The 139862-nt window shown below is 44.7% G+C and overlaps 3 protein-coding genes and 1 long non-coding RNA gene across 9 annotated transcripts in view; 3 read left to right on the top strand and 1 right to left on the bottom strand.

Moving 5' to 3' along the window:
- Positions 1-4203, top strand: part of LOC129869466 (angiomotin-like 2a) — a 12504-nt gene extending 8301 nt beyond the window's left edge. The window contains exons 5-8 of the mRNA XM_055943916.1: positions 763-1037; positions 1273-1559; positions 1654-1838; positions 3703-4203. Coding sequence (XP_055799891.1) covers positions 763-1037; positions 1273-1559; positions 1654-1838; positions 3703-3932 — 977 coding nt within the window. The 3' untranslated portion in view covers positions 3933-4203. The remainder of the gene's footprint in view (positions 1-762; positions 1038-1272; positions 1560-1653; positions 1839-3702) is intronic.
- Positions 4204-35014: 30811 nt separating this feature from the next.
- On the bottom strand, positions 35015-35961 carry LOC129869465 (uncharacterized). Its single transcript, XR_008761909.1, has 2 exons — positions 35518-35961; positions 35015-35407 (listed from the first exon to the last, which is right to left on the bottom strand). It is a non-coding gene; the product is annotated as an uncharacterized LOC129869465 (long non-coding RNA).
- Positions 35962-36149: 188 nt separating this feature from the next.
- Positions 36150-89474, top strand: LOC129869463 (histone deacetylase complex subunit SAP130-like). 4 transcript variants are annotated; one of them, XM_055943912.1, is made up of 21 exons: positions 36151-36246; positions 39983-40087; positions 42658-42797; positions 43386-43544; positions 44408-44596; positions 44845-44944; positions 46942-47063; positions 47331-47926; positions 51666-51813; positions 54667-54754; positions 57777-57881; positions 58111-58470; positions 59125-59403; positions 59636-59816; positions 60709-60810; positions 61619-62004; positions 65919-66173; positions 66314-66439; positions 73404-73504; positions 74803-74916; positions 83969-89474. In XM_055943912.1, the coding sequence occupies exons 2-21, from the start codon at positions 39994-39996 to the stop codon at positions 84125-84127; spliced, it is 3804 nt and encodes a 1267-aa protein (XP_055799887.1). In that variant the 5' UTR covers positions 36151-36246; positions 39983-39993; the 3' UTR covers positions 84128-89474. The 4 variants fall into 4 exon arrangements, with proteins under 4 accessions (XP_055799890.1, XP_055799887.1, XP_055799889.1 ...); XM_055943914.1 differs by having other exon boundaries at positions 36245-36334; XM_055943913.1 differs by lacking the exon at positions 36151-36246 and adding an exon at positions 36367-36546.
- A 20221-nt stretch (positions 89475-109695) lies between these two features.
- LOC129869462 (unconventional myosin-VIIa) overlaps positions 109696-139862 on the top strand; it is a 100731-nt gene continuing 70564 nt past the window's right edge. Inside the window, exons 1-16 of one of the 3 annotated variants that reach the window (XM_055943909.1) lie at positions 109696-109888; positions 110355-110396; positions 110650-110751; positions 113033-113185; positions 115391-115575; positions 117397-117518; positions 117739-117881; positions 120117-120230; positions 125157-125310; positions 127206-127282; positions 128974-129093; positions 131903-132045; positions 133160-133370; positions 135658-135793; positions 136072-136238; positions 138737-138877. In XM_055943909.1, the coding sequence (XP_055799884.1) occupies positions 110379-110396; positions 110650-110751; positions 113033-113185; positions 115391-115575; positions 117397-117518; positions 117739-117881; positions 120117-120230; positions 125157-125310; positions 127206-127282; positions 128974-129093; positions 131903-132045; positions 133160-133370; positions 135658-135793; positions 136072-136238; positions 138737-138877 (1986 nt within the window). In that variant the 5' untranslated portion in view covers positions 109696-109888; positions 110355-110378. Of the gene's footprint in view, positions 109889-110354; positions 110397-110649; positions 110752-113032; positions 113186-115390; positions 115576-117396; positions 117519-117738; positions 117882-120116; positions 120231-124400; positions 124414-125156; positions 125311-127205; positions 127283-128973; positions 129094-131902; positions 132046-133159; positions 133371-135657; positions 135794-136071; positions 136239-138733; positions 138878-139862 lie in introns of those variants that run through there. The other 2 variants (XM_055943908.1, XM_055943911.1) reach the window with 2 other exon arrangements.

Below are 139862 nucleotides of genomic sequence, written 5' to 3'. Positions count from 1 at the left end.
TTTGCTTTCTAGTTATCTCGTTGTCTAATGTGATATAGTTTTGTCTGTTAATATGTAGCTGACGGGGACATTACAGCTGGTGTCAGGCTATTTGGATGGCTTTGGAATGACAGTGTACAATAGAGATGTTGGACTGATTGGCCCTGTTTACGACAACTACAACTAAAGTGACTGTTAGGGCTAAGTGCATTCCTCAGGTATTAACCTCAGACAACCCCCCCCACCCCCCCGGAGAAAAGATGAATGAGTTCACCGCCCCGTAGACTTCACAGTACCTACAATGTGAAGTGGAACTCTCTTTACATTCTTAGAATCCGTTAAAGTGACTAACTGAGTAACTTGAATGGAATCCAATGAAGGAACTCTGGGGGATGGGGGGGGGGGGGGGGGGGGATCTGAGATCTACTCACTGAGAGATCATGTGATAAGTAACATCTGTAGCGGCCATTATCACCTGAACATATTCTAACGTATCCTCCCCTCTTTTTCTCTCTCTTTTTCTCTCTCTCTCTCTGTCTCTCTACCTCTCTATCTCTCTCTCTCTCTCTCACTGTCTCTCTCTCTCTCTCTGTCTCTCTACCTCTCTCTCTCTCTACCTCTCTCTCTCTCTCTCTCTACCTCTCTTTCTCACTGTCTCTCTCTCTCTACCTCTCTCTCTCTCTGCCTCTCTCTCTCTCTCTCTCTCTCTCTCTCTCTCTCTCTCTGCCTCTCTCTCTCTCTCTCTCTCTCTCTCTCTCTCTCTCTCTCTCTCTCTCTCCTTAGATGAGGAGCAGCAGCGGGAGGTGCAGCGTCTGCGTGGCTCCGGGGAGGAGTGGCTTCGGCGCCGGGAGGTTCTGGAGCTGGCCCTGGGGTCGGCACAGACCCGTAACCTGGCCCTGGAGGAGGAGCTTATGAGGAAGAGGGCGTACGTAGAGAAGGTTGAGCGGCTGCAGAGTGCCCTGGGCCAGCTACAGGCAGCCTGTGAGAAGAGAGAAGCCCTGGAACTGAGGCTGAGGACCAGGCTGGAGCAAGAGCTGAAGAGCCTCCGATCAGCACAGGTGAGCAGGAGAGGAGAGGAGACACGACGTGGAGCACGCACACATGCACACACACACGCACACACACACACATATGTATTTTCACTTAAAGTGCTGCCTCATGATCCACACTGACACGTTATATTTGACGAACCCCAAGGCTGTCGTGTAAACACAGTCTTACAAAACAAGACCACCGCTGTACGTTTTGAAACATTATTTTCTAACCAACCCCTTTTTCGTTCGATGGTGTCAGTGCCACAGCACGGCTAGCGGTCCTGGCTCCCTGCCCTCTGCTGCGAGCTCCATGGTGTCTGTACAGCAGCAGCTGGCTGAGAGAGAAGAGAGGATCTTGGCTCTGGAGGCTGACATCACACACTGGGAACAGAAGTACCTGGAGGAGAGCACCATGAGGCAGTTCGCTATGGACGCAGCCGCGACCGCCGCAGCTCAGAGAGACAGCAGCATCATCAAACACTCACCCAACAACAGCTTCAACGACCACCTGCCCACCAGCCACAGACATCAGGAGATGGAGAACAGGTACATATGTCATACTTAGCCCTTTCTCCTGTTCAGTCTTCTCACAAAACGCATCGGTAGTTACATCTATGTACATCTCTGTATGTGTCTCTAGAATCCGAGCGCTGCACTCCCAGCTCCTGGAGAAGGACGCAGTGATCAGGGTGTTACAGCAACGGTCTGGACCAGAGCAGCAGGCCCTCCGCCCTGCCAGGTCCGTCCCCTCCATCAGCACCGCTGCCAACGCCTCAACATCCACCTCCTTCAATGGCCCAGTGGAGCGACCCATCTGGGGAAAAGGTGAGCGCTATAGCCCAGGCCATACATTCATGTCAAGAAGACTATCCTACATCCCAAATGGTACCCTACATAGTGCACTACTTTTGACCAGAGCCCTATGGAACCCTATTCCCTATATAGTACACTACTTTAGACTAGAGCCCTATGGAACCCTATTCCCTATATAGTGCACTACTTTTGATCAGAGCCCTATGGAACCCTATTCCCTATATAGTACACTACTTTTGACCAGAGCCCTATGGAACCCTATTCCCTATATAGTGCACTACTTTAGATCAGAGCCCTATGGAACCCTATTCCCTATATAGTACACTACTTTTGACCAGAGCCCTATGGAACCCTATTCCCTATATAGTACACTACTTTTGACCAGAGCCCTATGGAACCCTATTCCCTATATAGTGCACTACTTTTGACCAGAGCCCTATGGAACCTTATTCCCTATATAGTGCACTACTTTTTTCAAGGGTCCATAAGGTTCTGGTCAAAAGTAGTGTACTATGTAGGGGGCATTCGGGACGCAGATGGAAAAGGTAGGAGAAGACAGAGATGATCAGGAAGTTCACGTGGGAGCCTAGAGTTCAGTGCAGATATAGCTACTTCCTGAAGAATCTGGAGAATTATGACATGGCTCTGTCTTCTTCTTTTTAGTCTTCTGGGGGGGGGTCACAGTTCATAACACCTGGAGGAATGTCAGTTCTAAAAACAGCCTATTAACTCTGAGACAACTGGCGGACTGCTTAGTGTCGCCAGGCAGAATGTGGCACTTCTTAAAAAAAACCTAGAGTTTGGGGAGAGGACCCAGTGAGGGGACATTCATCAAATAGATGACTACATATTTTAGTAACAGAATGCATGTACAGTATGGCATCTCTGGGACAGACGCTCTGCAATAGACGTGGCAGAGAAGCTCACACAACAGATGTTAATTAACCAGCTTCATCTTGTTGTCTGTGATCTTGTAATTAACCAGCTTCCTCTTGCTGTCTGTGGTCTGGTAATTAACCAGCTTCCTCTTGTTGTCTGTGATCTGGTAATTAACCAGCTCACTCTTGTTGTCTGTGATCTGGTAATTAACCAGCTTCCTCTTGTTGTCTGTGATCTGGTAATTAACCAGCTTCCTCTTGTTGTCTGTGATCTGGTAATTAACCAGCTTCCTCTTGTTGTCTGTGATCTGGTAATTAACCAGCTCACTCTTGTTGTCTGTGATCTGGTAATTAACCAGCTTCCTCTTGTTGTCTGTGATCTGGTAATTAACCAGCTCACTCTTGTTGTCTGTGATCTGGTAATTAACCAGCTCACTCTTGTTGTCTGTGATCTGGTAATTAACCAGCTTCCTCTTGTTGTCTGTGATCTGGTAATTAACCAGCTCACTCTTGTTGTCTGTGATCTGGTAATTAACCAGCTTACTCTTGTTGTCTGTGATCTGGTAATTAACCAGCTTCCTCTTGTTGTCTGTGATCTGGTAATTAACCAGCTTCCTCTTGTTGTCTGTGATCTGGTAATTAACCAGCTTCCTCTTGTTGTCTGTGATCTGGTAATTAACCAGCTTACTCTTGTTGTCTGTGATCTGGTAATTAACCAGCTTCCTCTTGTTGTCTGTGATCTGGTAATTAACCAGCTTCCGCTTGTTGTCTGTGATCTGGTAATTAACCAGCTTCCTCTTGTTGTCTGTGATCTGGTAATTAACCAGCTTCCTCTTGTTGTCTGTGATCTGGTAATTAACCAGCTTCCTCCTGTTGTCTGTGATCTGGTAATTAACCAGCTTCCTCTTGTTGTCTGTGATCTGGTAATTAACCAGCTTCCTCTTGTTGTCTGTGATCTGGTAATTAACCAGCTTCCTCTTGTTGTTTGTGTTTTGTAGGAAAGAGCCTCTCTGATGACCAGACGGCTGCTGCAGTGTCTCCTCTGTCCCGGCCCCCCCACCAACACCCTCGCGCCCCCCTGACCCTGCCTCTCTCCTACTCCGAGCCCCAGAGAAGGGACCGCAGCAGCCAGTGTGATAGTGATGTCCCAGCCCAGAAGGCTGACCTCACAGTGGATCTACCCAGCAGTTCAGACACTGCAACAGCCGTGGTAGAAATCCTTATTTAACAAACATTGAACTGTGGATGGACAGTGATGATACGGTCGATGACCGAGAGACCTTCCTGTCCTGTATATCCCATCCAGCGAGAAGAAGGCAGCCTGCCTGTCCGTCTGTTTCTGGTCAGACTGGCCTCCAGATGAACAGAAGGACACTTCCTTTGAAGACAGACGGACAGTTTGGAGACGGACATGGACATGTGCTTCCTACCTACCAAACAACCTACCCACCTACCTACCTTCCATCTTACCTACCTTCATACTGTACCTTCTGACCCACCCACCCACCCACCCACCTACCCACCCACCCACCCACCTACCTACCTACCTACCTACCTACCTACCCACCCACCCACCCACCCACCCACCTACCCACCTACCCACCTACCCACCTACCCACCTACCTACCTACCTACCTACCTACCTACCTACCTACCTACCTACCTGAGAAAAGAATCCAGAAGCAGCAGGAAGTGTGTAGCAGACAGAGAGGAGAGCTCTGCTCCACCTGACTCTTTCTCTCTCTACACTTAGAAAAGTGAAGAAGAACTGTATTGGTCGTGTTCTCTAGTTAGTGGACCTGCCAGGTGCCACTACCCCAGTCTCCATCTGAAGCCTCCAAGGTACTCAGACAAGGCTTCTGCATTGCTGCACAACCTGAGATATCAATCAAACTGCATTTTGTATTATATTTGTATGTAGTTGTTTTTTTTATTTTGATGTATTTATATTCTTGTTTAAGTGCTGCTCGTAGTGTGACGTGACGTGTTTGTTTGAATAGTTGTGTGTTGTTTGGCCTTTAAGAAAGCTGTCTGTCTGTCTGTCATTCTCCACCCCTTGCTGGTCTATACACTTCTATTCATACTGCATATCTGTTTCCGTCACGGACAGACAGTGTGTCAGCTACTTTGAGCTCAGCATGCCAAGTCAAATGAAAAAAACGACATCACTATCCCACGGTTACTTTTAGCTTGTTCTATGATTACACATATCCTTCCTATTATGTTGTAACACTAATATACGTGCTTGGTGAAGACAGTTGTAGTAGTAAGCCCTTCTCCTCCTCCTCCTCCTCCTTCTCCTCCTCCTCCTCCTCCTCCTCCTCCTCCTCCTCCTTCGATGTCCTTGGATTAGTGGTCCATTTCACAGTGTGCTTGAGTACCGTAAATACCAATGAACCCAACTACTGCATTCCCAAGCCTAAATTAAACTATGCAGTTACATATTACAGCCTGTATGTTGAGGTCCTGCGCCCTCCCAGCTTTAACACTGGAATGGGAATGGGCCTGGTTTAGACTGGAGGGTGGAGTAACGGTGGATGGCATGTCTATCTGTCTGCTCTTCCCCTTTGAGAAACAGAGGATGAGAAGAGGAGAGGCTGGCGTTCACAGCACTGGGCCTGATGTCTGAGATGCCCAGGCTGTGTCCTAAATAGTACCCTATTCCCCATGTAGTGCCCTGGTTAAAATGAGTGCACTATAGTTGGTGATTTTCTTCTTGAGCGGCTGGTTGGGGGGCCGCAACATAATAAAAAATAATTTGTAGACTGCAAATTGACCGCAAGAAGACGACCCCCCCCCCCATTTTTTCCTTCTTCATTTCATTGAAACATGATCATTTTAAACCTTGCTTACATTAGTATAGATCAGATATATATTTATATTATGCGGGGGAATCATTTGGAACAGATTTACCAAATTAAAATCACTTGGAGCTGATTTGCTGGTGTTTTTTACTGTCTTTAATGTTCAACAATAAATCATAATTGGAGAACCCTGATAGTATAGGGAATAAGATGCCCTTTGGAACACACCCGGGTTATTGTTTTAGGTCCCAGACAGTCGATACCCAGAATGCCACTGTCCCACCACCCTCTGCTGACAAGCCGGGCTAATCGACTGACATTCCTTTCTGATGGAATGCTCCCACTCTCCCACTCTGGTCCGAGAATTAGGCTATCTAGAGTCTGACCTTTCACCCCTGTTAACATGGTATACATTCTGAGGATTCTAGTCTCTCTTTCAGTCTATTTATTTCTGCCAAGCCTCCACGGTAGCTGGTCCCTACCAGGAGCATCTGAGCATCTTCTAAATCGTTGAGTAGTTATATAGAGAAACATATCTGTGGAGACAGAGCTAGCCGGTCATATCTGCCTTGCATCTGCTGTTCTATTTGTTGATCGTGCTAAACAACCCCAGGGTTATTTTGAAGTATGCTGTTTTTCCCCTTCCTTGCTTGAGGATCTCACATTTCTGAGGTCTGAATGTCTTTTACATGTTTGTATGTGTCCCTAATTTAAACTTCAGCCTGCATCTATTGGGATGGTGACACGTGTTGATAGCAGTTAGCTCACTCTCTGTGTGTGTCAGAGCAGGAGCCTGAATTATTTGTTGTTGACTGGAATGTGAGAAGAGTATTGTATTCAAACTCTACAGTCCTTCACTATCTTCAAATTATACTTATTTTCTTCTTTCTCTCACAGTGCATTTGCTGGTCAAATGCTCTGTGTCAGAACCATTTGGTGGTCATGTGCTCTGTGTCAGAACTATTTGCTGGTAACATGCTCTGTGTCAGAACCATTTGCTGGTCATATGCTCTGTGTCAGAACCATTTGCTGGTAACATGCTCTGTGTCAGAACCATTTGCTGGTCACATGCTCTGTGTCAGAACCATTTGCTGGTCACATGCTCTGTGTCAGAACCATTTGCTGGTCATATGCTCTGTGTCAGAACCATTTGCTGGTCACATGCTCTGTGTCAGAACCATTTGCTGGTCACATGCTCTGTGTCAGAACCATTTGCTGGTCACATGCTCTGTGTCAGAACCATTTGCTGGTCATATGCTCTGTGTCAGAACCATTTTCACTATTAATTGTTTTTGTTTACATAAAGTTGTTGTTTTTGGAACTGAGAAAAGAAGTTAATATATTTTGTATATTATTTCATTTTTAGTATTTTATTGATGTGAAAAATGATGCCAAAGATTTGTTCTAACATGAGCCTATATAAACCAACCGGCATGGTTTAGCATAAACACCTCGATGGTTGAACCCTTATGTTGATGTTGCTGTGGAGGACTTTTCTATGCCATTTAACATTTCATTAATGGAATAAAAACCAGTAATATATATATATCTTTTTAAAACTTAGTTTTTTGTTTCTCTCGTCTATGCTAGAATGTTTTAAAAATGAACTTCTGCACCACTGCACTTGCAAATACACATGATGAATATGCAACATAACTTTCCCATCTTTCCCAAGATGGAGTCTTCCAAGGTCATACACACATATATATTACGCATCCTGTGTCAACTTAACACAAAGCAAAGCTGGCATGTATTACAAGTACAAGCAAGTACAAACCCATCTAATCATAGAGTCCATAGACAGACATTAATAGCGTCTCCCTTTCAGCATTGAAGGATGGTTTATTCAGAGGAGAAAAACAACTGGGCCACCTGCTCGACTGTTGGCGACAAACCTGCATCACAATATATCATTGGCGCATTATAAACACACGTACACACGCACACACACAGTCTTGTATAGCTAACCTTGTGGGGACACACACACAGTTCCAGTGTAGCCCGGGGGGGGGGGGGGCGGGGGAGGGTTGCAGAGGATTTCCTCTAGTGCACATGGTGAAACATGGTTCCATCAATACTAAAGACTGGTCTTTATCAATAGACAAGGCTGGTCTTTATCAATAAACAAGGCTGGTCTTTATCAATAGACAAGACTGGTCTTTATCAATAAACAAGGCTGGTTTTCACCAATAGACAAGGCTGGTCTTTATCAATAAACAAGGCTGGTCTTTATCAATAGACAAGGCTGGTTTTCACCAATAGACAAGGCTGGTTTTCACCAATAAACAAGACTGGTCTTTATCAATAGACAAGGCTGGTCTTTATCAATAGACAAGGCTGGTTTTCACCAATAAACAAGGCTGGTTTTCACCAATAGACAAGGCTGGTCTTTATCAATAAACAAGGCTGGTCTTTATCAATAGACAAGACTGGTCTTTATCAATAAACAAGGCTGGTTTTCACCAATAGACAAGGCTGGTCTTTATCAATAAACAAGGCTGGTCTTTATCAATAGACAAGGCTGGTTTTCACCAATAGACAAGGCTGGTCTTTATCAATAGACAAGGTTGGTTTTCACCAATAGACAAGGCTGGTTTTCACCAATAGACAAGACTGGTCTTTATCAACAAACAAGACTGGTCTTTATCAACAAACAAGACTGGTCTTTATCAACAAACAAGACTGGTCTTTATCAACAAACAAGACTGGTCTTTATCAATAGACAAGGCTGGTTTTCACCAATAGACAAGGCTGGTTTTCACCAATAAACAAGACTGGTCTTTATCAATAGACAAGGCTGGTCTATATCAATAGACAAGGCTGGTTTTCACCAATAAACAAGGCTGGTTTTCACCAATAGACAAGGCTGGTCTTTATCAACAAACAAGACTGGTCTTTATCAATAGACAAGGCTGGTCTTTATCAATAGACAAGGCTGGTTTTCACCAATAGACAAGGCTGGTTTTCACCAATAAACAAGGCTGGTCTTTATCAATAAACAAGACTGGTCTTTATCAATAGACAAGGCTGGTCTTTATCAATAGACAAGGCTGGTTTTCACCAATAGACAAGGCTGGTTTTCACCAATAAACAAGGCTGGTCTTTATCAATAGACAAGGCTGGTTTTCACCAATAGACAAGGCTGGTTTTTATCAATAAACAAGACTGTTCTTTATCAATAGAAAAGGCTGGTTTTCACCAATAAAAAAGGCTGGTCTTTATCAATAGACAAGGCTGGTCTTTATCAATAGAAAAGGCTGGTTTTCACCAATAGACAAGACTGGTCTTTATCAATAGACAAGGCTGGTTTTTATCAATAGACAAGACTGGTTTTTATCAATAGACAAGACTGGTCTTTATCAATAAACAAGGCTGGTCTTTATCAATAGACAAGACTGGTCTTTATCAATAAACAAGGCTGGTCTTTATCAATAGACAAGGCTGGTTTTCACCAATAGACAAGGCTGGTCTTTATCAATAGACAAGGCTGGTTTTCACCAATAGACAAGGCTGGTTTTCACCAATAGACAAGACTGGTCTTTATCAACAAACAAGACTGGTCTTTATCAACAAACAAGACTGGTCTTTATCAACAAACAAGACTGGTCTTTATCAACAAACAAGACTGGTCTTTATCAATAGACAAGGCTGGTTTTCACCAATAGACAAGGCTGGTTTTCACCAATAAACAAGACTGGTCTTTATCAATAGACAAGGCTGGTCTATATCAATAGACAAGGCTGGTTTTCACCAATAAACAAGGCTGGTTTTCACCAATAGACAAGGCTGGTCTTTATCAACAAACAAGACTGGTCTTTATCAATAGACAAGGCTGGTCTTTATCAATAGACAAGGCAGGTTTTCACCAATAGACAAGGCTGGTTTTCACCAATAGACAAGGCTGGTCTTTATCAACAAACAAGACTGGTCTTTATCAATAGACAAGGCTGGTTTTCACCAATAGACAAGGCTGGTTTTTATCAATAAACAAGACTGGTCTTTATCAATAGACAAGGCTGGTCTTTATCAATAGACAAGTCTGGTTTTCACCAATAAACAAGGCTGGTTTTCACCAATAGACAAGGCTGGTCTTTATCAATAGACAAGACTGGTCTTTATCAATAGACAAGGCTGGTTTTCACCAATAGACAAGGCTGGTCTTTATCAATAGACAAGGCTGGTTTTCACCAATAAACAAGGCTGGTTTTCACCAATAAACAAGGCTGGTTTTCACCAATAAACAAGGCTGGTTTTCACCAATAAACAAGGCTGGTCTTTATCAATAGACAAGGCTGGTCTTTATCAATAGACAAGGCTGGTTTTCACCAATAGACAAGGCTGGTTTTCACCAATAGACAAGGCTGGTCTTTATCAATAGACAAGGCTGGTTTTCACCAATAAACAAGGCTGGTTTTCACCAATAAACAAGGCTGGTCTTTATCAATAGACAAGGCTGGTTTTCACCAATAGACAAGGCTGGTTTTTATCAATAGACAAGGCTGGTTTTCACCAATAAACAAGGCTGGTTTTCACCAATAAACAAGTCTGGTTTTCACCAATAAACAAGGCTGGTTTTCACCAATAGACAAGGCTGGTTTTCACCAATAGACAAGGCTGGTCTTTATCAATAGACAAGGCTGGTTTTCACCAATAAACAAGGCTGGTTTTCACCAATAAAAAAGTCTGGTTTTCACCAATAAACAAGGCTGGTTTTCACCAATAGACAAGTCTGGTTTTCACCAATAGACAAGGCTGGTCTTTATCAATAAACAAGACTGGTCTTTATCAATAGACAAGGCTGGTTTTCACCAATAGACAAGGCTGGTTTTCACCAATAAACAAGGCTGGTTTTCACCAATAGACAAGGCTGGTTTTCACCAATAGACAAGTCTGGTTTCATCAATAAATAAGACTGGTCTTTATCAATAAACAAGGCTGGTCTTTATCAATAAACAAGACTGGTCTTTATCAATAGACAAGACTGGTCTTTATCAATAGACAAGGCTGGTCTTTATCAATAAACAAGACTGGTCTTCATCAACAAACAAGGCTGGTTTTCATCAATAGACAATGTTGCTCTGTATCAATAGACAAGGCTGGTCTTTATCAATAGACAAGGCTGGTTTTCACCAATAGACAAGGCTGGTTTACACCAATAGACAAGGTATGGTTTTCATCAATAGACAAGGCTGGTTTTCACCAATAAACAAGGCTGGTTTTCACCAATAGACAAGGCTGGTCTTTATCAATAGACAAGGCTGGTTTTCACCAATAGACAAGGCTGGTTTTCACCAATAAACAAGACTGGTCTTTATCAATATTCAACACTGGTCTTTATCAATAGACAAGGCTGGTTTTCACCAATAGACAAGGCTGGTTTTCACCAATAAACAAGGCTGGCTTTCACCAATAGACAAGGCTGGCTTTCATCAATAGAAAAGGCTGGTTTTCACCAATAAACAAGACTGGTCTTTATCAATAGACAAGGCTGATTTGATCAATAAACAAGGCTGGTTTTCACCAATAGACAAGGCTGGTCTTTATCGATAGACAAGGCTGGTCTTTATTAATAAACACATTTATTGCTAACTTGTTGCAATGTCTCAAAGAAGTGTCTCAAAGACCTCATTGCTAATCTACAATATACACCCGACAGTATACAGTATACACCTGACAGTATACACCTTGACAGTATACACCTGACAGTATACACCTTGACAGTATACACCTTGACAGTATACACCTGACAGTATACACCTGACAGTATACACCTTGACAGTATACACCTTGACAGTATACACCTGACAGTATACACCTTGACAGTATACACCTTGACAGTATACACCTGACAGTATACACCTGATAGTATACTCCTTGACAGTATACTCCTGACAGTATACACCTTGACAGTATACACCTGACAGTATACACCTTGACAGTATACACCTGACAGTATACACCTGACAGTATACACCTTGACTGTATACACCTTGACAGTATACACCTTGACAGTATACACCTGACAGTATACACCTGACAGTATACACCTTGATAGTATACACCTTGACAGTATACACCTTGACAGTATACACCTTGACAGTATACACCTGACAGTATACACCTGACAGTATACACCTGACAGTATACACCTGACAGTATACACCTGACAGTATACACCTTGACAGTATACACCTTGACAGTATACACCTTGACAGTATACACCTTGACAGTATACACCTGACAGTATACACCTTGACAGTATACACCTGACAGTATACACCTGACAGTATACACCTGACAGTATACACCTTGACAGTATACACCTTGACAGTATACACCTTGACAGTATACACCTTGACAGTATACACCTGACAGTATACACCTGACAGTATACACCTGACAGTATACACCTTGACAGTATACACCTTGACAGTATACACCTGACAGTAAACACCTTGACAGTATACACCTGACAGTATACACCTGACAGTATACACCTTGACAGTATACACCTTGACAGTATACACCTTGACAGTATACACCTGACAGTATACACCTGACAGTATACAGTATACACCTGACAGTATACACCTGACAGTATACACCTGACAGTATACAGTATACACCTGACAGTATACACCTTGACAGTATACACCTTGACAGTATACACCTTGACAGTATACACCTTGACAGTATACACCTGACAGTATACACCTGACAGTATACACCTTGACAGTATACACCTGACAGTATACACCTGACAGTATACACCTTGACAGTATACACCTTGACAGTATACACCTTGACAGTATACACCTTGACAGTATACACCTGACAGTATACACCTTGACAGTATACACCTGACAGTATACACCTTGACAGTATACACCTTGACAGTATACACCTTGACAGTATACACCTTGACAGTATACACCTGACAGTATACACCTGACAGTATACACCTGACAGTATACACCTGACAGTATACTCCTGACAGTATACACCTTGACAGTATACACCTGACAGTATACACCTTGACAGTATACAACTTGACAGTATACACCTTGACAGTATACACCTTGACAGTAAACACCTGACAGTATACACCTTGACAGTATACACCTGACAGTATACACCTTGACAGTATACACCTGACAGTATACACCTGACAGTATACACCTTGACAGTATACACCTTGACAGTATACACCTTGACAGTATACACCTGACAGTATACACCTGACAGTATACACCTGACAGTATACACCTGACAGTATACACCTTGACAGTATACACCTTGACAGTATACACCTTGACAGTATACACCTGACAGTATACACCTTGACAGTATACAACTTGACAGTATACACCTTGACAGTATACACCTTGACAGTATACACCTGACAGTATACACCTTGACAGTATACACCTGACAGTATACACCTTGACAGTATACACCTGACAGTATACACCTGACAGTATACACCTTGACAGTATACACCTGACAGTATACACCTTGACAGTATACACCTGACAGTATACACCTGACAGTATACACCTTGACAGTATACACCTTGACAGTATACACCTTGACAGTATACACCTGACAGTATACAGTATACACCTGACAGTATACACCTGACAGTATACACCTGACAGTATACACCTGACAGTATACAGTATACACCTTGACAGTATACACCTTGACAGTATACACCTGACAGTATACACCTTGACAGTATACACCTGACAGTATACACCTGACAGTATACACCTTGACAGTATACACCTTGACAGTATACACCTTGACAGTATACACCTGACAGTATACACCTTGACAGTATACACCTGACAGTATACACCTGACAGTATACTCCTGACAGTATACACCTTGACAGTATACACCTGACAGTATACACCTGACAGTATACACCTTGACAGTATACACCTGACAGTATACACCTGACAGTATACACCTTGACAGTATACACCTTGACAGTATACACCTTGACAGTATACACCTGACAGTATACACCTGACAGTATACTCCTGACAGTATACACCTTGACAGTATACACCTGACAGTATACACCTGACAGTATACACCTTGACAGTATACAACTTGACAGTATACACCTTGACAGTATACACCTTGACAGTATACACCTGACAGTATACACCTTGACAGTATACACTTGACAGTATACACCTTGACAGTATACACCTGACAGTATAGACCTGACAGTATACACCTTGACAGTATACACCTTGACAGTATACACCTGACAGTATACACCTGACAGTATACACCTGACAGTATACACCTTGACAGTATACACCTGACAGTATACACCTGACAGTATACTCCTGACAGTATACACCTTGACAGTATACACCTTGACAGTATACACCTTGACAGTATACACCTGACAGTATACACCTTGACAGTATACACCTTGACAGTATACACCTTGACAGTATACACCTTGACAGTATACACCTGACAGTATACACCTTGACAGTATACACCTGACAGTATACACCTTGACAGTATACACCTGACAGTATACACCTGACAGTATACACCTGACAGTATACACCTTGACAGTATACACCTTGACAGTATACACCTTGACAGTATACACCTTGACAGTATACACCTGACAGTATACACCTGACAGTATACACCTTGACAGTATACACCTGACAGTATACACCTTGACAGTATACACCTGACAGTATACACCTGACAGTATACACCTGACAGTATACACCTTGACAGTATACACCTGACAGTATACACCTTGACAGTATACACCTGACAGTATACACCTTGACAGTATACACCTGACAGTATACACCTGACAGTATACACCTGACTGTATACACCTTGACAGTATACACCTTGACAGTATACACCTGACAGTATACACCTGACAGTATACACCTGACAGTATACACCTGACAGTATACACCTTGACAGTATACACCTTGACAGTATACACCTGAAAGTATACACCTGACAGTATACACCTGACAAGCAACGTTGTTAATTGACCGCAGATGAAATAAGATGCAAATACGTCTGTTTGTTTTTAAAATCGAGACTTACATTTCCACCACCAATTAACTGTCTAATTGCCCATGTTTCACTGTGGTTTCTGATGACAAAGTGATTGAATTACGGTAAAGGAATAAATTAACACACTCCAAACAACCACATAATGCATGTTAAAAATGGTGTTCAATATTTGACAAGCATGTACCATAATTATCTTCTGAAGCACCTCCTCCCAAATTGACATGAAAAATTCGACCTTTTAAAAAATATATTTTCTATCATTTTCATTTTTACATATTTGGCACTGTTTTCCGTGGCATCTGCTTTCTTTCCAGAATTCTTCCTCTCTCCTCCACATGTCCAGCATTGAATTTCCAACCAGTCTGCTTTTAATTATCTCTAATCAAACAACACTCTCAGTTCAGAGGAATGTCTCTGGCATTTTACGCAGCTGAACCGTGACGCACACAGTCCAACAACTCAGCAACTCAGAGGAATACTTATCTGGTACAATAAAACTAACTCAGGTCTACACATTCCATTCCAGAACATTCACCACAGAACATTCAAACATGGTTACATCATATTAAGTTCTATTAAAAAGAAGGCAATTGGCTGCCATCGTTCTTTGTAGGGAAAATGTAAAATATGTTTCAGTTATATATTGTATTTATTATATCTGTGTAATAAAACTTCCTTTGGTGATTAATGTTCTGAATAAGCCAGACAGTCCTTCCTCCCTTGATCAACTTCATCATTCTCACTCTGTGAAACACATTTTTTTTTTACATTTCCTGCCAAGAATGTAGATGATTGAAGCCACAGAATTAAATAGAGCACTATATTACATTGTATCGCTATGGTTGAAGCATTAAATGAGATATGAACTTAAATATGTGTCCTGCCAATGACCCCACCGTCACCCAACAAGCATGTAGCTGAAACGTCGAGTCCCAGGAGCCAATGACCCCACCGTCACCCAACAGGCATGTAGCTGAAACGTCGAGTCCCAGGAGCCAATGACCCCACCGTCACCCAACAGGCATGTAGCTGAAACGTCGAATCCCAGGAGCCAATGACCCCGCCGTCACCCAACAGGCATGTAGCTGAAACGTCGAGTCCCAGGAGCCAATGACCCCACCGTCACCCAACAGGCATGTAGCTGAAACGTCGAGTCCCAGGAGCCAATGACCCCGCCGTCACCCAACAGGCATGTAGCTGATACGTCGGGTCCCAGGAGCCAATGACCCCACCGTCACCCGACAGGCATGTAGCTGAAACGTCGAGTCCCAGGAGCCAATGACCCCACCGTCACCCAACAGGCATGTAGCTGAAACGTCGAGTCCCAGGAGCCAATGACCCCACCGTCACCCAACAGGCATGTAGCTGAAACGTCGAATCCCAGGAGCCAATGACCCCACCGTCACCCAACAGGCATGTAGCTGAAACGTCGAATCCCAGGAGCACTTCTACTACATGTGAAAGCCTCACTTCGATGTGAAGTTATTAGATTAGTTATTAGAAATCTCTCTTTATAACTTGTAACGTGAATGATCATGTGACCATAGGATTTACAAAATCGTGTGTTTTTTCTGACTTTAGCAAATGAAATGATAAATCATCATAACATTTTTTAATTTAATAATCAACATGTTATATTGTCACATACACCCAGATAGGCAGTTAACTCACTGTTCCTAGGCCGTCATTGAAAATAAGAACTTGTTCTTAACCGACTTGCCTAGTTAAATAAAGGTAAAATAAAAAAATAAAACAATTAAATAGGTACAGTGAAACGTGTTAAAGATTCAGTTATAGTAGTACAGTGCCCCTGGAGGAAGTTTAACTTAAGTGCCTTGCTCAAGGGCACATCAACATATTTTTCTCCTCATCAGCTTGGGTATTCAAACCAGCAACCTTTCAGTTACTGACCCAATGCTCTAACCGCTAGGCTACCTATTGCCCATTAGCAAGAGGAGCCATGTCTTGCCCTGCTCTGTTCTCTCATGTGAGCTATGCCTCCCTCAAGCCAGCAGTTGGCAACTAGTGATTTCTTCTTTTCAAATAGCTCTGTTTTTCACAGTAAATATTTTTGCCTCCCTCGATCCGTTGATTCCCCTGGGTAAGCGTAAGAAAGCATTCCATAGATTCCTCAGAGGTCTTCCCTCCCACTGAGTTGACTTGTGGCAGAGCAGTGCTACATTTCAAAGCTCACAGCCTGGTCTCATAGACTAAACGTAAAATAGTAAATCCGGGACTCTTAAATTAGTATGATATGGGGAAAGGAGGTTACCTAGTCAGTTGTACAACTGAATGCATTCAACTGAAATGTGTCTTCCACATGTAACCCGACCCCTCTGAATCAGAGAGGTGCAGGGCCTGCCTTAATCGACATCCGCGTTGTCAGCGCCCGGGGAACAGTGGGTTAACTGCCTTGCTCAGGGGTAGAACGATAGATTTTTGCCTTGTCAGCTCGGGGATTAGATCCAGCATCCTTTCAGCTACTGGCCCAACACTCCTCTCCGCCAGGCTACCTGGTAGGGTTACATAAGACAGATGGTTACTTAAGGCAAAAAACTAAAGTTGTGTGATTGGTCGGGGTGGATGTGTGGGCATATATTGTAAATGTCTTGCAACCAAAAGGTTGCGAGTTTGAATCTGAGCACAAACAACTTCAGCATTTCAGCTAATTAGCAACTTTTCAAATATTTACTACTTTTTAGCAACTTTACAGCTACTTAGCATGGCAGCTAACCCTCCCCCTAACCTTTACCCTTTTAGCTAACCTTCCCCTAAACCTAACCTTAACCTTTTAACCTAACTCCTAACCCTAACCCCTAGCCTAGCTAATGTTAGCCAGTTAGTTTATTCCAAACATATCATCATTTTTGCAAATTTATAACATGTTGTACGTTTTGCAAATTCATAACATATAATATCAATTGTAATTCGTAACATCTCATGTTCAATGGAATTCCCTCGGATTTACGTACAGAATAATATGAAAAGCTTTGAGACGAGGTTGCAGCTCAGGCTGGAAAGCTCAGAAGAGTTGCATGTCTTGTACTGGTATGTCTCTGTTGAGCAGGACTTTAGCAAGCGGGCTAAGTGGTTTACTATTATAGTACCTGGGTCAGTTAATGGTTTACTACTATAGTACCTGATTCAGTCAATGGTTTATTACCATAGTACCTGGGTCAGTTAATGGTTTACTACTATAGTACCTGGGTCAGTTAATGGTTTACTACTATAGTACCTGATTCAGTCAATGGTTTATTACCATAGTACCTGGGTCAGTTAATGGTTTACTACTATAGTACCTGATTCAGTCAATGGTTTATTACCATGGTCCTTGGGTCAGTCCATGGTTTACTACCATGGTCCTTGGGTCAGTCCATGGTTTACTACTATAGTACCTGGGTCAGTCAATGGTTTACTACTATGGTCCTTGGGTCAGTCAATGGTTTACTACTATAGTACCTGGTTCAGTTAATGGTTTACTACTATAGTACCTGGGTCAGTTAATGGTTTACTACTATAGTACCTTGTTCAGTTAATGGTTTACTACTATAGTACCTGGGTCAGTTAATGGTTTACTACTATGGTCCTTGGGTCATTTCATGGTTTACTACTATAGTACCTGGTTCAGTTAATGGTTTACTACTATAGTACCTTGGTGAATAACACTAGGGCGATATCACATCTATGTCAGAGGGTTTATCCTCACCGATTAGGCCTAGGCAACACATACCTCAGGGGTTGTATGGGTAAGAGGTTGTGATTATATGACTGAGGTCTGAGCAAAATGTTAACAACAGCGTTCCTGAGCTCCCTTGGCATCGATCCTCGCTGCACAACTCAGACCGGGGGGGTTCATTCCTGCAGGAGCTCTAACACTTCAGCAAGCCCAGTTTCCTCCACCCTTCTACCTCCACCCTCCTACCTCCACCCTTCTACCCCTCCACCCTCCTACCTCCACCCTCCTACCTCCACCCTTCTACCCCTCCACCCTCCTACCTCCACCCTTCTACCTCCACCCTTCTACCTCCACCCTTCTACCTCCACCCCACACCTCTACCCCTCCACCCTTCTACCTCCACCCCACACCTCTACCCCTCCACCCTCCTACCTCCACCCTTCTACCTCCACCCTTCTACCTCCACCCTTCTACCTCCACCCCACACCTCTACCCCTCCACCCTTCTACCTCCACCCCACACCTCTACCCCTCCACCCTTCTACCTCTACCCCACACCTCTACCCCTCCACCCCACACCTCTACCCCTCCATCCCACACCTCTACCCCTCCACCCCATACCTCTACCCCTCCACCCTCCTACCTCCTTGTTCCACCCTTCTACCTCCACCCCACACCTCTACCCCTCCACCCTTCTACCTCTACCCCACACCTCTACCCCTCCACCCTCCTACCTCCACCCTTCTACCTCTACCCCACACCTCTACTCCTCCATCCCACCTCTACCCCTCCACCCTCCTACCTCCACCTCCACCCTTCTACCTCCACCCCACACCTCTACCCCTCCACCCTTCTACCTCCACCCCACACCTCTACCCCTCCACCCTCCTACCTCCACCTCCACCCTTCTACCTCTACCCCACACCTCTACTCCTCCACCCCACCTCTACCCCTCCACCCTCCTACCTCCACCTCCACCCTTCTACCTCCACCCCACACCTCTACCCCTCCACCCTTCTACCTCCACCCCACACCTCTACCCCTCCACCCTTCTACCTCCACCCCACACCTCTACCCCTCCACCCTCCTACCTCCACCTCCACCCTTCTACCTCTACCCCACACCTTACAAAAAAGACGTGAGAAAATAAATAAATGTGGCTTTCGGACACATGTATAAACACTCATGTGAACAAATCACGTGAAAAATGGCACGTGCATTTTTTTTATTTATTTGTTTTGCCACGTGGTCTTCGGACACGTGTGAAGTTTCACATGGATTTTCAACATATATACTGAACAAAAATATAAACGCAACATGCAACAATTTCAAAGATTTGACTGAGTTACAGTTCATATAAGGAAATCAGTCAATTGAAATAAATTCAATAGGACATAATCTATGGATTTTACGATTTGAAGTCTCCCGCAAGAGAAACCAAAGTCTTGACCATCAGACCAACAGGGCCTACACTGGCTTTCTCTTCCAATGTACTGTATATTTAATTAAACATTTCTCTCAATCTCAGAATATTGACTGTTCAACTCAAAATAGGGCTGACATATGTTTTAAAATGTAATTGAGTTAATCACAGGATTTGCTGAGTCAATCACAGGATTTGCTGAGTCAATCACAGGATTTGCTGAGTCAATCACAGGATTTGCTGAGTCAATCACAGGATTGCTGAGTCAATCACAGGATTTGCTGAGTCAATCACAGGATTTGCTGAGTCAATCACAGGATTGCTGAGTCAATCACAGGATTTGCTGAGTCAATCACAGGATTTGCTGAGTCAATCACCGGATTTTTTCTTTTTTTTCTTTTATTTAACGTGGCAAGTCAGTGAATTAATCCTCTTAAGGATCGTACCCTTTTTTTCAAATTTCACCTAACATGACATACCCAAATCTAACTGCCTGTAGCTCAGGACCTGAAGCAAGGATATGCATATTCTTGATACCATTTGAAAGGAAACACTTTGAAGTTTTTGGAAATGTGAAACTAATGTAGGAGAATATAACAAATTAGATCTGGTAAAAGATAAAGCAAACACAAAAACATGCTGCTGGAAGTGGTGTTTGAGGGCCAGTAGGAGGCACTCTTTCCTCTGGTCTAAAAAATATCCCAATGCCCCAGGGCAGTGATTGGGGACACTGCCCTGTGTAGGGTGCCGTCTTTCGGATGGGACGTTAAACGGGTGTCCTGACTCTCTGAGGTCATTAAAAGATCCCATGGCACTTATCGTAAGAGTAGGGGTGTTAACCCTGGTGACCTGGCTACATTCCCAATCTGTCCCTCAAACCATCACGGTCACCTAATAATCCCAAGTTTACAATTGGCTCATTCATCCCCCTCCTCTCCCCTGTAACTATTTCCCAGGTCGTTGCTGTAAATGAGAATGTGTTCTCAGTCAACTTACCTGGTAAAATAACAGAAAAATATAAATAATAAATAACAGTGTTGCTTCCGTCCCTCTTCCAACCCTACCTGGGCTCAAACCAGGGACCCTCTGCACACTTTAACAACTGCCTCCCACGAAGCATTACTACTCATCGCTCCCCAAGAGCCATGGGCCTTGCTGAGCAAAGGAAACAACTACTTCAAGGTCTCAGGGCTAGTGACGTCACTGATTGAAACGCTATTAGCGTGCACCCCGCTAACTAGCTAGCCATTTCACAACGGTTACATTGAGAGCATAAAAAAAATGATATGGTAATACAACATGTAAGTTTACACACTCCCAGGAATGTCATCCATGATGGATCATTAGCTTATACACTAACTTTCACACATCTAGATGGCCAGGTGGGGTTGGTGTGGAGCCAGAGACAACAGGGGTTCAAACTGTAGAACCCAGTTCCTACATTGGAATATAAAAAAATGGATTTTATCAAACAAAACTATGCTACATTTTATCTCTGGGACCCTCAGGATGACAAATCAGAGCCAGATTACTGAATGTAAGTACATTATTTACCTTCAGAGGTGAATGTATCAAACCAGTTCACCAGATACGTTTTTTGTTGTTGTTGTGCACTCTCCTCAAACAATAACATGGTATTTTGTCACTGTAATAGCTACTGTAAATTGGACAGTGCAGTTAGATTAACAATAATTTAAGCTTTCTGCCCATATAAGACATGTCTATGTCCTGGAAAGCTTGCTGTTACTTAAAACGGTTATGCTAAAATCTCTTTGTAGAAAAGTATCCGTTACATTCCAATAGCAAACACATTCACACATTTTTAAATAATTTTAGGCCTGTGTATTAAATGTAACAAAAACCAATGGACACCTAACAATAACAAAAGCAAAAAATAGCTAGCCAGGACAAAATGGCAGGCTAGCTATTGCCTAACACTAAGCTAGCTAGCAGTTATTAATTAGCATGCAACCATTAGATGCACATTTCATAAAAAGTAACCTTTTAAAATACATATCTTTAGCGTGGTTCGTATGTACACATGTAAATACACTCAATATGGATGTTCCCCAATGTTAGAAGGGGGGCCCCCGAGTGAAAACGTTTGGGAACCCCTGCTATAGAGAATGCCCAAAAAAAGCTAAGCAAAGAAAAGCATGGGTCTCGGGTCTCTCACTGTTGGCTTTAGGATGCTTATTTCCCGCCCTCAAATTCTGTGACAGAGAAATACTTGGAAAAATGGAGCGGATCAGAGAGGAATGTGTTTTTTTCCCCCTCTTCCATTTCCCACATAAACCAGGTCAACGTCCTCTAATTTTAAGTCTGTCATTGTGGCTGGAGCAAAACGCATATAGGCTTATAGGCTCTTTTTTTCCTCCGTCCCAAATGGCACCCTATTCCCTATATAGTGCATTAGTTTTGTCCAGGGCCTATAGTGCACTATAAAGGGAATAGGGGGCCATTTTAGACATAGCCTTTTTCTTTTCTGTATGTATTCTTTTAAGGGTTGGGGGGGGGGGTGGTCACCTTTACCCTTTTCGTGTTACAATGACCGTGAAAGGTAAAGGGAAAGCGGTATAACCTAGTCAGATGTACAACTGAGTGTATTCAACTGAAATGTGTCTTCCGCGTGACACATCATGTGATTGCTCTCAGCCAGAGAGAACTTGGTGGTTTGAAACAAAACACTTTGCCTTAACTCGATGCCTTTGTGGGAGACGTGTGAATTCCTAATGGCTGTGTATACTCTCTTCCCAGTGAGTCAAAGCAGCTGACTGTGTAGTTTTCTAGACAGGTTGGCCCAAAGGGAGCAGAGGAATAGGCCCAAGAAGTGGTGAGAAGCCTGATGAATCAAAAAATGCATTGTGTCTGGACCCGTCACAGAGAGAGAGAGAGAGAGAGAGAGAGAGAGAGAGAGAGAGAGAGAGAGAGAGAGAGAGAGAGAGACAGAGAGACAGAGAGACAGAGAGAGAGAGAGAGAGAGAGAGAGAGAGAGAGAGAGAGAGAGAGAGAGAGAGTAGTTCCACCGAGCTGTGACGTTGAGCTGAGCTGTAGGAGACATGGAGGACTTAGTTTGGTATTCAGGGCAGAGACAGAACACAATAGCCCTGTCATGACTAAGCTATAATAGTTGTTTAGGTGAGGCGTCATCACCAAGCCAGGTGTATCTATCTATTCAGTAAACCATTGTCCCAAATTTATACACCCTAGTCTATTATACAACAATACATGATTTTACCTGTATGTGGTCATTCAGACTTGACTGAATAAATATCCATTGTTTAAAAAAAAATGTAACCTTTATTTAACTAGGCAAGTCAGTTAAGAACAAATTCTTATTTACAATGACGGCCTACCCAGGCCAAACGACACTGGGCCAATTGTGCACCGCCCTATGGGACTCCCAATCACAGCCAGATGTGATGCAGCCTGGATTCAAACCAGGGACTGTAGTGACACCTCTTGCACTGAGATGCAGTACTTTAGACCGCTGCGCCACTCGGGAGGAGATCAGTCCACAGGGAATGGTGCTACAGAGATGTGAGGAGATCAGTCCACAGGGAATGGTGCTAAAGAGATGTGAGGAGATCAGTCCACAGGGAATGGTGCTACAGAGACGTGAGGAGATCAGTCCACAGGGAATGGTGCTACAGAGACGTGAGGAGATCAGTCCACAGGGAATGGTGCTACAGAGACGTGAGGAGATCAGTCCACAGGGAATGGTGCTAAAGAGATGTGAGGAGATCAGTCCACAGGGAATGGTGCTACAGAGACGTGAGGAGATCAGTCCACAGGGAATGGTGCTACAGAGACGTGAGGAGATCAGTCCACAGGGAATGGTGCTACAGAGACGTGAGGAGATCAGTCCACAGGGAATGGTGCTACAGAGACGTGAGGAGATCAGTCCACAGGGAATGGTGCTAAAGAGATGTGAGGAGATCAGTCCACAGGGAATGGTGCTACAGAGACGTGAGGAGATCAGTCCACAGGGAATGGTGCTACAGAGATGTGAGGAGATCAGTCCACAGGGAATGGTGCTACAGAGATGTGAGGAGATCAGTCCACAGGGAATGGTGCTACAGAAATGTGAGGAGATCAGTCCACAGGGAATGGTGCTAAAGAGATATGAGGAGATCAGTCCACAGGGAATGGTGCTACAGAGATGTGAGGAGATCAGTCCACAGGGAATGGAGCTAAAGAGGTGAGGAGATCAGTCCACAGGGAATGGTGCTAAAGAGATGTGAGGAGATCAGTCCACAGGGAATGGTGCTACAGAGACGTGAGGAGATCAGTCCACAGGGAATGGTGCTACAGAGATGTGAGGAGATCAGTCCACAGGGAATGGTGCTACAGAGATGTGAGGAGATCAGTCCACAGGGAATGGTGCTACAGAGACGTGAGGAGATCAGTCCACAGGGAATGGTGCTACAGAGATGTGAGGAGATCAGTCCACAGGGAATGGTGCTACAGAGACGTGAGGAGATCAGTCCACAGGGAATGGTGCTAAAGAGATGTGAGGAGATCAGTCCACAGGGAATGGTGCTACAGAGACGTGAGGAGATTCAGGGTTAAATCCAGTGCTAATATGAATCAATTGTAGTTTGAGAGACCAGGGTTGCATCTGAAACGGCATCTTATATTCTATGGCTCAAACTCAACTCTGGACCTCCAAGCCAGTTCCATTATCATTATTCCCCTCTAATCAGGGACTGATTTAGACCTGGGACACCAGGTGGGTGATTCCCCTCTAATCAGGGACTGATTTAGACCTGGGACACCAGGTGGGTGATTCCCCTCTAATCAGGGACTGATTTCGACCTGGGACACCAGGTGGGTGTTTCCCCTCTAATCAGGGACTGATTTAGACCTGGGACACCAGGTGGGTGATTCCCCTCTAATCAGGGACTGATTTAGACCTGGGACACCAGGTGGGTGATTCCCTTCTAATCAGGGACTGATTTAGACCTGGGACACCAGGTGGGTGATTGCCCTCTAATCAGGGACTGATTTAGACCTGGGACACCAGGTGGGTGATTCCCCTCTAATCAGGGACTGATTTAGACCTGGGACACCAGGTGGGTGATTGCCCTCTAATCAGGGACTGATTTAGACCTGGGACACCAGGTGGGTAGAACAGAAAACCAGCAGGCTCCGGACCTCCGAGGGTACGAGTTGAATTCCCCCTGCTCTATGGGCTCTGGTCAAAAGTAGTGCACTATGTAGGGAATAAGGTGCCATAGGGCTCTGGTCAAAAGTAGTGCACTATGTAGGGAATAGGGTGCCATTTTTGGAGGTAGATATAGACAGCTCATCGTGTCATGTCAGCTGATCTGAGGTCAGACTGCCAAAGGCAGAATGAATATGAGCCAATCTCTGACCCACTTTGAAACATTGCCTAGGTCTACCGACAGTACCTATGAGTAGTCTGTTCTTCTTCCTGACAATAGAAAACCAGATCAGAGTCATTCCTTTTAGACTCACTGTGGGCGTCATGTTTGACCACATCTTTAAGTGTGGTAGGGCTGAAGAGAGAGGGAGAGAATACTTTGTGAATGATGTAGTGTTGTCGCAACCGATTCCGTAGCAACAGACTCTTGGTAAATGTGTCTGTGTCATGTCTGTTTATACATTAACCTCCGGATGTGAATCACAGTATGGAATCGGGATTTTGTTCAACAATGACTTGTACAGTAAATAGTTGTAGAGCAATACTCAACTTTTAGAGATGCATTAATGTTGGGGTGGCAGGCAGTCTAGTGGTTAGAGCGTTGGGCCAGCAACCAAAAGGTTGCCCCTGAACAAGGCAGTTAACCCACTGTTCCCCAGTAGGCTGTCATTGTAAAATAAGAATTTGTTCTTAACTGACTTGCCTAGTTAATTTAAAAAAAAATGAATTGGTTAATTCTACATTAGAAGTGTGAAGCTCCATGTATATTTAGTAACAGTGTCAACTAAAGTAGTGGTGAACATTCCTACAGACTACTGAAACATCTGCATTTTTAATCATCTACCCAACCTATTTCAGGCCTACGGTATCTGTGAATCCAAACTCCACTGAAACTCCATCTCGTCATTATCTAGAGTGGTTATTCTGCAATGTGCAGTCTGATATCCCGAGAATGTTCGCTATGTTAGTTTCACTAGCTTCCAATTACACAGCCACATACTATCAGGTGTAGGTAGGAGGGAGGAAGGATATATATTGTATGCTGAGTCCCCTATTCCCCTACATAGTGCACTACTACCCATAGGGCTCCCAGTCAAAAGTAGTGCACTATATAGGGAATAGGGTATCATTTGGGACACAGTCATAGACATGCACGCAACAACAAAAACAGTTTGACCTCAAATCTCGTTTTCACATGTTGAGTTTAAATTTCACATGTGAAATCATATTTCCACAAGTATTACATTTAGAGTTCACCACCTTCTCTCATGTGAGGAGAATAACATGTTTTCACCTCATATGTGAAGAAAAGAAAACTCCACATGTGAAAATCTCACTTTCACATGTGGAATTGCAAGTTCATATGAAAAATAGTCACATGTAAAATTCTAATTCTCACATGTGGAATTGTAAGCTCCATCCTCCGTTTTCTCCTATCACAGCCATTAAACTCTGTAACTGTTATAAAGTCACCATTGGCCCTCATGGTGAAATCCCTGAGCGGTTTCCTTCCTCTCCAGCAACTGAGTTAGGCAGGACGCCTGTATCTTTGCAGTGACTGGGTGTATTGATACACCATCCAAAGTGTAATTAATAACTTCACCATGCTCAAAGGGATATTCAGTGTCTGCTTTTATTTTACACATCTACCAATTGGTGCCCTTCTTTGTGAGGCATTGGAAAACCTCCCTGGTCTTTGTGTCTGAAATGCACTACTTGACTGAGGGAACTTACAGATAACTGTAAGTGTGGGGTACAGAGATGAGCTAGTCATTCAGGAATCATGTTAAAGACTATTATTGCACACAGAGTGAGTTCATGTAACTTATTATATGATTTGTTACGCACATTTTTACTCCTGAACTTGTCTAGTCTTGCTATAACAAAGGGGTTAAAGATGTGGTCAAAGACATTTCAGCTTTCCATTATTTATTCATTTATAATTTAAAAAATATATATATATTCTACTTTGCCGTTATAAGGTATTGTGTGTAGGTCAATAAACAATAAATGACAATACATTCAAGCTGTAACAACAAAGGGTTAAAGGGGTGTGACTACTTTCTGAAGGTTATGTAAATGTTTTGGTTTTTAAAAGTTCTTTTCATGTTGAGTGTACAGTACGAACCACTGTAATGATATGTATTTTAGAAGGTTATTTGCTATGAAATTTGTATCTAATGGTCGAATGCTAATTGCTAACCACTAGCTAGCCTTCCATTTAGTCCTAGCTATTTTTTGCTACTTTTGTTAGCTGTCCATTGGTTTTAGTAACATTTAATACACAGGCCTAAAATTGATTTTAAGGTATTTTAAAAATACTCTTAAAACAACCAAAATATTTCATCTATACAGCTCCGAGTGGTGCAGCGGTCTAAGACACTGCATCTCAGTGCTAGAGGCGTCACTACAGACCCTGGTTCCATTCCAGGCTGTATCACAGCGGTCTAAGGCACTGCATCTCAGTGCTAGAGGCGTCACTACAGACCCTGGTTCCATTCCAGGCTGTATCCCAGCGGTCTAAGGCACTGCATCTCAGTGCTGGAGGCATCAATACAGACCCTGGTTCCATTCCAGGCTGTATCACAGCGGTCTAAGGCACTGCACCTCAGTGCTAGAGGCGTCACTACAGACCCTGGTTACGTTCCAGGCTGTATCACAGCGGTCTAAGGCACTGCACCTCAGTGCTAGAGGCGTCACTACAGACCCTGGTTCCGTTCCAGGCTGTATCACAGCGGTCTAAGGCACTGCACCTCAGTGCTAGAGGCATCACTACAGACCCTGGTTCCATTCCAGGCTGTATCACAGCGGTCTAAGGCACTGCATCTCAGTGCTAGAGGCGTCACTACAGACCCTGGTTCCATTCCAGGCTGTATCACAGCGGTCTAAGGCACTGCACCTCAGTGCTAGAGGCGTCACTACAGACCCTGGTTCCATTCCAGGCTGTATCACAGCGGTCTAAGGCACTGCACCTCAGTGCCAGAGTCGTCACAACAGACACCCTCGTTCGATTCCAGGCTGTATCAGCGTCCCATAGGGCGGCGCACAATAGGCACAATGTGGTCCGGGGTTGGCAGGTCATTGTAAATAATCATTTGTTCTTAACTGACTTGCCTAGTTAAATAAAGGTTAAATAAAAAAAATATAACAACATTAATTCAAAGTGTTTCCTTTCAAATGATATCAAGAATTTGCATATGCTTGCTTCAGGTCCTGAGCTACAGGCAGTTAGATTCTAGCGCAGAAAAACAATTGATTAATTGATGTGTGGAATGCGTGCACCACTACTATAGGCAGGGCAGAACACCGTCTAAAAGCTCACGGGAAAAACATCTGTGGAATTCTTTGCATCTATTTTTGTTTCAGTCGTGAAAGGTGTAACTATCCTGCTAAAGTTCATTATAAAATCACTTGCAATAGCATAGGGATTAATTCAAATTTACTTGAAATTTTAACAGGAAATTGCATCAATTAGAGATAAATCGAAGGAATATGATGAGCTTGCAATTTGTCCTTTATTGACATGACCTCATACATTGTGTTAGAATAGAAATTCTTCCTAGTAATGATGTGTAGGCTATCTATAGTAGTGTTAGGAGACATTATCAAAGTCCTTAACTAATGCTCTATACGTAACAGGAAGTGCCAAACAGAGAGGGCTTGGCTTGTGATGAAGGGCATGACTGAAAAGGAGCCACCTCGTCTCAAAATGGGGAGGGAGGGGGCACCCAGAAGTCCCATCACATAGGTTATGTCTCAAATGGCACCCTATTCCCTAAATGTTGTGCACTACTTTTGACCTGAGTCCTATGGGCTCTTGATAAAAGTAGTGCACTAGGAAATATGGTGCCATTTGGAACGCATACGTGATGTGGGCAAACAGAGACCTTCCCTCTGTAAGGATGACAGAAATAACACACACCAGGAAATGGCCGTGTCCAGCCTCAGGATCACCACGCAGAGAAGGGCATCACGGTATCTAGCTGATGTCACGGCCCTGCGAATGTGGCGGTAACGTGACGTCGGAGCGGAGGGCCTGCACAGGGACTGTCGTCTCTGCTAGCAGGCTTCTTATGTCCCCAATGGTGGCTCTGCAGTGCTTCCCCTAGCTTCCCCTGTTCATAGTTGTATTGGGAAATAATGTATATATTAACTGTCTCTGTACCCTAAATGACTGAATCTGCAGTATGTATGTCCAGGATGCATGGCTGTCTTTAATAACTTGTCTATTCTGTGTTATAATCTCAAACCTTTAATAACTTGTCTATTCTGTGTTATAATCTCAACCCTTTAATAATTTGTCGATTCTGTGTTATAATCTCAAACTCATCTGCTGACAGGGAATACAATGCCATTTGAGGTGCATCCATGTTTAATCTGTAACATTGCCACGGACAACGAGATGAATACAGTCAGGTCAGAGGTGAGAGATTAAAACCTATGGAATGCTGGCTGTGAAAAGTGGAACAACTCAACTGAAGTAGATATCTCTTGTTGCAGTTCTCATCCAAATATTGGGTTAGCACCCCCGAGTATAATATCTCGACTGGACACAGACAGGAAATATGAACAATTTAGTTCCTTAGACTTTTCGATATCCAAATGGCACCCTATTCCCTAAATAGTGCACTACTTTTGTCCAGAGCCTTATGGATCCTGGTCCAATGTAGTGCACTATAACTGAAATAGGGTGCTATTTGGGATAAAACCCTTAATAACAACGTCTAGCGGCAGGACACTTGGCTTAAGGCCTAATGCTCGTACTACAACCTGTAGAGAGTGGAAGCAGCTAGCCTAGTGGTTAGAGTGTAGAGGCGGCAGGTAGCCTAGTGGTTAGAGTGTAGAGGCGGCAGGTAGCCTAGTGGTTAGAGTGTAGAGGCGGCAGGTAGCCTAGTGGTTAGAGTGTAGAGGTGGCAGGTAGTCTAGTGGTTAGAGTGTAGAGGGGGTAGGTAGCCTAGTGGTTAGAGTGTAGAGGCGGCAGGTAGTCTAGTGGTTAGAGTGTAGAGGGGGTAGGTAACCTAGTGGTTAGAGTGTAGAGGCGGCAGGTAGTCTAGTGGTTAGAGTGTAGAGGCGGCAGGTAGTCTAGTGGTTAGAGTGTAGAGACGGCAGCTAGCCTAGTGGTTAGAGTGTAGAGGCGGCAGGTAGCCTAGTGGTTAGAGTGTAGAGGCGGCAGGTAGCCTACTGGTTAGAGTGTAGAGGCGGCAGGTAGCCTAGTGGTTAGAGTGTAGAGGCGGCAGGTAGCCAAGTGGTTAGAGTGTAGAGACGGCAGGTAGCCTAGTGGTTAGAGTGTAGAGGCGGCAGGTAGCCTAGTGGTTAGAGCGTAGAGGCGGCAGGTAGCCTAGTGGTTAGAGTGTAGAGGCGGCAGGTAGCCTAGTGGTTAGAGCGTAGAGGCGGCAGGTAGCCTAGTGGTTAGAGTGTAGAGGCGGCAGGTAGCCTAGTGGTTAGAGCGTTGGGCCAGTAACCGAAAGGTTGCTGGGTTGAATCCCCGAGCTGACAAGGTAAACATCTGTCGTTCTGTCCTTGAACAAGGCAGTTAACCCCACTGTTCCTCGGTAGGCCGTCATTGTAAATAAGAATTTGTTCTTAATTGATTTACCTAGTTAAATAAAAAAAATTGCAGCAATGCTGCTTTATTATAAACTAAAAGGCCATAAGGACAATGCAAAACAAGAGGCTCTGCTGCCCCCTAGTTGTCTGTCTATGTAATGGCAGCACTATTATTACACTATTTCAAGGTATCCTTCAAGCGCTTTGAGCAATTACACTGACGGAGTGACAGTCTTGAAGTACATGTTAACAAATAAATTACATGAAAGTGTTGGTCATATCAATTCCCAATCTGACCCTCATACCATCATGGCCACATCCCCAGTTTACAACTGGCTCATTCATCCCCCCCTCCTCTCCCCTGTAACTATTCCCCAGGGTGTTTTGTTCCATCTGGTTTTAGTGATGAAATAGTGGCCATCCAGACACAATGTTGTGTGTATAGCAAGGCTGCATTTACAAAAGCAGCCCAATTCTGATATTTTGCCAATAACTGGTCTTTTGACCAATCAAATCAGATCTTTTGCCAATAATTTGGGCAAAAGATCAGAATTAGGCTGTGTTGTGTATACGCAGACAAACGTGTGAGCTTATTCACTTCCGTTCTTCAAAGAGCGTTCATATTGGTTTGGCTGTGATACAGCCTGGAATGGAACCAGGGTCTGTAGTGACGCCTCTAGCACTGAGGTGCAGTGCCTTAGACCGCTGTGATACAGCCTGGAATGGAACCAGGGTCTGTAGTGACACCTCTAGCACTGAGATGTAGTGCCTTAGTTTTTTTTTTTAACTCAATAACGTGAAAGGCCTAATTGCTAGTGTAACAGTATAACTTTAAACCGTCCCCTCGCCCCGACACGGGCGCGAACCAGGGACCCTCTGCACACATCAACAACTGACACCCACGAAGCGTCGTTACCCATTGCTCCACAAAAGCCGCGGCTCTTGCAGAGCAAGGGGAACCACTACTTCTAGGTTTCAGAGCAAGTGACGTAACTGATTGAAACGCTATTAGCGCGTACCCGCTAACTAGCTAGCCATTTCACATCCGTTACACTCAACCCCCTTTCAACCTCCTCCTTTTCCGCAGCAACCAGTTATCCGGGTCAACAGCATCAATGTAACAGTATAACTTTAGTACGTCCCCTCTCAACACACTAATAAAAATGTAAATAGCAAAAAAATGCATATATATATTTCTTTTTTCTAACCTCACGTCAAAATCTAACCTATATCTAGTACACTGGTAAAACTCACCCTACTTATATCAGATATATATTAGAATTGCCAATAAACAAGTAACACAAAAGTTATATCGTTTATCTGTGAAGTCTCAGCCAGAGAAATCACCAATTTCGATAATAAAACGTTGCAGTGGCGCCCTCCTGTGGCGAAATGTGATATCGCCATAAACTGCACCAGCAACATCTTATCTGATTCCTCAACGGCAACCACGGCGAAGTTCTGAGATGGAAATCCAGCGAAGGATGATCCGATCCAGAAGAACGGTCACGGCACCACTGTAACAGTATAACTTTAAACCGTCCCCTCGCCCCGACACGGCCGCGAACCAGGGACCTTCTGCACACATCAACAACTGACACCCACGAAGCGTCGTTACCCATCGCTCCACAAAAGCCACGGCTCTTGCAGAGCAAGGGGAACCACTACTTCTAGGTTTCAGAGCAAGTGACGTAACTGATTGAAACGCTATTAGCGCGTACCCGCTAACTAGCTAGCCATTTCACATCCGTTACACTAGGGTCATTTTAAGACGTCGTGCTTGAAAACGCCACGATATGTCATGGGATCTAATACTGCTGTTTAGTGGATGACCTGGGCATCAGACAGGATATATTTTCGTCAATGGAAAGGTAGAGACTTAATCTTTCTCCTCATATGTATATCAAGGTATGGCATAAGCCCTGCACTTTTTAAATGGCCGTGTTCCTATGGGAAAGTGCACCACAGGTGTCAAACTCATTCCACGGGGGGCCGAGTGTCTGCGGGTTTCCGCTCCTCCCTTATACTTGATTGATGAATTAACATCACTAATTAGTTAGGAACTCCCCACACCTGGTTGTCTAGGGCTTTATTGAAAGGAAAAAACAAAAACCTGCAGACACTAGGCCCTCCGTGGAATGAGTTTGACACCCCTGAGGTAAACGATCTGAGTAAAATATTCTTATTTTATTGTTTTGTAACAGTAATTGGCGACATTTTGTTTCAAACAAACGTTAAAAATCTCTTATTCCCCAACATGGGGACATTTGGGGGTCCCCTGCGAAAAAAAATAATAACTTTACGCTTAAGGTTTTTCTGTCCTGCTGTATTTTGGGCTCTGTAGTAGTCACCTTGTAGTAGTCATATTTCTAACAGATCTAAGCATGTATTTGTAGGAATTTGAAACCGAAATGTACATTGATGGTAGTATACAATATTATGCATTGTTAGGAAAATGTCACCAGAGGGAGTTGAAGTTTAATTGATAATGGACCTGCATCCATACAGTTTATTGACTGTGTCCAGTTCACAAAAAATCCTCGAAATAAAAGCAAGACAGTCAGAGAGCATCGGAAATTCTAAAAACAATAGAACTATTTTGGTCAAATTTTTACAGCGAGGAACTATAACACATTCAGTGCAACCCTCCAAACAATTTCTTATTATGTTTGTGTCCAGAAGACCGAATGCACCCCCCAGGAGAATCTAGCCCATACCAACACCAATCCTTTTACATTTGTGGGTAGTGCACACTTCAGGTGGACGGAGAGATTATTGTGAGGTATATTGAAGCAATAAGTCCCGAGGGGGTGTGGTATATGGCCAATATACCATGGCTAAGGGTTGTTCTTATGCGCAACACAGAGTGCCTGGATACAGACCTTAGTCGTGTTTCAAGGTTTTACTGTTAACCTTTAAAGCGTTACATGGGCTTGCTCCTACCTATCTTTCCGAGTTGGTCCTGCCGTACATACCTACACGTACGCTACGGTCACAAGACGCAGGCCTCCTAATTGTCCCTAAAATTTCTAAGCAAACAGCTGGAGGCAGGGCTTTCTCCTATACATCTCCATTTTTATGGAACAGTCTGCCTACCCATGTGAGAGACGCAGACTCAGTCTCAACCTTTAAGTCTTTACTGAAGACTTATCTCTTCAGTAGGTCATATGATTGAGTGTAGTCTGGCCCAGGAGTGTGAAGGTGAACGGAAAGGCTCTGGAGCAACGAACCGCCCTTGCTGTCTCTCCAGGGCCGGTTCCCCTCTCTCCACTGGGATTCTCTGCCTCTAACCCTGTTACTGGGGCTGAGTCACTGGCTTGCTGGTGCTCTTTCATGCCGTCCCTAGGAGGGGTGCGTCACTTGAGTGGGTTGAGTTACTGACGTGAACTTCCTGTCTGGGTTGGCGCCCCCCCCTTGGTTGTGCTGTGATGGAGACCTTTGTGGGCTATACTCGGCCTTGTCTCAGGATTGTAAGTTGGTGGTTGAGGATATCCCTCTAGTGGTGTGGGGGCTGTGCTTTGGCAGAGTGGGTGGGGTTATATCCTTCCTGTTTGGCCCTGTCCGGGGGTTTCTTCGGATGGGGCCACAGTGTCTCCTGACCGCTCCTGTCTCAGCCTCCAGTATTTATGCTGCAGTAGTTTATGTGTCGGGGGGCTAGGGTCAGTTGGTTATACCTGGAATACTTCTCCTGTCTTATCCAGTGTCCTGTGTGAATTTAAGTATGCTCTCTCTAATTCTCTCGTTCTCTCTTTCTCTCTGAGAACCTGAGCCCTAGGACCATACGTCAGGACTACCGGGCATGCTGACACCTTGCTGTCCCCAGTCCGCCCGGCCTTGCTGTTATTCCAGTTTCAACTGTTTCTGCCTGCGGTTACGAAACCCCTACCTGTCCCAGACCTGCTGTTTTCAACTCTTAATGATCGGCTATGAAAAGCCAACTGAGATTTATTCCTGATTATTATTTGACCATGCTTGTCATTTATGAACATTTTGAAAATCTTGGCTCTCTCTAATTTTCTCCTTCTCTCTTTCTTTCTCTCGGAGGACCTGAGCCCTAGGACCATGCATCGGGACTGCCGCCCGTGGTGACTCCTTGCTGTCCCCAGTCCGCCTGGCCTTGCTGCTATTCCAGTTTCAGCTGTTCTGCCTGCGGTTATGGAACCGCCACCTGTCCCAGACCTGTTGTTTTACAACTCTTAATGATCAGCTATGAAAAGCCAACTGAAAATTATTCATGATTATTATTTGACCATGCTTGTCACTTATGAACATTTTTGAACATCTTGGCATAGTTCTGTTATAATCTCCACCCGGCACAGCCAGAAGAGGACTGGCCACCCCTCATAGCCTGGTTCCTCTCTAGGTTTCTTCCTAGGTTTTGGCCTTTCTAGGGAGTTTTTCCTAGCCACCGTGCTTCTACACCTGCATTCTAGCTGTTTGGGGTTTTAGGCTGGGTTTCTGTACAGCACTTCGAGATATTATCTGATGTACGAAGGGCTATATAAAATAAAATTGATTGAGTCGTGGTATATTGGACATATACTACTAATCCCAGGGGTGTCTTATTGCTTTTATAAACCAGTTGCCAAAACAGTAAGATAAGGAACTACACGTTACATTGCAAATGTTGCTTTAATAAATAAATACATACATTCCGCCATGAAAAAGTATTCTGGATAAAAGTCTCGTTGCTAGACTGGTTACTAGACAACCACAGGCTAGCTAGCAAGCTTACATTAAATGTATGGGGGAAAAAACGAGCATTAGCGCTACTTCTAGAGTGACTAAAACATGCCAATTATTTATTCATGTTGATCTGAATGTTGCCATTTATTGTGTACAAGTGAGAGAAAAAAAAATGTCCCGTGTTATCGTTTGTTGTTGGCTTGCCAATGTTGTTCGTTTGTTGACTCCACGCTGCTGGGAATGGATGCCGTTCATTTAACTGGGGCAGCTGCTGCTGTGTAGTCAGAGAGAATAGTACTGCCATCGGCTCTTTTGTGTACCTGAAACACAAGACAATAACGTTAGCTAATAGTTAGGCCTAACGTTACATAGCTACCGGTTATATTGTCAGGGTACATTAGAATGGTTTAACTAGCTAACAGTTACATACCATACGTAGCCGTTCAGCTTTATCGCGCCGCTCTTCCCTAGACTTTTTATTACGCCGACAGACACATGATTGCACGTTGTGAATTCGGTGTCCTTCTGTATATTCCATGCCAAACCGAGAAGGGGTCGTTGATATGTTCAAACCAGCTCCGAGTCCAGCATAACGTTAGCTGCTAATCCCATATTCTTCGGCATTCGTGTTTCTCACTGAACAAATACAACTCCCGTAGAATAACGTTCAGCTCCATTTTTTTTGTATTCCCAAACTCACAATATATCCCTTTCTCGACACACCAGTCAGTGAATCAGCTAAGTGCCCACTTTGTTTGTTTCACGATGTTATTTTCGTTTCGTTTTCTCTCAAATGTATCTAAATGCTTATTTTGGACATCGGCAATTTGAACTATTGTTGATATAGCCATTGTATCACCGGTATCACGTACACGCGACTAAATGCTGTTTTAGCCAATCAGTATCCAGTATCCAAACTACCCGGTTTATGAAACGTCTATAAACATTCTCAGCGCGGGAATAGTTCTGCCACCAGCCAATCGTTTCGCAGATACGATTGACTCCCATCCCCGTTTGTGATTTGTCAAGGATTTACACAATTCCCTCCGACGATTGGACGAAAAAAAAACTGGGAGCTTCTCTTCGTTCTTCCGGTTTGTATGTTGTTGAAAAGAAAAGACGAATGCCTGGAGAAAAAAAAAAATACTCTACGAATACGGTATTTTAGCATGTATTTTTTGCGAATGTATCGTCAAAGCTTTTGTCGATAAAGCGTTCACAAATTTATTTGGGATTCTATAAATATTGTAAGAATCTTAAGTTGTTTACCCAATGTTTGTTTAGCGATAGCTGCAGCTAGCAAGCCATCCTTAGCTAGCTATTTTGCAAGGTTAACCATCTGGATAAGCGATCAAAATTAAACATTAACGTTTAATTTAAGAGCTCGACTGTGGTCGCTGCCATCGGTTGTGATACTGTCAAAGCAGAAAGACACATTCTACAAAGCAGTGCCTATTCGGTGATTATCTAGTTACTCATAACAGCTGTAGTTAGCTAGGATTTCACAGTAACTAGTTTACTATAACCTTATCCGCCAATACAAATTTGCCTGGTTAAAGATAAAAAAAACTTCTCGATGGGGCATTGTGGATAAAGGTACAATTTGAAGTACAGTGGCATATCCCATCCTAGCCCAAGATGTACTCTTAAGGAGCCTAACGTTACCGTTGCTCCTTAAAGTGCAATGACTTATTTACAGAGGTAGGATGACTCTGGCAGCCAAATACAAAATCTAAACGTGAATCGATTCTCAATTGCGATATAGTTCTAGCAATATAAAGCCCTTTACTTTCATATCACATTAACATTATTTCACAAATGCAAAATATACAGTTTTACCCGACAGTATTTTTCAGTAACAACACGTTTCTGGTGGCCTTCTTCCTTTACACACAGGTGTTCAGAGCATGCTAGATAGCTAATTACCACAGGTGTTCAGAGCATGCTAGATAGCTAATTACCACAGGTGTTCAGAGAAGCATAGATAGCTAATTACCACAGGTGTTTAGAGCATGCTAGATGGCTAATTACCACAGGTGTTCAGAGCATGCTAGATGGCTAATTACCACAGGTGTTCAGAGCATGCTAGATAGCTAATTACCACAGGTGTTCAGAGCATGCTAGATAGCTAATTACCACAGGTGTTCAGAGCATGCTAGATAGCTAATTACCACAGGTGTTCAGAGCATGCTAGATGGCTAATTACCACAGGTGTTCAGAGCATGCTAGATAGCTAATTACCACAGGTGTTCAGAGCATGCTAGATGGCTAATTACCACAGGTGTTCAGAGCATGCTAGATGGCTAATTACCACAGGTGTTTAGAGCATGCTATATGGCTAATTACCACAGGTGTTCAGAGCATGCTAGATAGCTAATTACCACAGGTGTTTAGAGCATGCTAGATAGCTAATTACCACAGGTGTTCAGAGCATGCTAGATAGCTAATTACTACAGGTGTTCAGAGCATGCTAGATGGCTAATTACCACAGGTGTTCAGAGCATGCTAGATAGCTAATTACCACAGGTGTTCAGAGCATGCTAGATAGCTAATTACCACAGGTGTTCAGAGCATGCTATATAGCTAATTACCACAGGTGTTCAGAGCATGCTAGATAGCTAATTACCACAGGTGTTCAGAGCATGCTATATGGCTAATTACCACAGGTGTTCAGAGCATGCTAGATAGCTAATTACCACGGGTGTTCAGAGCATGCTAGATAGCTAATTACCACAGGTGTTCAGAGCATGCTAGATAGCTAATTACCACAGGTGTTTAGAGCATGCTAGATAGGTAATTACCACAGGTGTTCAGAGCATGCTAGATAGCTAATTACCACAGGTGTTTAGAGCATGCTAGATAGGTAATTACCACAGGTGTTTAGAGCATGCTAGATAGGTAATTACCACAGGTGTTCAGAGCATGCTAGATAGGTAATTACCACAGGTGTTCAGAGCATGCTAGATAGCTAATTACCACAGGTGTTCAGAGCATGCTAGATAGCTAATTACCACAGGTGTTCAGAGCATGCTAGATAGCTAATTACCACAGGTGTTCAGAGCATGCTAGATAGCTAATAACCACAGGTGTTCAGAGCATGCTAGATAGCTAATCACCACAGGTTTTCAGAGCATGCTAGATAGCTAATTACCACAGGTGTTCAGAGCATGCTAGATGGCTAATTACCACAGGTGTTCAGAGCATGCTAGATAGGTAATTACCACAGGTGTTCAGAGCATGCTAGATGGCTAATTACCACAGGTGTTCAGAGCATGCTAGATGGCTAATTACCACAGGTGTTTAGAGCATGCTAGATAGCTAATTACCACAGGTGTTCAGAGCATGCTAGATAGCTAATTACCACAGGTGTTCAGAGCATGCTAGATAGCTAATTACCACAGGTGTTCAGAGCATGCTAGATAGCTAATTACCACAGGTGGTTCCTCTGTCTTCCGTCAGTCTAACTAGCGAATAGCATAAGCTGGTAACACAACTTGCTAAGAAAAGACAAACTAGCTTTTTGCAGATATAATAAACACAAACTAATAGTGTAATTATAGAACGCTTGTGGATTTCTATTAAGAAGCAAAGTGGGAACTGCGTCGTAGTCATCAACATTGTTGCATGTGCTGCATTGACCATGCAGACTGAACGCAAGTGTGTCGTAGTCAAGTGACAATAAATGGCTCCTTGAGTGACTGGGTGGGGCTAGGTCTGTGTGGAAATCAGGGGGTGGGGCTAGGTCTGTGTGGAAATCAGGGGGTGGGGCTAGGTCTGTGTGGAAATCGGGGTGGGGCTAGGTCTGTATGGAAATCAGGGGGTGGGGCTAGGTCTGTGTGGAAATCAGGGGGTGGGGCTAGGTCTGTATGGAAAGCGGCATGGAGAGAGGGGAGAGAGAAGGGAAGTATAAAAAAGAAACGATTAAAATTGACATTACACACAGTGTATCACATTTAACAAACCAAACATTAAAATACTGTTATAGAAGGTAAAGTAAAAATCCGGTACGTGCATCAATACCGGTATATTGTCAAATACGGTATACCGTCTAGCCCTAACTGAGAGTCATGATCAAGGGATATTCCACCCCTGCATTCAGATGTGTTTTCCGACTCATATCTCGCACCGGCTCCATGTTGTCTTAATGTAACCATCCATGATTGCGTTCCGACCCCAATGCAGCTCAGTGTAAACTAACGTAACGGAAGGGTGGGTATCTTCTGGTAAAGTAACTAGCTGTTACTTTTAAAATATGCCACACCATATTTTTTCATAACGTCTGAATTTCCTAAATCACTCGGAACATTCATTGATCGCAGACAGAGCAATGATATGTAAAAATGCTTCAGCTTACACGCATTTCCGTTTCACACAAAGGTAGCTAGCTCTGTGTGAATGAAAGACAGGATACTGAGGTTAGTGAGATTTTCTAGAGCTGCCGGAATGGGCTTTTCCTCCATTCATCTTTACTTGATTCCAGTGCTATGACAGAGTGGCAGGTAGCCTAGTGGTTAGAGTGTTGGACTAGTAACCGAAAGGTTGCTAGATCGAATCCCCAAGCTCACAAGGTAAAAATCTGTTGTTCTGCCCCTGAACAAGGCAGTTAACCCACTGTTCCTAGGCTGTCATTGTAAATAAGAATTTATTTTTAACTGACTTGCCTAGTTAAATAAAGGTTCAATAAAATGTAAAAAAATGACGGTCATGAAATTTGTGTGGACTGTCATGTGAATTCCTCACGTCCTCTCTTCTCAAAACCCATTGAGGGGAGGGACCTTGGACCTTATCCGCCAATACATTTGACGAGATAAGGGAGAAAATGATTTGAGAAAGAGGCTTGTGATCTCTTTAAAAAAAATTGTATATAATGGTTGTTCAATCCTTCTCCCTTCTAGGATAGTGAAAGATGAGTTCTCAGCCATTTTCTACAGCTGGAATGCCTGCTCAGAGTAATCCTGGTGGAAAGCCGGTCTCTATCAATCAGTCATCCAACCAGACAGGTTAACATTATATTGAATATTGGCTTGTTCCTAATGGCATACTATTCCCTATATCAGGAATTTTTGGGGCCGGGGTCCACTTTTATGATACTAAATTCATCAGGGAACCCCTCATAATCAGAACACAACTCGAGTAAGGTAAAAATGAAAAAATAGCCTACAAGGAGTTTTACTACGGCAGTGCATGGCCGGACGAACCAAGTCTTGGGCCGTGGGAAGAAACATTTTAAAGGCCCACCTCTTGGCATTGGAGATAAAATTGTGCAGTTTTCAAGCAAATGTCCTGCAAGTCTTTAAAAAAATGTCCATGCGGCAGAGACAACTTTGAGATTTTACAGTACTGTGGATACCAATATCCCTGTGAGTCTCCAGGCCTATGTTGCCCAGGGTTAAGGACATACATTGTAAATAAGTAAAAAAGGCACTCCTCTTTTCCCATATGTGAGCCAACCACATATCACAATCATATCAAGTATCATAGTCAATTCTATTTAACTTTGCTGTTAAATACTTTAAGAAAAAAAATGTAGTTGATATGATTGTGATATGTGGTTGTCTCACCTAGCTATCTTAAGATGAATGCACTAACTAACTTAAGTCGCTCTGGATAAGAGTGTCTGATAAATGGCTAAAATGTCATGTAAATGAATAATGTAAATGTAAATGAATACTGTAAATGTAATGTAAATGTAATGTAAATTAATAATGTTAATGTAAATGAGTAATGTAACTTTAATGTAAATTAATTACGTTAATGTAAATGAATAATGTAAATGTAATGTAATGTAAATTAATAATGTAAATGAATCATGTAAATGAATGTTACATTGTATGGTATTACACCCTCTGAACTTATTCTACGGATCCCTTGGCCAGAATTCATTTAATCTGTTAATAATAATAAAAAATATATGATTGTGTGTGTATATATATATATACACTGCTCAAAAAAATCAAGGGAACACTTTAGCAACACAATGTAACTCCAAGTCAATCACACTTCTGTGAAATCAAACTGTCCACTTAGGAAGCAACACTGATTGACAATAAATTTCACATGCTGTTGTGCAAATTGAATAGACAAAAGGTGGAAATTATAGGCAATTAGCAAGACACCCCCAATAAAGGAGTGATTCTGCAGGTGGTGACCACAGACCACTTCTCAGTTCCTATGCTTCCTGGCTGATGTTTTGGTCACTTTTGAATGCTGGCGGTGCTTTCACTCTAGTGGTAGCATGAGACGGAGTCTACAACCCACACAAGTGGCTCAGGTAGTGCAGCTCATCCAGGATGGCACATCAATGCGAGCTGTGGCAAGAAGGTTTGCTGTGTCTGTCAGCGTAGTGTCCAGAGCATGGAGGCGCTACCAGGAGACACCAGGAGAGTGTGCAAAGCTATCATCAAGGCAAAAGGTGGCTACTTTTGAACAATATCAAATATAAAATATACTTTGACTTGTTGAAAACTTTTTTTGGTTACTACATGAGTCCATATCTGTTATTTCATAGTTTTGTTGTCTTCATTATTATTCTACAATGTAGAAAATAGTAAAAATAAAGAAAAACTCTTGAATGAGTAGGTGTGTCCAAACTTTTGACTGGTACTGTATATATGTATAACTTAATGAGCTGCATTGCCTGTCTTTTCAATTGGTTCATTTTCGTTTGAGCTCAATGGCATGTTTAGGCCAGCAGTTTAGCTAGCAGCCTCCATGGAAATGTGTTATGTTTTTGGCGCCCCCTTGTGTACTAAACTGGTAATACTGTAAAACCCAGGTGTGAGATTCTGGATACTGTCCAACCCTGCTAGTTATTGAATCTTCCTAAATGGCTGAGTTGCAGTTCAAATCTATGGCAAGACTTGAAAATGGCGGTCTGGCAATGATCAACCAACTTGACAGAGCTTGAAGAATTTTTAAAAGAATATTGTGCAAATACTGTACAATCCAGGTGTGTAAAGCTCTTAGAGACTTACCCAGAAAGACTCACAGCTGTAATCGCTGCCAAAGGTAATAACATGTATTCACTCGGGAGTGTGAATACCTATGTAAATACGATTTTTATGTATTTCATTTTCAATACATTTGTAAAACGTTAAAAAAAACACACAAAAACACGTTTTCACTTTGTCATTATGGGGTATTGTGTGTAGCTAGGGGTGAGGGGAAAACGTATATTTAATCCAGTTTGAAATCAGGCTGTAACACAACTTAAATGCGTTAAGTCAAGGGGTATGACTACTTTCTGAGGGCACTGTACTTTCATAACAGAAATCAACACAATGTTTAGGCTATTACTGTCAAACCAAATAATGGTTCTAGAACAATCTACAGGAACATTGTGTAACAAAAGCACGAAAATTAACAATATACTTTTGTAAGAGGAAGTCGGTGTCGGTAAATTTCGGTTTATCGTCCCAACTCTAAAAAGGAGTGTACTACATAGTGAATAAGGTGCCATTTGGAACTGAACACATTTCCACAGTCCTCCAGAGTTTCTGGTAAATTCTGTCCAATTGTATGTTATGATGTTTATTAAAACTCAGACTGCTTGTGATGAATGGTTTTCTAGCAGGACCAGGTGAGGACAGTAGTGGTGATGTGGACCACCATGGTCCCCAGGACCTCCCAGCCAGCAGCAGGGGAGGACAAGAAGCCCTGTCGTTCAGAGAAGACAAGCAGGAGACTGGAGTGGTCAGACCCTACCCTCAGGTTAGTGGATACTCTAGTTCCCTCAAACTCAACTCTGGACCTTGAAGCCAGTTCCACTGTGTTTTTTCATAGTTTCCCTCTAATCAAGGACTGATTTTAAACCTGGGACACCAGGTGGGTACAATTAATTACCCTACGAGGCTCCGGACCTCGTAGGGTAAGAGTTGAATACCCTTGCTCTAGGGTATAGGATAGCTCCGGACCTCGTAGGGTAAGAGTTGAATACCCTTGCTCTAGGGTATAGGATAGCTCCGGACCTCGTAGGGTAAGAGTTGAGTACCCCTGGTCTAGTTGATAGTGTACATGTATTTGTTCGCTCCAAATGGCTCCATAATCCCTTTTATAGTACTCTTGTTTTGACCAGTGCCCATTGTATGCAATTTGGGACGCAACCTATAATGTACAGATAACATTAACTGCACTTTCTCTATTTTCTCATTGATTGCAGGCTTTTTATTGTCTAATGTTCTATGTCCTGAATCTCCGTCAAACTCTTTAGTCCAAGACTAGGCTTTAATCTGTCCCAGAATCCACCCCGATATGTATTCACAGAGAAAGTCAATATCTTATCTCATCATCCCTCCTCAGGTCCCGGTTCAGACCCACAGCCTGCAGTCCCAGGTCCCAGCTCTGTCCCAGCAGGTGCCCAACAAGGCGGGTACACCTGGTCAACCTGTCACCGTGTCCAACCTTCCTGTCCAACTACTGCAGGCCCAGCCTGCTGCCCTCGTCGACGGGCAAATGAAGGTAAGACCTCTCCATGGCTGTTTCCCAAATTGCACTTTTTTTGCTATTTAGTGCACTACATTTGACCAGGGCTCTAATTGAAAGAAGCACACTATACACCCCCATTTCCCCCTCTTCCCTAGCCGGATCCCAGATCTGTTTTATCTATAAAGGTAATATTAAAACACCCCATTTCCCCCTCTTCCCTAGCCTGATCCCAGATCTGTTTTATCTATAAAGGTAATATGGTGGTATTTAAAACACCCCATTTCTCTCTCTTCACTAGCCTGATCCCAGATCTGTTTTATCTATAAAGGTAATAGGGTGGTAATTAAAACACCCCATTTCCCTCTCTCCCCTAGCCTGATCCCAGATCTGTTTTATCTATAAAGGTAATATGGTGGTATTTAAAACACCCCATTTCTCTCTCTTCACTAGCCTGATCCCAGATCTGTTTTATCTATAAAGGTAATAGGGTGGTAGTTAAAACACCCCATTTCCCCCTCTCCCCTAGCCTGATCCCAGATCTGTTTGTGGTGTATAGCCAACTATACACGATGGCATGAACACATCCCTTTTCCCCTGCCTGCTATCATCTGATTGAGAAACTCACCCAGTCAGAAGTGTCCTAAAATATAGAATCAAAATGATTGATAGTCTATGTTATCACTATCTTAAATCAAATCTATGTGTGTTAGGACAGCAAATATCATAGAAACAAATCTATGTGTGTTAGGACAGCAAATATCATAGAAACAAATCTATGTGTGTTAGGACAGCAAATATCATAGAAACAAATCTATGTGTGTTAGGACAGCAAATATCATAGAAACAAATCTATGTTTTCATAAAATGTGTGATGTGTTTTATTTCTTCTTCTTCAGGCTGCCCTGAAATCGCTGGTGCCCAGCCGTCTCATCGCCCCAGCCTCCAGCCAGGTCCAGGGGGGCCACATCCCTCTCCCCCTGCCCCCCAAGGTGCAGCCTGCCCTGCTTGGCCACATCACTGTCACCCTGGAGAGCCACATGGTTCCCACCTCCTCCATCCCTGTGGCAACCATCAGTGGACAACAGGTGACTACATAGCCTGCCGTATTCTTATTGGCTTTTGTTTGTGATCATTGCTTTAGAATAACTTTCATGAATAAGCCATTAAAGGGGCAGTTTCCTGGACATAGATTAAGCCCTAATCCGGGATCAAAACTACATCAATAGATTATCTCTGTTGAAAATGTGTTTTTAATCTAGGATTAGACTTGATCTGTATCCAGAAAAACGTATTTTTATTATGGACTGATGTTTTTGACCTGTTCTTATTTCAGGGCCACTCCAGTAATCGGCATCACCTCATGCCAGCTAATATCCAGATCATTAGGGCTCCTTCTGTTCCTCAACACACATTCAGTTCTCACCTACCCAGAGGTACGTACTGCGTCTCCCTAACCCCCTAACGCATCTCCCTAACCCATCTCCCTAACCCCCTAACCCATCTCCCTAACCCATCTCCCTAACCCCCTAACCCATCTCCCTAACCCATCTCCCTAACCCATCTCCCTAACCCATCTCCCTAACCCATCTCCCTAACGCATCTCCCTAACCCATCTCCCTAACCCATCTCCCTAACCCCCTAACCCATCTCCCTAACCCATCTCCCTAACCCATCTCCCTAACCCATCTCCCTAACCCATCTCCCTAACCCCCTAACCCATCTCCCTAACCCATCTCCCTAACCCATCTCCCTAACCCATCTCCCTAACCCATCTCCCTAACCCCCTAACCCATCTCCCTAACCCATCTCCCTAACCCATCTCCCTAACCCATCTCCCTAACCCTTCTCCCTAACCCATCTCCCTAACCCATCTCCCTAACGCATCTCCCTAACCCATCTCCCTAACCCTTCTCCCTAACCCATCTCCCTAACCCATCTCCCTAACCCATCTCCCTAACCCATCTCCCTAACGCATCTCCCTAACCCATCTCCCTAACCCATCTCCCTAACCCATCTCCCTAACCCCCTAACCCATCTCCCTAACCCCCTAACCCATCTCCCTAACCCATCTCCCTAACCCATCTCCCTAACCCATCTCCCTAACCCATCTCCCTAACCCATCTCCCTAACGCATCTCCCTAACCCATCTCCCTAACCCATCTCCCTAACCCCCTAACCCATCTCCCTAACCCATCTCCCTAACCCATCTCCCTAACCCATCTCCCTAACCCATCTCCCTAACCCATCCCCCTAACCCATCTCCCTAACCCATCTCCCTAACCCATCTCCCTAACCCATCTCCCTAACCCATCTCCCTAACCCCCTAACCCATCTCCCTAACCCATCTCCCTAACCCATCTCCCTAACCCCCTAACCCATCTCCCTAACCCATCTCCCTAACCCATCTCCCTAACCCATCTCCCTAACCCCCTAACCCATCTCCCTAACCCATCTCCCTAACCCATCTCCCTAACCCCCTAACCCATCTCCCTAACCCATCTCCCTAACCCATCTCCCTAACCCCCTAACCCATCTCCCTAACCCCCTAACCCATCTCCCTAACCCATCTCCCTAACCCATCTCCCTAACCCATCTCCCTAACCCATCTCCCTAACCCATCTCCCTAACTCATCTCCCTAACCCATCTCCCTAACCCATCTCCCTAACCCCCTAACCCATCTCCCTAACCCATCTCCCTAACCCATCTCCCTAACCCATCTCCCTAACCCATCTCCCTAACCCATCTCCCTAACCCTTCTCCCTAACCCATCTCCCTAACCCATCTCCCTAACCCATCTTCCTAACCCATCTCCCTAACCCATCTCCCTAACCCATCTCCCTAAACCCCTAACCCATCTCCCTAACCCCCTAACCCATCTCCCTAACCCATCTCCCTAACGCATCTCCCTAACCCATCTTCCTAACCCATCTCCCTAACGCATCTCCCTAACCCATCTCCCTAACCCATCTCCCTAACCCATCTCCCTAACCCATCTCCCTAACCCATCTCCCTAACCCATCTCCCTAACCCATCTCCCTAACCCATCTCCCTAACCCATCTCCCTAACGCATCTCCCTAACCCATCTCCCTAACCCCCTAACCCATCTCCCTAACCCATCTCCCTAACCCATCTCCCTAACCCCCTAACCCATCTCCCTAACCCCCTAACCCATCTCCCTAACCCATCTCCCTAACCCATCTCCCTAACCCAGCGTTTTGGTTGGAGGTCTAACCCCCAGGTGTTTCATAACAAACATTCACTTCCCATTTACCCTCAACCTATATTACTGTCCGGAGGGGAAATTTTTCACATTCTATTTTTCTTGCGTGTTGCACTTCTCTGGCTCGACCTCTAGAGGGAGCTCTTACCCTCTGCCTTTCATTCTGCAATATGTTCCCCTAATCCACATTGTGCTGTCTGTCTTCCAGGGGCGGTGGCTGCAGCAGTGATGTCCAGCTGTAAAGGGCCTGCTGTTCTCAGACCAGCATCAGGGGCCAGTGTAGGCCCTGTTCAGCACACTGTACATCACATCACCCACCAGTCTATCCAGGTGCTTACCCCAGTGTTATGACGGCTCAATTGCATTATTATGGTGGGAGGCTTGTGGCGAGTTTACAGATCAAATGTTAACTTGCACACCATTGTTTTTCCTCATTTGTAGTGCAGGAAACGACTGCCCCCGGGGGTTTTGACTTACTTCATTGTAACAAAGATAACTCCTGCGTTCACGATTTTCCCTCTGTAGTTGTTTGTGTTGACAGTTCAGTCAGTTTTGTAGGGAAACATGGTGTGATTCTCTCCCTCTCTTCGTCCTCAGTCTCGTTCCCCTGTCACAAGTTCTACAGCAGTGGCCCCTATCTCAGCCACCCGGAACCAGTCCCCTGTCACAAGCTCTACAGCAGTGGCCCCCATCTCAGCCACCCGGAACCAGTCCCCTGTCACAAGTTCTACAGCAGTGGCCCCCATCTCAGCCACCCGGAACCAGTCCCCTGTCACAAGCTCTACTGCAGTGGCCCCTATCTCAGCCACCCGGAACCAGTCCCCTGTCACAAGCTCTACAGCAGTGGCCCCTATCTCAGCCACCCGGAACCAGTCCCCTGTCACAAGCTCTACTGCAGTGGCCCCTATCTCAGCCACCCGGAACCAGTCCCCTGTCACAAGCTCTACAGCAGTGGCCCCTATCTCAGCCACCCGGAACCAGTCCCCTGTCACAAGCCCTACAGCAGTGGCCCCTATCTCAGCCACCCGGAACCAGTCCCCTGTCACAAGCTCTACAGCAGTGGCTCCTATCTCAGCCACCCGGAACCAGTCCCCTGTCACAAGCTCTACAGCAGTGGCTCCTATCTCAGCCACCCAGAACCAGCCCCCTGTCATCAACCCAACATTCACCCAGTCTGCAGAGGTGCTGCATGGGTAAGTGGCACAGTAGCTAGCCTGGCGTTAAAGGGATAGTGTGAGATTTTGGCCCTTTATCTACTTAACCAGTCAGATGAACTCATTGTCAGGGCTCTAAATTAAAAAGGTGCTCCTAACTTTAAAAAGTTTGGAGCGCCAGAAAATAAGAGAGCGATATACCCTAAATGAATCACAGCCACTTCTGACGGGAAACCACTTTTGACGGGAAACCCCATGACATGTTGTGCTCTAGAAACGAATATGTAACCCTGTAAATGCATTTGTTTATTATAAAAAAAGCTAAACTGTGATGACAACATGCAAGAGATCTGTCATTCATTGACTTGCCGAAGAAGATATCCCCTTTCTTTCTGTGTCCCCAGATGTTTGGATGTACTGGTAAAGTTACCAGGTTGTTAGCTAGCTAGCTAATGAGGTAACATGACTGATGTTAAGATGTACTGGTAAAGTTACCAGGTTGTTAGCATAGCTAGCTAATGAGGTAACATGACTGATGTTTGGATGTACTGGTAAAGTTACCAGGTTGTTAGCTAGCTAGCTAATGAGGTAACATGACTGATGTTTGGATGTACCGGTAAAGTTACCAGGTTGTTAGCATAGCTAGCTAATGGGGTAACATGACTGATGTTTGGATGTACTGGTCAAGTTACCAGGTTGTTAGCATAGCTAGCTAATGAGGTAACATGGCTGATGTTTGGATGGTGTTAGCTAGCTAGCTAATGGGGTAACATGGCTGATGTTTGGATGTACTGGTAAAGTTACCAGGTTGTTAGCTAGCTAGCTAATGAGGTAACATGACTGATGTTTGGATGTACTGGTAAAGTTACCAGGTTGTTAGCTAGCTAGCTAATGAGGTAACATGACTGATGTTTGGATGTACTGGTAAAGTTACCAGGTTGTTAGCATAGCTAGCTAATGAGGTAACATGACTGATGTTTGGATGTACTGGTAAAGTTACCAGGTTGTTAGCATAGCTAGCTAATGAGGTAACATGACTGATGTTTGGATGTACTGGTCAAGTTACCAGGTTGTTAGCATAGCTAGCTAGTGAGGTAACATGACTGATGTTTGGATGTACTGGTAAAGTTACCAGGCTGTTAGCATAGCTAGCTAGTGAGGTAACATGACTGATGTTTGGATGTACTGGTAAAGTTACCAGGTTGTTAGCTAGCTAGCTAATGAGGTAACATGACTGATGTTAAGATGTACTGGTAAAGTTACCAGGTTGTTAGCATAGCTAGCTAATGAGGTAACATGACTGATGTTTGGATGTACTGGTAAAGTTACCAGGTTGTTAGCATAGCTAGCTAATGAGGTAACATGACTGATGTTTGGATGTACTGGTAAAGTTACCAGGTTGTTAGCTAGCTAGCTAATGAGGTAACATGACTGATGTTTGGATGTACCGGTAAAGTTACCAGGTTGTTAGCATAGCTAGCTAATGGGGTAACATGACTGATGTTTGGATGTACTGGTCAAGTTACCAGGTTGTTAGCATAGCTAGCTAATGAGGTAACATGGCTGATGTTTGGATGGTGTTAGCTAGCTAGCTAATGGGGTAACATGGCTGATGTTTGGATGTACTGGTAAAGTTACCAGGTTGTTAGCTAGCTAGCTAATGAGGTAACATGACTGATGTTTGGATGTACTGGTAAAGTTACCAGGTTGTTAGCTAGCTAGCTAATGAGGTAACATGACTGATGTTTGGATGTACTGGTAAAGTTACCAGGTTGTTAGCATAGCTAGCTAATGAGGTAACATGACTGATGTTTGGATGTACTGGTAAAGTTACCAGGTTGTTAGCATAGCTAGCTAATGAGGTAACATGACTGATGTTTGGATGTACTGGTCAAGTTACCAGGTTGTTAGCATAGCTAGCTAGTGAGGTAACATGACTGATGTTTGGATGTACTGGTAAAGTTACCAGGCTGTTAGCATAGCTAGCTAGTGAGGTAACATGACTGATGTTTGGATGTACCGGTAAAGTTACCAGGTTGTTAGCATAGCTAGCTAGTGAGGTAACATGACTGATGTTTGGATGTACTGGTAAAGTTACCAGGTTGTTAGCATAGCTAGCTAATGAGGTAACATGACTGATGTTTGGATGGTGTTAGCTAGCTAGCTAATGAGGTAACATGGCTGATGTTTGGATGTACTGGTAAAGTTACCAGGTTGTTAGCTAGCTAGCTAATGAGGTAACATGGCTGATGTTTGGATGGTGTTAGCTAGCTAGCTAATGAGGTAACATGACTGATGTTTGGATGTACTGGTAAAGTTACCAGGTTGTTAGCTAGCTAGCTAATGAGGTAACATGGCTGATGTTTGGATGGTGTTAGCTAGCTAGCTAATGAGGTAACATGACTGATGTTTGGATGTACTGGTAAAGTTACCAGGTTGTTAGCATAGCTAGCTAATGAGGTAACATGACTGATGTTTGGATGTACTGGTAAAGTTACAAGGTTGTTAGCATAGCTAGCTAGTGAGGTAACATGACTGATGTTTGGATGTACTGGTAAAGTTACCAGGTTGTTAGCTAGCTAGCTAATGAGGTAACATGACTGATGTTTGGATGGTGTTAGCTAGCTAGCTAATGAGGTAACATGACTGATGTTTGGATGTACTGGTAAAGTTACCAGGTTGTTAGCATAGCTAGCTAGTGAGGTAACATGACTGATGTTTGGATGTACTGGTAAAGTTACCAGGTTGTTAGCATAGCTAGCTAATGAGGTAACATGGCTGATGTTTGGATGGTGTTAGCTAGCTAGCTAATGAGGTAACATGACTGATGTTTGGATGTACTGGTAAAGTTACCAGGTTGTTAGCATAGCTAGCTAATGAGGTAACATGACTGATGTTTGGATGTACTGGTAAAGTTACCAGGTTGTTAGCATAGCTAGCTAGTGAGGTAACATGACCGGAACAAGGTGTAAAACAAATGCAGCCCGCGACATGGTTTATGACGGGGAGAAAAAGATTGTGCCGGTAATATGTGTCAAATCTTTTGAACTGTTTGGATTAGAAACAAGCAGTTTGCGCTGTAGTAATGGTACAAGCATGACGCTAACGAATCTGCGCTCGGGGGAAACAATGGTACAGAAACGCAGAAAGAAAACAAATATAGGATTTTTTTTTTTTTTTTGCACAGTGCTCCCAAATTAAATCCCCCTGTGTAAATGAGAAAATAAACAATAGGATTTCCATTTAATCACTTGTATAAATGACAAGGTGTGTGTTTGTGCCCACAAGGTTTAGAATTCAAATTTGAAGTTTATTGACCATGTATAATATATTGAAACAATACCCACCAGAGCTTTCACCTTAAAAGGGATGGTGGGTTGATGATGTCACATTAAAAGGGATGGTCTGTTGATGATGTCACATCAAAAGGGATGGTGTGTTGATGATGTCACATTAAAAGGGATGGTGTGTTGATGATGTCACATTAAAAGGGATGGTGGGTTGATGATGTCACATCAAAAGGGATGGTGGGTTGATGATGTCACATCAAAAGGGATGGTGGGTTGATGATGTCACATCAAAAGGGATGGTGTGTTGATGATGTCACATTAAAAGGGATGGTGGGTTGATGATGTCACATTAAAAGGGATGGTGTGTTGATGATGTCACATTAAAAGGGATGGTGTGTTGATGATGTCACATTAAAAGGGATGGTGTGTTGATGATGTCACATTAAAAGGGATGGTGGGTTGATGATGTCTTGTGTTACCTCCTCCAGGCATCCAGGGCTGACCATCCACCCTCCTCCTGCCACCATCAGTATCCAGCGTCACCAGGGAGCCAGGGACACAGCCACACGCATCACCCTGCCCTCCCACCCTGCTATAGGGGGGCAGAAACCCCAGCCCCCCCACACCATGACACAGGTCAGAACCTGTGAAGATAAATATTTACTTTTGGCGCTGTACTCCAGCCTTTTGGATTTGCGATCAAATGTTTAGTATCAGGCAACAGTATAGAATGTCACCTTTTATTTGAGGGTATTTTCATATACATATCTGTTTTACTGTTTATAAATTAAAGCACTTTATATATCTAGTCGCCCGTTTGAAGAAGTACAGATGTAGGATCTTAATTGGATCTCCCTGTTGCAGGAAACGTTTAACTTGCAGGAAATGTTTAACAGTGTATTTGAGGTTTTAAAAAAAAAAAAAAGGCTTCTGAAGTTAGTAATTTCCACTTTGAAATTTCAGACTTGATTTCCCCTTTACGAAAAATGTATAAATGTCCTGTTGTAGCAAACTGGCTCAAATTAAGATCCTATATCTGTATTTGGACAAAATTCACTTATAGCGTATTAAAATAGTCAAACGTTTAGTATTTGGTCCCATATTTCTACCAGTCAATGACTACATCAAGCTTGTGACTCTGCACACTCGTTGGTTGCATTTACAGCTTGTTTTGGTTGTGCTTTGTCTTATGTTTTGGTTGTGCTTTGTCTTATGTTTTGGTTGTGCTTTGTCTTATGTTCTGGTTGTGCTTTGTCTTATGTTCTGGTTGTGCTTTGTGTTATGTTCTGGTTGTGCTTTCAGGTTATATTTTGGTTGTGCTTTCGGGTTATATTTTGCCCAATAGGAAGTGAATGGGGAATAATGACTGGCGTAATCTTTCTAAGTGAGTTGATAAGATGTTTCTAGACATTTCTAAATGAATCCTGATAATGCCATGTTTAACAAAAATCGGTAATGAATAATGAGTGATGATGGCATGTTTACCAAAAATAGGGGCGATTAGCATTTTGTGGGGGGGAGGGGGGGGTTATAATCTTTGTAGATGCATCCAATGGGTTTGTAGAGTCACAAGCTTGACGTAGTCATTGTATGCGAGGAATACGGGACCAAATAATACACTTTTGACTTCTTAAATACACTATAAGTAAATTTTTTCCAAATACTTATGACATCTTCAAGTGGCGGGTATATATAAATCAAATCAAATTGTATTTGTCATATGCGCCCGAATACAACAGGTACCGTGAAATGCTTACTTATAAGCCCTTAACCAACAATGCAGTGTTATGAAAATAGAGTAAAGATAATATTTACGAAATAAACTCAAGTAAAAAAATGTAACATAACGAGGCTATATACAGAAGGTACCGGTACTGATTCAATGTGTGGGGGTACAGGTTAGTTGAGGTAACTTGTACATGTAGGTCGGGGTAAAGTGACTATGCATCAATAATAAACAGCACGTAGCAGCAGTGTAAAAACAAAGGGGAGGAGGGGGGGGGGGTCGATGTAAATAGTCTGGGTATCCATTTGATTAGTTGTTCAGGAGTCTTATGGCTTGGGGGGGTAGAAGCTGTTAAGGAGCCTTTTGGTCCTAGACTTGGCGCTCCGGTACCGCTTGCCGTGGGGTAGCAGAGAGAACAGTCTATGACTTGGGTGACTGGAGTTTTAGGACAATTTTATGGCCTTTCCTCTAGATTATAGGTCCTGGATGGCAGGAAGCTTGGTCCCCGTGATGTCCTGGGCCGTTCACACTTTCCTCTGTAGCGCCTTGCGTTCGGATGCCGAGCAGTTGCCGTACCAGGCGGTGATGCAACCGGTCAGGATGCTCTTTGTTGCATTTGTAGAACTTTTTGAGGATCTGGGGACCTATGCCAAATATTTTCAGTCTCCTGATGGGGAAAACGTTTTGTCGTGTCCTCTTTACGACTGGTTTGGTATGTTTGGACCATGATAGTTTGTTGGTGATGTGGACACCAAGGAACTTGAAACTCTCATCCTGCTCTACTACAGCCCCGTCGATGAGAATGGGGGCCTGTTCGGGTCCTCCTTTCCCTGTAGTCCACAATCAGCTCCTTTGTCTTGATCACGTTGAGGGAGAGGTTGTTGTCCTGGCACCACACTGCCGGGTCTCTGACCTCCTCCCTATAGACTGTCTCATCATTGTTGGTGATCAGGCCTACCACTGTTGTGTCGTCAGCAAACTTAATGATGGTGTTGGAGTCGTGCTTGGCCATGCAGTCTCGAGTGAACAGGGAGTACAGGAGGGGACTGAGCACACACCCTTGAGGGGCCCCCGTGTTGAGGATCAGCGTGGCAGATGTGTTGTTGCCTTTCCTTACCACCCATCAGGAAGTCCAGGATCCAGTTGCAGAGGGAGATGTTTAGTCCCAGGGTCCTTAGCTTAGTGATGATCTTTGTGGGCACTATGGTGTTGAACGCTGAGCTGTAGTTAATGAACAGCATACTCACATACAGTACCAGTCAAAAGTTTGGACACACCTACTCATTCCAGGGTTTTTCTTTATTTTTACTATGGGTGGTTACTACATGATTCCATATGTGTTATTTCATAGTTTTGATGTATTCACTATTATTCTACAATGTAGAAAACAGTAAAAAATGAAGAAAAGCCCTTGAATGAGTACTTTTGACTGGTTGTGTGTGTGTGTGTGTTTTGTATTTTTATTTATGTATATGTGTTTTAATTTCTAAACAGTAAAACAGATATGTATGAAAATACTCTCAAATAAAAGGTGACGTTCTGTACGGTCCCCTCATATGAAATATTTGATCTCAAATCCAAAAGGGTGGAGTACTGTATATGGCCAAATGTACTTTTTTTTTATATATATTTTTTTAGCTTCCCTGTCCAAATACATACGGAGGGGAGGGTAAAGATGTTCTACTGTTGTTCTCCTCAAGTCAGGTTTTCTGGTGACACTTTGACAGGAAAAATAGAAGAAAATACACTTCCTTGTGTTACAGAAATCCATCTCCTGTTCTGGGACTCCGGTGGCTGCAGCAACTGTGGCACCTATTCTAACCAACACTGTTCCAGGCACAACCACTACAGGTAACACCACCCACACAGATCCTATTCAATTACATTTTAGCGATGAGTTTTAATATGTTATTCTATGAGGTCACCATTCGAGGACTCATATTTACAAAGAGTCAGAGAGTGCTTGATATAGGATCAGTTTATCCTGTTTAGATCATAATGAATAAGACGAATAACATGGACGTTTTTAAAGACCAACAGCCCCTAAAAATCGACTTAATTTAGAAAACGGCCTCAATATGAGTCAGAAACATTTATTCTACTGTCGAAATTGACTACAATGTGTAAATGGGATCGTTTTGGTCATGAAGTCAGTCTCATCCAAAACAGATTTTATTTAAAAAAAAACATATTTTTTTTAGGTTTGTTTGTCGTGACTGCGTCACAACGTAAATGAAAAGTTGGGTTTGTTTCAATCCTGCACACAGCATCAAGTAATGATCAATTCGGAGTGCAGCTGCATGTGACCCGATCGTAATGCCCGTGGTAAAGTTGGGTTCACTTTGGATATCCCTATGGGGCTAGTTAGGGACCATCGGTAAATTACAGTGTAAAGTTGGGTTCACTTTGGATATCCCTATGGGGCTAGTTAGGGACCATCGGTAAATTACAGTGTAAAGTTGGGTTCACTTTAGATATCCCTATGGGGCTAGTTAGGGACCATCAGTAAATTACAGTGTAAAGTTGGGTTCACTTTGGATATCCCTATGGGGCTAGTTAGGGACCATCGGTAAATTTACAGTGTAAAGTTGGGTTCACTTTGGATATCCCTATGGGGCTAGTTAGGGACCATCGGTAAATTACAGTGTACAGGTTACTGCCAAAATAATGGAAAGACTTGAGTAAATGATGGTTAGAAAGTATATTGAAAGCAGGTGCTTACACACCTGTGTAGTTCCTGAGTTAATTAAGCAATGAACATTCCATCATGCTTAGGGGCATGTATAAAATGCTGGACAGGCCATTATTTTAGCTACCATGGTTATTCCCAAACCACATGAGTGGTCACTGAATGGTTTGATGAGCATGACAACTATGTAAACCAGGGGTGGGCAACTCCAGCTTGTAGTGGACCAACGCCCGATTTAAAGACACTTATGTCTGTGTTTCATTTATTTTGTCAGGTACTTGTACAAGGTTTGACCAGGGTCTTTTTCTGGATCAAATTTGTGTTGTCACCGACCCAAAATTTTAGAGGCCCTCCTGTTAGCCGCAGTGACCAATATTTAGCTGTTTGAAAGCAAATTTCCTACAATTCTACACATTTGTCATAGTTCATGTTATCTGGGTGACTCAAACATTTTAAAAGGTCACTCTACTCCAAAATACATTTTAAATAAAATAATGCAATTTCTACCTTCCCGAAATCAGCCCAACTTACATGGGCTATTGGTATAATTTGTTTAAATTATTTTAACGTATTGGACCATGCATATAGCCTATGCATGGTCCGTATTATAATATGTGCTATTAGAAAATTAGCATTATCGCTAATGGCTATAAATAAATAGGCAAATCATTATCTAGATCCCAAATGTGATATTTTAACTAGTTTGCATCCTATTGAATGTATAACATGTTAGGGTAACTTGGGGTAAACCGCCACCCGGGGTATAACGCCCCCTGCCTGTACTTCTCACAGACACCCCTTCATGCCCCCCCCCCCCCCCTCCCCCAATACTTTCCCTGGTTGCCACTAATCTTGCTCAACTAAAAATGTAATCTGTCTCAGAACAATTTAAGTCACTCCCCAAAAAATGATTTTGAGGTTGGGTGGCATTTTACCCCCAAGTTACCCTACAATCGACCCCATGTTACATTTAGCCCCACTCTCCCCTTTTGCACTCACTCCAAACTTGTTTAAATATGCTGCTGATAAAAACGGGTACAGTTCACATATTTAGGAGTTGAGAAATGAGTAGGAATGGAAAGTTGGGATCCCTCTGAGGATTGGATGAGGCCATTAAAACGTCTGTTTTCCCCGCAATTGTCAGAATGCACGTTCCCCCCCCCCCCTAATGGCACTCGTAACTTGAATGCGCTTCGAGTGGAATATTGATCTGGCATAGGACACACAACAACAAGATGACTAGGTAAATAGATCAACTATTGGTTTAGTTTAATAACACCATTACATGACTAGGTAAATGTCTGGTTTAGTTTAATAACACCATTACATGACTAGGTAAATGTCTGGTTTAGTTTAATAACACCATTACATGACTAGGTAAATGTCTGGTTTAGTTTAATAACACCATTACACGACTAGGTAAATGTCTGGTTTAGTATATAACACCATTACACGACTAGGTAAATAGGTTGACTATTCTATAATGGGGTAGTGTGATTTATCTATTCATTACTCATTTTGTTTGCAGAGGAAAAGTTAATGTGGACTGTTCTAGCATCGTCAGATTTTGTATTTATTTTACGTCCCATATTTTGGCGTCGTTGCCGTGGCAACAGCGCCACATGTAAATGACTGCAGCAGAAACACTGCCTCAAACCAACTATAAATTCTAAATTCTATACACATTTTGAAAGCATTAAATGAGAACTAAAAGGTGTGCAAATGAAAATATTGTCTCATTTACATTGTGTAATTTATTATCTTTAATTATTTGTTACTTTTATTTATTTATTTTTAACATATTTTACCTACACTATTGGTTAGGGCTTGTAAAGTAAGCATTTCACTGTAAGGTCTACACCTGTTGTATTCGGCGCATGTGACAAATAACATTTGATTTGATTTAATGATCCCTAATAGCCCCGGAGATGGGCTATCCAAAGTTCAACCACTTTCGCCACGGTCGTACACTATTTGGCTAAATCATTTGGCTAACTCTTACCGTCTGCGAACACACGAGACCCACATCAAACCACAGCCCGAAACCAACTCGCGTTTGATTGGGCCGCTAACGTTTCTTAATGAATCAAATCTAAAAACAAGGCTAAATCAGGAAGTGCAGTCGCCCTTTAACGATTCCTCATTGAAACAAATGGTGTTCTCTGTCCCATGATCCTCTTTCAGGCACTGCGCCACACACCCAGGTGACCAGCGGTACTATCATCACCATGACGATGCCCTCCCACTCCTCCCACGCCACAGCACTGACCACCTCTACCATCCCAGTTGGTGAGTAACAGCTTGTTAACTGTAAGTAAGATGGCACCGGACAGATATGGCAGCTCTGCTTCTAGCTCCTAAGCAAACTTTGATTTAATACTCAGATGCATTGAAAGCTAGTGCACAAAATACTCAGACACATTCAAAGCCACTAGTGGGCTTTTTGCATTCATTATTTATTTTACATTTGGATGTCCCTTTAAAGAGTATTTCTATCTGTATTGTGTTGTATCAACAGCTAAAGTGGTGCCTCAGCCCATAGCCCACACCTCCCCCCGTGTCCAGTCAGACTACCTTGGAGAAAGGACCAACCTGATCCAGCCTATAGCCCACACCTCTCCCCATGTCCAATCAGACTACCAGCCCATAGCCCACACCTCCCCCCGTGTCCAATCAGATTACCCTGTAGAGAGGACCAACTTGATCTCCATCTCTGGCAACCGCTCGTCTCCTAACCCTGTCACCATCGAGGCCAGGAGTGACAACAGGCCGGTGCATTTCCAGTACTTCCTGCCTACTTTTTCTTCTTCTCCGTACCCCCGGACACACACCTACACCCCCATCGCCAGCTCCGTGTCCACCGTCAGACAGTACCCAGGTGAATTCTTGGGTACAAAAAAAATGTATCTTTTGAATTGACTTGGGAATACGTTGCCCAATACACAAAGAGTAAGATTGTGATCATGAAAAAGGAAACTATGACATATATTTTATATCACTATCATGCACACGCACCCTCACACATAAGGATGTCTCTGTTGGGGAAAGACTGATACATGTTTGATAGTAGTACTAGACACCCTCAAACATAAGGATGGCTCTGTTGCAGAAAGACTGATACATGTTTGATAGTAGTAGTAGAGACCCTCAAACATAAGGATGGCTCTGAAAGACTGATACATGGTTGATAGTAGTAGTAGACACCCTGACACATAAGGATGGCTCTGAAAGACTGATACATGTTTGATAGTGTCTTGATGCTGTATTGTTTGTCCTTCATGTTCTAATACTTTAATGTTACCCCTTCCTTGTGTTTATTGCAATAAATAATTATTAAAAATACATTTTAAAAATTACAAGATAATGATAGTAATAATAAATGTTTTGTTTATTTATTTTAATAATAATAATAAATAAAAAAATAATTAACAAAAAATAATAATAATTAAAAAATAAAATAGTGAATACCTTAAGGATCAGTTGGCATCATGTCCCAGGTCTGCTTTGACTGACACCCTCCTCCTCTCCTCAGTGACGCCCCAGACCCCTAGCTCTACTCTGCCCAGCCAGCCTGCTGTGGCCGTGCCCACTACCCTTCACCTCAACCCCATGCAGCTGATGGCCGTCGACAGGATTGGTTTACAGTCTGCACAAATCAGCACCCAGGGAATCCAGCCTCAACCAATGGGAGCCCAGGGCATCCAGCCTGCACCAATGGGAGTGCAGGGGTTACATAGCTCTGGTCCAATCGGCACACAGGGGATTCAGCAGGCACCAATCGCAGGGCAGCAGCCTGAGGCCAAACCATCTGGTAATCTACAGTATACTAACGCTAAACATGGCCCCATGAAGCAGCATATCATACTTTAAATATTTAATATGACCCAACAGGGACCTGAAAACACATAATATTGTACAAAAATATAGGTTTGGATAAAAGCATCTGCTGAAGGTGATGTTATTGAATGATAATTGGTCAAATCTGATGATGAGTATATGGCTGTACATTTGAACTTGTGTTCTGTTCGGTGTCGGTTCTACAGGGATGGTATTGGCTGACGGCAGCCCGTTTGTAGCTGGCCCTATGGGCAGCCCGTTTGGCGCCACACAGCCCGTTGCTACCATGGTACAGACACACCCCCAGGGCGGAGTTGGAGGCGGAGCGCTCACCTTGGTCTCCTCCCCTCGACCCAGCATCCTCCGCAAGAAGCCAGCCAATGAGGGGTGAGTCAATCAATCTGCCAGCCAATGAAGGGTGAGGTGAGCCTCTGAGCCCAGGGTCATGTTCATTAGGGAACTGTGTAATAAAAGAGTTTAGATAGGACTTCGTTGTTGTCTTCTGTGTCAGGCCTGCTGAACACCACCTACTGAACCAGGGCGGTGCGCGGGAACTTAGAGAGATATTTAAAACGTGTCAGAAATGTCCAGATCAACGAGCCCATGTCAGCTAACCTTTTTTTTTTTTTGCTCGTTTTTTTTTAAGCCCATATATTTTGTTGTAATGTTCAAGTCACTCAAATATCACATGAATACACATTAGACATGGCAAAAATGAAAATAATTTGCTTTAAAACTGCAAAGTGTTCTCTGCACCTCATGACAAAATGTGTAGAACTGCAAGAAATAAGCTTTAAACTTGCAAAAATGTTCTCTCCGCCAACAAGAGGAGGGGGGGGGGGGGGTGAACAGTTGGTGTCATGAACAGAGCTTGTACCCATAGAAATGGATGTGGTGGGGGCTGGGATGTTCCCCAATGTTGGAAGGGGGGGCTGAGTGAAACAGTTTGGAGAACCCCTGTTCAGAAACATCATCTCTCAAACACAAGCCCCACGTGCTAGTGAGTAGCCAGCTCGTCTTTTTATATTTAAAGTCTAGCCAACTTGGATCAATTTGCTCGCTAACAAGATAGAAGAGTTGAATAATTATGAATACACTCTCCTCCTGTCTGTCTCTTTAACAACACAGCCCGGGCACTTTGTTTACATGTTGAAATCAATCAATCATTGATTGTTGCGATTTGCGATTTGTTAGGCTGGGCGATTTTATCGCCCAGCCTAACATGTCCAAACTGTGTGTGCGTGTGCGTGTGCGTGTGCGTGTGTGTGTGCGTGTTTAGGTGTGTTGTCGGTAAGACTCTGATCCCGGCTATGCCTGGTGAGGCTCACAGCGGCAGAGTGGAGGGAGGAGTGAGAGGAGCAGGACAACCAAGAGCTGCAGGGTGAGCCTTCAGAATAATCATTCATTCAAAGCCTGGGTCATGCATGTCCTGTAATGAATATAGGCTGCCTCCTAGAGGACGCCCGATTTACCCAGATGGCATCCTACCTGGCTGCTTCGTGTAATGTATTGTTGTCTCTAACTTCTTAACCTTTGTGCTGTTGTCTGTGCCCAATAATGTCTGTACCATGTTGTGTTGCTACCATGTTGTTGTCATGTTGTGTTGCTACCATGCTGTGTTGTCATGTGTTGCTGCTACCATGTTGTGTTGCTACCATGCTGTGTTGTCATGTGTTGCTGCTACCATGTTGTGTTGCTACCATGCTGTGTTGTCATGTGTTGCTGCTACCATGTTGTGTTGCTACCATGCTGTGTCTTTCTGCCTTGCTATGTTGTTGTCTTAGGTCTCTCTTTATGTAGTCTATGTTATTTTTTTATTTTAATCCCAGGTCCCCGTCCCCTCAGGAGGCCTTTTATGGCCGTCATTATAAATAAGAATGTGTTCTTAACTGACTTGCCTAGTTAAATAAAATAAAAAATCCTAGATGGCACCCTATTGCCATTTGGGACATATCCATATCAGTATGACTCTAACATCTCTCTCTCTCTCTCTCTCTCTCTCTCTCTCTCTCTCTCTCTCTCTCTCTCTCTCTCTCTCTGTCTCTCTCTATCTCTCTCTCTCTCTCTCTCTCTCTCTCTCTCTCTCTCTCTCTCTCTCTCTCTCTCTCTCTCTCTCTCTCTCTCTCTCTCTCTCTCTCTCTCTCTCTCTCAGAGTGAATCTAACAAGCCTCTCTCTCTCTCCCTGTCAGAGTGAAGCCTAAAGCAGAGGTTCACATGACCATGGTGGCTCCTCCAGTCCTAGTCATGGCTGCAGTGGAGGCTCTACCCTCTCAGGGAAGAGCGGAGCGACAGACGGTCTCTTCCCCAGCCCAGCAGCATCTATCCCAGGCTATCCCCTCCAACCTGCTGGCCCCCCGTGGTCCTCCACCCCCCTCCCAGCCCAGCTCCACTGCCCACCTCTCTGCCCTGCCGGCTGCCATGGCCGTGACACCCACTGGCCCCGCCTCCATGGCCAATACTGTCGCCTCCCCCACCCAGCCCGCAGCCAGTAGCACGGCAGCATGCAGCGGAGGTTCCGCCCACACAGATGTCAAAATCAAGCAGGAGGCGGAGTCTATGGAGATGTATCAACCAGGTAACGTCTTTCTGTAATACCTCACTTCCTGTAATACCTCACGTCCTTTCTCCTTTCCCGTAGTCCTTCCTCTCGAGACCTTGTTCTCCAAAACGTTTTTGAGAAAGAGGCGAAGAGAGAGGATGTGAGGTAGGGTTGTGCGATTTTTTACGATTGCATCATCTAGCAATGATGGCGTCTAGATCGTGAGGTCACAAACGACGTTTTAGCATGTTTGAATTTGACTGCACCGCCAGAGTCTAGCAGTACACAGCAGGGTGACATGCAAATAGACTATTCCATAATTGCCAAAATGTTTAATACATTACACAGAGTAGAGGAACAGGGGCTTGAACAATACACCAAGTAAAGGAACAATACACAGAGTAAAGGAACAATACACAGAGTAAAGGAACAATACACAGAGTAAAGGAACAATACACCAAGTAGAGGAACAGGGGCTTGAACAATACACCAAGTAGAGGAACAGGAGCTTGAACAATACACAGAGTAAAGGAACAATACACCAAGTAGAGGAACAGGGGCTTGAAGGGGCGGAGAAACAGGGGCCTCGCATTGATCAGTACTTCTTGAGAAGCCATTCAAGTCAGTCGAATCAAGTGCAGTGACTGAAGCCAAACCAAAGTTGGTAGAATACCAGTATCCCTGTCTCCTGGGAAGCCAAACCAAAGTTGGTAGGATACCAGTGTCCCTGTCTCCTGAGGAGGCAAACCAAAGTGGGTAGGATACCAGTGTCCCTGTCTCCTGAGGAGGCAAACCAAAGTGGGTAGGATACCAGTGTCCCTGTCTCCTGAGGAGGCAAACCAAAGTGGGTAGGATACCAGTGTCCCTGTCTCCTGAGGAGGCAAACCAAAGTGGGTAGGATACCAGTGTCCCTGTCTCCTGAGGAGGCAAACCAAAGTTGGTAGGATACCAGGCTGTACTATAGTTACTAAGTGAAGGCAGGCTGTACTATAGTTACTAAGTGAAGGCAGGCGGTACTATAGTTACTAAGGCAGGCGGTACTATAGTTACTAAGGCAGGCGGTACTATAGTTACTAAGGCAGGCTGTACTATAGTTACTAAGGCAGGCGGTACTATAGTTACTAAGGCAGGCTGTACTATAGTTACTAAGGTATGCGGTACTATAGTTACTAAGGCAGGCGGTACTATAGTTACTAAGGCAGGCGGTACTATAGTTACTAAGGCAGGTGGTACTATAGTTACTAAGGCAGGCGGTACTATAGTTACTAAGGCAGGCGGTACTATAGTTACTAAGTGAAGGCAGGCTGTACTATAGTTACCAAGGCAGGCGGTACTATAGTTACTAAGGCAGGCTGTACTATAGTTACTAAGTGAAGGCAGGCGGTACTATAGTTACTAAGGCAGGCGGTACTATAGTTACTAAGGCAGGCGGTACTATAGTTACTAAGTGAAGGCGGTACTATAGTTACTAAGGCAGGCTGTACTATAGTTACTAAGGCAGGCTGTACTATAGTTACTAAGGTATGCGGTACTATAGTTACTAAGGCAGGCGGTACTATAGTTACTAAGGCAGGCTGTACTATAGTTACTAAGGCAGGCTGTACTATAGTTACTAAGGTATGCGGTACTATAGTTACTAAGTGAAGGCAGGCGGTACTATAGTTACTAAGGCAGGCTGTACTATAGTTACTAAGGCAGGCGGTACTATAGTTACTAAGGCAGGCTGTACTATAGTTACTAAGGCAGGCTGTACTATAGTTACTAAGGTATGCGGTACTATAGTTACTAAGGCAGGCGGTACTATAGTTACTAAGGCAGGCTGTACTATAGTTACTAAGGCAGGCTGTACTATAGTTACTAAGGTATGCGGTACTATAGTTACTAAGGCAGGCTGTACTATAGTTACTAAGTGAAGGCAGGCGGTACTATAGTTACTAAGGCAGGCGGTACTATAGTTACTAAGGCAGGCGGTACTATAGTTACTAAGGCAGGCTGTACTATAGTTACTAAGGCAGGCTGTACTATAGTTACTAAGGTATGCGGTACTATAGTTACTAAGTGAAGGCAGGCGGTACTATAGTTACTAAGGTATGCGGTACTATAGTTACTAAGGCAGGCTGTACTATAGTTACTAAGGTATGCGGTACTATAGTTACTAAGGCAGGCTGTACTATAGTTACTAAGGTATGCGGTACTATAGTTACTAAGGTATGCGGTACTATAGTTACTAAGGCAGGCGGTACTATAGTTACTAAGGTATGCGGTACTATAGTTACTAAGGCAGGCGGTACTATAGTTACTAAGGTATGCGGTACTATAGTTACTAAGGTATGCGGTACTATAGTTACTAAGGTATGCGGTACTATAGTTACTAAGGTATGCGGTACTATAGTTACTAAGGCAGGCGGTACTATAGTTACTAAGGTATGCGGTACTATAGTTACTAAGGTATGCGGTACTATAGTTACTAAGGTATGCGGTACTATAGTTACTAAGGTATGCGGTACTATAGTTACTAAGGTATGCGGTACTATAGTTACTAAGGTATGCGGTACTATAGTTACTAAGGTATGCGGTACTATAGTTACTAAGGTATGCGGTACTATAGTTACTAAGGTATGCGGTACTATAGTTACTAAGGTATGCGGTACTATAGTTACTAAGGTATGCGGTACTATAGTTACTAAGGTATGCGGTACTATAGTTACTAAGGTATGCGGTACTATAGTTACTAAGGCAGGCGGTACTATAGTTACTAAGGTATGCGGTACTATAGTTACTAAGGCAGGCGGTACTATAGTTACTAAGGTATGCGGTACTATAGTTACTAAGGCAGGCGGTACTATAGTTACTAAGGTATGCGGTACTATAGTTACTAAGGTATGCGGTACTATAGTTACTAAGGCAGGCGGTACTATAGTTACTAAGGTATGCGGTACTATAGTTACTAAGGTATGCGGTACTATAGTTACTAAGGTATGCGGTACTATAGTTACTAAGGTATGCGGTACTATAGTTACTAAGGTATGCGGTACTATAGTTACTAAGGTATGCGGTACTATAGTTACTAAGGTATGCGGTACTATAGTTACTAAGGTATGCGGTACTATAGTTACTAAGGTATGCGGTACTATAGTTACTAAGGTATGCGGTACTATAGTTACTAAGGTATGCGGTACTATAGTTACTAAGGTATGCGGTACTATAGTTACTAAGGCAGGCGGTACTATAGTTACTAAGGTATGCGGTACTATAGTTACTAAGGTATGCGGTACTATAGTTACTAAGGTATGCGGTACTATAGTTACTAAGGTATGCGGTACTATAGTTACTAAGGTATGCGGTACTATAGTTACTAAGGTATGCGGTACTATAGTTACTAAGGCAGGCGGTACTATAGTTACTAAGGCAGGTGGTACTGTAGTTACTAAGTGAAGGCAGGCTTATATGTCTGTGTTTACCCAGATTATCAAGATGAAATAACAATAGCCTACACTTGATACGGCTATAATATTCGTTTTTAAAATGTAGGCTAATGTAACTGATATCTGAGTATTTTTATGGACAAGAGAAACAACAGAAATCATTCTGCAGCCTTGACAAAAAATATAACTAGACCTAATACTGTTTTGAACATTTATTTAATGAGACTGTTTTTGGCTTTTGTAACAATTTTAAATAGAATGACATTATGCACCAAATTATACTGTATATTGCGTTCTTCCTGCCAATTGATCCCCCCCTCCAATAAAACATACATTTACAATCATATATCAATGACTGGACGATGTGTCGTTCTAGACATCGCCAAACCATAATGTGAGGATTCCAGGAAAGATTCATTGTGAAAGTTCACCAGTCTCATCTATCTTTCTTTAACAAGGAAATAAACCTGGTTGACATGCTCTGTACTGTAATTTATATGTCTGTCCCCCCTCTCCTATCCTCAGTGCCCCAGCCCTCGGCGAACTCGGGCCTCAGCACCCAGCCCCACCTGGCCGGGTCCCTTCACGGGGCCCCCTCCTCAGGGGACCTGGTTCCTGGTGCCTCCCCCAGGAAGAAGCCTCGCAAGCAGCAACACGTCATTTCCACAGAAGAGACTGAGATGTTGGAGACCAACAGTACAGATGAGGACAGGGCTATGGGCCACAGGCCCCTGGGCAGCAGGGCTAAGAGGAGAGAGTCCCCTCCCAGGGAGTATGTGGGTGGGTGGCTACCTCTATACCATGCACAGTTGCACTCACCACGGTGAGGTCAAATTCCATTTCAGTCAATTCAGGACAGTCAAGTGACATTTCAGGTCGTATCAGTTCTGATACTAGTGCTTTGCTGTGATCTGTCTCAGATGAGGAAGGGGTACGTTACGTCCCTGTCAGGCCACGCCCACCTGTCACTTTGCTGCGTCACTATAGGAACCCCTGGAAGGCGGCCTATCACCACTTCCAGAGGTACAGCGACATCCGGATCAAAGGTCAGTATTGGTCCAATCAGAACGCTGAACAAAAACTTATGCTCTTTTTTTTTTTTTTTTTTTTTTCTCTCACAATGTCATTTTTTCTGCATCTTATGAAGAGGTTCTGACTAGCAGACATAGTGTATTTGATTAAATATGTTCTGGAACGCATATAAGGTGTTATAAAGCAGGTGTGAGCCTTTATAATGTGTTATTATGAGGCTTCTAATACACTGCTCAAAAGAATAAAGGGAACACTTAAACAACACAATGTAACTCCAAGTCAATCACACTTCTGTGAAATCAAACTGTCCACTTAGGAAGCAACACTGTTTGACAATAAATTTCACATGCTGTTGTGCAAATGGAATAGACAAAACGTGGAAATTATAGGCAATTAGCAAGACACCCCCCAAAACAGGAGTGGTTCTGCAGGTGGTGACCACAGACCACTTCTCAGTTCCTATGCTTCCTGGCTGATGTTTTGGTCACTTTTGAATGCTGGCGGTGCTTTCACTCTAGTGGTAGCATGAGACGGAGTCTACAACCCACACAAGTGGCTCAGGTAGTGCAGCTCATCCAGGATGGCACATCAATGCGAGCTGTGGCAAGAAGGTTTGCTGTGTCTGTCAGTGTAGTGTCCAGAGCATGCAGGCGCTACCAGGAGACAGGCCAGTACATCAGGAGACGTGGAGGAGGCCGTAGGAGGGCAACAACCCAGCAGCAGGACCGCTACCTCCGCCTTTGTGCAAGGAGGTGCACTGCCAGAGCCCTGCAAAATGACCTCCAGCAGGCCACAAATGTGCATGTGTCTGCTCAAACGGTCAGAAACAGACTCCATGAGGGTGGTATGAGGGCCCGACGTCCACAGGTGGGGGTTGTGCTTACAGCCCAACACCGTGCAGGACGTTTGGCATTTGCCAGAGAACACCAAGATTGGCAAATTCGCCACTGGTGCCCTGTGCTCTTCACAGATGAAAGCAGGTTCACACTGAGCACATGAGCACATGTGACAGACGTGACAGAGTCTGGAGACGCCGTGGAGAACGTTCTGCTGCCTGCAACATCCTCCAGCATGACCGGTTTGGCGATGGGTCAGTCATGGTGTGGGGTGGCATTTCTTTGTGGGGCCGCACAGCCCTCCATGTGCTCGCCAGAGGTAGCCTTACTGCCATTAGGTACCGAGATGAGATCCTCAGACACCTTGTGAGACCATATGCTGACACATGCACATTTGTGGCCAACCTACAGAAACACTAACCTTGATGAAAGCCCCCAACCTACAGAAACACTAACCTTGATGAAAGCCCCCAACATAAAGAAACACTAACCTTGATGAAAGCCCCAACCTACAGAAACACTAACCTTGATGAAAGCCCCCAACCTACAGAAACACTAACCTTGATGAAAGCCCCCAACCTACAGAAACACTAACCTTGATGAAAGCCCCCAACCTACAGAAACACTAACCTTGATGAAAGCCCCAACCTACAGAAACACTAACCTTGATGAAAGCCCCCAACCTACAGAAACACTAACCTTGATGAAAGCCCCAACCTACAGAAACACTAACCTTGATGAAAGCCCCCAACATAAAGAAACACTAACCTTGATGAAAGCCCCCAACATAAAGAAACACTAACCTTGATGAAAGCCCCAAACATAAAGAAACACTAACCTTGATGAAGGCCCCCAACATAAAGAAACACTAACCTTGATGAAAGCCCCCAACATAAAGAAACACTAACCTTGATGAAAGCCCCCAACATAAAGAAACACTAACCTTGATGAAAGCCCCCCAACCTACAGAAACACTAACCTTGATGAAAGCCCCAAACATAAAGAAACACTAACCTTGATGAAGGCCCCCAACATAAAGAAACACTAACCTTGATGAAAGCCCCCAACCTACAGAAACACTAACCTTGATGAAAGCCCCCAACATAAAGAAACACTAACCTTGATGAAAGCCCCCAAACCTACAGAAACACTAACCTTGATGAAAGCCCCCAACCTACAGAAACACTAACCTTGATGAAAGCCCCCCAACCTACAGAAACACTAACCTTGATGAAAGCCCCCAACCTACAGAAACACTAACCTTGATGAAAGCCCCCAACCTACAGAAACACTAACCTTGATGAAAGCCCCCAACCTACAGAAACACTAACCTTGATGAAAGCCCCCCAACCTACAGAAACACTAACCTTGATGAAAGCCCCCAACCTACAGAAACACTAACCTTGATGAAAGCCCCCAACCTACAGAAACACTAACCTTGATGAAGGCCCCCAACATAAAGACACACTAACCTGTATGAAAGCCCCCAACCTGTAAAAACACTAACCTTGATGAAAGCCCCCAACCTACAGAAACACCTTGATGAAAGCCCCCAACCTACAGAAACACCTTGATGAAAGCCCCCAACCTACAGAAACACCTTGATGAAAGCCCCCAACATACAGAAACACTAACCTTGATGCTGGACAGCTAGCTAGCACTATCCATGGTGCTGGGTCCAGTCAGGTCTTTAACAGAACCATATAACTATCCATGGAGCTGGACCCAGTCAGGTCTTTAACAGAACTATATAACTATCCATGGTGCTGGACCCAGTCAGGTCTTTAACAGAACTATATAACTATCCATGGTGCTGGACCCAGTCAGGTCTTTAACAGAACAATATAACTATCCATGGTGCTGGACCCAGTCAGGTCTTTAACAGAACTATATAACTATCCATGGTGCTGGGTCCAGTCAGGTCTTTAACAGAACTATATAACTATCCATGGTGCTGGGCCCAGTCAGGTCTTTAACAGAACTATATAACTATCCATGGTGCTGGGCCCAGTCAGGTCTTTAACAGAACAATATAACTATCCATGGTGCTGGACCCAGTCAGGTCTTTAACAGAACCATATAACTATCCATGGTGCTGGACCCAGTCAGGTCTTTAACAGAACTATATAACTATCCATGGTGCTGGACCCAGTCAGGTCTTTAACAGAACTATATAACTATCCATACCACATGGTGCTGGGCCCAGTCAGGTCTTTAACAGAACTATATAACTATCCATGGTGCTGGGCCCAGTCAGGTCTTTAACAGAACAATATAACTATCCATGGTGCTGGGCCCAGTCAGGTCTTTAACAGAACAATATAACTATCCATGGAGCTGGGCCCAGTCAGGTCTTTAACAGAACTATATAACTATCCATGGTGCTGGACCCAGTCAGGTCTTTAACAGAACAATATAACTATCCATGGTGCTGGACCCAGTCAGGTCTTTAACAGAACCATATAACTATCCATGGTGCTGGACCCAGTCAGGTCTTTAACAGAACAATATAACTATCCATGGTGCTGGACCCAGTCAGGTCTTTAACAGAACTATATAACTATCCATGGTGCTGGACCCAGTCAGGTCTTTAACAGAACAATATAACTATCCATGGTGCTGGACCCAGTCAGGTCTTTAACAGAACTATATAACTATCCATGGTGCTGGCCCAGTCAGGTCTTTAACAGAACTATATAACTATCCATGGTGCTGGCCCAGTCAGGTCTTTAACAGAACTATATAACTATCCATGGTGCTGGGTCCAGTCAGGTCTTTAACAGAACTATATAACTATCCATGGTGCTGGACCCAGTCAGGTCTTTAACAGAACTATATAACTATCCATGGTGCTGGACCCAGTCAGGTCTTTAACAGAACTATATAACTATCCATGGTGCTGGGCCCAGTCAGGTCTTTAACAGAACTATATAACTATCCATGGTGCTGGACCCAGTCAGGTCTTCAACAGAACTATATAACTATCCATACCACATGGTGCTGGGCCCAGTCAGGTCTTTAACAGAACTATATAACTATCCATGGTGCTGGGCCCAGTCAGGTCTTTAACAGAACAATATAACTATCCATGGTGCTGGACCCAGTCAGGTCTTTAACAGAACAATATAACTATCCATGGTGCTGGACCCAGTCAGGTCTTTAACAGAACTATATAACTATCCATGGTGCTGGACCCAGTCAGGTCTTTAACAGAACTATATAACTATCCATACCACATGGTTCTGGACCCAGTCAGGTCTTTAACAGAACTATATAACTATCCATACCACATGGTGCTGGGCCAGTCAGGTCTTTAACAGAACTATATAACTATCCATGGAGCTGGACCCAGTCAGGTCTTTAACAGAACAATATAACTATCCATGGTGCTGGGCCCAGTCAGGTCTTTAACAGAACTATATAACTATCCATGGTGCTGGACCCAGTCAGGTCTTTAACAGAACTATATAACTATCCATGGTGCTGGACCCAGTCAGGTCTTTAACAGAACAATATAACTATCCATGGTGCTGGACCCAGTCAGGTCTTTAACAGAACTATATAACTATCCATGGTGCTGGGCCCAGTCAGGTCTTTAACAGAACTATATAACTATCCATGGTGCTGGACCCAGTCAGGTCTTTAACAGAACTATATAACTATCCATACCACATGGTTCTGGACCCAGTCAGGTCTTTAACAGAACTATATAACTATCCATGGTGCTGGACCCAGTCAGGTCTTTAACAGAACTATATAACTATCCATGGTGCTGGGCCCAGTCAGGTCTTTAACAGAACTATATAACTATCCATACCACATGGTTCTGGACCCAGTCAGGTCTTTAACAGAACAATATAACTATCCATGGAGCTGGGCCCAGTCAGGTCTTTAACAGAACAATATAACTATCCATGGTGCTGGACCCAGTCAGGTCTTTAACAGAACAATATAACTATCCATGGAGCTGGACCCAGTCAGGTCTTTAACAGAACTATATAACTATCCATGGTGCTGGGCCCAGTCAGGTCTTTAACAGAACTATATAACTATCCATGGTGCTGGGTCCAGTCAGGTCTTTAACAGAACAATATAACTATCCATGGTGCTGGACCCAGTCAGGTCTTTAACAGAACTATATAACTATCCATACCACATGGTTCTGGACCCAGTCAGGTCTTTAACAGAACTATATAACTATCCATGGTGCTGGACCCAGTCAGGTCTTTAACAGAACAATATAACTATCCATGGTGCTGGGCCCAGTCAGGTCTTTAACAGAACTATATAACTATCCATGGTGCTGGACCCAGTCAGGTCTTTAACAGAACTATATAACTATCCATGGTGCTGGGCCCAGTCAGGTCTTCAACAGAACAATATAACTATCCATACCACATGGTGCTGGGCCCAGTCAGGTCTTTAACAGAACTATATAACTATCCATGGTGCTGGACCCAGTCAGGTCTTTAACAGAACTATATAACTATCCATGGTGCTGGACCCAGTCAGGTCTTTAACAGAACAATATAACTATCCATGGTGCTGGACCCAGTCAGGTCTTTAACAGAACAATATAACTATCCATGGTGCTGGGCCCAGTCAGGTCTTTAACAGAACTATATAACTATCCATGGTGCTGGGCCCAGTCAGGTCTTTAACAGAACAATATAACTATCCATGGTGCTGGACCCAGTCAGGTCTTTAACAGAACTATATAACTATCCATGGTGCTGGACCCAGTCAGGTCTTTAACAGAACAATATAACTATCCATGGTGCTGGACCCAGTCAGGTCTTCAACACATCCACTCCCTGCTGAACGATCAGGCATGTTGACACCATTGTAGTCGAGCCCTGGTCTCCAGCATGGGAACAGAGGAGGACCACCTGCTGCTGTGGTCTCAGGTACTGTGGTCTCAGGTACTGTGGGACTGCTCCATATCATCTGGGTTCTGACACACACACACACACACACACACACACACACACACACACACACACACACACACACACACACACACACACACACACACACATATATACACACATATACATTTACATTTAAGTCATTTAGCAGACGCTCTTATCCAGAGCGACTTACAATTTGGAAAGTTCATACATATTCATCCTGGTCCACCCGTGGGAATTGAACCCACAACCCTGGCGTTGCAACCAACTGAGCCACACGGGACCATACACGCACGTATACACACACGCACACACACACCCCCCTCTCAGAGCAGCCTACAGGGCGTGCTCCAGTGAAAGTATTGTCGGGGATTACTCAGTGGGCTCAGTATAATGTATATACGTTGTCATTTCATACGAGGCTCTGAATAATAGTATTGTTGGCCCATTCCATTGCGGCCACAATGCCAGTCACTGTCAATGACGTCGGCTAAAAAACAGCTTTTAAAAGGCCTCAACAACTGTCCTTTTTCTGTTGCTATGCATGAGTGCGCTTTAGAGTTATCCTGCTGCACAGCATTGTGGGGGAAGTTGAGGTTCAGGATTAATATTGACTAATGCACCAAAGAGTAAAAGAACTTTGACCATGCACGAAATGTTTTAGAGTAATATAATTTTTATGCAATTTAGCAGACTCTTATATCCAAAGCGACTTCGTCACGTGTGAATACATTTTTACATATATGGGTGGTCCTGGGAATTGACCCCACTATTCTGGCGTTACAGTGCTCTATCAAGATGCATGATGGGTCATAAATGCTTTGTGAAGCCTCAATTTAATATGATTTATAAGGTCTTTATTAAGTAGTGCTTATGCCACCCTTTATAAAGCACAAGTTTATGGCATATTTTACATAGTGGGTTATGTCACGTTTGACATTGGGTGGTTATGCCACATTTATAACCCATGACGTACGGTTCTAGATAATGTATTTATGTAGTGTTTATGAAGCCGTCATAAAGCTGCACATCATTTAAAGCGGGGTCAGTTTTGTCATGTCTTCTATTTATGTAGTGTTTATGAAGCCGTCATAAAGCTGCACATCATTTAAAGCGGGGTCAGTTTGGTCATGTCTTCTATTTATGTAGTGTTTATGAAGCCGTCATAAAGCTGCACATCATTTAAAGCGGGGTCAGTTTGGTCATGTCTTCTATTTATGTGTCCGTATCAGAGGAGAAGGAGTCGTTACAGGACGTGGCCAACCAGAGAGGAGTAGCACGGCGAGCTCAGGGATGGAGGATGCACTTGTGTGTTGCTCAGCTCATGCAGCTGGTGAGTGTCGTCGGGGAGACGTCTCTCAGTTCTCATTGGCAGACATTTAGTGACGTTGAGGATACGTCTCTCAGTTCTCATTGGCAGCCACCAGAGGACATTTAGTGACGTTTTAATTAGTGAAAAACAGAGAAATGTGTATTTCATATTTTGGATAATATAATGCAGTACTTATGTCAATGTTCCTTAATGTCTTGTTGAACCCTTAAGTCTTGCCCTGACCCCTGACCTCTAACCCTGTTCTGACCCCTAGTCGAACCTGGAGCATGGTGTATATAGCATACTGACGTCCCTTCAGGCTGATCTCTGACCCCTAGTCGAACCTGGAGCATGATGTCTATAGCAGACTGACGTCCCTCCAGGCTGGATCTGTAACCTCTGGCCCCTAGTATGATGTATATAGCATACTGACGTCCCTCCAGGCTGATCTCTGACCTCTAACCTCTGGCCCCTAGTATGATGTATATAGCATACTGACGTCCCTCCAGGCTGATCTCTGACCTCTAACCTCTGGCCCCTAGTATGATGTATATAGCAGACTGACGTCCCTCCAGGCTGATCTCTGACCTCTAACCTCTGACCCCTAGTACGATGTATATAGCAGAATGACGTCCCTCCAGGCTGATCTCTGATCTCTAACCTCTGACCCCTAGTCGAACATGGAGCATGATGTATATAGCAGACTGACGTCCCTTCAGGCTGATCTCTAACCTCTGACCCCTAGTATGATGTCTATAGCAGACTGACGTCCCTCCAGGCTGATCTCTAACCTCTGACCCCTAGTATGATGTATATAGCAGACTGACGTCCCTTCAGGCTGATCTCTAACCTCTAACCTCTGACCCCTAGTCAAACCTGGAGCATGATGTCTATGGCAGACTGACGTCCCTCCAGGCTGACCTCTAACCTCTGACCCCTAGTATGATGTATATAGCAGACTGACGTCCCTCCAGGCTGATCTCTGGCCCCTAGTCGAACCTGGAGCATGATGTCTATAGCAGAATGACGTCCCTCCAGGCTGATCTCTAACCTCTGACCCCTAGTATGATGTATATAGCAAACTGACGTCCCTTCAGGCTGATCTCTAACCTCTGACCCCAAGTCAAACCTGGAGCATGATGTCTATAGCATACTGACGTCCCCCCAGGCTGATCTCTGACCTCTAGTATGATGTATATAGCAGACTGACTTCCCTCCAGGCTGATCTCTGACCTCTAACCTCTGACCCCTAGTATGATGTATATAGCAGACTGACGTCCCTCCAGGCTGATCTCTGATCTCTGACCTCTAACCCCTAGTCAAACCTGGAGCATGATGTCTATGGCAGACTGACGTCCCTCCAGGAGGGGCTGATCCCTAAGAAGAGGGCCGGGGTCGACAACGAGCTGCACCGCATTAACGAACTCATACAGGTTTGTGGGTACAGTAACAGTAAATGTACAACATCATTTTCTAGCATGGGTAGGATGGTCATCTGAATCAGGGTTCGTTTGGCAGCTGGGGTGAAAGAGGAGCGATTACGATTGAGAAAACCAAGTCTAGAGATAACTTTAGCCTGCAGCTTTGATATGTGCTGAGAGAAGGACAGTGTACCGTCTAGCCATACTCCCAAGTACTTGTATGAGGTGACTACCTCAAGCTCTAAACGCTCAGAGGTAGTAATCACACCTGTGGGAAGAGGGGCATTGTTCTTACCAAACCACATGACCTTTGTTTTGGAGGTGTTCAGAACAAGGTTAAGGGTAGAGAAAGCTTGTTGGACACTAAGAATGCTTTGTTGTACAGAGTTTAACACAAAATCCGGGGAGGGGCCAGCTGAGTAGAAGACTGTATCATCTGCATATAAATGGATGAGAGAGCTTCCTGAGCTATGTTGTTGATGTAAATTGAGAAGAACGTGGGACTTAGGATCGAGCCTTGGGGTACTTTCTTGGTGACAGGCAGTGGCTGAGACAGCAGATGTTCTGACTTTAAACACTTTATACACTGCATTCTTAGAGAGGTAGTTAGCCAACCAGGCCAAAGACCCCTCAGAGACACCAATACTCCTTAGCCGGCCCACAAGAGTGGAATGGTCTACTGTATCAAAAGCGTTGGCCAAGTCAATAAAAATAGCAGCACAATATTGCTTAGAATCAAGGGCTATGGTGACATCATTGAGGACCTTTAAGGTGGCAGTGACACATCCATAATCTGAGCGGAAACCAGATTGCACACCAGAGAGAATACTATAGACATCAAGAAAGCCAGTCAGTTGATTATTGACAAGTTTTTCCAACACTTTTGATAAACAGGACAAAATAGAAATAGGCCTATAACAGTTAGTATCAGCTTGATCTCCCACTTTAAATAAAGGACGAACCATGGCTGCCTTCCAAGCAATGGGAACCTTCCCAGAAAGGAGAGGCAGGTTAAAAAGGTCAGAGACAGTCTTGGAGATGATAGGGGCAGCAACCTTAAAGAATAAAGGGTCTAAACCATCTGACCCGGATGTTTTATTGGGGTCAAGTTTAAGGAGCTCCTTTAGCACCTCGGACTCAGTGACCGCCTGCAGGGAGAAACTTTGTAGAGGGGCAGGAGCATCTGGGATAGTCACATTAGAAGGGGTGGGAGATGAGGAAATGTTGGACGGGCAAGGAGGCATGGCTGAGTCAAATAGGAATCCTGACTTAATGAAGTGGTGATTAAAGAGCTCAGCCATGTGCTTCTTGTCAGTAACAACCACATCATCAACATTAAGGGGCAGCTGTGACGAGGAGGGTTTATTCTCCAGGTCTTTAACCCTTTTCCAGAATTCTTGGGGTTTAGACCCACAGAGAAAGAACTGCTCCTTAAAGTTACTAACTTTGGCCTTCCGGATAGTCTGAGTGCACTTATTTCTCATTTGCCTGAACGAGAGCCAGTCAGCCTGAGTATGTGTGTGCCGAGCCTTTCACCACATGGAATTCTTGAGGTGGAGTAATTCTCATTTTCTTTATGGGGGGGGCGTGTTTGTTAACAATCAACAACAACAAAAAAAGGTCCAAGCGTCTTCGACAGAGGGGATCAAGCTGATTCTATACCAATTTACAGAGGCCAGGTCACGAAGGACTTGGCCTCTGATACGTATCAGGGTTATCTGTGAGGATAGCAACACGGGAGTTTAGCCTTATATGGGTGTTTGGAGTCATACCTTGTGGGATTGGTGATAATCTGAGAAACATTTAGGGAGTCCCATTGCTTTAGGACTTGGTCAGGTGGTTTAAGTATGTCCCAGTTTAGGTCACCTAGCAGGACAAATTCAGACTTAGTGTAAGGGTCCAGGAGAGAGCTTAGGGCAGGTAGGGTACAGGCCGGTGCTGATGGAGGACGATAGCACCCAACATCAGTCAACAAAGAGCTATTTAAAAGTGTCATGCTTAAAACCAGCAAATCAAATTGTTTGGGGACAGACTTGGTGGAGACAACCGATCACTGAAGGTGATCCTTGGTAAAGATTGCCACTCCACCACCTTTGGAAGATCTGTCTTGTCGAAAAAGGTTATAACCAGAAAGGTTAACATCAGTGTTCAAAACACTCTTTCTTAACCACGTCATCATACAGGTTAACTCATACAGGATGTGGGTCAGTACCAAATACATCATATAGGTTAACTCATACAGGATGTGGGTACAGTAACAGTACCAAATACATCATATAGGTTAACTCATACAGGATGTGGGTCAGTACCAAATACATCATACAGGTTAACTCATACAGGATGTGGGTCAGTACCAAATACATCATACAGGTTAACTCATACAGGATGTGGGTACAGTAACAGTACCAAATACATCATATAGGTTAACTCATACAGGATGTGGGTCAGTACCAAATACATCATACAGGTTAACTCATACAGGATGTGGGTCAGTACCAAATACATCATACAGGTTAACTCATACAGGATGTGGGTCAGTACCAAATACATCATATAGGTTAACTCATACAGGATGTGGGTCAGTACCAAATACATCCTATAGGTTAACTCATACAGGATGTGGGTCAGTACCAAATACATCATACAGGTTAACTCATACAGGATGTGGGTCAGTACCAGTACCAAATACATCATACAGGTTAACTCATACAGGATGTGGGTCAGTACCAAATACATCATATAGGTTAACTCATACAGGATGTGGGTCAGTACCAAATACATCCTATAGGTTAACTCATACAGGATGTGGGTCAGTACCAAATACATCATACAGGTTAACTCATACAGGATGTGGGTCAGTACCAAATACATCCTATAGGTTAACTCATACAGGATGTGGGTCAGTACCAGTACCAAATACATCATATAGGTTAACTCATACAGGATGTGGGTCAGTACCAAATACATCCTATAGGTTAACTCATACAGGATGTGGGTCAGTACCAAATACATCATATAGGTTAACTCATACAGGATGTGGGTCAGTACCAAATACATCATATAGGTTAACTCATACAGGATGTGGGTCAGTACCAAATACATCATATAGGTTAACTCATACAGGATGTGGGTCAGTACCAAATACATCATATAGGTTAACTCATACAGGATGTGGGTCAGTACCAAATACATCATACAGGTTAACTCATACAGGATGTGGGTCAGTACCAGTACCAAATACATCATACAGGTTAACTCATACAGGATGTGGGTCAGTACCAAATACATCATACAGGTTAACTCATACAGGATGTGGGTCAGTACCAAATACATCATACAGGTTAACTCATACAGGATGTGGGTACAGTACCAAATACATCCTATAGGTTAACTCATACAGGATGTGGGTCAGTACCAGTACCAAATACATCATATAGGTTAACTCATACAGGATGTGGGTCAGTACCAAATACATCATATAGGTTAACTCATACAGGATGTGGGTCAGTACCAAATACATCATATAGGTTAACTCATACAGGATGTGGGTACAGTACCAGTACCAAATACATCATATAGGTTAACTCATACAGGATGTGGGTCAGTACCAAATACATCATACAGGTTAACTCATACAGGATGTGGGTCAGTACCAAATACATCCTATAGGTTAACTCATACAGGATGTGGGTCAGTACCAAATACATCATACAGGTTAACTCATACAGGATGTGGGTCAGTACCAGTACCAAATACATCATATAGGTTAACTCATACAGGATGTGGGTCAGTACCAGTACCAAATACATCCTATAGGTTAACTCATACAGGATGTGGGTCAGTACCAGTACCAAATACATCCTATAGGTTAACTCATACAGGATGTGGGTCAGTACCAAATACATCCTATAGGTTAACTCATACAGGATGTGGGTCAGTACCAGTACCAAATACATCCTATAGGTTAACTCATACAGGATGTGGGTCAGTACCAAATACATCCTATAGGTTAACTCATACAGGATGTGGGTCAGTACCAAATACATCATATAGGTTAACTCATACAGGATGTGGGTCAGTACCAAATACATCCTATAGGTTAACTCATACAGGATGTGGGTCAGTACCAGTACCAAATACATCCTATAGGTTAACTCATACAGGATGTGGGTCAGTACCAGTACCAAATACATCATACAGGTTAACTCATACAGGATGTGGGTCAGTACCAAATACATCCTATAGGTTAACTCATACAGGATGTGGGTCAGTACCAGTACCAAATACATCATATAGGTTAACTCATACAGGATGTGGGTCAGTACCAAATACATCATACAGGTTAACTCATACAGGATGTGGGTCAGTACCAAATACATCATACAGGTTAACTCATACAGGATGTGGGTCAGTACCAAATACATCATATAGGTTAACTCATACAGGATGTGGGTCAGTACCAAATACATCATATAGGTTAACTCATACAGGATGTGGGTCAGTACCAAATACATCATACAGGTTAACTCATACAGGATGTGGGTCAGTACCAAATACATCATATAGGTTAACTCATACAGGATGTGGGTCAGTACCAAATACATCATATAGGTTAACTCATACAGGATGTGGGTCAGTACCAAATACATCATACAGGTTAACTCATACAGGATGTGGGTACAGTAACAGTACCAAATACATCCTATAGGTTAACTCATACAGGATGTGGGTACAGTACCAAATACATCATATAGGTTAACTCATACAGGATGTGGGTCAGTACCAAATACATTATATAGGTTAACTCATACAGGATGTGGGTACAGTAACAGTACCAAATACATCATACAGGTTAACTCATACAGGATGTGGGTCAGTACCAGTACCAAATACATCATACAGGTTAACTCATACAGGATGTGGGTCAGTACCAAATACATCCTATAGGTTAACTCATACAGGATGTGGGTCAGTACCAAATACATCATACAGGTTAACTCATACAGGATATGGGTCAGTACCAAATACATCATATAGGTTAACTCATACAGGATGTGGGTCAGTACCAGTACCAAATACATCATACAGGTTAACTCATACAGGATGTGGGTCAGTACCAAATACATCATACAGGTTAACTCATACAGGATGTGGGTCAGTACCAAATACATCATATAGGTTAACTCATACAGGATGTGGGTCAGTACCAAATACATCATATAGGTTAACTCATACAGGATGTGGGTCAGTACCAAATACATCATATAGGTTAACTCATACAGGATGTGGGTCAGTACCAGTACCAAATACATCATATAGGTTAACTCATACAGGATGTGGGTCAGTACCAGTACCAAATACATCATATAGGTTAACTCATACAGGATGTGGGTCAGTACCAAATACATCATACAGGTTAACTCATACAGGATGTGGGTCAGTACCAGTACCAAATACATCATACAGGTTAACTCATACAGGATGTGGGTCAGTACCAAATACATCATACAGGTTAACTCATACAGGATGTGGGTCAGTACCAAATACATCCTATAGGTTAACTCATACAGGATGTGGGTCAGTACCAAATACATCATATAGGTTAACTCATACAGGATGTGGGTACAGTAACAGTACCAAATACATCATACAGGTTAACTCATACAGGATGTGGGTCAGTACCAAATACATCATATAGGTTAACTCATACAGGATGTGGGTCAGTACCAAATACATCATATAGGTTAACTCATACAGGATGTGGGTACAGTAACAGTACCAAATACATCATACAGGTTAACTCATACAGGATGTGGGTCAGTACCAGTACCAAATACATCATATAGGTTAACTCATACAGGATGTGGGTCAGTACCAAATACATCATATAGGTTAACTCATACAGGATGTGGGTCAGTACCAGTACCAAATACATCATACAGGTTAACTCATACAGGATGTGGGTCAGTACCAAATACATCATACAGGTTAACTCATACAGGATGTGGGTCAGTACCAAATACATCATACAGGTTAACTCATACAGGATGTGGGTCAGTACCAAATACATCATACAGGTTAACTCATACAGGATGTGGGTCAGTACCAAATACATCATACAGGTTAACTCATACAGGATGTGGGTCAGTACCAAATACATCATACAGGTTAACTCATACAGGATGTGGGTCAGTACCAGTACCAAATACATCATACAGGTTAACTCATACAGGATGTGGGTCAGTACCAAATACATCATACAGGTTAACTCATACAGGATGTGGGTACAGTAACAGTACCAAATACATCCTATAGGTTAACTCATACAGGATGTGGGTACAGTACCAAATACATCATATAGGTTAACTCATACAGGATGTGGGTCAGTACCAAATACATTATATAGGTTAACTCATACAGGATGTGGGTCAGTACCAAATACATCCTATAGGTTAACTCATACAGGATGTGGGTCAGTACCAAATACATCATACAGGTTAACTCATACAGGATATGGGTCAGTACCAAATACATCATATAGGTTAACTCATACAGGATGTGGGTCAGTACCAGTACCAAATACATCATACAGGTTAACTCATACAGGATGTGGGTCAGTACCAAATACATCATACAGGTTAACTCATACAGGATGTGGGTCAGTACCAAATACATCATATAGGTTAACTCATACAGGATGTGGGTCAGTACCAAATACATCATATAGGTTAACTCATACAGGATGTGGGTCAGTACCAAATACATCATATAGGTTAACTCATACAGGATGTGGGTCAGTACCAGTACCAAATACATCATATAGGTTAACTCATACAGGATGTGGGTCAGTACCAGTACCAAATACATCATATAGGTTAACTCATACAGGATGTGGGTCAGTACCAAATACATCATACAGGTTAACTCATACAGGATGTGGGTCAGTACCAGTACCAAATACATCATACAGGTTAACTCATACAGGATGTGGGTCAGTACCAAATACATCATACAGGTTAACTCATACAGGATGTGGGTCAGTACCAAATACATCATATAGGTTAACTCATACAGGATGTGGGTCAGTACCAAATACATCATATAGGTTAACTCATACAGGATGTGGGTACAGTAACAGTATCAAATACATCATACAGGTTAACTCATACAGGATGTGGGTCAGTACCAAATACATCATATAGGTTAACTCATACAGGATGTGGGTCAGTACCAAATACATCATATAGGTTAACTCATACAGGATGTGGGTACAGTAACAGTACCAAATACATCATACAGGTTAACTCATACAGGATGTGGGTCAGTACCAGTACCAAATACATCATATAGGTTAACTCATGCAGGATGTGGGTCAGTACCAAATACATCATATAGGTTAACTCATACAGGATGTGGGTCAGTACCAGTACCAAATACATCATACAGGTTAACTCATACAGGATGTGGGTCAGTACCAAATACATCATACAGGTTAACTCATACAGGATGTGGGTCAGTACCAAATACATCATACAGGTTAACTCATACAGGATGTGGGTCAGTACCAAATACATCATACAGGTTAACTCATACAGGATGTGGGTCAGTACCAAATACATCATACAGGTTAACTCATACAGGATGTGGGTCAGTACCAGTACCAAATACATCATACAGGTTAACTCATACAGGATGTGGTTCAGTACCAAATACATCATACAGGTTAACTCATACAGGATGTGGGTCAGTTCCAGTACCAAATACATCATACAGGTTAACTCATACAGGATGTGGGTCAGTACCAGTACCAAATACATCATACAGGTTAACTCATACAGGATGTGGGTCAGTACCAAATACATCATATAGGTTAACTCATACAGGATGTGGGTCAGTTCCAGTACCAAATACATCATACAGGTTAACTCATACAGGATGTGGGTCAGTACCAAATACATCATACAGGTTAACTCATACAGGATGTGGGTCAGTACCAGTACCAAATACATCATACAGGTTAACTCATACAGGATGTGGGTCAGTACCAAATACATCATACAGGTTAACTCATACAGGATGTGGGTCAGTACCAAATACATCATACAGGTTAACTCATACAGGATGTGGGTCAGTACCAAATACATCATACAGGTTAACTCATACAGGATGTGGGTCAGTACCAAATACATCATACAGGTTAACTCATACAGGATGTGGGTCAGTACCAAATACATCATACAGGTTAACTCATACAGGATGTGGGTACAGTAACAGTACCAAATACATCATACAGGTTAACTCATACAGGATGTGGTTCAGTACCAGTACCAAATACATCATACAGGTTAACTCATACAGGATGTGGGTCAGTACCAAATACATCATATAGGTTAACTCATACAGGATGTGGGTCAGTACCAGTACCAAATACATCATACAGGTTAACTCATACAGGATGTGGGTCAGTACCAAATACATCATATAGGTTAACTCATACAGGATGTGGGTCAGTACCAGTACCAAATACATCCTATAGGTTAACTCATACAGGATGTGGGTACAGTAACAGTACCAAATACATCATATAGGTTAACTCATACAGGATGTGGGTCAGTACCAAATACATCATATAGGTTAACTCATACAGGATGTGGGTCAGTACCAAATACATCATATAGGTTAACTCATACAGGATGTGGGTCAGTACCAAATACATCATATAGGTTAACTCATACAGGATGTGGGTCAGTACCAAATACATCATATAGGTTAACTCATACAGGTACGAAGATTGATTGATTAAGTGATTGATTGGTTGATTGATTGATTGATTGATTGGTTGAGCGCTTGATGACATTTATTGTCCTTCAAGAGGAAATCATTTTAACGGCTCACACGTTACACAAAAGTCACAAGTTTATTTAGCCCGGTCACAGTTGGGGAGTGGGGAGTCCAGTCAATTTCAGTGCATCGATTATGTTTTCTATACTCAGTGTTACTCCATAGTGTGATACTTATACAGTGTTGTCATGTAGGCCTAACTGAATGTTGGTTCTGTGTGCAGGGTAACATGCAGCGCTGTAAGCTAGTGATGGACCAGGTTACAGAGGCCCGGGACACTATGATGAAAGTTCTGGACCACAAAGACAAGGTCCTAAAGCTACTCAACCAGAACGGAGATGTCAAAAAGTCTAACAAACTGAAACGTAAGGATCGGGCCTAGCCCGGGCTTCCTGCTCCATCACCAACGTAAGGATCGGGCCTAGCCCGGGCTTCCTGCTCCATCACCAACGTAAGGATCGGGCCTAGCCCGGGCTTCCTGCTCCATCACCAACGTAAGGATCGGGCCTAGCCCGGGCTTCCTGCTCCATCACCAACGTAAGGATCGGGCCTAGCCCGGGCTTCCTGTTCCATCACCAACGTAAGGATCGGGCCTAGCCCGGGCTGTTCCATCACCAACATAGGGATCGGGCCTAGCCCGGGCTTCCTGCTCCATCACCAACGTAAGGATCGGGCCTAGCCCGGGCTTCCTGCTCCATCACCAACGTAAGGATCGGGCCTAGCCCGGACTTCCTGCTCCATCACCAACGTCATGGATCTGTTCGTTAGAGCAATGTTTTTCAAACGTTTTCTTGATTTGCAACTGAAGAAGAAAATGTAAACGTTTCTCAGTGGACAAGTCAAGGGGGGGGTGTAGTCTCTCCCTGTTTGTGTTTGTTTTCTGCTGCTTATGTGCCTAATGAACACGACCCACCTCTGCCCTAGCGCTACGGGACGACAGGGTGGAAGATCTGCTGGGAGCTAGAGGTGGAACTGTTGGTACTATGACAGCTACTCAACCACACCCTCTATCTCTGTCTGAGCACTGAAGCTGGGTGGGTGGACAACCTCACTAGAACCCTCCTGTTGCTTAAGTCTGAACTCACTGTCTGGAAAGAAATCCCTCTAGGAATGTGTTCTCACTGAAGAAGACTCAACACTGTGTCTTACAAATGGCACCCTATTCCCTATATAGTGCACTACTTTTGATCAGAGCCCTATGGAACCCTATTCCCTATATAGTGCACTACTTTTGACTAGAGCCCTATGGAACCCTATTCCCTATATAGTGCACTACTTTAGACCTGAGCCCTATGGAACCCTATTCCCTATATAGTGCACTACTTTTGACCAGAGCCCTATAGAACCCTATTCCCTACATAGTGCACTACTTTTGACCAGAGCCCTATGTGTCCTGAACAAAAGTAGTGCACTATAAAAGGGAATAGGGTGCCATTTGGAAGATAACACTGCCTGATGGCCCCTTCTTTTTGTTTTACTTTTTACAGAGCTCAGGTCTTATCGGTTTTCCTATTTTAGAGTTTATTTTGGTATTATTTTGGTATTCAGTTCAAGTTACTTCTTGTCAAAAAGCAGAGGTTGAACGGAATCTCAAAAACACTTACAAACTTCAAACGCGTTGTAGGAATTGGAATTGGTAACATCGTCATGTGAAAGGGGGAAAACCAAGGCTGTAACGCATCGTATGAAGTGGATGGCGTTGCTCAACAATGTCTTGCTTTGGGGGGGGGGGCGTTACTTTCACAACTACTGGCAGAAATAAAACCTTCGTCACGCATCTTTAAAATACCGCTGTATTTATTTAGAACTTCCTGTTTCCATGTTCAGCATTTATATGGTCTTGCCCGTGTGATTTTACGATGTGGTGCCAGATGCCAATTTTTGTTTCAATATTTAATATTTCTTATCATGGAAGACGGGGCACAACAGACTTAATTGTACTGTATGTGTTATGTGTATATTAATGATGATGAAAATATTGACGGAGTGTTTGTTATTTTTCAGATATTTATTTGATAATGAATGAGTCTGTATAATAGAGAGTTTTACATGCAGAGATGTTTTGAAATGGCTGACTAGCATAGTGGGTAATGTTTTGAAATGGCTGACTAGCATAGTGGGTAATGTATTGAAATGGCTGACTAGCATAGTGGGTAATGTATTGAAATGGCTGACTAGCATAGTGGGTAATGTATTGAAATGGCTGACTAGCATAGTGGGTAATGTATTGAAATGGCTGACTAGCATAGTGGGTAATGTTTTGAAATGGCTGACTAGCATAGTGGGTAATGCTTTGAAATGGCTGACTAGCATAGTGGGTAATGCATTGAAATGGCTGACTAGCATAGTGGGTAATGCGTTGAAATGGCTGACTAGCATAGTGGGTAATGTATTGAAATGGCTGACTAGCATAGTGGGTAATGTTTTGAAATGGCTGACTAGCATAGTGAGTAATGTATTGAAATGGCTGATGAGCATAGTGGGTAATGTTTTGAAATGGCTGACGAGCATAGTGGGTAATGTATTGAAATGGCTGACGAGCATAGTGGGTAATGTATTGAAATGGCTGACTAGTATAGTGGGTAATGGCTGACGAGCATAGTGGGGTAATGGCTGACGAGCATAGTGGGTAATGTTTTGAAATGGCTGACTGGGATAGTGGGTAATGTATTGAAATGGCTGACTAGCATAGTGGGTAATGTATTGAAATGGCTGACTAGCATAGTGGGTAATGTATTGAAATGTCTGACTAGCATAGTGGGTAATGTATTGAAATGGCTGACTAGCATAGTGGGTAATGTATTGAAATGGCTGACTAGCATAGTGGGTAATGTATTGAAATGGCTGACTAGCATAGTGGGTAATGTTTTGAAATGCTGACTAGCATAGTGGGTAATGTTTTGAAATGGCTGACTAGCATAGTGGGTAATGCTTTGAAATGGCTGACTAGCATAGTGGGTAATGCATTGAAATGGCTGACTAGCATAGTGGGTATTGCATTGAAATGGCTGACTAGCATAGTGGGTAATGCGTTGAAATGGCTGATGAGCATAGTGGGTAATGTATTGAAATGTCTGACGAGCATAGTGGGTAATGTATTGAAATGTCTGACGAGCATAGTGGGTAATGTATTGAAATGGCTGACTAGCATAGTGGGTAATGTATTGAAATGTCTGACGAGCATAGTGGGTAATGTATTGAAATGTCTGACGAGCATAGTGGGTAATGTATTGAAATGGCTGACTAGCATAGTGGGTAATGTTTTGAAATGGCTGACGAGCATAGTGGGTAATGTATTGAAATGTCTGACTAGCATAGTGGGTAATGTATTGAAATGGCTGACTAGCATAGTGGGTAATGTTTTGAAATGGCTGATGAGCATAGTGGGTAATGTATTGAAATGGCTGACTAGCATAGTGGGTAATGTATTGAAATGGCTGACTGGGATGGTGGGTGATGTATTGAAATGGCTGACTAGCATATTGAAATGGCTGACTGGGATAGTGGGTAATGTATTGAAATGTCTGACGAGCATAGTGGGTAATGTATTGAAATGTCTGACGAGCATAGTGGGTAATGTATTGAAATGTCTGACGAGCATAGTGGGTAATGTATTGAAATGTCTGACTAGCATAGTGGGTAATGTTTTGAAATGGCTGACTGGGATGGTGGGTAATGTATTGAAATGGCTGACGAGCATAGTGGGTAATGTATTGAAATGGCTGACTAGCATAGTGGGTAATGTTTTGAAATGGCTGACTGGGATGGTGGGTAATGTATTGAAATGGCTGACGAGCATATTAAAATGGCTGACTGGGATAGTGGGTAATGTTTTGAAATGGCTGACTGGGATGGTGGGTAATGTATTGAAATGGCTGACGAGCATAGTGGGTAATGTTTTGAAATGGCTGACTAGCATAGTGAGTAATGTATTGAAATGGCTGACTAGCATAGTGGGTAATGTTTTGAAATGGCTGACGAGCATAGTGGGTAATGTATTGAAATGGCTGACGAGCATAGTGGGTAATGTATTGAAATGGCTGACTAGCATAGTGGGTAATGTTTTGAAATGGCTGACTAGCATAGTGGGTAATGTATTGAAATGGCTGACTAGCATAGTGGGTAATGTTTTGAAATGGCTGACGAGCATAGTGGGTAATGTATTGAAATGGCTGACTAGCATAGTGGGTAATGTTTTGAAATGGCTGACTAGCATAGTGAGTAATGTATTGAAATGGCTGACTAGCATAGTGGGTAATGTTTTGAAATGGCTGACGAGCATAGTGGGTAATGTATTGAAATGGCTGACGAGCATAGTGGGTAATGTATTGAAATGGCTGACGAGCATAGTGGGTAATGTATTGAAATGGCTGACTAGTATAGTGGGTAATGGCTGACGAGCATAGTGGGGTAATGGCTGACGAGCATAGTGGGTAATGTTTTGAAATGGCTGACTGGGATAGTGGGTAATGTATTGAAATGGCTGACTAGCATAGTGGGTAATGTATTGAAATGGCTGACTAGCATAGTGGGTAATGTATTGAAATGTCTGACTAGCATAGTGGGTAATGTATTGAAATGGCTGACTAGCATAGTGGGTAATGTATTGAAATGGCTGACTAGCATAGTGGGTAATGTATTGAAATGGCTGACTAGCATAGTGGGTAATGTTTTGAAATGCTGACTAGCATAGTGGGTAATGTTTTGAAATGGCTGACTAGCATAGTGGGTAATGCTTTGAAATGGCTGACTAGCATAGTGGGTAATGCATTGAAATGGCTGACTAGCATAGTGGGTATTGCATTGAAATGGCTGACTAGCATAGTGGGTAATGCGTTGAAATGGCTGACTAGCATAGTGGGTAATGTATTGAAATGGCTGACTAGCATAGTGGGTAATGTTTTGAAATGGCTGACTAGCATAGTGGGTAATGTATTGAAATGGCTGACTAGCATAGTGGGTAATGTATTGAAATGGCTGACTAGCATAGTGGGTAATGTATTGAAATGGCTGACGAGCATAGTGGGTAATGTATTGAAATGGCTGACTAGCATAGTGGGTAATGTTTTGAAATGGCTGACTGGGATAGTGGGTAATGTATTGAAATGGCTGATGAGCATAGTGGGTAATGTATTGAAATGTCTGACGAGCATAGTGGGTAATGTATTGAAATGTCTGACGAGCATAGTGGGTAATGTATTGAAATGGCTGACTAGCATAGTGGGTAATGTTTTGAAATGGCTGACGAGCATAGTGGGTAATGTATTGAAATGTCTGACTAGCATAGTGGGTAATGTATTGAAATGGCTGACTAGCATAGTGGGTAATGTTTTGAAATGGCTGACTAGCATAGTGGGTAATGTTTTGAAATGGCTGACTGGGATGGTGAGTAATGTATTGAAATGTCTGCCTGGGATAGTGGGTAATGTTTCATGGTGTGATTGAAGACCGTACATTATGCGTTTGGTTTTAGAAGGAAGTATTGTGCTTGTCGTGTAACTACAATGAAACGGATTTGTGTTCAAAATATAACAAGTTGTATATGAAAGTGTTTTAACTTTTTTAAATTTTTGTTCCATTGTCTCTTTTGGCTAATTTTAGGGGTTTTGTACTTCATGAAAACATGTTACGTTTCTTTTTTCAGATGTTATGATCAGACACTTTGGGCCTGAAAATTCAGCTGTTGTACATGAGTTCTCTGTTATTCTAGTAAAACCACTTCAAGGAAACTGTCATTCTCAGTCATTTTGTTTTATATGTAAGACACTAGCTTTGATCCATGGATGTTCCCATTGTTGTGGAGTCGACTGGAGCAAGAGTTCTCAAACTTTATGGGACCCCTTTTGTGACGGCAAATTCATCAGGCACCCTCTCATAATCAGAACACAACTCAAGTGAGATTTTTTTTTAAATGTTTGCCTTCCGTTATTTTTTACTACGTCTGCAGTTCATGGCTGGACGAACCAAGTCTCGGGCCCGGGGAAAAACATTTGAAAGGCACTATTCTTGGCATCATAGATAAAATGTTGCCGTTTTCAAGATCATTTTCTGCAATTCTACACATTTTGCCATGAGGCAGAGAGAACTTTGCATTTGTGAAGGCCCTGTGCAGTCAAAAACAGGATTTTCCTCTGTTTTATATATATTTTCACACAATGAGATTGGAATAATACTGTAAAATTATGATAATGCCTTTTTAGTGTAAGAGCTGTTTGACCGCCTGAAATTTAAGCCTGTTTTGGTGGGATGGAGTTTTGGCCTGCCTGGTGACATCACCAAGTGGTAAATTAGCTAATAGGCCAATAAGAAAGAGTTCCAAACCTCTCAGCCAATAACAGCTCGTTTTCAGTTTCCCCCTCCCCATTCAGACCACTCACAGAGAGTCCTTAGCAAAGTTCTTGCTTGAGAAATTCCTCTGTGCTAAGAAGCTTTTTTTTTCTTTCTTTTTTTTTCCAATCGCAGTAAGGTGTCGATGTCGTTTTTTTATTTAACCTTTATTTAACTCGGCAAGTCAGTTAAGAACAAACTTTTATTTTACAATGACGGCCTACAGTGGGTTAGAGACCGCTACCCCGGGGCCAAACCCTAACGCGGACGACGCTGGGCCAATTGTGCGCCGCCCTATGGGACTCCCAATCACGGTCGGTTGTGATTCAGCCTGGAATCGAACCAGGGTCTGTAGTGACGCCTCTAGTACTGAGATGCAGTGTCTTAGACCGCCGTGCCACTCCGGAGCCCATTGTTACCCAGAAATTATTTGAAAATAAAATACTGAAATAAAAGCGACTGTTTTTTGTTTTGTTTTTTTAAAGCTTACAGTGCATTTATGTTTAAAGAAATGATCCTCAGAGTAGAACTCACTTATGTCATCATGAAGTGCTTTGAGATGCTAGTTAAGGATCATATCACCTCTACCTTACCTGACTCCCGAGACCCACAATTTGCTTACCACCCCAATAGATCCAGCCCCCTCCTGTACTCCCTGTTCACCCACGACTGCGTGGCCACGCACGCCTCCAACTCAATCATCAAGTTTGCAGACGACACTACAGTGGTAGGCCTGATTACCAATAATGACGAGACGGCCTACAGGGAGGAGGTGATGGCCTTAGGAGTGTGGTGCCAGGAAAATAATCTCTCACTCAATGTCGACAAAACAAAGGAGCTGATTGTGGACTTCAGGAAACAGCAGATGGGGCGTGCCCCTATCCACTTCGACGGGACCACAGTGGAGAAGGTGGAAAGCTTCAAGTTCCTCGGCGTACACATCACTGACAATCTGAAATGGTCCACACACACAGAACGTGTGGTGAAGAAGATGCAAAAGTGCCTCTTCAACCCCAGGAGGCTTAAGACATTTGGCTTGGCACCTAAAACCCTCACAAACTTTTACAGATGCACAATTGAGAGCATCCTGTCGAGCTGTATCACCGCCCGTTACGGCAACTGAACTGCCCGAAACCGGTGCTTTCCAGAGAGTGGTGCGGTCTGCCCAATGCATCACCGGGGGAAAACTATCTGCCCTCCAGAACACCTACAGCACCCGATGTCACAGGAAGGTCAAAAAGATCATCAAGGACAACCACCCGAGCCACTGTCTGTTCACCCCGCTATCATCCAGAAGGCGAGGTCGGTATAGGTGCATCAAAGCAGGGACCGAGAGACTGAAAAACAGCTTCTATGTCCAGCCCATCAGACCGTTAAATAGCCATCACTAGCCGGCTACCACCCGGTTACTCAACCCTGCACCTTAGAGGCTGCTGCCCTCTATACATAGACATGGAATCACACTTTAATAATGTTACTCTACCCTGCACCTTAGAGGCTGCTGCCCTCTATACATAGACACGGAATCACTGGTCACTTTAATAATGTTACTCAACCCTGCACCTTAGAGGCTGCTGCCCTCTATACATAGACATGGAATCACTGGCCACTTTAATAATGTTACTCAACCATCCACCTTAGAGGCTGCTGCCCTCTATACATAGACATGGAATCACACTTTAATAATGTTACTCCACCCTGCACCTTAGAGGCTGCTGCCCTCTATACATAGACATGGAATCACACTTTAATAATGTTACTCCACCCTCCACCTTAGAGGCTGCTGCCCTCTATACATAGACATGGAATCACACTTTAATAATGTTACTCCACCCTGCACCTTAGAGGCTGCTGCCCTCTATACATAGACATGGAATCACACTTTAATAATGTTACTCAACCCTGCACCTTAGAGGCTACTGCCCTCTATACATAGACATGGAATCACTGGTCACTTTAATAATGTTACTCAACCCTGCACCTTAGAGGCTGCTGCCCTCTATACATAGACATGGAATCACACTTTAATAATGTTACTCAACCCTGCACCTTAGAGGCTGCTGCCCTCTATACATAGACATGGAATCACTGGTCACTTTAATAATGTTACTCAACCCTGCACCTTAGAGGCTGCTGCCCTCTATACATAGACATGGAATCACACTTTAATAATGTTACTCAACCCTGCACCTTAGTGGCTACTGCCCTCTATACATAGACATGGAATCACACTTTAATAATGTTACTCCACCCTGCACCTTAGAGGCTACTGCCCTCTATACATAGACATGGAATCACACTTTAATAATGTTACTCCACCCTGCACCTTAGAGGCTGCTGCCCTCTATACATAGACATGGAATCACACTTTAATAATGTTACTCCACCCTGCACCTTAGAGGCTGCTGCCCTCTATACATAGACATGGAATCACTGGTCACTTTAATAATGTTACTCCACCCTGCACCTTAGTGGCTGCTGCCCTCTATACATAGACATGGAATCACACTTTAATAATGTTACTCCACCCTGCACCTTAGAGGCTGCTGCCCTCTATACATAGACATGGAATCACTGGTCACTTTAATAATGTTACTCCACCCTGCACCTTAGAGACTGCTGCCCTCTATACATAGACATGGAATCACTGGCCACTTTAATAATGTTACTCCACCCTGCACCTTAGAGGCTGCTGCCCTCTATACATAGACATGGAATCACACTTTAATAATGTTACTCCACCCTGCACCTTAGAGGCTGCTGCCCTCTATACATAGACATGGAATCACTGGTCACTTTAATAATGTTACTCCACCCTGCACCTTAGAGACTGCTGCCCTCTATACATAGACATGGAATCACTGGCCACTTTAATAATGTTACTCCACCCTGCACCTTAGAGGCTGCTGCCCTCTATACATAGACATGGAATCACACTTTAATAATGTTACTCCACCCTGCACCTTAGAGGCTGCTGCCCTCTATACATAGACATGGAATCACTGGTCACTTTAATAATGTTACTCCACCCTGCACCTTAGTGGCTGCTGCCCTCTATACATAGACATGGAATCACACTTTAATAATGTTACTCCACCCTGCACCTTAGAGGCTGCTGCCCTCTATACATAGACATGGAATCACTGGTCACTTTAATAATGTTACTCCACCCTGCACCTTAGAGACTGCTGCCCTCTATACATAGACATGGAATCACTGGCCACTTTAATAATGTTACTCCACCCTGCACCTTAGAGGCTGCTGCCCTCTATACATAGACATGGAATCACTGGCCACTTTAATAATGTTACTCCACCCTGCACCTTAGAGGCTGCTGCCCACTATACATAGACATGGAATCACACTTTAATAATGTTACTCCACCCTCCACCTTAGAGGCTGCTGCCCTCTATACATAGACATGGAATCACACTTTAATAATGTTACTCCACCCTCCACCTTAGAGGCTGCTGCCCTCTATACATAGACATGGAATCACACTTTAATAATGTTACTCCACCCTGCACCTTAGAGACTGCTGCCCTCTATACATAGACATGGAATCACACTTTAATAATGTTACTCCACCCTGCACCTTAGAGACTGCTGCCCTCTATACATAGACATGGAATCACTGGTCACTTTAATAATGTTACTCCACCCTGCACCTTAGAGGCTGCTGCCCTCTATACATAGACATGGAATCACTGGTCACTTTAATAATGTTACTCAACCCTGCACCTTAGAGGCTGCTGCCCTCTATACATAGACATGGAATCACTGGTCACTTTAATAATGTTACTCTACCCTGCACCTTAGAGGCTGCTGCCCTATCTATGTACATAGACATGGAATCACACTTTAATAATGTTACTCCACCCTGCACCTTAGAGGCTGCTGCCCTCTATACATAGACATGGAATCACTAGTCACTTTAATAATGTTTACATACTGTTTTACTCATCTCATATGTATATTCTGTATTCTACTGTATTTAGTCAATGCCACTCCAACATTGTTCGTCCTAAGATTTATATATTTCTTAACTCCATTATTTTACTTTAGATTTGAGTGTTTTGTTGTAAATTGTTGGATATTACTGCACTGTTGGAGCTAGGAACACAAGCATTTCGTTACACCCGCAATAACATATTTGTCACATACACATGTTTAGCATAAAATTTGATTTGGTTTGTTGCCTGTGAGCCCAGGGTTAAGAAGAAATTTTAAACTAATAATATGACATTTTAATACACACTTTAAACGTATTCCACGGATCTCATGCCCAAAAGTTTTTTTTAAAACCTCTATGGGATCGGTGTCCCCCCCGCGGGACGGTTGAGCTAACGTAGTCTAATGTGATTAGCATGAGGTTGGAAGTAACAAGAACATTTCCCAGGACGTTGACATATCTGATATTGGCAGAAAGATTAACAAGAATTTAAGTTAACTGCTCCCACTCCCCAACGTAAAAACTATTTTCACCTGACCCCCCCAACGTAAAAACTATTTTCACCTGACCCTCCCCAACGTAAAAACTATTTTCACCTGACCCTCCCCAACGTAAAAACTATTTTCACCTGACCCTCCCCAACGTAAAAACTATTTTCACCTGACCCTCCCCAACGTAAAAACTATTTTCACCTCGATCAGATCATCAAAATGTTCTACCAAAAGGTTTCTGTGCCACACAACCAATAAACAAAGCATACTGACTTTGGGCAGTATTCAGTATCATGTTTTTTTGTGTGTTTTAAACACCACAATAAATGTAAATCTCGACGAACAGAAAATACATCCCTCCCTACCTTGTAGGCCTACCCAAAATCGACGGCTTGACTTAACAATCTCCGAATGTCATTCAACTTTCTTGGTGTTTAGTAACAGATGTTTCTTTCCATTCATCAAATGTCCGCTGCACTGTTTTGGATTGATTGATTTCGTTTGTCAGTTAAAAAAATAATAAACTGATTGAAAAATGTAAAAGCAACAAGTAAAGTGTTGTTCCTCATAAAATATTAAATAAAAGATCCCAGAAAATGTCCATGTGTTTCCAAAAGCTTTTCTCTCTCATTTGACAAGATAATCCATCCACTTGACAGGTGTGGCAAATCAAGAAGCTGATTTAAACAGCATGATTATTACCAACGTGCACCTTGTGCTGGGGAACAATAAAAGGCCACTCTAAAAGTGTCACAGATGTGTCAAGTTGAGGGAGCGGTGTAATTGGGATGCTGACTGAAGGAATGCCTACCAGAGCTGTTGCCAGAGAATTCAAAGTTCATTTCTCTACAATAAGCTGCCGCCAGTGTTGCTTTAGAGAATGTACGTCCAATCTGCCTCACAACCGCAGACCACGCATGTGGCATTGTGTGGGCGAGCGGTTTGCTGATGTCAATCCGTGACAAGATCCTGAGGCCCAGCGTTGTCATTCATCCGCCGCCAATCACCTCATGTTTCAGCATGATAATGCAAGGCCCCGTGTCACAAGGATCTGTACACAATTCCTGGAAGACATGCCACCCATCGAGCATGTTTGGGATGCTCTGGATCGACGTGTATTGACAGTTTGTTCCAGTTCCCGCCAAATATCCAGCAAATTCACACAGCCTTTGAAGCGGAGTGGGACAACATTCCACAATCAACAGCCTGATCAACTCTATGTGAAGGAGATGTGACGCGCTGCCTGGAGGCAAATGGTCACATCGGATAGTGACTGGTTCTGATCCACACTCCTACTTCTTTTTTAAGGCATACGTGACCAACAGATGCATATTTGTATTCCCAGTCATGTGAAGTCCGGAGATGAGGGTTTAATACATGAATTTAAATTGACTGATTTCCTCAAATGAACTATAACTCAGTAAAATCTTAGAAATTGCTTCATGTTAGTTTATATTGTTGCTCGTTATACATATCACAGGAGGTTGGTAGCACCTTGATTGGGGAGGACGGGCTCCTGGTAACGGCTGGAGCGAAAATCGGGACGTCTTTCCATTGTGGACCCTATTTTTTTTACATAAACACATATACATTTACACAGAGAGACGGACACATTACAGAGAGACGGACACGTTACAGAGAGACGGACACGTTACATAGAGAGACCGACACGTTACAGAGAGACCGACACGTTACAGAGAGACCGACACGTTACAGAGAGACGGACACGTTACAGAGAGACGGACACGTTACAGAGAGACGGACACGTTACAGAGAGACGGACACGTTACAGAGAGACGGACACGTTACAGAGAGACGGACACGTTACAGAGAGACGGACACGTTACATAGAGACGGACACGTTACAGAGAGACGGACACGTTACAGAGAGACGGACACGTTACAGAGAGACGGACACGTTACAGAGAGACGGACACGTTACAGAGAGACGGACACGTTACAGAGAGACGGACACGTTACAGAGAGACCGACACGTTACAGAGAGACGGACACGTTACAGAGAGACGGACACGTTACATAGAGACGGACACGTTACATAGAGACGGACACGTTACAGAGAGACGGACACGTTACATAGAAACGGACACGTTACAGAGAGACGGACACGTTACAGAGAGACGGACACGTTACAGAGAGACGGACACGTTACAGAGAGACGGACACGTTACAGAGAGACGGACACGTTACAGAGAGACGGACACGTTACAGAGAGACGGACACGTTACAGAGAGACGGACACGTTACATAGAAACGAACACGTTACAGAGAGACGGACACGTTACAGAGAGACGGACACGTTACAGAGAGACGGACACAGAGAGACGGACACGTTACAGAGAGACGGACACGTTACAGAGAGACGGACACGTTACAGAGAGACGGACACGTTACAGAGAGACGGACACGTTACAGAGAGACGGACACGTTACAGAGAGAGACGGACACGTTACAGAGAGAGACGGACACGTTACAGAGAGAGACGGACACGTTACATAGAGACGGACACATTACAGAGAGACGGACACGTTAGAGAGACGGACACGTTACAGAGAGACGGACACGTTACAGAGAGACGGACACGTTACAGAGAGACGGACACGTTACAGAGAGACGGACACGTTACATAGAGACGGACACGTTACAGAGAGACGGACACGTTACAGAGAGACGGACACGTTACAGAGAGACGGACACGTTACAGAGAGACCGACACGTTACAGAGAGACCGACACGTTACAGAGAGACCGACACGTTACAGAGAGACGGACACGTTACAGAGAGACGGACACGTTACAGAGAGACGGACACGTTACAGAGAGACGGACACGTTACAGAGAGACCGACACGTTACAGAGAGACGGACACGTTACATAGAGACGGACACGTTACATAGAGACGGACACGTTACAGAGAGACGGACACGTTACAGAGAGACGGACACGTTACATAGAAACGGACACGTTACAGAGAGACGGACACGTTACAGAGAGACGGACACGTTACAGAGAGACGGACACGTTACAGAGAGACGGACACGTTACAGAGAGACGGACACGTTACAGAGAGACGGACACGTTAGAGAGAGACGGACACGTTACATAGAGACGGACACGTTACAGAGAGACGGACACGTTACAGAGAGACGGACACGTTACAGAGAGACGGACACGTTACAGAGAGACGGACACGTTACAGAGAGACGGACACGTTACAGAGAGACGGACACGTTACAGAGAGACGGACACGTTACAGAGAGACGGACACGTTACAGAGAGACGGACACGTTACAGAGAGACGGACACGTTACAGAGAGACGGACACGTTACAGAGAGACGGACACGTTACAGAGAGACGGACACGTTACAGAGAGACGGACACGTTACAGAGAGACGGACACGTTAGAGAGAGACGGACACGTTAGAGAGAGACGGACACGTTACATAGAAACGGACACGTTACAGAGAGACGGACACGTTACAGAGAGACGGACACGTTACAGAGAGACGGACACGTTACATAGAAACGAACACGTTACAGAGAGACGGACACGTTACAGAGAGACGGACACGTTACAGAGAGACGGACACGTTACAGAGAGACGGACACGTTACAGAGAGACGGACACGTTACAGAGAGACTGACACGTTACAGAGAGAGACGGACACGTTACAGAGAGAGACGGACACGTTACAGAGAGACGGACACGTTACATAGAGACGGACACGTTACAGAGAGACGGACACGTTACATAGAGACGGACACGTTACAGAGAGACGGACACGTTACAGAGAGACGGACACGTTACAGAGAGACGGACACGTTACAGAGAGACGGACACGTTACAGAGAGACGGACACGTTACAGAGAGACGGACACGTTAGAGAGACGGACACGTTACAGAGAGACGGACACGTTACAGAGAGACGGACACGTTACAGAGAGACGGACACGTTACAGAGAGACGGACACGTTACAGAGAGACGGACACGTTACAGAGAGACGGACACGTTACAGAGAGACGGACACGTTAGAGAGAGACGGACACGTTACATAGAAACGGACACGTTACATAGAGACGGACACGTTACAGAGAGACGGACACGTTACATAGAAACGAACACGTTACAGAGAGACGGACACGTTACAGAGAGACGGACACGTTACAGAGAGACGGACACAGAGAGACGGACACGTTACAGAGAGACGGACACGTTACAGAGAGACGGACACGTTACAGAGAGACGGACACGTTACAGAGAGAGACGGACACGTTACAGAGAGAGACGGACACGTTACAGAGAGACGGACACATTACATAGAGACGGACACATTACAGAGAGACGGACACGTTAGAGAGACGGACACATTACAGAGAGACAAACAGAAACATTTTGGACCTCAAAATGAGTGTGAGGGGGGGCAGTTTGAGAACAGTTCTTACCAGCTTGTTTTTTGCTGGTCTGTAGCTTCTTCTTTAGATGTTTGGTGCTGCTGGTGAACCAGGATGTGCCGCATAATCAAAGTGACGCTGGACTAGCACACTAGCCAGAGTCTTTAGGGTGTCTGTAGCTAGGTTTCCGTCCAATTGGCGACCAGAGTTTTATGTGAATATTCTAAAATCTGCATAAAAACAAAAAAAATCGCCTTTTTTTCATCAGAGTTGTGTTTCCATCAAATTGATTTTGTTGCGGAGAAAAGTATGTGCGTAAATACACTGTGCGCATAAAAATATAACTTCTGAGGTGAAATGGGTTTCCATCACGTTTTCAACTCTTGGCCCACTTGATGGTTTTGTCACTAAAATGTAGATATAGATGTGCCCATTCTTGTCTTGGAATGTGAGCTCTAGCCAGAAGCTTGCAGATACAGTGAGGGTAGGCTAACCTACATGATGAGATTATTATGGATAAGATCCATATTATTTTTATTTGTCAAATGTCAGCGAAATATCGATTGTCACCAGAATAAGACCCTTCGATATTTTTTTGGAAAGGAGCATCAAGCTCGTCACCGTGACCTTTCACCTCCCTGTGAAGTTGATCGTAACTTGTTTCATCTGTAGCCTAATAAACTACATGCTTTCCCGAGTCGTAGTGGGAGGACCACATGATGTCTTGTGTTTTTATCTCACATGTACTCGCATAAAAAGGCTGGATGGAAACCTGGTTAATGACAAGCCATTTTGAGGACTCTGGTATTATATTTTGGACCGACGTGTGCAGGTAGCCTACAGGAGACGTATTGGACCGTCGTGTGCAGGTAGCCTACAGGAGACGTATTGGACCGTCGTGTGCAGGTAGCCTACAGGAGACGTTTTGGACCGTCGTGTGCAGGTAGACTACAGGAGACGTCCGAAGCAGCCTAATCAGATTAAAACATTGTGACTGGTTGTGTTTATGACACGTTTAAGAGGTAATACATTTAAAAAGTTAAATGACAAATATTTAGGCTGTATTGAAGCGGTAGGTTCTAAGTGCGCGAGGAATAGCTGCTGGGATTAGAGAGGAGGCAGAGTGATGGTTAATCATTCCTGAATAACTGGGCCTGCTGGGATTAGAGAGGAGGCAGAGTGATGGTTAATCATTCCTGAATAACTGGGCCTGCTGGGATTAGAGAGGAGGCAGAGTGATGGTTAATCGTTCCTGAATAACTGGGCCTGCAGGGATTAGAGAGGAGGCAGAGTGATGGTTAATCATTCCCGAAGAACTGGGCCTGCTGGGATTAGAGAGGAGGCAGAGTGATGGTTAATCATTCCTGAATAACTGGGCCTGCTGGGATTAGAGAGGAGGCAGAGTGATGGTTAATCATTCCTGAATAACTGGGCCTGCTGGGATTAGAGAGGAGGCAGAGTGATGGTTAATCATTCCTGAAGAACTGGGCCTGCTGGGATTAGAGAGGAGGCAGAGTGATGGTTAATCGTTCCTGAATCACTGGGCCTGCTGGGATTAGAGAGGAGGCAGAGTGATGGTTAATCGTTCCTGAATAACTGGGCCTGCTGGGATTAGAGAGGAGGCAGAGTGATGGTTAATCATTCCTGAATAACTGGGCCTGCTGGGATTAGAGAGGAGGCAGAGTGATGGTTAATCGTTCCTGAATAACTGGGCCTGCTGGGATTAGAGAGGAGGCAGAGTGATGGTTAATCATTCCTGAAGAACTGGGCCTGCAGGGATTAGAGAGGAGGCAGAGTGATGGTTAATCATTCCCGAAGAACTGGGCCTGCTGGGATTAGAGAGGAGGCAGAGTGATGGTTAATCATTCCTGAATAACTGGGCCTGCTGGGATTAGAGAGGAGGCAGAGTGATGGTTAATCATTCCTGAATAACTGGGCCTGCTGGGATTAGAGAGGAGGCAGAGTGATGGTTAATCATTCCTGAATAACTGGGCCTGCTGGGATTAGAGAGGAGGCAGAGTGATGGTTAATCATTCCTGAAGAACTGGGCCTGCAGGGATTAGAGAGGAGGCAGAGTGATGGTTAATCATTCCCGAAGAACTGGGCCTGCTGGGATTAGAGAGGAGGCAGAGTGATGGTTAATCATTCCCGAATCACTGAGCCTGCTGGGATTAGAGAGGAGGCAGAGTGATGGTTAACCATTCCTGAATAACTGGGCCTGCTGGGATTAGAGAGGAGGCAGAGTGATGGTTAATCGTTCCTGAATAACTGGGCCTGCTGGGATTAGAGAGGAGGCAGAGTGATGGTTAATCGTTCCTGAAGAACTGGGCCTGCTGGGATTAGAGAGGAGGCAGAGTGATGGTTAATCATTCCTGAATAACTGGGCCTGCTGGGATTAGAGAGGAGGCAGAGTGATGGTTAATCATTCCTGAATAACTGGGCCTGCTGGGATTAGAGAGGAGGCAGAGTGATGGTTAATCATTCCTGAATAACTGGGCCTGCTGGGATTAGAGAGGAGGCAGAGTGATGGTTAATCATTCCTGAAGAACTGGGCCTGCTGGGATTAGAGAGGAGGCAGAGTGATGGTTAATCGTTCCTGAAGAACTGGGCCTGCAGGGATTAGAGAGGAGGCAGAGTGATGGTTAATCATTCCCGAAGAACTGGGCCTGCTGGGATTAGAGAGGAGGCAGAGTGATGGTTAATCATTCCTGAATAACTGGGCCTGCTGGGATTAGAGAGGAGGCAGAGTGATGGTTAATCATTCCTGAATAACTGGGCCTGCTGGGATTAGAGAGGAGGCAGAGTGATGGTTAATCATTCCTGAATAACTGGGCCTGCTGGGATTCGAGAGGAGGCAGAGTGATGGTTAATCATTCCTGAAGAACTGGGCCTGCAGGGATTAGAGAGGAGGCAGAGTGATGGTTAATCATTCCCGAAGAACTGGGCCTGCTGGGATTAGAGAGGAGGCAGAGTGATGGTTAATCATTCCTGAATAACTGGGCCTGCTGGGATTAGAGAGGAGGCAGAGTGATGGTTAATCATTCCTGAATCACTGAGCCTGCTGGGATTAGAGAGGAGGCAGAGTGATGGTTAATCATTCCTGAATAACTGGGCCTGCTGGGATTAGAGAGGAGGCAGAGTGATGGTTAATCGTTCCTGAATAACTGGGCCTGCTGGGATTAGAGAGGAGGCAGAGTGATGGTTAATCATTCCTGAATCACTGGGCCTGCTGGGATTAGAGAGGAGGCAGAGTGATGGTTAATCATTCCTGAATAACTGGGCCTGCTGGGATTAGAGAGGAGGCAGAGTGATGGTTAATCATTCCTGAATAACTGGGCCTGCAGGGATTAGAGAGGAGGCAGAGTGATGGTTAATCGTTCCTGAATAACTGGGCCTGCTGGGATTAGAGAGGAGGCAGAGTGATGGTTAATCATTCCTGAATAACTGGGCCTGCAGGGATTAGAGAGGAGGCAGAGTGATGGTTAATCGTTCCTGAATAACTGGGCCTGCAGGGATTAGAGAGGAGGCAGAGTGATGGTTAATCGTTCCTGAATAACTGGGCCTGCTGGGATTAGAGAGGAGGCAGAGTGATGGTTAATCATTCCTGAAGCACTGGGCCTGCTGGAAGCATACAGTGCATTCTGAAAATATTGACTTTTTCCACATATTGTTACGTTACAGCCTTATTCTAAAATTGATTAAGTCATTTTTTCCCCCCTCAACTACACACAATACCCAATAATGACAAAGACATAACAGTGATGAGCTTGGAGGGTAAACTCATCACTTAACTCGGGGCCCTGAGTCTGAACCCGGCACTGTGCAAGTTGGTCCTGGACTTCCTGACGGGTCGCCCCCATGTGGTGAAGGTAGGCATCAACACCTTCACTACACTGATCCTCAACACAGGGGCCCCACAAGGATCTATACTCCCTGTGGCCACAACAGACGACACAACAGTGGTAGGCCTGATTACCAACAATAACGAGACAGCCTACAGAGAGGAGGTGAGGGCCCTAGTAGAGTGGTACCAGGAAAATAACCTCTCTCTCAATGTCAACAAAATGAAGGAGCTGATCACGGACTTCAAGAGACAACAGAGGGAGCACGCCCACAACGACGTGGCAGCAGTGGAGAAGGTGAAAAGCTTCAAGTTTCACTGCGTCCTTATCACTGACAATTTGAAATGGTTCACCCACACAGACAGTGTGGTGAAGAAGGCACTACAGCGCCTCTTCAGCGTCCTGAGCTTTGACCCTAAGACCCTCATAAACTTTTACAGATGCACCATTGACAATATCCTGTCGGGCTGTATCACCGCCTGGTACGGCAACTGCACCGTCCGCAACCACAGGGCTCTCCAGAGTGTGGGTGCGGTCTGCTCAACGCATCACCGGGGCACACCGCCTGCCCTCCAGGACACCTACACCACCCAGTGTTACAGGAAGGCCAAGAAGATCATCAAGGACCTCAGCCAGCCGAGCCACTGCCTGTTCACCCCGCTATCATCCAGAAGGCGAGGTCAGTCCAGGTGCATCAAAGCAGGGACCGAGAGACTGAAAAACAGCTTCTATCTCAAGGCCATCAGACTGTTAAATAGTCACCACTTGCCGGCCCCCGCCCAGTACCGCCCGCCCTGAACTTAGCCACTTGTCACTAGCTGGCTGCCACCAAGTTACTCAACCCTGCATCTTAGAGCTCTAGGAAGAGTCTTGGTGGTTCCAAACTTATTTTATTCTAAACTTCTTTCATTTTAAAATGATGGTGGCCACTGTGTTCTTGGGGACCTTCAATTCTGCAAACATTTTTTGGTACCCTTCCCCAGATCTGTGCCTCAACCCAATTCTGTCTTGGAACTCTACAGACAATTATTTCGACATCTTGGCTTGGTTTTTGCTCTGACATGCACTGTCAACTGTGGGACCTCATATAGACAGGTGTGTGCCTTTTCAAATCATGTCCAATCAATTGAATTTACCACAGATGGACTCCAATCAAGTTGCAAAAACATCTCAAGGACGATCAATGGAAACAGGATGCACCTGAGCTCAATTTCGAGTCTCATTGCAAAACGTCTGAATACTTCAAATATAAATAAGGGATTTCAGTATTTTAATACATATATATACACTACTGTTGAAAAGTTTGGGGTCACTTAGAAATGTTCTTGTTTTTGAAAGAAAAGCACATATTTTGTCCATTAAAATAACATTAAATTGATCAGAAATACAGTGTAGACATTGTTAATGTTGTAAATTACAATTGTAGCTGGAAACAGCTTATTTATAATGGAATATCTACATAGGCGTACAGAGGCCCATTATCAGCAACCGTCACTCCTGTGTTCCAATGACACGTTGTGTTAGCTAATCCAAGTTTATCATTCTAAAAGGCTGATTGTGTTAGCACAGCTGAAAACTGTTGTCCTGATTAAAGAAGCAATAAAACTGTCCTTCTTTAGACTAGTTGAGTATCTGGAGCATCAACATTTGTGGGTTCAATTACAGGCTCAAAATGGCCAGAAACAAAGGACTTTCTTCTGAAACTCGTCAGTCTATTCTTGTTCTGAGAAATTAAGGCTATTCCATGTGAGAAATTGCCAAGAAACTGAAGATCTTGTACAACTCTGTGTACCACGCCCTTCACAGAACAGCGCAAACTGGCTCTAACCAGAATAGAAAGAGGAGTGGGAGGCCCCGGTGCACAACTGAGCAAGAGGACAAGTACATTAGAGTTACACACTAGATGCCCCACAAGTTCTCAACTGACAGCTTCATTAAATAGTACGCGCAAAACACCAGTCTCAACGTCAACAGTGAAGAGGCGACTCTGGGATGCTGGCCTTCTAGGCAGAGTTGCAAAGAAAAAGCCATATCAGACTGGCCAATAGAAATAAAAGATTAAGATGGGCAAAAGAACACAGACGCTGGACAGAGCATCTCTACCCAGCATCCCGGAGTCGCCTCTTCACTGTTGACGTTGAGACTGGTGTTTTGCGCGTACTATTTAATGAAGCTGCCAGTTGAGAACTTGTGGAGGCGTCTGTTTCTCAAGCTAGACACTCTAATTGTCACGATCGTGTGGAGGATTGACGGACCAAAACGCAGCTTTAGGAAAATAAGCCATCTCCTTTTTATTAACGAAGAAGGCAAACGAAACAAAAAACACTTAAACACTAAACAAAACAAGAAAACGATCGTGAAGCTAAACAACGATGTGCACACACTGGCTACAAACGTATCACATAGACAACTACTCACAACAAATTAAAGCCTATGGCTACCCTAAATAAGGCTCCCAATCAGAGACAACCGAAATCAGCTGTCTCTAATTGGGAACTCATTCAGGTAACCATAGACTCTCCTAGACAACTAAACATACATAGACAACGCTAGACACATGTACTCAACACAAACCCATATACTACACCCAACAACCCCTTTACCATAGAAACACCCAAAACCAACAAAACACAAACATTCCCCATGTCACACCCTGACCTAACTAAAATAATAAAGAAAACAAAGAATACTAAGGCCAGGGCGTGACATAACCCCCCCCTTAAGGTGCGAACTCCGGGCGCACCATTTACCAGTCTAGGGGAGGGTCTGGGTGGGCTTCCATCCACGGTGGCGGCTCCGGCTCTGGTCGTGGTCCCCACGTCACCACAGTCCCTAACTGCCTCCTTAGCTTCCTCCAAATGACCCCCCTCCACATTAACCCCACTGCATTAAGGGGCAGTTCCGGACTAAGGGGCAGCTCCGGACTAAGGGGCAGTACCAGGGTAAAGGACAGCACCAGGATAAGGGGCAGCACCAGGCTGAGGGACTGCAGCTCCGGACTGAGGGACTGCAGCTCCGGACTGAGGGACGGCCCATGGCTGGCTGACGGATCTGGCTGCTCATGGCTAGCTGACGGATCTGGCTGCTCATGGCTGGCTGACGGATCTGGCTGCTCATGGCTGGCTGACGGATCTGGCTGCTCATGGCTGGCTGACGGATCTGGCTGCTCATGGCTGGCTGACGGATCTGGCTGCTCATGGCTGGCTGACGGATCTGGCTGCTCATGGCTGGCTGACGGATCTGGCTGCTCATGGCTGGCTGACGGATCTGGCTGCTCATGGCTGGCTGACGGATCTGGCTGCTCATGGCTGGCTGACGGATCTGGCTGCTCATGGCTGGCTGACGGATCTGGCTGCTCATGGCTGGCTGACGGATCTGGCTGCTCATGGCTGGCTGACGGATCTGGCTGCTCATGGCTGGCTGACGGATCTGGCTGCTCATGGCTGGCTGACGGATCTGGCTGCTCATGGCTGGCTGACGGATCTGGCTGCTCATGGCTGGCTGACGGATCTGGCTGCTCATGGCTGGCTGACGGATCTGGCTGCTCATGGCTGGCTGACGGATCTGGCTGCTCATGGCTGGCTGACGGATCTTGCTGCTCATGGCTGGCTGGCGGATCTGGCTGCTCATGGCTGGCTGGCGGATCTGGCTGCTCATGGCTGGCTGGCGGATCTGGCTGCTCATGGCTGGCTGGCGGCTCTGGCAGATCCTGTCTGGTTGGCGGCTCTGGCAGATCCTGTCTGGTTGGCGGCTCTGGCAGATCCTGTCTGGTTGGCGGCTCTGGCAGATCCTGTCTGGTTGGCGGCTCTGGCAGATCCTGTCTGGTTGGCGGCTCTGGCGGATCCTGTCTGGTTGGCGGCTCTGGCGGATCCTGTCTGACGGACGGCTCTAGCGGCTCCTGTCTGGCGGGCGGCTCTAGCGGCTCCTGTCTGGCGGGCGGCTCAGTAGGCTCATGGCAGACGGGCGGCTTTGCAGGCTCATGGCAGACGGGCGGCTTTGCAGGCTCATGGCAGACGGATGGCTCAGATGGCGCTGGGGAGACGGATGGCTCAGATGGCGCTGGGGAGACGGATGGCTCAGATGGCGCTTGGCAGACGGGCAGTTCAGGCATCGCTGTGCAGACGGCAGACTCCTGCCGGCTGAGGCGCACTGTAGGCCTGGTGCGTGGTGCCGGGACTGGTGGCACCGGGCTGGGGACACGCATCTCAGGGCTAGTGCGGGGAGCAGCAACAGGACGCACAGGACTCTGGGGACACACAGGAGGCTTGGTGCGTGGTTTAGGCACTGGTGGTAAAGGGCTGGAGACACGCACCATATGGCTAGTGCGTGGAGGAGGCACTGGTGGTACTGGGTTGGGGCGGGGAGGTGGCGCCGGAAATACCGGACCGTGCAGGCGTACTGGCTCCCTTGAGCGCCGAGCCTGCCCCACCTTACCTGGTTGTATGCTCCCCGTCGCCTGACCAGTGCGGGGAGGTGGAATAACCCGCACCGGCCTATGTAGGCGAACCGGGGACACCATGCGTAAGGCTGGTGCCATGTACGCCGGCCGAGGAGACGCACTGGTGACCAGATGCGTTGGGCCGGCTTCATGACATACGGCTCAACACTCAGTCTAGCCCGGCCGATACGTGGAGCTGAAATGTACCGAACCGGGCTATGCACGCGTACAGGAGACACCGTGCGCTCTACTGCGTAACACGGTGTCTGCCCGTACTCTCGCTCTCCACGGTAAGTACAGGGAGTAGGCGCAGGTTTCCTACCTGACTTCGCCACACTCCCTTTAAGGCCCCCCCCAAGAAATTTTTGGGTTGTACTCACGGGCTTCCAGCCTTGTCTCCGTGCTGCCTCCTCATATCGCCTCCTCTCGGCTTTAGCTGCCTCCAGCTCTTCACGAGGAAGGCGATATTCTCCCGGTTGTCCCCACGGCCCCTTACCATCCAGTATCTCCTCCCATGTCCACGAATCCTGTGTAGGTGGGTCCTGTTGCCGCTTTCCATGCCGCTTGGTCCTGTATTGGTGAGTAGTTCTGTCACGATCGTGTGGAGGATTGACGGACCAAAACGCAGCTTTAGGAAAATAAGCCATCTCCTTTTTATTAACGAAGAAGGCAAACGAAACAAAAAACACTTAAACACTAAACAAAACAAGAAAACGATCGTGAAGCTAAACAACGATGTGCACACACTGGCTACAAACGTATCACATAGACAACTACTCACAACAAATTAAAGCCTATGGCTACCCTAAATAAGGCTCCCAATCAGAGACAACCGAAATCAGCTGTCTCTAATTGGGAACTCATTCAGGTAACCATAGACTCTCCTAGACAACTAAACATACATAGACAACGCTAGACACATGTACTCAACACAAACCCATATACTACACCCAACAACCCCTTTACCATAGAAACACCCAAAACCAACAAAACACAAACATTCCCCATGTCACACCCTGACCTAACTAAAATAATAAAGAAAACAAAGAATACTAAGGCCAGGGCGTGACACTAATGTACTTGTCCTCTTTGCTCTTCTTAATATTTCTAAATTTCTTAATTCCATTCTTTTACTTATTAGATTTGTGTGTATTGTTGTAAATTGTTAGATATTACTGCACTGTTGGAGCATTTTGGCAAAGCAATTAACATTTTGTCCTGAATACAAAGTGTTCTGTTTGGGCCAATTCCAATGCAACCACTCTCCATATTTTCAAGCATAGTGGTGGCTGCATCATGTTATGGGTATGCTTGTTTGTAGTCATTAAGGACTGGGGAGTTTTCGGGATAAAAAAATAAATGGAATGGAGCTAAGCACAGGCAAAACCTTAGAGGAAAACCTGGTTCAGTCTGCTTTCCACCAGACACTGGGAGATTAATTCTCCTTTCAGCAAGACAATAACCTAAAATACAAGGCCAAATGTGCACTGGAATTGCTTACCAAGAAGACAGTGAATGTTCCTGAGGGGCAGAGTTACAGTTTTGACTTAAATCTACTTGAAAATCTATGGTAAGACCTGAAAATGGTTGATCAACAATGATCAACAACCAATTGTACAGAATTTGAAGAATTACTTTAAGGAATGATGGACAAATGTTGCACAATCCAGGTGTGGAAAGCTCTTTAGAGACTTACCCAGAAAGACTCACAGCTGTAATCATTGCTAAAGGTGCTTCTACAAAGTATTGACTCAGAGGTGTGAATACTTTCTGTATTTAATTTTCAATAAATTTGTAAAAATGTCTAAAAACGTATTTTCACTTTTTCATTATATGGTATTGTGTGTAGATTGGTGAGAGAAAAAACAACTATTTAATCTATTTTGAATTCAGGCTGTAACACAACAAAATGTGGAATAAGTCAAAGGGTATGAATACTTTCTGAAGGAACTATAGAATATCTTAATCAACATTGTTTATGATACATTTAGTGTAGCAATACACTGAAATATAATGTAATTCAGATTTTATTAGGCTGCTTTTACAGCCCTGTTTTACATGCCTTTCCTGTTACTAACAGAGGTGTGACAACTAATGCTGAAATAGAAACAGTGATGCTACAAGAGAAAGGTTTGAGACGTGATGGTTGCTATAAGGTATCCCTTCCCTTTAGACCTTAGGATGGGCCAACTCGAGATGGTCCTTCCTCGGGGTGGGCCTTCCTCGGGCTGGGCCTTCCTCGGGGTGGGCCAAATCGGGGTGGGCCTGCTCGAGGTGGGCCTGCTCGGGATGGGCCTTCCTCGGGGTGGGCCAAATCGAGGTGGGCCTTCCTCTGGGTGGGCCTGCTCGGGATGGGCCTTCCTCGGGGTGGACCTTCCCTCAGTGTACCTGTACTGGGTGTTACCTACACTGGACCTACCTGTCATGCGTTGACTGTAACTGCTCTGATTATTTCCCGTGCTGGGTGTCTGAGATCAAAGTCTTCAGGCCATAAAGAGGTGCTGGTTGTGCTGTGTTGGCATAGCTCTCGTTGTCCTCCTGTTTCCTGGTTCACAGTACTGGCTGTTTTATTTCTCTTGGTGGACTGGACAGGACAGACAATTGAACAGTGGCTGAGGACTGAACTGGCTACAGGACCAGGGAGAGCTTCTACAGACCTCTACAGCAATATAACCTCTACGGGTAAGACATGGGCTGCTACAAGGGGTTGGTTTGAACCATAATTGTCTAAGTTATTTTGATTCTTCTAATGGTGTTGTGACGACAGCCATAATGTACCAGTAATAAGATGTAAATATAAATATATAAATAGGATTCAGAATCTATTGAATCATTTGATTTCAGTAAAACCTCAACTTAAATTCAATTGAATTGAAGCAGGAATCACAAGGCCTTAACCATCTGGTGTCACAATTGTGTGTCAATATTGTTTTACTGTAAAAGGGAGTGGTCCTGGCTGACACGGCAGCCATTTTATACGACTGATATATTGACTGTATCCCAAATGTTACACTATTCTCAGTATAGTGCACTACTTTTGACCAGGGTCCAATAGGGCTCTGGTCAAAAGTAGTGCACTTTGTAGTGCACTTTTCCATACAATATGGAATCATACACACCTTTTTGTTTTTTCTCTCTAAATCTATAGATTGGAGACGAGACATTTTTAATCATGGTGGTTTTGAGGAAGGTAAGATAACTATTACTGTACTCTTCTCATACAAAATGTTCAAGGATTGCTTGTATGATTTGTAACAGGTCCTATCCTCAACATTGTCTTTGACAGAAAATATGAATTTTAAACATTATTGGGGGAAAATAGTTAAAAGATTTGAAGCAATGTCTTTCATAGCGTGTCTGTGTAGGTGACTTTTCATTAGTTTAATCTCAGTATGTAGTCCAGTATCCTCAGTATTGGCTGTCCATCCCCCCCCCCCCCCCAGGGTGAATGGGTGTGGGTAGACTCCGGTCAGGGGGTGCCCATCGGAGCTGAGGTCAAGCTGACCGACACTGGAAAGCTACAGCTCTTCGATGATGAAGGAAAGGTACTGTACCTAGTTACCTGTCCAATACCTACCTGTACCTCCTAACTGTCTACTGGAAGGTACTGTACCTAGTTACCTGTCCAATACCTACCTGTATCTCCTAACTGTCTACTGGAAGGTACTGTACCTAGTTACCTGTCCAATACCTACCTGTACCTCCTAACTGTCTACTGGAAGGTACCTAGTTACCTGTCCAATACCTACCTGTACCTCCTAACTGTCTACTGGAAGGTACTGTACCTAGTTACCTGTCCAATACCTACCTGTACCTCCTAACTGTCTACTGGAAGGTACTGTACCTAGTTGCCTGTCCAATACCTACCTGTACCTCCTAACTGTCTAGGTACTGTACCTAGTTACCTGTCCAAGACCTACCTGTACCTCCTAACTGTCTACTGGAAGGTACTGTACCTAGTTACCTGTCCAGTACCTATCTGTACCTCCTAACTGTCTACTGGAAGGTACTGTACCTAGTTACCTGTCCAATACCTACCTGTACCTCCTAACTGTCTACTGGAAGGTACTGTACCTAGTTACCTGTCCAATACCTACCTGTACCTCCTAACTGTCTACTGGAAGGTACTGTACCTAGTTACCTGTCCAATACCTACCTGTACCTCCTAACTGTCTACTGGAAGGTACTGTACCTAATTACCTGTCCAATACCTACCTGTACCTCCTAACTGTCTACTGGAAGGTACTGTACCTAGTTACCTGTCCAATACCTACCTGTACCTCCTAACTGTCTACTGGAAGGTACTGTACCTAGTTACCTGTCCAATACCTACCTGTACCTCCTAACTGTCTACTGGAAGGTACTGTACCTAATTACCTGTCCAATACCTACCTGTACCTCCTAACTGTCTACTGGAAGGTACTGTACCTAGTTACCTGTCCAATACCTACCTGTACCTCCTAACTGTCTACTGGAAGGTACTGTACCTAGTTACCTGTCCAATACCTACCTGTACCTCCTAACTGTCTACTGGAAGGTACTGTACCTAGTTACCTGTCCAATACCTACCTGTACCTCCTAACTGTCTACTGGAAGGTATGGTACCTAGTTACCTGTCCAATACCTACCTGTACCTCCTAACTGTCTACTGGAAGGTACTGTACCTAGTTACCTGTCCAATAGCTACCTGTACCTCCTAACTGTCTACTGGAAGGTACTGTACCTAGTTACCTGTCCAAGACCTACCTGTACCTCCTAACTGTCTACTGGAAGGTACTGTACCTAGTTACCTGTCCAATACCTACCTGTACCTCCTAACTGTATACTGGAAGGTACTGTACCTAGTTACCTGTCCAATACCTACCTGTACCTCCTAACTGTCTACTGGAAGGTACTGTACCTAGTTACCTGTCCAATACCTACCTGTACCTCCTAACTGTCTACTGGAAGGTACTGTACCTAGTTACCTGTCCAATACCTACCTGTACCTCCTAACTGTCTACTGTAAGGTACTGTACCTAGTTACCTGTCCAATACCTACCTGTACCTCCTAACTGTCTACTGGAAGGTACTGTACCTAGTTACCTGTCCAATACCTACCTGTACCTCCTAACTGTCTACTGTAAGGTACTGTACCTAGTTACCTGTCCAATACCTACCTGTACCTCCTAACTGTCTACTGGAAGGTACTGTACCTAGTTACCTGTCCAATACCTACCTGTACCTCCTAACTGTCTACTGGAAGGTACTGTACCTAGTTACCTGTCCAATACCTACCTGTACCTCCTAACTGTCTACTGGAAGGTACTGTACCTAGTTACCTGTCCAATACCTACCTGTACCTCCTAACTGTCTACTGGAAGGTACTGCACCTAGTTACCTGTCCAATACCTACCTGTACCTCCTAACTGTCTACTGGAAGGTACTGTACCTAGTTACCTGTCCAATACCTACCTGTACCTCCTAACTGTCTACTGGAAGGTACTGTACCTAGTTACCTGTCCAATACCTACCTGTACCTCCTAACTGTCTACTGGAAGGTACTGTACCTGTTCTGTACACCTGAATGTTTCTATGAAATATTGTTATGTGTCCTGTCCTCTTTTTTTTGGGGGGGGGGGGGGGGTTCTGTTGATTATTTTGTCTTCAACCACTCCACAAAATAACTTCTCATGAGGACATTTTGTTGTTGTTGGTTATTTGAAGTGAAATAAAGAGCTGGATGTTTTTTTTTTTTTTTTTTTTGTCTGAGAAATCTTTGGCCTCAGAATAAAATATTACTCCTGATATTGTGATATATTGTGACAGTGTTATTGATCGTTGCAGGAGCATGAGATCAACAAGAAGAAAGAGGATGAATTCCGGCCCATGCACCCTACGTCTGTTAACGGAGTGGACGACATGATTAGACTGGGAGACCTCAACGAGGCCGGGCTCCTCAGGAACCTCCTGGTCCGACACAAGGACGGTATCATCTATGTTAGTATATTTCGTACATATATTGTGTGGTGTACTATATCAACTATTTAGTCCCTATTCATATCGTTGTATCTGTAATCCACCTTACTAAGTTCTTAAAACAATCATTGCCCCTCCTCCCCAGCTGGAAATGGGATGTGCAAAATGGTACAAATTATACCTTTGTTGATAACAACCGATAAGGAAGTTGCAGAGATGCGTGAAAGGTAGAACCAGGTAGAACCAGCTACGACCAGGTAGAGTCCGGTAGAACCAGATACGACCAGGTAGAGTCCGGTAGAGCCAGATACGACCAGGTAGAGTCCGGTAGAACCAGCTACGACCAGGTAGAGTCCGGTTGAACCAGGTAGAGTCCGGTAGAGTCCGGTTGAACCAGGTAGAACCAGGTAGAGTCCGGTTAAACCAGATAGAGTCCGCTAGAGTCAGGTAGAGTCAGGTTAAACCAGATAGAGTCCGGTAGAGTCAGGTAGAGTCCGGTAGAGTCCGGTAGAGTCAGGTTAAACCAGATAGAGTCCGGTAGAGTCAGGTTAAACCAGATAGAGTCCGGTAGAGTCAGGTTAAACCAGATAGAGTCCGGTAGAGTCAGGTAGAGTCAGGTAGAGTCCGGTAGAGTCAGGTTAAACCAGATAGTGTCCGGTAGAGTCAGGTTAAACCAGATAGAGTCCGGTAGAGTCAGGTAGAGTCCGGTAGAGTCAGGTTAAACCAGATAGAGTCCGGTAGAGTCAGGTAGAGTCAGGTAGAGTCCGGTAGAGTCAGGTTAAACCAGGTTAAACCAGGTAGAACCACATATATTTTTATTGACAGATCAATGATCATAAGTGATCAAACATTATGCAAAGACTCAACTGTCATCTTCTTGGTTAGAAAGAACCCCATTCACGATAAATGATATATAACTAGCTTGTTCATGATGACTGGTGGTTTACGCTCGTTGGGAGACTCAGCACAGTATTCCTCTCTGGCTGAAGTGAATGCTCTGTCTGTGACAGATAGATAGACTTTGCCCTGTAGTTAGGATTATCACACTGGTGTTTGTCTCCATAGAGACCAATGTTCCTCTTATGTGTTGAATGAGAACGTCCCAGTGTTGCCCTGCCAAGCTGCCAACACCCTAAACCACTGTCTGTCTGCTTGCCTTCATGAATCAGGACTTGTTTGAAATATAGAAAATAAGGGGACGATGTTTGGTTTAATATTTGATTTTTTATACGACGTTGCAAACATGAAATGTGATGTGGCTTCTGAACACCAAGCCCATTGCAGTGACTTTCTAACCTTATAGATAGTAGGTTTTGGTATCATAACTGGGTAATAAAGGCCCAATGCAAATGTTTTTATTTTCAATTATCAAATCATTTCTTACCTTACCCGTAATAGATTTCTATTGAAATTGGGCAAAGAAAAACTATTTCTCAAGCAAGACTTTTGCTAGGACTGTCTGGGAGTGGTCTGAGTGGGAAGGGGAAAACTGAAAACTAGCTGTTATTGGCAGAGAGCTTTGGAACGGTCTATATTATTGGTAAATGAATCAATTTACTGCCTGGTGATGTCGCCACGGAACGCCGAAACTCCCGCCCTCATGCAGACCTGCTGATTAGAAGGTCCAGTGTAGATTGTATTTTCAACCAGCAGCTGTCAGGAAATAACACTGATTTAAATATAGATATGGTTGTGGTTGTCACCATGGTGAGGTAGTTGTACTATATAGATGTGTGTGTGGTTGTTACCATGGTGAGGTAGTTATAAATATTTAAATATATTTTATAAATATTAAATATTTATCTCATATCGTACAATATGAGATAAAACACAGATAAAAAACGGAATTCTGACTGCACTAGGCCTTTAAATGTCAAACCATTGGTTGTCTGGTTGTCATGGTATCTGGATAGTAAATCCTAAACACTTCGTTGACTGAGTAGCCACACCCCTCTCTACGCTGTGTCCCGGCTGGAGGAGGTTGTATAGCCTCTTTCTCAGGCAAGCGAGACTAAGGGTTATACTGTGGCGTTACTGAATGTTGATTAATGCAATGGTGTTGTTTGGGCACACACGCTTTTCATCAGTAGTGCCACATTCTGACGGATAACGTCTCTCTCATTCTCACACAAACACACACACACACACACACACACTCACATCACCCATCTCAGTACCACTGTGTGTGTGACAGCCACAATGTTCCTCTCTCTGTGTTGTGTCTAGACTTACACAGGCTCCATTCTGGTGGCGGTGAACCCGTACCAGCTGCTGCCTCTCTATACTACAGAGCAGGTGCATCTGTACACGGACCGCCGGCTGGGAGAGCTGCCGCCACACGTGTTCGCCATCGCAGACGGCTGCTTCTTCAACATGAGACGCAACAAGAAGGACCAGTGCTGTGTCATCAGGTCGGAGAGGGGGGAGAGGGGGGAGAGGAGGGAGAGGGAGGAGAGGGGGAGAGGGAGGGAGGGGGAGGAGAGGGAGGGAGGGGGAGGAGAGGGAGGAGAGGGGGGAGAGGGAGGGAGAGGGAGAGGGAGGAGAGGGGGGAGAGGGAAGAGGGGGGAGAGGGAGGGAGGGAGGAGAGGGAGGGAGGAGAGGGAGGGAGGGGGAGGAGAGGGGGAGAGGGAGGGAGGGAGGGAGGAGAGGGGGGGAGGAGAGGGAGGGAGGGGGAGGAGAGGGGGGGAGGAGAGGGAGGGAGGGGGGGGAGAGGGGGAGAGGGAGGGAGGGAGAGGGAGGAGAGGGGGGAGAGGGAGGGAGGAGAGGGAGGGAGGGGGAGGAGAGGGGGGGAGAGGGAGGGAGGGGGAGGGGCCAGGAGGTTGTATACATACTGGGCCCAGACATCAGTTCAACGTCTAGATTTGGTGGAGTTGTCAAATAACTTGATATCAACGTGAAATCAATTTATAAAAAAAATGTAACCTGTCATTGGGTTTAGGTCAAAAGTTGATGTAGCCTTAAAACAACCAGTGGCGATTTTAACATGTAAATCTTGGTGGGGAAAAGAAGAACAAAAAAGTGATGCATGCCATGCAAAGCCACAACACAACGTAACACTAAACAACACATTAGCTGCACTATAACGGTTGACCAACGGTGTCCACAAACTGTTAGGACCAACAGAAAGCTGTCCCAACAGAACTGCCTTAACTCAAGAAAACAAACAAAAAGAGGCCAGGTTTGTATGTGGCTTTATGAACTCGGTGATATATGTATATATTTGTTTACATTGTTTACAAACTGACATGTGACACGTATTAATGCCAAAATAACATGCAATACAGGCAAGCCCTATCCCCACAAAAAAATGATATTTTACAATCTGCCTCACAGGCCCTGAATGACGGGTCGCCCTGAATGACGGGTCACCCTGGATGACGGGTCGCCCTGAATGACGGGTCGCCCTGAATGACGGGTCGGCCTGAATGACGGGTCGCCCTGGATGACGGGTCGCCCTGAATGACGGGTCGCCCTGAATGACGGGTCGCCCTGAGTGACGGGTCGCCCTGAATGACGGGTCGCCCTGAGTGACGGGTCGCCCTGAATGACGGGTCGCCCTGGATGACGGGTCGCCCTGAATGACGGGTCGCCCTGAATGACGGGTCGCCCTGAATGACGGGTCGCCCTGATTGACGGGTCGCCCTGAATGACGGGTCGCCCTGAATGACGGGTCACCCTGAATGACGGGTCGCCCTGAATGACGGGTCGCCCTGATTGACGGGTCGCCCTGATTGACGGGTCGCCCTGAATGACGGGTCGCCCTGATTGACGGGTCGCCCTGAATGACGGGTCGCCCTGATTGACGGGTCGCCCTGAGTGACGGGTCGCCCTGAATGACGGGTCGCCCTGAGTGACGGGTCGCCCTGAATGACGGGTCGCCCTGAGTGACGGGTCGCCCTGGATGACGGGTCGCCCTGAATGACGAGTCGCCCTGAATGACGGGTCGCCCTGGATGACGGGTCGCCCTGAATGACGGGTCGCCCTGAATGACGAGTCGCCCTGAATGACGGGTCGCCACTGAAAACAACATTGGTTCAGCGTCATCACATTGATATTCTTTTGTTGGAAATTGACGTGTAAACAACTTTTTGATTCAACAAGTGTTTTTGCCCCTTTTGTGGGGAGTAACTAGGTCTGAAAAACAGGACCATGCACCCATGATACAATCAACTAGAAGAGTACATTTAGATTGTATAGCCTTTAAAAAAAACAATGTTTCCTGTGTGTTTCAGTGGTGAGTCTGGAGCAGGAAAGACCGAGAGCACCAAGTTGATGCTCCAGTTCCTAGCTGCTGTCAGTGGACAACACTCCTGGATAGAACAACAGATCTTGGAGGCCAACCCGATCCTGGAGGGTAAAGGCCTTTGGGGCTGTCATAAAGACAATTGATTGATTTGATTGATTCATGAGTTCATCAGGCTGGGATCTTCTTCTCGCACCAGAATAATGAATGAATGTGATTTCAATCTGCTCTCCCTGGACCTGTGGTCCCTTCATAATGAAAATGTTTTTTTTTCTTTTTCTCTACTCTTCACTACCTTACAAACATATCGCAACTTCTGTTATTCTTTCAGCCTTTGGTAATGCCAAAACCATCCGCAATGACAACTCCAGTCGTTTTGGGAAGTACATAGACATTAACTTCACTAAGGGCGGCGCCATCGAAGGGGCTAAGATAGAACAGTACCTCTTGGAGAAGTCCCGCGTCTGCAGACAGGTAGGAGACGTGGATTTACAGCCATACAATTAAAGGGGTGTTACAATTAAAGGGGCGTTACAATTAAAGGGGTGGTGTTACAATTAAAGGGGTGGTGTTACAATTAAAGGGGTGTTACAATTAAAGGGGTGTTACAATTAAAGGGGTGTTACAATTAAAGGAGTGTTACAATTAAAGGGGTGTTACAATTAAAGGAGTGTTACAATTAAAGGGTTATTACAATTAAAGGGGTGTTACAATTAAAGGGGTGTTACAATTAAAGGGGTGTTACAATTAAAGGGGTGAATTCAAACTTTTACTTACAGTTTTTCCTCATTGGCGTACAAGCAATGGATCTGTGTTGAAAACGTATCTAGAACAGAACAGCAATGATCAATTACTCAAATACATGTGCAAAATTTCTGATCATTTTCTCGCCTTAGTGCCTGACTTGCGTATTTGTCGGTGGTCTATTGTAAAACTTGAAATACAAAATGTCAAAAGTGAATACACAATTTACGAAAGAGAAATGTGTGCAACTGTGTTCACTGTTTACGGCAATCAGCAAATACTACCCTGTAGGATACTACAGAATACTACAAATACTACAAATACTACTTGCACAGCATTCTACATCACCCCATTGGTGTCATACCCTGTAAGATATGTGGAAATATCTTGTTATGATTGTTTATAATATTGCGGACATGCAGAGATGTAGAGAACGAAGTTGTGTTACTCATCGGTCATCGTGATCTTTCATTATAGAGCTTTGTTTTGGTGTGGATTGTTGGCCTATACGTTCATATCAGTTGTGATTATTCATTCTATTCGCCTTTCCTTATTTCTGTTGTCGGATTGTGTTTCTGTGCACCAATGGAAAGTCTTCAAAACAATGAGCAAACCAGCCTTTGTATTGAACACATGGAATTGCATTGTGATGATACCGATGGTATGATATAGTTTTGATGAATGTATTTATGTTTTGACGAGGCAAATACATTTAAAATTAAAATAAAAAGCATTTACAGTTTTGCAAAAGGCCACAGAGTTCTGCGTCTTGTGGACTCTGTTTCGAAAAACGACAAAATTGTCACAAAAAATGCTTGTTTACGATTGAGAAAAACTGTAAGTGGAATTTTCCCTCTCCCACTGACATCAATGTAAAAGTGAAAGTTCACCACCATGTTTAACAGATCGTTACGGGTGGCAAGAAACTATTGCTTGTTGTGCAGGTCCATAGTGAGGTAGTGGGACTGTGTTTGTTGTCCAGGTCCATAGTGAGGTAGTGGGACTGTGTTTGTTGTCCAGGTCCATAGTGAGGTAGTGTGTTCTGTGTTTGTTGTGCAGGTCCATAGTGAGGTAGTGTGTTCTGTGTTTGTTGTCCAGGTCCATAGTGAGGTAGTGTGTTCTGTGTTTGTTGTCCAGGTCCATAGTGAGGTAGTGTGTTCTGTGTTTGTTGTGTAGGTCCATAGTGAGGTAGTGTGTTCTGTGTTTGTTGTGCAGGTCCATAGTGAGGTAGTGTGTTGGGACTGTGTTTGTTGTGCAGGTCCATAGTGAGGTAGTGTGTTCTGTGTTTGTTGTGCAGGTCCATAGTGAGGTAGTGTGTTCTGTGTTTGTTGTGCAGGTCCATAGTGAGGTAGTGTGTTCTGTGTTTGTTGTGTAGGTCCATAGTGAGGTAGTGTGTTGTGACTGTGTGTGTTGTCCAGGTCCATAGTGAGGTAGTGTGTTCTGTGTTTGTTGTGCAGGTCCATAGTGAGGTAGTGTGACTGTGTGTTGTGACTGTGTTTGTTGTCCAGGTCCATAGTGAGGTAGTGTGACTGTGTGTTGTGACTGTGTTTGTTGTCCAGGTCCATAGTGAGGTAGTGTGTTGTGACTGTGTTTGTTGTGCAGGTCCATAGTGAGGTAGTGTGACTGTGTTTGTTGTCCAGGTCCATAGTGAGGTAGTGTGTTCTGTGTTTGTTGTGCAGGTCCATAGTGAGGTAGTGTGTTCTGTGTTTGTTGTCCAGGTCCATAGTGAGGTAGTGTGTTCTGTGTTTGTTGTCCAGGTCCATAGTGAGGTAGTGTGTTCTGTGTTTGTTGTGCAGGTCCATAGTGAGGTAGTGTGTTCTGTGTTTGTTGTCCAGGTCCATAGTGAGGTAGTGTGTTCTGTGTTTGTTGTGCAGGTCCATAGTGAGGTAGTGTGTTCTGTGTTTGTTGTCCAGGTCCATAGTGAGGTAGTGTGACTGTGTGTTGTGACTGTGTTTGTATCTGCAGGCCCCTGAGGAGAGGAACTACCACATCTTCTACTGTATGTTGATGGGGATGCCGGCTGAACAGAAGAAGATCCTGTCTCTAGGCAACGCCTCCGAGTACAACTACCTCACCATGGTAACAACCACATATCTATATAGTACAACTACCTCACCATGGTAACAACCACAACCATATCTACATAGTACAACTACCTCACCATGGTAACAACCACACACATATCTATATACACTGCTCAAAAAAATAAAGGGAACACTTAAACAACACAATGTAACTCCAAGTCAATCACACTTCTGTGAAATCAAACACAAAAAATGCTTGCACAATTGTGGCCTGCTGGAGGTCATTTTGCAGGGCTCTGGCAGTGCTCCTCCTGCTCAAAGGCGGAGGTAGCGGTCCTGCTGTAAAGGTTGTCAATGTCGTTCTCCTCCTCAGACGAGGAGGAGCATGGATCGGACCAAGATGCGGAGTAGGAGGTATTCATGATTTTAATGGCAAACCAACAAACACTACAAATCAACAAAACAACAAACGTGACTAACCTGCAACAGTCCTGTGTGGCCCAAACGCTAACACAGGAAACAAACACTCACAAAACACCAGTGAAACCCTGGCTGCCTTAGTATGACTCTCAATCAGAGACAAACGATACACACCTGTCTCTAATTGAGAATCATACCAGGCCGAACACAAAACCCCACATAGAAATAGAAAACATAGACTGCCCACCCAACACTCACGCCCTGACCAATAAAGACATATAAAACAAGAGAAAACAGGTCAGGAACGTGACATAACCCCCCCCTTAAGGTGCGAACTCCGGGCGCACCAGCACAAAGTCTAGGGGAGGGTCTGGGTGGGCATCTGACCACGGTGGTGGCTCAGGCTCTGGGCGAAGTCCCCACCCCACCATAGTCACTCCCCGCTTCCGTATCCCCCTCCCAATGACCACCCTCCAACTCAACCCACCTAAATGAAGGGGCAGCATCGGGATAAGGGCCAGCACCGGGATAAGGGGCAGCAGCTCCAGGATAAGGGGCAGCAGCTCCGGGATAAGGGGCAGCAGCTCCGGGATAAGGGGCGGCAGCTCCGGGATAAGGGGCGGCAGCTCCGGGATAAGGGGCGGCAGCTCCGGGATAAGGGGCGGCAGCTCATGACTGGAGGGCAGCTCATGACTGGAGGGCAGCTCATGACTGGAGGGCAGCTCATGACTGGAGGGCAGCTCATGACTGGAGGGCGTCTCTGGCAGCTCCTGACTGGCGGACGTCTCTGGCAGCTCCTGACTGGCGGGCGTCTCTGGCAGCTCCTGACTGGCGGGCGTCTCTGGCAGCTCCTGACTGGCGGGCGTGTCTGGCAGCTCCTGACTGGCTGGCGTCTCTGGCAGCTCCTGACTGGCTGGCGTCTCTGGCAGCTCCTGACTGACGGACGGCTCTAGCGGCTCCTGACTGACGGACGGCTCTACTGGCTCGGGACAGACGGGCGGCTCTAATGGCTCGTGGCAGACGGATGACTCAGATGGCGCTGGGCAGACAGATGGCTCAGACGGCGCTGGGCAGACGGATGGCTCAGACGGCGCTGGGCAGACGGATGGCTCAGATGGCGCTGGGCAGACGGATGGCTCAGACGGCGCTGGGCAGACGGATGGCTCAGACGGCGCTGGGCAGACGGGCAGTTCAGGCGCCGCTGGGCAGACGGGCAGTTCAGGCGCCGCTGGGCAGAGGGCAGACTCTGGCCGGCTGAGACGCACTATAGGCCTGATGCGTGGTGCCGGAACTGGAGGTACCGGGCTGAGGGCACGCACCTCAGGGCGAGTGCGGAGAGGAGTAACAGGACTCTGGTGATGCACTGGAAGCCTGGTGCGTGGTGTAGGCACTGGTGGTACTGAGCTGGGGTGGGAAGGTGGCGCCGGATATACCGGACCGTGAAGGAGGACACGTGCTCTTGAGCACCGAGCCTCCCCAACCCTACCAGGTTGAATGGTCCCCGTAGCCCTGCCAGTGCGGCGAGGTGGAATAGCCCGCACTGGGCTATGCAGGCGAACCGGGGACACCACCTGTAAGGCTGGTGCCATGTACGCCGGCCCGAGGAGACGTACTGGAGGCCAGATACGTTGGGCCGGCTTCATGACATCCGGCTCGATGCCCAACCTAGCCCTCTCAGTGCGGCAAGGTGGAATAGCCCGCACTGGGCTAAGCACGCGTACTGGGGACACCGTGCGCTTTACCGCATAACACGGTGTCTGACCAGTACGACGCCCTCTCACTCCACGGTAAGCCCGGGGAGTTGACTCAGGTATCCAACCCGGCTTCGCCACACTCCCCTTTATCCCCCCCCCAAGAAATGTTTGGGTGAGCCTCTCGGGTTTCCAGCCACTCTGCCTTGCAAGCGCCTCATAATGCCGCCTCTCCGCTTTCGCTGCCTCCAGCTCCGCTTTGGGGCGGCGACACTCCACTGGCTGTGCCCAGGGTCCTTTACCGTCTAGGATCTCCTCCCAAGTCCATTCCTCTTCTCTCCATTGCTTTGGTTCTTGCCGTCCTTCTCCAATCCGCTTGGTCCTGGTTTGGTGGGTGTTTCTGTAAAGGTTGTCAATGTCGTTCTCCTCCTCAGACGAGGAGGAGCATGGATCGGACCAAGATGCGGAGTAGGAGGTATTCATGATTTTAATGGCAAACCAACAAACACTACAAATTAACAAAACAACAAACGTGACTAACCTGCAACAGTCCTGTGTGGCCCAAACGCTAACACAGGAAACAAACACCCACAAAACACCAGTGAAACCCTGGCTGCCTTAGTATGACTCTCAATCAGAGACAAACGATACACACCTGTCTCTAATTGAGAATCATACCAGGCCGAACACAAAACCCCACATAGAAATAGAAAACATAGACTGCCCACCCAACACTCACGCCCTGACCAATAAAGACATATAAAACAAGAGAAAACAGGTCAGGAACGTGACACCTGCTGCTGGGTTGTTGCCCTCCTACGGCCTCCTCCACGTCTCCTGATGTACTGGCCTGTCTCCTGGTAGCGCCTGCATTCTCTGGACACTACGCTGACAGACACAGCAAACCTTCTTGCCACAGCTCGCATTGATGTGCCATCCTGGATGAGCTGCACTACCTGAGCCACTTGTGGGTTGTAGACTCCGTCTCATGCTACCACTAGAGTGAGAGCACCGCCAGCATTCAAAAGTGACCAAAACATCAGCCAGGAAGCATAGGAACTGAGAAGTGGTCTGTGGTCACCACCTGCAGAACCATTCCTTTATTGGGGGTGTCTTGCTAATTGCCTATAATTTCCACCTTTTGTCTATTCCATTTGCACAACAGCATGTGAAATGTATTGTCAATCAGTGTTGCTTCCTAAGTGGACAGTTTGATTTCACAGAAGTGTGATTGACTTGGAGTTACATTGTGTTGTTTAAGTGTTCCCTTGATTTTTTTGAGCAGTGTAGTACAACTACCTCACCATGGTAACAGCCACAACCATATCTATATAGTACAACTACCTCACCATGGTAACAACCACATATATATATAGTACAACTACCTCACCATGGTAACAACCACATATATATATAGTATAACTACCTCACCATGGTAACAACCACATATATATATAGTACAACTACCTCACCATGGTAACAACCACACACACATATATATATAGTACAACTACCTCACCATGGTAACAACCACAACCATATCTATATAGTACAACTACCTCACCATGGTAACAACCACACACACATATATATATATAGTACAACTACCTCACCATGGTAACAACCACATATATATATAGTATAACTACCTCACCATGGTAACAACCACATATATATATAGTACAACTACCTCACCATGGTAACAGCCACAACCATATCTATATAGTACAACTACCTCACCATGGTAACAACCACATATATATATAGTACAACTACCTCACCATGGTAACAACCACACACACATATATATATAGTACAACTACCTCACCATGGTAACAACCACAACCATATCTATATAGTACAACTACCTCACCATGGTAACAACCACATATATATATAGTATAACTACCTCACCATGGTAACAACCACATATATATATAGTACAACTACCTCACCATGGTAACAACCACATATCTATATAGTACAACTACCTCACCATGGTAACAACCACATATATATATAGTACAACTACCTCACCATGGTAACAACCACAACCATATCTATATAGTACAACTACCTCACCATGGTAACAACCACATATCTATATAGTACAACTACCTCACCATGGTAACAACCACAGACATTTACACTGAGTGTACAAAACATTAAGGACACCTGCTCTTTCCTTGACCGACCAGGAGAATCCAGGTGAAAGCTCTGATCCCTTATTGATGTCACTTGTTAAATCCACTTCAATTAGTGTAGATGAAGGGGAGGAGACGGGTTAAAGAAGGATTTATATGCCAACAGAAAATTGAGACATGGATTGTGTGTCATTCAGAGGGTGAATGGACAAGACAAAATATTGAAGTGCATTTGAACGGGGTCTGGTAGTAGGTGCCAGGTTCACCGGTTGGTGTAAAGAACTGCAACGCTGCTGGGTTTTTCACACACAACAGTTTCCCCGTGTGTATCAAGAACGGTCCACCACCCAAAGGACATCCAGTCAGCTTGACACAACTGTGGGGAAGCATTGGAGTCAACATGGGCCAGGACAATATTAGGTGTTCTTAATGTTTGGTATACTCAGTGTATATGCTAATAGTTTGTGTTTACATGTATTGTGTTTATGGACATCATTGGTACTACTACCAACACATGGCATAGAAAACCTGTAATGGAATAAAACTTCAATCCCGTATTCCTAGTTAAATAAAGATTTAAATGAAAATAAAATGAAAACCTGGCTACCAGTGCTGCTGTATGAGTAGTGAACGGATAATGGTTCATTGATGTGAATGTGGACCAGGTCCGAGACGCATCAGTATCACGTTATTCTGAGCCTGGCTGTTGTTGCTCTGCGTTGTCAGGGTAACTGCACCAGTTGCGATGGGCGTGATGACATTAAGGAGTACGCCCACTTCCGCTCGGCCATGAAGATCCTGATGTTCTCTGAGAATGACTCCTGGGAGATCAACAAACTGCTGGCCGCCATACTGCACCTGGGAAACGTCCACTTTGAAGGTCAGGATCGGGGAGGAGATGTTTAAATCTTTGAAGGTCAGGATCGGGGAGGAGAGGTTTACATCTTTGAAGGTCAGGACCAGGGAGGAGAGATTTACATCTTTGAAGGTCAGGACCAGGGAGGAGAGATTTATACCTTTGAAGGTCAGGACCAGGGAGGAGAGGTTTATACCTTTGAAGGTCAGGACCAGGGAGGAGAGGTTTACATCTTTGAAGGTCAGAATCAGGGAGGAGAGGTTTATACCTTTGAAGGTCAGGACCAGGGAGGAGAGGTTTACATCTTTGAAGGTCAGAATCAGGGAGGAGAGGTTTATACCTTTGAAGGTCAGGACCAGGGAGGAGAGGTTTACATCTTTGAAGGTCAGAATCAGGGAGGAGAGGTTTATACCTTTGAAGGTCAGGACCAGGGAGGAGAGGTTTATACCTTTGAAGGTCAGGACCAGGGAGGAGAGGTTTACATCTTTGAAGGTCAGAATCAGGGAGGAGAGGTTTATACCTTTGAAAGTCAGGACCAGGGAGGAGAGGTTTACATCTTTGAAGGTCAGGACCAGGGAGGAGAGGTTTACATCTTTGAAGGTCAGGATCAGGGAGGAGAGGTTTATATCTTTGAAGGTCAGGATCAGGGAGGGTTTAATGACTTTGCTCTATTCACCCTTCCCTGATTCCTTGCATTTTATGGCATAGGATTAGGACTTTACCCTCACCCCTATCTCCTGGTCTAGGATTGACGCTTTACCGTAACCCCTCTCTCTTGGTCTAGGATTAGGACTTTACTCTAACCCCTCTCTCTTGGTCTAGGATTGGGACTTTACCCCAGCCCCTCTCTCCTGGCCTAGGATTGGGACTTTACCCTAATCCCTCTCTCTTGGTCTAGGATTGGGACTTTACCCCAGCCCCTCTTTCCTGGCCTAGGATTGGGACTTTACCCCAGCCCCTCTCTCCTGGCCTAGGATTGGGACTTTACCCCAGCCCCTCTCTCCTGGTATAGGATTGGGACTTTACCCTAACCCCTCTCTCCTAGGCTAAGGTTTGGGACTTTACCCCAGCTTCTCTCTCCTGGTTTAGGATTGGGACTTTACCCTAACCCCTCTCTCCTGGTCTAGAATTGGGACTTTACCCTAACCCCTCTCTCCTGGTATAGGATTGGGACTTTACCCTAACCCCTCTCTCCTGGCCTAGGATTGGGACTTTACCCCAGCCTCTCTCTCCTGGTTTAGGATTGGGACTTTACCCTAACCCCTCTCTTCTGGCCAGGGATTGGGACTTTACCCTAACCCCTCTATCCTGGTCTAGAATTGGGACTTTACCCTAACCCCTCTCTTCTGGCCAGGGATTGGGACTTTACCCTAACCCCTCTCTCCTGGCCTAGGATTGGGACTTTACCCTAACCCCTCTCTTCTGGTATAGGATTGTGACTTTACCCTAACCCCTCTCTCCTGGTTTAGGATTGGGACTTTACCCCAGCCCCTCTCTCCTGCTATAGGATTGGGACTTTACCCTAACCCCTCTCTCCTGGTCTAGGATTGGGACTTTACCCCAGCCCCTCTCTCCTGCTATAGGATTGGGACTTTACCCCTGCCCCTCTCTCCTGGTCTAGGATTGGGACGTTACCCCAGCCCCTCTCTCCTGCTATAGGATTGGGACTTTACCCTCACCCCTCTCTCCTGGTCTAGGATTGGGACGTTACCCTAACCCATCATCTCTTCTTGGACCTACTACTATAATGAGGTTTAGAAGGAGGTGATAAAAACAGGATGTGAGGAATCACGGAAAGACAAGTTGAGATAGAGCCATGGTTTGTGGCCGTTGGGGAGGAAGACATTTTTCGCATGTCACATCCATTGGGCCGTTGAAGTGTTTACTGTAACTGACTTCCTTATCTTTGATCCTTCCAGCCACCATTTTGAATAATCTGGAGAGCTGTGACGTCATGACGTCACATCATTTCAACATGGCAATCAAACTTCTGGAGGTAAGCCTGTCACTAGCGTCAATCCCAGCCTGTCACTAGCCTCAATCCCAGCCTGTCACTAGCGTCAATCCCAGCCTGTCACTAGCCTCAATCCCAGCCTGTCACTAGCCTCAATCCCAGCCTGTCACTAGCCTCAATCCCAGCCTGTCACTAGCCTCAATCCCAGCATGTCACTAGCCTCAATCCCAGCCTGTCACTAGCCTCAATCCCAGCCTGTCAGTAGCCTCAATCCCAGCCTGTAACTAGCCTCAATCCCAGCCTGTAACTAGCCTCAATCCCAGCCTGTCACTAGCCTCAATCCCAGCCTGTCACTAGCCTCAATCCCAGCCTGTCACTAGCCTCAATCCCAGCCTGTCACTAGCCTCAATCCCAGCCTATAACGAGCCTCAATCCCAGCCTGTCACTAGCCTCAATCCCAGCCTGTCAGTAGCCTCAATCCCAGCCTGTCACTAGCCTCAATCCCAGCCTGTAACTAGCCTCAATCCCAGCCTGTCACTAGCCTCAATCCCAGCCTGTCACTAGCCTCAATCACAGCCTGTCACTAGCCTCAATCCCAGCCTGTCACTAGCCTCAATCCCAGCCTATAACGAGCCTCAATCCCAGCCTGTCACGAGCCTCAATCCCAGCCTGTCAGTAGCCTCAATCCCAGCCTGTCACTAGCCTCAATCCCAGCCTGTCAGTAGCCTCAATCCCAGCCTGTCACTAGCCTCAATCCCAGCCTGTCACTAGCCTCAATCCCAGCCTGTCACTAGCCTCAATCCCAGCCTATAACGAGCCTCAATCCCAGCCTGTCACTAGCCTCAATCCCAGCCTGTCACTAGCCTCAATCCCAGCCTGTCACTAGCCTCAATCCCAGCCTGTAACTAGCCTCAATCCCAGCCTGTCACCTGCCTCAATCCCAGCCTGTCACTAGCCTCAATCCCAGCCTGTAACTAGCCTCAATCCCAGCCTGTCACTAGCCTCAATCCCAGCCTGTCACTAGCCTCAATCACAGCCTGTCACTAGCCTCAATCCCAGCCTGTCACTAGCCTCAATCCCAGCCTATAACGAGCCTCAATCCCAGCCTGTCACGAGCCTCAATCCCAGCCTGTCAGTAGCCTCAATCCCAGCCTGTCACTAGCCTCAATCCCAGCCTGTCAGTAGCCTCAATCCCAGCCTGTCACTAGCCTCAATCCCAGCCTGTCACTAGCCTCAATCCCAGCCTGTCACTAGCCTCAATCCCAGCCTATAACGAGCCTCAATCCCAGCCTGTCACTAGCCTCAATCCCAGCCTGTCACTAGCCTCAATCCCAGCCTGTCACTAGCCTCAATCCCAGCCTGTAACTAGCCTCAATCCCAGCCTGTCACCTGCCTCAATCCCAGCCTGTCACTAGCCTCAATCCCAGCATGTCACTAGCCTCAATCCCATCCTGTCACTAGCCTCAATCCCAGCCTGTCAGTAGCCTCAATCCCAGCCTGTCACTAGCCTCAATCCCAGCCTGTCACTAGCCTCAATCCCAGCCTGTCACTAGCCTCAATCCCAGCCTGTCACTAGCCTCAATCCCAGACGTTCTTAGGTGTCTCCATACCCCAGAAACTCCTTTCGGTTCTCAAGAATACGATAGGGTACCCAAGAACATGGTGTCATATCTGTTAGCTCCAGACTGACCTGTCACTGACCTCTGTAATGTCCCTCTGTTTGTGTGGTCCAGGTGGACCCCAAGGCCCTGGAGAAGAGTCTGACCCAGCGTTCCTTCATGACCTCCAGGGAGAGTGTGACCAAACCTCTCACCTCAGCCCAGGCCATGGACGGCAAAGACGCATTTGTCAAGGTGAGGCTGGTACCACTTCTTGTCTTGCCAAATTGAGTGACAATGACAAGACAGCACAAACAGATCTGGGACCAGGCTAGGTAATGAACATAGGATTTGGCAAGACAACACAAACAGATCTGGGACCAGGCTAGGTAATGATCATAGGAGTTGGCAAGACAACACAAACAGATCTGGGACCAGGCTAGGTAATGACCATAGGATTTGGCAAGACAACACAAACAGATCTGGGACCAGGCTAGGCAATGACCATAGGAGTTGACAAGACAGCACAAACAGATCTGGGACCAGGCTAGGAAATGAACATAGGAGTTGACAAGACAACACAAACAGATCTGGGACCAGGCTAGGCAATGACCATATGAGTTGGCAAGACAACACAAACAGATCTGGGACCAGGCTAGGTAATGACCATAGCAGTTGGCAAGACAACACAAACAGATCTGGGACCAGGCTAGGTAATGACCATATGAGTTGGCAAGACAACACAAACAGATCTGGGACCAGGCTAGGTAATGACCATAGCAGTTGGCAAGACAACACAAACAGATCTGGGACCAGGCTAGGTAATGACCATAGCAGTTGGCAAGACAACACAAACAGATCTGGGACCAGGCTAGGTAATGACCATATGAGTTGGCAAGACAACACAAACAGATCTGGGACCAGGCTAGGTAATGACCATAGCAGTTGGCAAGACAACACAAACAGATCTGGGACCAGGCTAGGTAATGACCATAGGATTTGGCAAGACAACACAAACAGATCTGGGACCAGGCTAGGTAATGACCTTTGGATTTGGCAAGACAACACAAACAGATCTGGGACCAGGCTAGGTAATGATCATAGGAGTTGGCAAGACAACACAAACAGATCTGGGACCAGGCTAGGGAATGACCATAGCAGTTGGCAAGACAACACAAACAGATCTGGGACCAGGCTAGGAAATGAACATAGGAGTTGACAAGACAACACAAACAGATCTGGGACCAGGCTAGGTAATGACCATAGCAGTTGGCAAGACAACACAAACAGATCTGGGACCAGGCTAGGTAATGACCATAGCAGTTGGCAAGACAACACAAACAGATCTGGGACCAGGCTAGGTAATGACCATAGCAGTTGGCAAGACAACACAAACAGATCTGGGACCAGGCTAGGAAATGACCATAGCAGTTGGCAAGACAACACAAACAGATCTGGGACCAGGCTAGGTAATGACCATAGCAGTTGGCAAGACAACACAAACAGATCTGGGACCAGGCTAGGTAATGACCATAGCAGTTGGCAAGACAACACAAACAGATCTGGGACCAGGCTAGGTAATGACCATAGCAGTTGGCAAGACAACACAAACAGATCTGGGACCAGGCTAGGTAATGACCATAGCAGTTGGCAAGACAACACAAACAGATCTGGGACCAGGCTAGGTAATGACCATAGCAGTTGGCAAGACAACACAAACAGATCTGGGACCAGGCTAGGTAATGACCATAGCAGTTGGCAAGACAACACAAACAGATCTGGGACCAGGCTAGGGGACTGCATGGGCTCCTACTAAGACCATAATATATCTGGAGTTTAAATCAGGTGCTCTTCTTTGCGAACCTTTTCAGTCATGAGGTAAAAATATAAACCTTATCATCTTTGATGCTTGGCTAGAATATAATTATGTCTCTAAGATAATGTATGATAATGTATTATAGTGTATTATAGTACATTATAGAACTCATAAATCACATTTTATTTGTCACATGCACCGAAAACAACAGGTAGACCTTACAGTGAAATGCTTACTTACAAGCCCTTAACCAACAATGCAGTTTTAAGAAAATACCTAAAAAAGTAAGAATAACAAATAATTAAAGAGCAGCAGTAAATAACAATAGTGGGGCTATATACAGGGTATTACGGTACAGAGTCAATGTGGAGGCTATATACAGGGTGTTACGGTACAGAGACAATGTGGAGGTTATATACAGGGTATTACGGTACAGAGTCAATGTGGAGGCTATATACAGGGTGTTACGGTACAGAGTCAATGTGGAGGCTATATACAGGGGGGACCGGTACAGAGTCAATGTGAAGGCTACATACAGGGTATTACAGTACAGAGTCAATGTGGAGACTATATACAGGGTGTTACGGTACAGAGTCAATGTGGAGGCTATATACAGGGTATTACGGTACAGAGTCAATGTGGAGGCTCTATACCGGGTGTTACGGTACAGAGTCAATGTGGAGGCTATATACAGGGGGTACCGGTTCAGAGTCAATGTGGAGGCTATATACAGGGGGTACCGGTACAGAGTCAATGTGGAGGCTATATATTTGTAAGTCGCTCTGGATAAGAGCGTCTGCTAAATGACTTAAATGTAAATATATACAGGGGGTACCGGTACAGAGTCAATGTGGAGGCTATATACAGGGGGTACCGGTACAGAGTCAATGTGGAGGCTATATACAGGGGGTACCGGTACAGAGTCAATGTGGAGGCTATATACAGGGTGTTACGGTACAGAGTCAATGTGGAGGCTATATACAGGGGGTACCGGTACAGAGTCAATGTGGAGGCTATATACAGGGTGTTACGGTACAGAGTCAATGTGGAGGCTATATACAGGGGGTACCGGTGTCGAGGTAATATGTACATGTAGGTAGAGTTATTAAAGTGGCTATGCATAGATGATAACAGAGAGTAGCAGCAGCGTAGTGGGGGGTGTGGGGGTGTGGGGGTGTGGGGGGTGTGGGGGTGCAATGCAAATAGTACAGTATGATAATGCTTGTATTTTGCTCTGTTTTCCACCAGGCCATCTATGGTAAGCTGTTTGTCTGGGTGGTGGAGAAGATCAACAAAGCTGTGTTCAAGCCTCCTCCTGAGGACACTAAATACGTCAGACAATCTATCGGACTACTGGACATCTTCGGCTTCGAGAACTTCAACAAGAACAGGTCTGTACCGTCACAAAATAATTCATTCATTCCCACAGGGGGAATTAGGGTTGCAAAATTCCATTAACTTTTCAAAAAATTCCCCGGATTTCTTGAAAAAATTGACACAATGTATTTTACAATAGATATATTTAATTTGTTTTTAATCCCATCCTTCAGCTACCATCAACATCTCCCATCTATCTCTGAATCCCATCCAGTTTGATTTCTATTTGCCATATATTTAACTGTACAACATATAACTGTGCTGTTTGAATCCTGCGTTGTTTTGCGTATCGGTTCATAAACCATGTGCCATGGAATCGGTACATTGAAAATCTATTTTGCAATTTATGCAGCACAGCTGTCTGTTTATGTCTTTAATCTATCTCCCTAACGTCAGTCAGCCTTTATGTCTTTAATCTATCTCCCTAAAGTCAGTCAGCCTTCATGTCTTTAATCTATCTCCCTAACGTCAGTCAGCCTTTATGTCTTTAATCTATCTCCCTAAAGTCAGTCAGCCTTTATGTCTTTAATCTATCTCCATAACGTCAGTCAGCGTTCATGTCTTTAATCTATCTCCCTAACGTCAGTCAGCCTTTATGTCTTTAATCTATCTCCCTAAAGTCAGTCAGCCTTCATGTCTTTAATCTATCTCCCTAACTTCAGTCAGCCTTTATCTCTTTAATCTATCTCCCTAAAGTCAGTCAGCCTTTATGTCTTTAATCTATCTCCCTAACGTCAGTCAGCCTTTATGTCTTTAATCTATCTCCCTAACGTCAGTCAGCCTTTATGTCTTTAATCTATCTCCCTAAAGTCAGTCAGCCTTTATGTCTTTAATCTATCTCCCTAACGTCAGTCAGCCTTTATGTCTTTAATCTATCTCCCTAACGTCAGTCAGCCTTTATGTCTTTAATCTATCTCCCTAACGTCAGTCAGCCTTTATGTCTTTAATCTATCTCCCTAACGTCAGTCAGCCTTTATGTCTTTAATCTATCTCCCTAACGTCAGTCAGCCTTTATGTCTTTAATCTATCTCCCTAACGTCAGTCAGCTTTTGACTTTAGTCACCGTCCTAAAGTGTGCCGAACCAATCTATTGATTATTGTGTGGTTCGTTTGCTCGTTTCGTTACAGTTTTGAGCAGCTGTGCATCAACTTCGCCAACGAGCAGCTGCAGCAGTTCTTTGTGAAGCATGTCTTCAAGCTGGAGCAGGATGAGTACGCCCGCGAGAACATCGTCTGGAAGCACATCGAATACAACGACAACCAGAGAACACTGGACGTGCTGGCAAACAAGTCTCTTAACATCCTGGCACTTATCGACGAGGAGAGCAACTTCCCCAAGGTACCTAGCCTCCGCCCTGCACTTTAAATCTGCGTCTCAAATGGCTCCATATTCCCTATATAGTGCACTACTATAGGGCCCATAGGGCTCTGGTCAACTGTAGTTTACTAAGTACGGAATAGGGTGCCATTTGGGACGCAAATTAATTCAGTGACACTTAAACTACTTTTTTGGTTGTTGTTCCCCAATTATACTGTGCTCTGAAGTACCCACCTCATGTGCAACTGGTTGTAAGGCCTATGATCTTATTCGGTCTTTCCCAATAGCCCCTATGAGGCCATTCCGAGTGAGGCCCCGTGATAGACTAGCGTCCTGTCTAGGTGGTGTACTCGTACAGACTGGCGTCCTGTCTAGGTGGTGTACTTGTACAGACTACCGTCCTGTCTAGGTGGTGTACTTGTACAGACTAGCGTCCTGTCTAGGTGGTGTACTCGTACAGACTAGCGTCCTGTCTAGGTGGTGTACTCGTACAGACTGGCGTCCTGTCTAGGTGGTGTACTCGTACAGACTGGCGTCCTGTCTAGGTGGTGTACTTGTACAGACTAACGTCCTGTCTAGGTGGTGTACTCGTACAGACTAGCGTCCTGTCTAGGTGGTGTACTTGTACAGACTACCGCCCTGTCTAGGTGGTGTACTTGTACAGACTAGCGTCCTGTCTAGGTGGTGTACTCGTACAGACTAGCGTCCTGTCTAGGTGGTGTACTTGTACAGACTAGCGTCCTGTCTAGGTGGTGTACTCGTACAGACTACCGTCCTGTCTAGGTGGTGTACTTGTACAGACTGGCGTCCTGTCTAGGTGGTGTACTTGTACAGACTGGCGTCCTGTTTAGGTGGTGTACTTGTACAGCCTGGCGTCCTGTCTAGGTGGTGTACTCATACAGACTGGCGTCCTGTCTAGGTGGTGTACTTGTACAGACTAGCGTCCTGTCTAGGTGGTGTACTTGTACAGACTGGCGTCCTGTCTAGGCGGTGTACTCGTACAGACTGGCATCCTGTCTAGGTGGTGTACTTGTACAGACTGGCGTCCTGTCTAGGTGGTGTACTCGTACAGACTAGCGTCCTGTCTAGGTGGCGTACTCGTACAGACTGGCGTCCTGTCTAGGTGAGGTACTCGTACAGACTGGCGTCCTGTCTAGGTGGTGTACTCGTACAGACTGGCGTCCTGTCTAGGTGGTGTACTTGTACAGACTAGCATCCTGTCTAGGCGGTGTACTTGTACAGACTGGCGTCCTGTCTAGGTGGTGTACTTGTGCAGACTGGCGTCCTGTCTAGGTGGTGTACTTGTACAGACTAGCGTCCTGTCTAGGTGGTGTACTTGTACAGACTAGCGTCCTGTCTAGGTAGTGTACTCGTACAGACTGGCGTCCTGTCTAGGTGGTGTACTTGTACAGACTAGCGTCCTGTCTAGGTGGTGTACTCGTACAGACTACCGTCCTGTCTAGGTGGTGTACTTGTACAGAGTGGCGTCCTGTCTAGGTGGTGTACTTGTACAGACTGGCGTCCTGTCTAGGCGGTGTACTTGTACAGCCTGGCGTCCTGTCTAGGTGGTGTACTCGTACAGACTGGCGTCCTGTCTAGGTGGTGTACTTGTACAGACTGGCGTCCTGTCTAGGTGGTGTACTTGTACAGACTGGCGTCCTGTCTAGGCGGTGTACTCGTACAGACTGGCGTCCTGTCTAGGTGGTGTACTTGTACAGACTGGCGTCCTGTCTAGGTGGTGTACTCGTACAGACTGGCGTCCTGTCTAGGTGGCGTACTCGTACAGACTGGCGTCCTGTCTAGGTGAGGTACTCGTACAGACTGGCGTCCTGTCTAGGTGGTGTACTTGTACAGACTGGCGTCCTGTCTAGGTGGTGTACTTGTACAGACTAGCATCCTGTCTAGGTGGTGTACTTGTACAGACTGGCGTCCTGTCTAGGTGGTGTACTTGTGCAGACTGGCGTCCTGTCTAGGTGGTGTACTTGTACAGACTAGCGGCCTGTCTAGGTGGTGTACTTGTACAGACTGGCGTCCTGTCTAGGTGGTGTACTCGTACAGACTACCGTCCTGTCTAGGTGGTGTACTTGTACAGACTGGCGTCCTGTGTAGGTGGTGTACTTCTACATCAAGCTGCCTCAAACTGCAGAAACAAGAAATAGTCTCTGACGCTATGGGCCGTTCTGGCTCGGACAAGTGGAAAGGTCCTAACGCTTTGGTTCTTTGTTCTGTTGTGTGTGTGCGTGTGTGTGTGTGTGTGTGTGTGTGTGTGTGTGTGTGTGTGTGTGTGTGCGCGCGCGTGTGTGTGTAGGGTACAGATACCACCATGATCAACAAGATGAACCAGGTACATGGGAAGGGCGATGTCTACATCCCCCCTAAAAACAACCATGACACTCAGTTTGGAATCCAGCATTTCGCCGGGGTGGTCCACTACGATTCAAAAGGTATTCCAAAAGATTATTCAAAGACGCAAACAGTGTATTTCTAGACTCTAAACTGTAATGACAGAGTTTGTACCTGTGTTGGATTGACAACCACTTTACTTATTTCAACCTGCCCCACTATTTGTGTTTGATATGATCATTATAAAATCTGTATAATGTAGGATCCGTCCCAAAATGGCACCCTATTCCCTATTAGCCCTGGTCAAAAGTAGTGCACTATGTAGGGAATAGGGTGCCATTTGGGACAAGCACTAGTATCGTCTCATGTTGTTATTTAGGTTTCCTTGAGAAGAACAGAGATGCTCTGAGCACTGACCTCATCCAGCTGGTGGAGAAATCGTCCAATAAGATGCTAAAGCAGGCATTCCAGAACGAGCTCTCCTCCAATGGCGAGATGGCCAGCGCCAACCCCAAGATGACCATCACTCCCAAGAACTCTCTACGGGTCAGTGGAACCCTGGGAACCCCGTGGAAAGAGGCCTGGGAAACCCTGGAGCAGCTTCTATATAACACAGATACCCAGCGGTCAAAGCTGCTTCATTGTTTTTCCTATATCGATTGTTTTCAGTGTAAACTTCAACGACTAAAACCAGTTATAAAGTATGTAGAAAGGATAATGGAGCTATATATATGTATGTATATATATATATATATATATATATATATATATATATATATATATATATATATATATATATATATATATATATATATATATATATATATATATAAATATACAATCCCCCAAATAAAAACTAGACAGTCAGGGAGAATCAAAAATCCCCAAAATGTCATGACATGGGGCCACCATTTGATTTTGTTTCATGTTTGAGTCACTCAGATACAGTAGCATAAGAACATGGCATCATGTGTAGAATTGCAGGACATTTGCATTTGAACTGCATATTTTCTCTCAGCCCCATGACAAAATGTGTAGAATTGCAGAAAATTTGCTTTAAAACTGCACGTTTTCCCTCAGCACATGACAAAATGTGTATAATTGCAGGAAATTAGCTTTAAAACTGCATATTTTCCCTCAGCCCATGACAAAATGTGTAGAATGGCAGGAAATATGCTTTTAAACTGCATAGTTTCTCTCAGCCATGACAAAATGTGTAGAATTGCAGGAAATGTGCTTTTAATCTGCATATTTTCTCTCAGTCCCATCACAAAATGTGTAGAGTTGCAGGAAACTAGCTTTAAAACTGTAAAAAATATATATAATCTCAGCCTCATGGTAAACATGTAGAATTGCAGGAAATTTGCTTTAAAATAACTACATTTTAGAGTCACTCCGATACAGTAGCATAAGAATACACTCTGTCTCTCTGTCTCTGTCTCTCTCTCTGTCTCTCTGTTGCTGTCTCTCTGTTTCTCTCTCTCTCTCGTAGTAACCAAAAAAGTGCTAAACAAATAATAATAGATTTTAGATTTTAGATTCTTCAAAGTAGCCACTCTTTGCCTTGATGACAGCTTTAGACACTCATGGCATTCTCTCAACCAGCTTCACCTGGAATGCTTTTCCAACAGTCTTGAAGGAATTCCCACATATGCTGAGCACTTGTTGGCGGCTTTTCCTTCACTCTGCTGTCCAACTCATCGCAAGCATCTCAATTGGGTTGAGGTCAGGTGATTTTGGAAGCCAGGTCATCTGATGCAGCACTCAATTGGATTGAGGTCAGGTGATTTTGGAAGCCAGGTCATCTCATGCAGCACTCCATCACTCTCATTCTTGGTCAAATAGCCCTTACACAGCCTGGAGGTGTGTTCGGTCATTGTCCTCTTGAAAAACAAATGATAGTCCCACTAAGCGCAAACCAGATGGGATGGCGTATCACTGCAGAATGCTGTGGTAGCCATGCTGGTTAAGTGTGCCTTAAATTCTAAATAAATCACAGGCAGTGTCACCAGCAAAGCAACCCCACACCATCACACCTCCTCCTCCATGCTTCAAGGTGGGAACCACACATGCGGAGATCATCCATTCACCTACTCTGCGTCTCACAAAGACACGGCAGTTGGAACCAAAAGGACAGATTTTCACTGGTCTGATGTTCATTGCTCGTGTTTCTTGGCCCAAGTAAGTCTCTTCTTATTATTGGTGTCCTTTAGTGGTGGTTTCTTTGCAGCAATTTGACCATGAAGGCCTGATTCACGCAGCCTCCTCTGAACAGTTGATGTTGAGATGTGTCTGTTACTTGAACTCTGTGAAGCATTTATTTGGGCTGCAATCTGAGGTTGCAGTTAGTAAACTGCTATGATCTTATCCTTTGCAGCAGAGGTAACTCTGGGTCTTCCTTCCCTGTGGCGGTCCAGTTTCATCATAGCTCTTGATGGTTTTTGCGACTGCACTTGAAGAAACTTTCAAAGTTCTTGAAATGTTTCGTATTGACTGACCTTCATGTCTTAAAGTAATGATGGACTGTCATTTCTCTTTCCTTGTTTGAGCTGTTCTTGCCATAATATGGACTTGGTCTTTTACCAAATAGGTCTATCTTCTGTATACCAGCCCTACCTTGTCACGACACAACTGATTAGCTCAAACACATTAAGAAGGAAAGAAATTCCACAAATGAACTTTTAACAAGGCACACCTGCTAATTGAAATGCATTCCAGGTGACTACCTCATGAAGCTGGTTGAGAGAATGCCAAGAGTGTGCAAAGCTGTCATCAAGGCAAAGAGTGGCTACTTTGAAGAATCTAAAATCTAAAATATATTTTGATTTGTTTAACACTTATTTTTGGTTACTCCATGATTCCATCTGTGTTATTTCATAGTTGTGATGTCTTCACTATTATTCTACAATGTAGAAAATAGTAAAAATAAAGAAAAACCCTGGAATGAGTAGGTGTGTCCAAACATTTGACTGGTAGTGTATATTCTGTATACTGTATATATTTCTGTCTTGATATATTTCACTCTCTTTCTTTCTCTACAGCAGCAAACGGTGGATACCAAGAAGCGTGCTCCTACGTTGAGTGGCCAGTTCCGTCAGTCCCTAGACGCCCTGATGAAGACCCTGACAGTCTGCCAGCCCTACTTCATACGCTGCATCAAACCCAACGACTTCAAGAAGCCTATGGTATGTCAGAAGTCCTATTCAATTAGGGATAATATGTATTTATGTGGTTTTAATACGGTCACCTTAATAAACTATGACAGATGTTTTGAAATGTTTGTCACTCATAGTAACTGTCCAGTAAAAAAAAAAATCACACTTTTAAAAGTTCATATTCTCTTAACTCATACCCAAATAAGGTTGTCGACTCATCCTATACTTGTATTTCTGGCCAAAGCATAAATTGGAGAAAAAAAGACTCCTAAATCCACACCTCAAACTTGTATCTCAAACAGACTGTTTTCAAAAATTTCATCATAGAACATGATGTCATGTTGGCTCATTGGCTGAGCTGGCCAATCAACGGTCTACTCACATTAATATTTTTAATGACCATTATATGCCCACACCATTCTGTTGTTGGGGTACGCCCACACCTTTCTGTTGTTGGGGTACGACCTACACCATTCTGTTGCTGGGGTACGTCCACACCATTCTGTTGTTGGGGTACGACCACACCATTCTGTTGTTGGGGTACGCCCACACCTTTCTGTTGTTGGGGTACGCCCACACCTTTCTGTTGTTGGGGTACAAACCACACCTTTCTGTTGTTGGGGTACATCCACACCATTCTGTTGTTAGGGTACGTCCACACCATTCTGTTGTTGGGGTACGACCACACCATTCTGTTGTTGGGGTACGACCACACCATTCTGTTGTTGGGGTACGCCCACACCTTTCTGTTGTTGGGGTACGCCCACACCTTTCTGTTGTTGGGGTACAAACCACACCTTTCTGTTGTTGGGGTACATCCACACCATTCTGTTGTTAGGGAACGTCCACACCATTCTGTTGTTGGGGTACGACCACACCATTCTGTTGTTGGGGTACGACCACACCATTCTGTTGCTGGGGTACGACCACACCATTCTGTTGTTGGGGTACGACCACACCATTCTGTTGTTGGGGTACGACCACACCATTCTGTTGCTGGAGTACAACCACACCA

Source organism: Salvelinus fontinalis, chromosome 14 (genome assembly GCF_029448725.1).
Source record: "Salvelinus fontinalis isolate EN_2023a chromosome 14, ASM2944872v1, whole genome shotgun sequence".
NCBI lineage: Eukaryota > Metazoa > Chordata > Actinopteri > Salmoniformes > Salmonidae > Salvelinus > Salvelinus fontinalis.
Note: the sequence above shows the minus strand (reverse complement) of the source record. Positions and strands in the feature narration are given on the sequence as shown.

Coding starts and splice junctions, on each gene's coding strand:
- LOC129869463 (XM_055943912.1), top strand. CDS start 39,994: ATGAGTTCTCAGCCATTTTCTACAGCTGGAATGCCTGCTCAGAGTAAT. Junction 42,798..43,385: donor TGGTCAGACCCTACCCTCAG/GTTAGTGGATAC, acceptor ATCCCTCCTCAG/GTCCCGGTTCAGACCCACAG. Junction 58,471..59,124: donor CACCGTCAGACAGTACCCAG/GTGAATTCTTGG, acceptor TCCTCTCCTCAG/TGACGCCCCAGACCCCTAGC.